Source organism: Scatophagus argus, chromosome 2, assembly GCF_020382885.2.
Source record: "Scatophagus argus isolate fScaArg1 chromosome 2, fScaArg1.pri, whole genome shotgun sequence".
NCBI classification, from domain to species: Eukaryota; Metazoa; Chordata; class Actinopteri; family Scatophagidae; genus Scatophagus; species Scatophagus argus.
Genome location: NC_058494.1, coordinates 10,183,426 through 10,327,604, shown reverse-complemented (window position 1 = coordinate 10,327,604; position 144,179 = coordinate 10,183,426). Strand labels below are relative to the sequence as shown.

At 39.7% G+C, this 144,179-nt stretch overlaps 6 protein-coding genes across 10 annotated transcripts; all 6 read right to left on the bottom strand.

The window, feature by feature from the left end:
- Positions 1–23,295: 23,295 nt before the first annotated feature.
- Positions 23,296–25,718, bottom strand: adra2a (adrenoceptor alpha 2A). The gene is made up of 2 exons (XM_046408177.1): positions 25,412–25,718; positions 23,296–25,259 (listed from the first exon to the last, which is right to left on the bottom strand). Exon 2 carries the CDS (start codon positions 25,077–25,079, stop codon positions 23,811–23,813), a length of 1,269 nt encoding a protein of 422 aa, XP_046264133.1. The 5' UTR covers positions 25,080–25,259; positions 25,412–25,718; the 3' UTR covers positions 23,296–23,810.
- Positions 25,719–30,895: 5,177 nt separating this feature from the next.
- shoc2 (SHOC2 leucine rich repeat scaffold protein) lies at positions 30,896–50,172 on the bottom strand. 3 transcript variants are annotated; one of them, XM_046408135.1, is made up of 9 exons: positions 50,030–50,172; positions 41,492–42,571; positions 41,069–41,206; positions 40,802–40,932; positions 39,851–40,039; positions 38,714–38,836; positions 37,798–37,935; positions 37,149–37,266; positions 30,896–35,779 (listed from the first exon to the last, which is right to left on the bottom strand). In XM_046408135.1, exons 2-9 carry the CDS (start codon positions 42,192–42,194, stop codon positions 35,571–35,573), a joined length of 1,749 nt encoding a protein of 582 aa, XP_046264091.1. In that variant the 5' UTR covers positions 42,195–42,571; positions 50,030–50,172; the 3' UTR covers positions 30,896–35,570. The 3 variants fall into 3 exon arrangements, with proteins under 3 accessions (XP_046264091.1, XP_046264080.1, XP_046264102.1); XM_046408124.1 differs by lacking the exon at positions 50,030–50,172 and adding an exon at positions 48,037–48,146; XM_046408146.1 differs by lacking the exon at positions 50,030–50,172 and adding an exon at positions 47,907–48,054.
- A 1,752-nt stretch (positions 50,173–51,924) lies between these two features.
- On the bottom strand, positions 51,925–60,151 carry pdcd4b (programmed cell death 4b). 2 transcript variants are annotated; one of them, XM_046408155.1, is made up of 12 exons: positions 60,023–60,151; positions 59,463–59,562; positions 58,728–59,042; positions 56,334–56,428; positions 56,088–56,201; positions 55,753–55,974; positions 54,339–54,436; positions 53,681–53,795; positions 53,284–53,391; positions 53,007–53,117; positions 52,759–52,898; positions 51,925–52,640 (listed from the first exon to the last, which is right to left on the bottom strand). In XM_046408155.1, exons 2-12 carry the CDS (start codon positions 59,503–59,505, stop codon positions 52,580–52,582), a joined length of 1,422 nt encoding a protein of 473 aa, XP_046264111.1. In that variant the 5' UTR covers positions 59,506–59,562; positions 60,023–60,151; the 3' UTR covers positions 51,925–52,579. The 2 variants fall into 2 exon arrangements, with proteins under 2 accessions (XP_046264111.1, XP_046264120.1); XM_046408164.1 differs by having other exon boundaries at positions 60,008–60,125.
- A 555-nt stretch (positions 60,152–60,706) lies between these two features.
- rbm20 (RNA binding motif protein 20) lies at positions 60,707–101,550 on the bottom strand. 2 transcript variants are annotated; one of them, XM_046408101.1, is made up of 14 exons: positions 101,423–101,550; positions 76,187–77,216; positions 75,645–75,709; positions 75,112–75,221; positions 73,966–74,066; positions 68,638–68,784; positions 67,203–67,334; positions 67,043–67,122; positions 66,166–66,913; positions 65,996–66,082; positions 65,240–65,834; positions 64,840–64,905; positions 63,557–63,678; positions 60,707–61,708 (listed from the first exon to the last, which is right to left on the bottom strand). In XM_046408101.1, the coding sequence occupies exons 1-14, from the start codon at positions 101,542–101,544 to the stop codon at positions 61,640–61,642; spliced, it is 3,474 nt and encodes a 1,157-aa protein (XP_046264057.1). In that variant the 5' UTR covers positions 101,545–101,550; the 3' UTR covers positions 60,707–61,639. The 2 variants fall into 2 exon arrangements, with proteins under 2 accessions (XP_046264057.1, XP_046264067.1); XM_046408111.1 differs by having other exon boundaries at positions 66,166–66,871.
- Positions 101,551–112,945: 11,395 nt separating this feature from the next.
- On the bottom strand, positions 112,946–137,410 carry smc3 (structural maintenance of chromosomes 3). Its single transcript, XM_046408074.1, has 29 exons — positions 137,207–137,410; positions 136,417–136,492; positions 136,164–136,202; positions 136,002–136,069; positions 135,670–135,741; positions 134,873–134,952; positions 134,699–134,777; positions 134,331–134,448; positions 133,854–134,029; positions 133,317–133,397; positions 132,466–132,630; positions 130,772–130,893; positions 130,204–130,417; positions 129,744–129,847; positions 128,699–128,798; positions 127,553–127,713; positions 127,265–127,406; positions 126,867–127,017; positions 126,114–126,266; positions 123,411–123,562; positions 123,120–123,278; positions 121,331–121,438; positions 120,985–121,093; positions 118,979–119,226; positions 116,766–116,978; positions 115,968–116,159; positions 115,653–115,830; positions 115,214–115,320; positions 112,946–114,127 (listed from the first exon to the last, which is right to left on the bottom strand). Exons 1-29 carry the CDS (start codon positions 137,219–137,221, stop codon positions 114,056–114,058), a joined length of 3,654 nt encoding a protein of 1,217 aa, XP_046264030.1. The 5' UTR covers positions 137,222–137,410; the 3' UTR covers positions 112,946–114,055.
- An 801-nt stretch (positions 137,411–138,211) lies between these two features.
- Positions 138,212–143,570, bottom strand: dusp5 (dual specificity phosphatase 5). Its single transcript, XM_046408087.1, has 4 exons — positions 143,097–143,570; positions 142,140–142,279; positions 141,188–141,407; positions 138,212–138,983 (listed from the first exon to the last, which is right to left on the bottom strand). Exons 1-4 carry the CDS (start codon positions 143,458–143,460, stop codon positions 138,577–138,579), a joined length of 1,131 nt encoding a protein of 376 aa, XP_046264043.1. The 5' UTR covers positions 143,461–143,570; the 3' UTR covers positions 138,212–138,576.
- Between the last annotated feature and the right edge of the window lie 609 nt (positions 143,571–144,179).

Sequence of the window (144,179 nt, the reverse complement as noted above, 5' to 3'; positions counted from 1 at the left end):
CGCTAACATTGCCTGTCATTTGGTGGTGATCAAGACCTTTCTCATTCCAATCAGGTCATCAAATCACACTGCTCAAGGTCTCATACAGATGCATGGGGCACCTTTGAGCATCCTCATGAACCTGTCCTTTGAGCTAAAGCCAGTGTGTCTGTGGCAAAACGACATGTTCAGTGCAACAGCTTCACCCTGTGAATGAACAAAACAAGTGCCAGTTATATTTTCTTAAACCCAATCAAACGATCTTTTCCTAAACTTAACCAAGTAGTTTTTTGCGCATAAATCTAACCAAACTGCAACTGTTTGTTAGCAACTCATTTGACAGACTTTCTTGCTGGAATGCTTTGTGTATGTGTTGCACACAGATGTACAGACACACATGTCTACCCACATGCTGTTTTGGTTTTGTTTGCTGTATTGATTTTAATTCTTTGCACAAGAATTGCGCCCCGCAACCATCAAGGTGTGTCCATCTCCATCTCAACACTTTACCTCACTTGCTGTAGTACTATTGTGCACCCCAGGGTTTTATTTTTATTTCTGTAAAACTCACACTATGTCCCTGTTTCACCTTATTTTCGGCCATGACAAGAAGTAATTCTGCAGCCAGTGATTTTAGAGGTATGGATTTTGTGTTACAGAAACATTCGCACCAGGATTGTCTTCCTCTCTTGTGGAATAGCTGTGGGGCTGGCTGCTTCTGCCTTGGTTAGCAGTGCAAGACAACAAGAGCTCAGAGAACTAAAAGAGGTAACATGGCGTATGATTTCATCTTTCAGTTGGCAATCAAACTTTGAAAACATCTGCGCAGAATTCTTCAGTCAAACTATAACAGTAGCCTATCTGAGTTGTAGCTCGAAGCGGCAGACCTAACAGTGCAATTTGTGGGTTATGGTACCTGCCTAGAGAGAAGTGGCAGATGTGTATTCAGCATTTGTTTTCATTGTAAGACACTTAAAAACTTTAAAGCATAGATTAAAAAACAAGTTGTTTTTTTTGATAAAGATGGCCTGGGGAGGTAAAAAAAATCCTCTTCATGGGAGGGAGGGGGGGTCATGTTGGGATTCAAATAAAAGACAAGTAAAACACTCAGCAGAGAGAGAGAGAGCATAACGTGCAGCAGATGAAGCAATGAGGCTAAAAACGGCAAAACAGTAAAAAGAGATCAGCTGCACAAATGCGAGCAGCAAAACAAGAAATAAAACAGAGTAAAAGGAGCAGCAGAAGATGGTTACCACCAATACAAACAACCTGAGAGGCTACCTCCACCTGAGGGAAAACACGCTTGTTTATGACAGATGGAGAGCAGCAGGAGCAAACACAGCCAGAACATGGTGAAACAAACAAAAAAGCGGTGAAGCATTAATCACTAATTACACCTGTTCAACATTTGCAATAGTCTGCAGTATTTTAATTGGATTTTGCAGGGTTTTTTTTTATCCCACTGTACAGTACATCAGTGTCAGAGTTTGGTTGTAATGTTAAGGTGGAATTGTCAAATTAATTTCCCCAGTGAATCGTATCTATTTGTTCATATCTATCCTGTCATGCATGAATTGCCCTAACGTTGACAAAAATGAGTTTCCTCCCTTTCACTCTTCAGCTGTTTTTATTATTATTATTATTATTATTATTATTATTATTATTATTATTATTATTTCTTTCCCTCATACACTCTCTGTTTAAGGTCAGGGAAATATTTTCAAATGAGTTGTATATGTTTTCATGTTACTGATGTTGGAATTGATCCTTCTGATCACTACATCTGTCAATTTTTTCAGTCTAGCAGATATATTTAGCTATCATTTGAAAATATTATAAATCTTTTTTAAATTAGTGGGTCCCACAGTAGTAAATATAAGATGGCTCTTTTGAAGGAGCAGTTCAAATCAAAAATATATATTTTTCCTCTTACCTGTAGTGCTGTGTGGATGTCTGCCTTGTTTGGTCAGAGTCAAACCAAATTAAATGAAAAGACCAAGCTACTAATGTTACGCTGAACTCAAAACGATAGTCAACTAATGACAAACTCATTTTTAGTTTTAAGTTTGCAGTTTGTGAGAACAGATACACACACTGCTTAATCCATTCCTTATACTTTTGCTCTCATATCAACGCTGCGAAACACACACACACACACACACACACACACACACACACACGCACACACACACACACACACACACACACACACACACACACACACACATCAGCTTTGACATTTGGAGATATCCAAATCTTGGTTTGACTGCTGCTTTCTGTAAGCCACGACTGGAAATATTTTCTGTTCATTGGAGGGGTTTATGAAATGGTCATCGTTACTGTTGTACCCAGTTTTCCCATGGGAACGCTGCCCACAATACCTTCCTCTTGTGCCACTGCTCAGAACAAAATCTCTGCTAGTGAGATATCAACTGCCAGCTCTCTCTCCCCTTCTGAGCCCAGCCCCTTCCCTGGTGGTGTTACATAATGCAGCTGCCATCTTAGCCAAGCGAAGCGAATACCAACTCCCTGTTGTCTTTGCATTAATTAATTGTACTAAATGTCAGTAGCTGCTGGCAAGGGTGCAAGCGATTAAAGACAGCCATCATTTAACAGGTCATGATTTTGATAAGGGCAATTAGCCCACAAGCTGCTGCAGAAAATCGATGCACAAAGCAAGAGGCTGCCTTCCAGAGATTCCCAGTACTGTGGCCTCCACTGTCAGGAGGAGGAGGAGGAGGAGAGGACAGAATCACAACAAGACTCGCCTAAAAAAAAAAAGTGAATGAAAGGCTTGTTATGCAAAAGAGAAAATCAAGCTGTCATAAAACTGTTGTTGGAAAACTAAAGTGGGAGACAAAAAAACAGGAGCTTTGTAAACTTTGTTCAAGTTCAGTTTGGATCAGAGAAGCTTGTACCCAACTTTTTTTTATTTATTATTTAATGAAAGCCCTGTTTTCATACAACTCCAAAATTACAAGTGTGCTTTCATTTGTTCCAAATCGTCTGGTGGTTTCAGAATCCATTAGTCAAACACAATAAAAACCTGCAATGCATTTTTATTTTTGAATAATAACAGTTATTCCCAGAAAATACTTGATGTGTCAATAAAAGGCTGCTCCTCGTCCTTTGACTATGCATCTCAACTCCTGTGATTATGTGTCCGCAGGCAGGTTTGCTTCACATGCATATGAGTGATGCTGAGGGAAGATAAACCATCCTGTGGTAATGAAATAGTCTGCTGCTGACAAATGGCAGTCTTCACAGCTCAGGCTTTATTAGGTTTAGCCCTCTTTAAATGTCTCCTCAGTGGCTTGGAGAAAACTTTACTTTCAGCTGTGAGGCGCACACAGCACAGACAATGTTCAGGAGCATTAACTTTATTCGCTCTCAAGGTGGTGTCAGGCTGTCGCTTTCTATCATGTGAGCATCCCTCATCTCCCATTGCTGTTTTCTCACAGCCAGAGGAAACAGCAATGTGTTCATACTGATGTATGGTTGAGATTTTACTGTGACATTTAGAGGCTCCTACACAGAGGCCATAATATTGACGGGCTGTATCTGACATGAGAATGTGTCAGCTATACCATGACATACAGTGGTAAAAAGATGATGGAAAAGATTGTATTTGTCAGTTACTGTATGCCATGGGCCCCCTGGTCGCACAAAGATTTATCACACAGAAGTGAAAAAAAGAAAAAGAAAAAAATAGAAAAAGGTTTTCATAGCAGTGGTACAAAGTGTTTAGGGGAATTTTTATGTTCTTTTTTCTGACATTTTGAACTTTTTGTGGGTTATTTTTCTTCAGCACATATTTGTGATATTGTGGGGAAAAAAGCCTTTCATAGCCCTTTGGTCTCTAAAGTCCCATTGTGAGCATACCTCACTGAAACCTGGTCTGCCTCATGACTAAAGCAATGAACAATAACTGAAACTTTCAGCCCATTCGAAACTGCCCCAGAGTGGAAGTTAAAAGGCTGTGTGAAGTGTCTAACTAAATCCAGCAGAACTGGCTTGTTGTGCTTATTATTCAAATTATTTAAACTCTGCGAGTCCTAAAACTGATTTCATGGAGCAGATACTTGTGGCTTTTATTTTCTGTGTTACCCAAAAGTCATAATTTGTTGTTGGAGCAGCTCATAACAGCGAAGGCTAGAAAAGACTTCAAACTGTTTGTTAAAACTGGACTAAATTCAGTTTTGTAGATTATAACCTTCATTTTAATGGAATTTGATGAATATATGACTCCTGATCTCCCTGAAAGATTTCTTATGTGCTTGTGAAGTGAAATCTTTTACATGACAGTGTTACATGTGAGCCTACAGGTGAAGCCCACTGCAGTTCATCTAAAGATATCTGCTAAAAGGTTCAAAGAGGTGACCTAAAGCAGGTTAGCTACACACCTGAATATGTGTGAAACGGTGAAAAAAGCCCTTGATCTTTCATTTCAAGTAGCTGACACCAAATCCTGACCTCTTCTGTTGATATTTTGGATTCATGACATGCCATTATACATCATTACAGCTTCACTGGAAATATCTCAGTATGATAACTCCTGGATTATATATATATATATATATATATATATATATATATATATATATATATATCAGTTTAGTCATCTACACACAAAAAAAACATCCATCATACTCCTCAAATATAATGTTTTTAATGATGTTAAGATGTTTGTTTTCCATTTTATCTTTCACACTGAGGCATGTGGAAGAGGAGAAATCACTGATTAGACTATAGGCCTACTGGTGAATGTGAATTATGAATGTGTAGGGAAGTTCCTCTAAACAACAAGGTGTTCTTCACCTTCCGTGTGTACTTAAAGATACCTCCTAGACATGCATTAAGACAAATACTAATACTAAGTCTGCTTGAAATAATAACTTTCACGCACAATTACAGACTTGTTATCCTTAGTGTGGAACCCATACTCACTGATGATGAATGCAGCGAAAAGATTCTTCTTTCGTGCCCCACCACCTGCAGTCGAGAAAACAATATGTCAGGGTTACATATGGTCTTCCCACTGACCTTCACTCTTTCAATGCATCTTGCACATTCACCTTTCCATCCAACATATGGCTGTTAATGATATGGTGGAAGCTGGTAGTCTCTATGGTGGATTTTAGCCCGATCCTCTGCATCCAGCTCTCACCTTGTGTGTGAGTATATATATATATGACACTGTTTTATAAATGTCAATGTACAAGCTGCATTTTCATATTTCCACTCCCACTGTTAGTCATAAATGCATGTTGAAATGCTCTTAAACATCTTTTCAATGCTTGAAAATGGCACTTCCACAACCATTCCACCTGTCAATGCGAATAAGAAGATGTTCAGTTCGCTCCATTAGAGAGGTTCTTAAACAGCTTCACCACGGCTGTTGTCATGCATACATTCATCATATGTATCCAAAAATCAACACTGTGGTAATCGCTCAGTCATAATTCTTAAACTTGCGTGTCTTAAAAGAGCTCATATTGAAACAGAATGTTTTGAAATTCACAATGAAATGAAAGATCATTAGCAGGGAGGTGGTGGTGGCTCCAATGTAAATAAAAAAATAATGAAAAAATGAATCACTTCTATTCATAAATAATTTAAAATTAAGTATAAATGCACTTCCTGGTGACATTTTACAGATCACAGAGTAGACTATAAACATAATGACACAATCAGAAAAACTGACACCTAATATTTCATGTTCGATTCGTAGCAGCAGCTGTCTCTTGTAAAATGCATGCCTAGCCTGAAGTCTGTGTGAGGTGAACACTTCCTGATCCACAAATACCTTTATATTTGTGGGAAAAGGCATACGCATGGTTTCTGTACATATAGATTGTTTTATACATCCATCCATAGTCATAGCCTCATCTGCACGAGTCCCCTCTCCCTCCTTTAAGAAATCAAAGAAATCAAAGAAAGCTTTGGGCCAGGCCTTCACTGAAGATGGACATCAACCCAACAAATGACATAGGTCTGAGAACCACTGATGGAAACTGAGACGATTCATTCAGCCATTGTTCCACCTGCAGCAGTAACTTCAGTGACAGTGACACTGATCAATGACCCGATGTGGTTCTTTACAACAAAAAACCTATGCAGAACACCGTGAAGAGACACATGATGAAATATTAACTTTCTTGATTCTAAACTGCTCTGGCTGTAAAAATCGTCCGAAACTTTGTCAGAATCAGCCCACACTTAGTTGAAATTTGCCCAATTTTGAATTTTGCAAAAGTCAAAAATTGCTTAATCATCCACAGTCACCACTCTAATATTGTCAACCAAGCAGTTGCTGAAATGTTGGCCATAAAGATGAGTATGCTCAGTAATGTTAATTATAATAATTTTGCCAATTGCACAACATATGCAATTTAGCATCCAGCAGTTTCTAAATGATGGAGACCCATACTGTACGTTTCTAACATAAAACTATGGAATGCTTAACTTACCGGTAAACCGGTAAAAAGACTGCAGGTGATCACACTGCTATCACAGGACCTTAGGACTGCAGGTAGTAAGTTAGTATGTACATTACATCTGATAATAATGTTACAGAAATCTGGCATTTGTATGTCATTGTAATCAGAAACTGTGATGCCAAACCTCACAAAATACAAAATTTCTTGCATAATGTTACTTAATGTTCAGTCTTAATCAACGGTTGAAAAGTGCTACAATGCAATACATCAGTGTTTCCCAACCTTTCTTGAGCCGCGGCACATATTTCACATTAGTAATTTTGTGCGGCATACCGTCCGGCAAAAATGTTTGGATCAGTTGGCTGCTCCACCCGCCACTGCACGCTGCCCGCCCAGAGTGGATGAAGCAGGATGGCCCCCCAAGGCACAACCGACAACTGCCGAGGTTGGGAATCACTGCAATACATGTTCAATTAGTATAGCAATTAACTGTGTTAAACCCCTCTTCCAGACTTCATGTCCAAAGATAAGAAATATTCAGCAGAGTAGCTACAGGCAAATGCTTCAACAACACTGAATAAAGGAGTATTGTTACAGAGAACAGAAGAAAATAAGACAATGTTTTTCCATTTTTAAAAAGATAATGTATTACATTACATAAAAAGCCTATGAAAGCATTCTCCATACCCTTTACAAATGTTTGTTTCATACAAATTCCATAAAAAATTATTTTACAGATAAGCAAAGAGCTGTGGTCTTTGTTGAGGGAATTCATAGTAAAGGACACCCTGTTATATCTCCACAAATACAGCTTGTGAAAAGTCACACTGCTTTTCTTTGCTGCTCTAAATTTCATTCTCATTTCTCTGTCAAAACAAGAATATGACAAATTGATGAAACAACATCTTGTGCCATTAAAAAAAATACAACAAACTGTGTAAACTTAATTCAAAACAGCAAGAACACTGAGCAGAGTGTAAACATAATAACACAATCAGAAAAACTGGCACCTCATCGGTTCACCAGCAGCTGTCTGTGTATGTCTGCAGAATACTGAAGAAACATGAAGAAATACCGTTTCTCAACATTCACACTCTTGATTCTAAAACTCTGTTGCTGTAAAACACAAATCCCATGCATTGAGCCTTTAAACAACCTCAAAATGTGTAACGCTTTTGGGGAATCTATGCTCTCTCTGTTTCTCTCAGATTCTGTGCATCCTAACAATATTTCCGTTTATGAGTGAAACCAACGAGTGATTCATGATGCTGTGGCTTTTTTACATAACAAGGTGTTTTATTAGTATCACCTCTGTGCACTTTGGGGGGGACTGATAATGCTAGGAGCAAACACTAACCAGAAAAAAACAACCTCCCATTGGGAGGGATGAATGAAACACGATGCATCAAGTGGCAAGCTGATATTAAGGAGGCCAAAGCGTCATAGGATGAAACCATTTCTGCAAATTGGATATTTGCTCTTCTTTGGGTACAAAACAGAAGAGGACATATAGGTGGGGGCTGATGTAACATGAATTCACAGAGCAGGCAGTGTTTAACAATAATGTTGAAATACAGAACAGACCCAGGGGTTTGGGTTGTACTAAACAATCAAGTGTTTGTGGCCTAAAAACACTATAAACATAATCCACTAATCACTAACATTAATACAAATAAAGACTCAATTTTGTTTGTGTTTGGGGTGCTAAACCAGGGACTATATTACATTTTATCATATTACAGACACATATCATGGAATACTGTCACAAACCAATTTTAATGTCAGACAATTCAAGAGTATACTACACGTAATAATAATAAAAAAAAATAACAATAAAGTAACGTGAAACATTTAATGCAACATTTTGGTGGTCGACCATGAGACTTAGTCGTAACTTAGTAATCAGTCTATTACTGTTGACACTGTTTTGTAAACCACATTAGGTTGAAGGATGAGAGGAGTGACAGCATCAGTCATTCTAGCAAGTGCCCCAAAACAATATATTTACATACAAGTCACTAAACCCTGTAGAAATTATGATGAGACCTGGCAGATGTGCAAGTGAACAAAACATCAGACTTTAAAGGTGCAATTTCCATCCATCCATTTTCTATACCGATTATCCGTCAGGGTCGCGGGGGAGCTGGAGCCTATCCCAGCTGACTACGGGCGAGAGGCGGGGTACACCCTGGACTGGTCGCCAGTCAATCGCAGGGCCAACACACAAAGACAAACAACCACACACTCTCACACTCACACCTAGGGGCAATTTAGAGTAGCCAATTAACCTAATGTGCATGTTTTTGGTATTGTGGGAGGAAGCCGGAGTACCCGGAGAAAACCCATGCAGGCACAGGGAGAACATGCAAACTCCACATAGAAGGGCCCAGACCGGGATTCGAACCTGGAACCCTCTTGCTATGAGGCGACAGTGCTAACCACTGCACCACCGTGCCGCCTAAAGGTGCAATTTGTTTCACGTTTTTGTGCCTATAGCTAGCCAAATCTTTACCATAGTGTTGTGACATTATAAAACAGATTTATTTTTTATTAGTGGATTGTAACTGTTTTGGTGAGCACAGGCAAACAAACAACCTCTTGTGGCATCATAGAGGTCCACTGCAAAACTGTTGCATACAAACAAAACTGAAACTTTTGGTGGGATACCAGGAATGTACTGTAAAAGTAATAAGTTAAGTAAAAGTGAAAAGGTGTTTGAAGTATATTGGTTGTGCGACAGCTGCCTTTCCCTTTGCCCTTTTCTGAAAGCGGAAAAATCATATTAACCCATACCAACATTTTCTACTCTCTGTTAACAAATAATATGCTAACAAGACGTGTTTTCACAAAATAATGACAGTGCACATGCTCACATGCTTGCATTGCATTACTAAACACCATTTGTGAAAGACGCATTCATACTCTTAACTTGGCTAAAAAATACACCAAGTTATTTCTCATAGTTGCAGTTCTCTACAGTCCTACAAAGCTTTTGTAGGGTCCACTTTGAAAACATAATTTTCAGTCGCGGCAGGCAGCTGTGATAAAGCACTGATAAACACAATGCGTGTTACCTGTTCATGACCAAATAGCAGACAGACACTGTTAGTGACTAGGCAGTGAATGTAGCAAATCATTTAAAGCCATATTTCCCACAGGAGTTGGGGCAGAGCAAAACAGCTAGAAAAAGGCTATATTGGACTGAACCTGTTTTGGAATTTTTTATAGATTATTGTACTAAAATTTACAGATGAGTACTTGTGTGCACATCTGTTTATGTGTACTTCCATGTTGTTTTCCATATGGTGCTAAGTTAAAGAAGCTGTTCATACCACAGTTAAATCCACTGCAGTGTGTCACACTGGAAAAGCTTTTCATTAAGCTTAAGCTTAAGCACAGCAATCAGATAAGTGGAATAAAAAGCAATGTATTTCTTTTGGATATATGGTTAAATAGAAATATAAAGTTGTAAAAAATTTAAATTCAAGTACCTCAAAATAGTTCCTTGCTGGAATTAGTGCAAAATGTTATTCAAGCAGAGAAGAGAATCGTCTCAGTTCTTTACAGGCAGCCGAGTGGAATTTACAAAAGTTGGCTTTTAGCTGAGAACCTGAGCACAGCTGTTGAAGTTTATCTATGTCTCTAAGCCGCTATTCAAATCCTTCTCCTGCTTATTGCTATTCTTGAGTTTCAGCTTGCAGAGCTTAAATGCACATTGCATGAATTCTGAGTTGAGTACTTCAATGATTTCCTCAATAAAGTAACAGGTTTCTTCACAGACTTATGGAAGTATAACAGCACTAATGAAATTAGGGAAAAATCACACTGCAGAATAAAATTAAAAACCAAAACCCATTTGAAGAAAGCCGATTAAAGCCAGGGTAATACTGACAGACACAAGCAGTAAAAACCACACACACACACACACACACACACGCACACACAAACACACACACGCTTACCCGGATAGGCACACTCATTCATTTACACTGAAAGGAGAACACTCCTGTATCAATGCAAACATCTCTGCTCACACAGACACTCATGATCACACAACATATTAATTGAGTTACATGCGCACACACTCGTGCACACACACATACACACACGCACAAGCTTACAGTTACTGTCAGTGATGGGACTCAGCTCTGTGTTCTTTGTTCATTCAGTCAATTACTTTTGTTTTATGACAGCCAGACCTTCTGAGCAAACACTTTAATCTCTCTCTAATAAAATATTTCCACAGCTCATGTTGAAAGAAGACACCTCCACATTTCCCCAAACTGCTTTGTCCACCCATGTTTATTTGCTTTTTGTTTAATAGCCAGAATTTTCCTCATCATGTCTACCCTAGCAAGAGAGAGATTATTTTCCAGCTCCATCATTCTCATCTGTGATGCTGTTTGTAACCTTCTTACACCTGGGTCAACATACCTACGATTATTTTTCCACCCCGGCAGATTTAGTACATAGTAAGCCCTGCAATAGGTTACTAATTGTACTGTTTGTGAATGTTCCTGTTTGGATTGCATATCCCCATGTCCCTGTAAAATAAAATAACAGTGTAATGGGTCTATGGATGCAGGATCTTTGGGAGGTCCCTGAAATGATGCATAAGGTCACTGCAATTGAATCCTTTCTGGTAATACTATAACTCCTGCCCACTGAAACGTAGCAGCGAAATCACAGGCTGTTTATCTCCAGGCAGCAGTTGCATCGCTTTGCCTTGTGTCCAGCTTGTTGTTTTCATATTTCTGTTTTAAGTTCCCACTTAGTCAAATGGCCGCTGGGGAGGAGAGGTCAACAGATGCAACAAGAGGAAAAGGAGGAGGAGGAGAGAGGATGAAGAGAGTGAGTAATGACAAGGGAGGAAGGGAAAGTAAAAAAAAAGAAAGGAGGAAATGGAAGGATGAATGATGAGAAGAGAAGGGGAAATGGGAGAAAGGGATTAAAGGGGACAGGAAGAGGAGAAAAGAAGTAAAAGTCAAAGCAGAAGAGATGCGAAAAGGAAGGGAGATGAAAAAGATGAAAAAAAGGCAACGTACAGTGAGATGGAAAGAGAAAATAAAGACAAAACAGAAAGAAGAGTAAATGAGAAGAAGAGAGTAGGGAAGAAAAGAGAGAAAGAAGTGGAAAAGAGCAGAAACAAACAGGAATAAAGCAAAAGGAAAGAGAAAGGGGGCAGTAAGAGGAGAGAAAAGGAAAGAAAATGAGGGAAGAGGAGAAGGAAATAAGGAGAAAATGAGAAGGGAAGCAGGAAGGAAATGAAAGAAGAAAACAAAAAAGAGGAGAAAAGGATACAAGAGGAAAGGGGAGGGTTTATGAGAAGCATAAAGGAAAGGATGGAAAAACTCAAAGAGGAGAGGAGAGGAGAGGAGAGGAGAGGATAGGATAGGAGGGGAGAGGAGAGGATAGGATAGGAGGGGAGAGGAGAGGAGAGACGAGAGGAGTGGAGAGGAGCGGGGGTGGGCCCTTCCAGAATAAACTTGGCTGTTTATCGTTTAATTCCCGCAGGAGGGTTGAAATCCTGTGAGAACTGACTACTGTGGAACCCTGGACAGACTCCATGTGGAGAGGGCAGGAGGCACCCCCCCACACACACACACACATACGCACACACGCACACACACACACACACACAGTCATGTTTCCATCACTTTTAGGGACGTTATATAGACTTACTTTAATTTCCTGGAGGCTTAACCACCCCCACAATAAACATTACTTACCTGAACCAAACCCTAACCTCAGCCTAACCTTAAAGCAAGTCTTCACCCTAATATTTAAGGATTTACATTGTGGGGACTTGTGTTTTGTCCCCATAAGTAAGGCACGTTCTCATAATGTGACCGTGTAAAGAGATTTTTGTCCCCACAACTACAGCAATACACACACACACCACACACACAGTGTGAAGGAGCCAGCTATGATCATAACTCAGCAGGGCGCTGTGCTGAGAACAGCAGCTCACCACCTGCTCCGTCAAAATCCATTCTGACAGCAGAGTTATTGATAGAAATATGTTCAGCGACACTTTTATTGAAGCATTAAGTCATAAGAAATAGATTTTTCTATCTGTCAGGATGGTAATGATGAATAAGGATGACTGATTGCCAGAACGTAAACATCCGCTCCCTGGGTTTGATCGACTTCTCAAGATGGGCCTGGCGAGATTGTGACATGTTTAATGAAATGGGAACAAAGGTTGTGAACTGTTTCCCATGCTTTTGTAATGGGGGGGGCATTTTGAGCATCATATCACGTAATTCTTGACTAATGACCTACCAAGTGCTGAGAGCACTACTTTGATGTGTTTCTATTTCTCCTGCATGTTATGGGAGATTGATGTCTGTATTTCCCTCAGATAACTCCCCCACGGCCTGAGCAATTCCCCCAGAAACAAACAAGAACCCAAAAAAACGAGACAAGGAAAGAGTGAAGGACCGCGCCAGATGTCGTCCTCCCCGAAGCTCATCGGCTCCCACTTTCTTTTTCTTTTTCTTTTTTTTTTCTCCTCCCTGGGCCTGACGCTGACTAGCTTTTTCATGCACAATCGAAACACAAATGATTATCCCATCAGTATTCACGGCCAGGCTTTCTCCCCGCTGCTGTCTGCCTCTCTGCTGCCCATGCGTAGCCGTCTGTTTCTGTCTCATTTTTCACATTTTGCATCTCTTTTTCAGCCCACTGCCAACTCTCCTGCTGAAAGGCACATTAAATTAAAGATTGAAAGAATTAAATGAATTAAAGCAGAGGTTCGACATTAAATCTGCAGACGTTTAAGGACATGCAGTGTATACATGTTTCCTCAAAATGTGTCCACGTGGGATGGGAAGGGAAGAGGCAGATGGAGGAGAGGTTAAAGGGGAAAAACAGCGTGGCGCCTCCAGAGCAGAAAGCAGAATCTTCTCTTTCTCTTACCACTAAGATCAAAATGTGTCGTAGCCTTGCCTTGCCGAGTCTAACTCCTACATTACCAAGTTAATACACACGTCATGGATGGATGGACAAACACACATCAAGACTCTGTGCTGTATTGATTAACAGTGCCCTGTGAAACTGAGAGCAAATAACGTGGCTCCCTGCAGACTTGCTCAGAGAGCCATTTTAAGGCTGACCTTTGTTGGGAAGGGATGCTGTGAATTCACTGGCATAGTCTGAAAGTGTTTCTGAGCACAACCTGAGCAGAGACCAGCGAGCAGAAGCTTCAGAGAGGAAAATCTCTCAGATATGACTGTGTGAACGGTGTGAGTATAGAAGACTGTTGCGCAATGGTGGGCTCTCTCTCTACTTACTTAAAGTGACTGTTGGGTTTTTGGAACAAAGCCTTATGGTCTATTTCACAAATTATAGCCTGCTATTCACATGGTATAATGCAGTCTAATGTGATGCAACAAGCCTGTGTTATCACTTCATTTGAAGGAACAATGCTGACATGGTGGCAAAGTCCAGCCATAGCCGCCACTTTTCCCTAAACCAACAAAAGAAAATATTTGTCTCCAACTGATTTCTCTTGTGCAATTATGCTCCATGTTTCACTGTTCAAATATTTACAAATTCACACTCTCAGGGGAACATTTAACTCAATTTGTGGGTAAGCACTTTTCGGGAGAGACCATGCTGCCTGGCACTATTTCATATTTTTTAAAAACACAACAGGAGGCACCTGGAGTCTGCGCTGAAGTAAATGAATGAAGGCAGTCTGTCAAAGTGAGAAAGCGCAGATTTGCCGGTGCTCTATTTTGACACTTTATAGTATGCAGCTGTTTTGGTAATGACTTCTTCAGTTGTGCACAACGTCCCAGGGATTCCACACCCATATTCTCTAAGCCACTCCACTGTTTAATGTACACACTACATGTCTGCTGCTGCTGCTGCTGCTGCTGCTGCTGAGAACGTTCCAGAGAAAATGCCGGTGGTTTTTCTTCCATTTGTGTTTGCCAGCCACATAACCCAATTCACCCATAAATATGGGCTATCATGTCCATTTTCCATGCCTGGGCCTCAGACTAACTTACCACTAGCATTGATATGAAAGATGGGCCTTTTGTCTCAGGGAAATAGGATTATTCTCATCGATGGGAAGAGGGGAAAATCACATCAGCTTTGACAAAAGGCGACTGCTACATCAGAAGATGGGAGTCAGAATGCAGTTTGGGTAGGGTGTTACATATACAGGAATTAGCACAACAGAGCTTGTAGAGCTTTCAACATCTTGTCATGCAAATAGAGCAGAAGGCTTTAGCATATAGATGAGATGGACTGTATTCCTACCAAAGTGGCTTGTGTACTCACTTCACTCTCTCTGAATTTCTCTCTGTGTCAGACACACCTGCTGCTCATGAACCTTTGGCACTACTCTCAATTAGCTGTTTGTTTTCACAATATTAAATCATCCTGGGAGTTTACCTGCTACTTTTTTTTGTCTCTGTGCTTGCTTCTGTCTGTCTGTGTTCTTCTTCCCTCCCCACTGTCTCCTTTCTCTCATTATTACATTTCCACTAACGTTTTCATCCATCTGTCTGCCATGCAACAAAGGGGATCGATGTCATGATAATACCGACATATTGGATCATATTCTACACTATTTGGATTCTTGCTCACTGGCACACACTGATAATTACCTGCAGTTTAATGCCATTATTTTCTGTAATTTGCAGGCTTCAGCTCTACTTTTAGTTTTGCAGAAAGGTTTAACCTGCACATAAAATGCCAGCCTTCTGAATTATTCATATTTACCAGATGGTTGACTTGACTGCTATTGTTCTTGTAAAATTAAATGAAATTATAAGTTGAATTGTTTCCACGAGTGCTTATAATTGTAGGTATTATACGATGCCTTAGAGGAGATTGTCACTCAGATTAAGATTACAGTTCAGATACAGAAGGGAGAGCAGAAAACAGTGAGGCTGCTGTCTGTTAGACGAAAGTAAGAACAAGAACGTGGGAGTGAAACAACCCACAGAAACCAGGTTACACAGCGACTACACATTTACTGCAAACTGAACACAGAGAGACTTGAGAAATATACTTTCCCTTGAGTTGTTTGTAACTTGTTGAGCCAAAAAGTGCATTGTACCTCTCCTACTGCTACTCCTTTTGCAGAGTTCTTATTAAGCAATTCAGTGATCTAAGGGCTAAAGCTTGTTTTAAATATATTTCTTTATAGCTGTATGTCTTTATGAGTTTCTACACAAACACAAAATTTTCTGACAAACAAAAAAGAAAAGTGTTAGTTATTTTGCATGACAGATTTGTGTGTGTGTGTGTGTGTGTGTGGTGGGAGTCTTCTCAAGGTTTTGAAATGGCCAGGGTTTAGTTGGAAAAAGGTGATGTCACCAAGCACATTTACCAATCAGAGTTAAGCAGCACTAGCGTCTGACACAGTCTGTGGGTTGTATGCGAGCGTTTCCATTCCATTGTCAATCAAATCACATCAAACTGCATACACAATTCTGATGACGCAGTAAATCTGAGTTTTGAAGTGTTTTTCAAGAAAGAATACAGAAGAGGGCTTTTTTTTTTCATTTTTGTTGATTTTGTCATGAAAATTTATAGGCCAACATAACATTTAATCTTGTGCCCACATATTGGCTGTTGGCTGGCCTAGCAAAGATACAGCAGGGGTAGCAGAGGCAGTGTGGCGTAGGTTAACACAAACACATTAATCAGTACTGTAAACTCCAAGTAGTAGTTGCTTACTTCGATCATACTCCACACTGTCCACACTGCTGACAGTTTATGGCTGTTTACGTTTGGGGGTGGCAGGGTGTGTGGAGGTGAACGTGACATAGACTTGTAGCTGGTGGGCGGTTTATCCCAGGGTACGTCATACAGTTTTCACAGATTTTTTAGGGGTGGAGAAGAATTACTGATCTTTCTCCAGAAAAAAGGAAAACAATTTCTAAAGCAATATCACAGCAGTTCATGAAACAGAGATGAAATTTAATCAGTATTATTGGTATACCTGAAGTCTTTTTTTGTCACAGTAAGCACAAGAAATTATGGAAAATTCTTGCCCATGTACAGGAATCTTCAAGACCAAATGTCAGTATCAGTATTTCACCAGCTGATTTTTATTAACATACACATAATCAGGATTTTTCTCTCACCTTAACTAACCATATAGATTCAATGTTAGGACTGTTTCAGTGTTGTGGCTGCTAACCAAAGTGTTTTTGTTGTCTTAAATCTAACCACAGACAGCATTCAAACCCTGGATTCTGGTGAGAGTCTCCTTCCCTGCCACTCCAGGTTTGTAAATGCAGTGTTTCATCCAGTCAAATAAAGGTAATGCAGTCACAAAAAAATAACATTCATGTCCCCGTGCACATATCCTATAGTCAAAGGGTGCAATAATGTGGCTGTGCGTGTACTTTGCCAAGTCAAAAAAGTGAGTATTGTCTTTAGTTACTCTTTCAGTTTAAAATTAAAATTTAATGGGCTTTGAAAGTCTGGCAGCAACAAAGCAGAACAAGTCATTAGCCCAGCACATTTGCCATATTTATCAAAATAAAATACCGGTGTTGTTTATGGAGAATTGAGGGAAACATAATCCACAGAGCAGTGAGTGAGCTAGAAGAGGTCTGGTCTTCAGCAGGCTGAATCTGTTTGGTATGAAACACCACAGTCAAGTCAGTTTGTGTACCGTGTGCAGTTTACTGAAAACACCTCCCAGGATTTCTGGGAACTGAAGTTCACATTTTTTAGTTGTCTGCCATTTAAATCAATGTGAGGCTTCCCAGGGAGGCTTTAAAAGTCCATTTCATGACTGTTTTTTGGTGAAAGATTCATTTTGAAAATAATCTGCATGGTAGTCGATCTCTTAAAGATTGAGATTATTAATTATTAATTAATTACTAACAAACTATGACCTCAAGTTGAAGTGCTCCACAGGAAATAATGCATTTTTATTTATCAAAAAATGTTAAAGGACTAAGCTGGAAGCACCAGGCAGCACCGGCATGAAACACACCTCCAATATCATCAGTAAACTACAGTTGTGACTTCTGATCATCTGTCCAAGGTGATGTTTTGTGCCGAGGTGTCACATAAAGCTTTGAAACAAAAAGAAATCAGTCTGTATACCTTCCATCAGCAATGATCTCTTGCAGCCTAAAGATCACATTTATCGAATCACAGTCACACTCCCAGAAAATCTGTTTACCAGCACATACAATACACAAGTATTTTTGTACAGCTGTGAGGAATAAACAATAGAACGCCAAATATTTCTAAGATAAACACCAAAGAAAGATTTTCTTTGTCTCCCTGTCTCTTTAAAGCACTGTCACACACAAACACTTGGCAAAATTCATGACAAACACAACAAGCTGCTATTCATGAACCAGCTGCTTTCATTAAGTCACCGTTATTAAGGGCTGCAGCAATGAAACAGCGGAGTGCTCAGGTATAATCTTCTTCAAACGCCCACCGGCCTGTCCATCAGCACACACTAGACAGTCATTACAGACACTACAGCAGCCCACTTCAACTGCCCTCTCTGCTTCACACCAACTCTGCTGTTCCTGTGTCACCGAGCAGATATTCTTCTCTGCTGTCCGTCACTCGCAGAGAGACGAGTCGTTCCAGCACAAAGAGCTCGAATAATGAAGAGGGACAGAGAGAGAGAGTGAACTCAAACTCTTTGTTGCTTTTATCTGCTATAATTACAGAGCCACACAGAGTGCTAGGGCCCAGAAATGTTTTTTTAATCTTCCACCTTTGTGAAACACTCTCTCATCAGCCTGTAATACTCTTTTTAACCATCATTGTGCCAAAACTCTACCGGGATGTATGGCAGTGGTGGATGTGTGGCAGCCGTGTGCGTTCCATCAGGGTAATTGGCTCTTTAACGGGAGGTTCTACTGGGACACAGAGTATACATTCATGAAGTGCAAAATTCAACTAAGCAATTAGTCAGGTGACAGGAAATCAATCCACAGCTGTTTTGGTAATTTCTTCTGTTGATTTGATGTTTTGATATGAAGCATGAGTATGCAAAATAGGTGCTGTCCAAAGAAAACCATGTATTGTCAAATCTGGTGATGAACATGTTAGGATTTCCTTTGATCATTGAGACAATCCACCTGTTTCCAAAGCTTAATAAACTCTCTAAAACGCCTCTATATTGTCTGAAAAGGCAAAATGCATTGTCACAAAGCTGAAAACTCATGGCTCAGGAAACATTTTGAAGATATACAGGTTTCACAGGACAGCAGGCATGTGTAACAATGTGTAGATGTACATGTGTGAGTATGCACATGAGTGTACTGTGCACTGTATTCTGTATAAGGTGTGTACATGCATAATTACTTTTAAATGTATCTTTGTGCCTACATCTTTATATATAACATTTATAATAATTGCCATAACTTAAAGATCTATTCAATCATTGATTGACTGATTAATTAATTAATTCATTAGTCAGCTGTCATGAGAGGTGTATTAATAGTTTGTTTTATCAGTTTACATCATAGAACAGCATCACATCTTAGACTTTAAATTTTTCCCATAAGAATGTCTTGTAGGACAGATTTGAATAAATTTTCCCTTAATTAATAATAATAACAATAATCATAACCATAATAATAAATTTAATTTTTATAGCACTTTTCTTGACAATTTAAAGGCAGTTAGACTAAAGCGAGACTAAATAGGAAAAGGGGATTAACAAATTGTATATGAAAAATTAAGATCAACATTTCAGCTTCTAAAAGGAGGATGTTCCCCTTTTCTCATATTTACTTTACTGTAAATTAAACATCTGTGTGTGTGTGTGTGTGTGTGTTTTGGGTGGCTGCACAAAAGTGAAAGATTTTTAATTGACATTTTTACTGTTTCTCAACATTTTACAGACTGAATGATTAATCATTTAAGCAAATGAAAATGTGCAATGAAAACTTTAATTGACTGTCTTGTCTTTGTTGAAAATTCCCAAACAGATTGCAATAAGACACATTCACATACAAATTTGGTCTTTTAGGAAATTGATCCCCTGTTGCTTCATCTCCCAGGTGCTTTTTGTGCAAGGACCGCAGCGTAAAACCGTCTCCCTTCTTCAACCAGACAGAATTACACTGCAAGTCTAATAATCATGTCGTATAATTCTGTGTGGTTTCTGGGACGATGGGAACTGATTGCTCTCGATCATAATGAGCTCCTGGAAAATAGATTTGTCAGGGCAAATTATTTTCCAGGGAAATATCCGCTGCCCAGCGTTGTTTTGTGTCTCCAATCAGACCCAGAGGCCTGACAGCTAATCAGCCCACCGTTAATGACACTGGGACTAAATGATACCTTGGAAACATTTTTAAGAGTCCTCCCTCAAAGAGGAGCTGACAGCCAACTATCAGCTGGCTGCTAGAAAATATGATCCTACTTCAACAGTATGTTCTTGAATATTGTATCATTTAGATGACAAATACAGACTTCCTGTGAAATTGCTGCATTTAGGACAAGCAAATAAAAGTAGAGGGTAAACGAGAGTGAGTCATCACTGTGAATAATCATGAATATTGCAGCCACCTCGAATAGGCGGATGTCATACTGAATAAAAGGTGTACAGGTTTAGCATGTGGGTGCCTCAAACGACACTCATCGTCATCGCGACCTTTTCACCCCTACCACCTACGGCACACACACACACAACGCAGCCACACCTCCTCTTCCCATTAAAATACCCCCTGCAAATGATTGTTTGTCCGGTATGATTTTTCTGCCTGCTGACATTTTGTCTCCGTCTCATTGAATGGTAGCTGCACTTAGCCACCATGCTTAGCTTTTTGGAGACGGATGTGCACTCTAACCTGATGATCCATGCCCCGATTTCCCAGAGGCAATGTGTGTGTGTGTGTGTGTGTGTGTGTGTGTGTGTGTGTAAAGAGAGGGGTCTGCTGACTTCAACAGCTGGCTTCTTCCAATAGGCTGTCAGTAAGCACATCCGCTTAATGATATCACTGCAGCTTGTTGATGCGTAAGGTAAAGAGAGGCAGACACAGAGGAAAAGGAAGGCAAGATGAGACAAACATAAACATATTTATCACCGAATGTCCACTCACAAACCCCCTGTGCTGCTTGACAGTGTTTAAGGATACATTCACATTTTTCAAGTCTCTGAAATCTAATATATGTGAGAGCATATCACTTGTTTCAAACTATTTAATGATTTTAATACTAGCTCTAAATGTTTGACAATAGAAATACTCAAATTGTATAGCTCTTTGATTATCACTGAAGAGTAGAAAACTGCTTTGTCAAAATCAGAATTTTTATTTCAAGCATCTTATCTTTTTCATCTCTTCACATATACAGCTGATGCCATCAGCAGATCCAGGAAACGGATCTGATAACATCTAATGGAAAGGTAGGGTGTTTTGCTGTTCATTATAAGAAGGTCCAAAGCACTTAAGGCATTTGTTATCTTGCCATACTTCTTAGATTTTCATTTTCATCTTGAGCACCAATGGCCTTTGTATTACTTTGTTATCCTTTGCTCTGCCCATATGGATCCTCTGGATGAACTCAATATTGTGATCAATAAAGAAGTGAAGATAATGATAATGGTGGATAGACAAATACAAGGACATTATAAGCCAAATCAAGTGACCAGCTTCCAAAGTGACTGTCCTTTAAGAGTGATATTCACTCTTTGCCCCACTATTTCCCTGCCACCGATCAACGAGGAAATACTGCTGTGGATGAAGACCACTGTGGCTACAGGTCACAAGGCTAGAAAGTAACAAATACAAATCCTGAGGAGTCATCAAATCAGCAAAGTAACTAAGAACTGAGAGATACACAGCAAAATCTGAGTTACCTTTGCTAACATAATAAAGTAAATCAGGCTGTATGAGCAAATCTCCTAAGTCTTTTCAATTTTTGGTCTGGAACTTTTGGTCTGTAAGTGGAAAAATCTGTTGTCATTTCTGTCAAAAGTTACACAGTCGTGCTTCAGATATGTATTTTGGCACAGATCAGAACTGTCATTTGGTCCTCTCATCTCTAAAGGCTTTGTTCAGACTCCCAGTTTCTTTGGCATATCCAGGTTGTACCCAGGCCAATACGAATTTCAGTGTGTCTGAGCTGAGCAGAGCCCATGCTGCTACTCACAGAACGATATGAAGGACAACACAGGCCAGCAGTATGGGAACAGACAATTAAATACGTTGTCTGCTCTGAGACTTGACAGCCGGTTGCTTGGAGGGTGAGATGAAGGATGTCCATTGCCCCCAGAGTACAAAATTACTGACAACTGCATCGTTAGCACAGAAACCCATGCAGATAGGCCAATCGTTAGGTTGGTGACGTTTGGATACATAAATCTGATCTCATCACCTGCGAATAGCAGGGCAGGCAGACTGTCTTTAAGAGGTGATTTGAGAAAGCACTGTGATCCAAGCTCCAAATTGTAATTGCAAGCAGACAAGATCTATTCAAAGTAAGTATTAAAAGGAAGCAAGATTACAGAAATTATTAAGTCTTCTAAAGCCCTGAAAATAAGGGTAAGCGTTACTATATTATGAAATACCTGAGAAATGAGAAAATCTATCCTTTGACTTAAAAAATGGCAGTTTTGTCAGTGCCAGAATAAATTAAAAGCCCATTATCACCATTGTCTTTATTGACTCCTTGCTTTCAAGTTTAGTTTTCTGATATGGTCTCTGTTTTTGAAAGGGGGAGAAACATTTCTTTTTATTCAAGCTGGTTCTTAACGTTTGGATTCTTTCTGAAGTAATCTCTCCTATAAAATCTTCCTCAAAACTGAACATGGAGCAGCAGCACGACTGCAAACTTGTCTGTCCAGTGGGAGATCACCCCGTGTACTTACATGAGCCATGAGCTGCAGATACACATGTGCATTCACACACACACACACACACACACACTGTTTTTCTCACAGACTCACACATTTTGTAAACGTGCCGGGAAACACTCCACCAGCTGAATACGAGCGCACGCTGGGCCCTGTTAGACGAGGTGCTGGATATACTGTCAGAGAAACTCCCAGAAGAAGCATTTATCTTTCTGAGGATAGTGCTGTTCGAGTGCCTCCCTGGCTGTCAAGGGAGTGCATTTACTTACGCCCCCCCCCCCCCCCCCCCCCAGCTATATTCTCTGTATTCACTGCACACACGATAGTCGCTCTTTTGTTTTATTCAGCCACTCACACATGATAGAGGGAGCAGAGTACAGAAAGAGGGCGAGACCAGTCAATCAGGTTTTGATCTGACAGACTCCATGTCTTTACTTAATGGCGCATACCGTGGTAACACAAAATGGCAAATGAACCGTTACTTCTCCACTTCCCTTGTCTTGCATTACAATATATATAATATATATATCTTCATCATAGCCTATCTGAAGCCTAAGCAAGCACAAACTTGAAAGAAAGAAAAAAAGTATTTAATTTTGGGACAGACATGTAAGACAAAAGACCTCCGTCTAATCACAAACAAGATTAATCCGAGGACTGAAGCACATTTGCACATATTCCATTTAGGTTCATTAAGAGCTGAGCTCCTTGTTAATCCCTTGCAAAGGTCATATTTCAACAGATCGGTGAATTTGCACTTTTCTGTTGGAGTGCAGCTAAAACGCTGGAGAGAGAGGACTTGTGGGTTTCCCTTCCTTTCTTCCCAAAGCTTTCATACTTCTTTCACCACAGGTAAAAAAAAAAAACTTTTCATTTTGGTCACATTCTGAGCGTACAGTCACAGTGACACTCAGCAGCAGATATTTTGGACACTGAGCGCTGTCTTTTTGCATTGCTCCTGCTTCTTAGCTTCTGTTGTGTGTGAGCGTGTGAATATGTGTGTGCGTGTGTGTGCGTGTGTGTATGTGTAAAAATAGGGTAATACACAACGTCACAAACCTGTTGTTTTAATTGAGACCAGTTCAGGAAATGGGTTTTATTCTTTCAAGAGCCAGCATTTTTCCCATACTTTGTCATTATCATCATCGTCGTCGTCATCGACCTTACCGCTGCTGTCATCACATCATACAAAATGGCACAATACTGTATCCATAACAAAGAAAATAAAGACAATAATTCAGTCAGGTCGTTTTGTAAAACATACCGTCGTAAAGTACAACACATATCACAACTTCACTATGTTTCTTTTATAAAAATAAAAATCACATTTACATTAAAAACATGGTTTCACTGTGGCGTTCTGTTCTGTTTAGACCTCTCTGTGGTTGGTGTTGAAGCTGTGGGTGGTGGAGGTTTGGAAAGGATGCTGCAAGTAAAGCTCGTCCTTGGAAAGACTTCCAAGCAGTTACACCTAGGGCATTCACAAGCCAATGACCCATGCACAATGGTCCATGTACTTTATAATTTATGCACAATAAAGTAAAAAAAAAAAAGCATGTATATAAAGATGAAGTCCATCATACATATCTTCTAGCGTCCCTCCTGCACAGTATCTTTTTGAACGACCTCCTAAAGTCATTGTTGAAAATAGTGTAAATGATGGGGTTCAGCGCACTGTTGCAATAGCCAAACCAGAAGAAGAACTTAAACAGGGTGTCGGGCACTGGGCAGGACTCGCACAGCGTCATCAGCATGTATGTGAAGAAAAAGGGAAACCAGCAGATGACAAACACTCCAATGACCACAGCCAGGACAAAGGTGAAGCGCTTCTCCCTGTTCTGTCGGCCCTTCCAGCGGCTGCCCTTGGTGCTCGGCGCCCGCTTTTGGACGTCATTGTCTCCCGGTTTAATTTGGCTCAGTTTGGTTTTCCCTTTGGACGCTTTCTTTTTAATCGAGCAGGGATTGTTCACCTTGTGGTCGGAGGAAGACGACTCCTCAAGGTCCACCCCGTTGACCTCACCTTTCTCCTCATCCACTCCTCCTTCTCCTCCCATTGCCTCCTTTAACTCTATGTCCCGCTCTCCATTCAGCTTCTCATGGCAGAGGCAGTCCCCAGCATCACCTGCGCCCATGCCGTTCTCCTTCTGGTTGGCAGCGGCGATGGCAGCCATCTTCGGAATCTCCTTCCGCTTCCTGTCTCCCGGTGGAGCCCGTGTTCTCTTTTTGGCGATCTGGTAGATCCGCACGTAAACCAGGACCATGATGATGCAGGGGAGGAAGAAGGAGCCGATGCAGGAGGAGATGACGTACCATTTATCGTTGTTGATCTTACATACAGGGTCCTCCTCACTGTTTTCTTTTTCCATGGTGATTAGAGGTGGAAAGGAGATAACCGCCGCAATGATCCACACAATGAAGATGATGCACTTGATGCGTCGAGGCGTTCTCTTCAGGTTGTACTCAATGGCCTGCGTGATGGACCAGTAGCGGTCTAAGCTGATAGCACACAGGTGGGCAATAGAGGCGGTGCAGAAAAGAACATCAAGCGCCAGATATATTTCACACCACACCTCACCAAAGTACCAGTATCCCATGAGCTCATTTGCCAAGGAGAAAGGCATCACGAGGGTAGCCACCAAAATGTCCGCAGACGCCAGAGACACCAGAAACAAGTTCTGCGGAGCTCTCAGAGCCCGACTTGTAAACACAGCTATGACCACCAGCACGTTGCCAAACACCGTCAGCATGATCATGATCCCCACCAGCACAGTGAGTGGCAGGGAGATCTGGAGGTTGTAAGGGGCCGCGTCTGGCAGAGTCTGGTTGGTCTCGTTGTCAAACCCCATCGGAGCAGATTGGCCCACTTCCTATGTGAGTTCACCTGAGGTTAACAAATATCATCACCAGACAGGACAGAGCTAATAGCTCACAGCAGGGCTGAGAAAGGAAGCAATGGAGGCTGGATTTTTTTCTTTCATCATGTTTGGCTCCCCAGGGATAGCCTCTTATTAGTTATGTCAGTTTATCTGAAAATATAAGGCAACACAGGGGGGGATAATCAGATACTGTCAGTACTACTTACACTTTTCAATCAGTGATGACATGTTTTATACATTATGGCTACTCATTTTACTTCAAGCATAATGACAGCTCTTTATAAAGTGCAGAATAATCTTACCTGAGACAAAAAGAGGGTGACTGAACCTCCCCAGCGACAGAGACGCGAGAGGCATTTAAAAAAACCGTCTGTGGGGAACTTCTTTAAGCAGATCAATAGGAAGCAAATAAGATCCATGTGGCGGATGAAGTCTTCCCTCTGCGTCTCCTCTCTCTCCCCACACAATGATCCCTGTGCTGCATCTAGTTGTGCTCAGTAGCGGACCTATTAGAGCGCTAATCGTGTTATCCCGGGCGCTGCCGTGCTGCCGTCTGCGTGTGGAGTCTCTCTCCTCAGTGTTAACCAGTGCGCCACTCCCTCTCTTTATAGCCCGCACGCTGCAAAAAGTGTCACAGCTCACCGGGTCACTGTGCGTCCACGGACTGTCAACACCGACTGACATGTGACACCACAGACAATAACATCAGCTGCAAGCCTGTAACCAAGTGAAGGAATTACAGCAGGGGTGGAGAGGGCGCAGAAATGAATTATCGCGAGCCAGGAAAAGAAAATATTCATTCTATCTATGGAAATGCATAGGCGAGGATACATGCAGGGTCAGTTGAATAAAATAACATGTTACAAATGGGCCCAAAACATGGACAAAGTATTAGATTAAACTCCTTGTTGTTGTTGCCTGTTGAGTTTACTTGTGCAGCCAGGATGTTCTCTGACATGACTCCTGGTAATAGATTGCTTTGCAGTAATTGCTAAGATTTTGTTCATTGTCACTGTTCAGTAATGTGATCATTTCTAAGGTTGTGGTTGGTATTATTGTTAAAATGGCTAACATTAGAAGTATGTGAAGCATGTGCAAGGTTAAAGTTATTTGCAAGCTAGCCAGTTTCTGGACAAATTGGTGAACTCAAGCGTATTTTATTCGCCAGCTAGGAGCTTGCATAGAGGGTGACACCAGTCCCACAGAGACACTCCTGTCCCGTCCCAGTCCCATGACAGAACACAAGAAGTCCCTTGCCCTCGCTTTTATTTATCTGTATATCAAAACTGAGCTATTGTTACTACGATTCCTGTCACACAGACACTCCAACTGATGGTTTTTTTTTTTTTTGTCCTGTCCCAGTCACATGGTGAATAGCAAAATTCATTGACAATACAAAGTGACTAATACATGTAGGTGTAGTACCTTTAATTTTTTTTCTCTAACACTACAACAGTCCGGACACTGATCTGGAAACAATAAAAAAACTGTTTAACATACTTAAAAACTGACAATATATAAAGATTAAAGCACAGGTCCAGTCGGGAAAGACATTTTTTGCAGTGCAGCTGGTAGTCTCGTTGCTAAGCAGCAGCCATGGCCACACTACATGGATATCAACAGTGGCGTTTTAGTACTTTGTCCAAACTCAATTTATTTAACCACCTTCTACACCTCAAGGGCGGCACAAGAGAGATTTCCCAAACCTGGTCAGGAACAGACCTCAGGCTGGTTTGCAGACCTGTATTTGGTGAGGATTTGTCCAAACCAAACATCTGAAAAGGTACTTTGGTGTGTACAGATATGACCTGGGAGCAGTGACACAGGCAGATGCAGCCTATTATTCATGCTCACCACTGAGGTCTAAGTCTAAAACATACAACCTCTTTATGGAGACTCTTGGAGCTTCCTTGTGTTTGTATTTTGTCATTCAATGGCCTTAAAACCATATAAACCACATGAGATGATAAAATATTTGATCATTACAAATACATTTTGTTAACCAACACCTGTCTTCTCTTTGCACAAACAGCTGAGGAATCATCATCTGATCTGTATTTGTTGAATTCAGTCTAACAATTGTAACAAGGCAAATATTTAACCCTACCTGACACGCATTTGGCCAGTGCTGTTTAAATATACCTGTCAACCGTACGCCATGTCCCCGAAAAACAAGCTCTATTTTGTTTACTGTCGCCACATGAATAAGGTGTGGTTGGTGATGGCAGACATGCAACATTTTGAGCCTGTTAACTTCTGAAGATAATCTTATTAACATTTTTAATTAGTTGATAACTGGATCATGGTTGATGAGAGTTTTTATGAACAAAAGAGTTTAATAGCTGCACAGCTAACATTAGTCTCAGCCACAAAGCCAAATTACCCAATCAGTATTTTTTTTTTTAATCATTTATGGGAAACGTACACTCACGGTTATTTTGCATCTTGCTATGAAATCAACAACAACAACAACAAAAAAACCCATTTCTTCAAATATCATCCTTCAGGGGATTCACCATTTTTTCAAACCACGCAGTCTTCCTGGAACTTATTACGACGACAAAGGCTCTGACTCACAGTCACACAATGTAATGCATTGCTTGTCTTCGGGCACATTTAAATCTTTCATTAAAGGCTACTTGATGGAGAAAATTCCTGAGGAACTGTGGGAGGACATGCAGTACACTCTTGGTCCTCAGTCTTTGCTGGATGTGGTCACGTTCAGGACATGACTCAGGCTCAGTGCGCACAGGATCAGAGTGTCCTCTAGTTTCATCATGATGTTGACTCTGTTTTATTTATGCAAGCTGTTCACAACATGCATTATATGTTTTTTTTATATGTCTAGCCTTGATTAAACTATTTGTTTTTAACAATGTTAATGTCAAAAATGCAAAAAGCAAAGAAAAAAAAGCAAAACAAAACAAAAATACACAAATTATCCAAGCTTTTTATTTATACAGTACTCACACAATACTGGATAGAAGCCATAGCTCATGATGGCACTGTTGTCTTATGAATAAACACAGATGCAGTCATGAAATTGTTTGTTCATATCAGATTATTGTCACAGTAATATGATGGTGTAGCATCTGGGCGTCAGGTTTAGTGCAGCGGTTTCTTTGACATTAGAGGGTTTTGATAACAGCAGCTGAAGATGCAGGCCTACCTGAGGGTACCTAGGATAAGAAATCTGTTTCTGTGTCATTCATGAATCAGATTATGCAAAAAAAAACTGAGCTGCAGCATGAGAATGATGGAGGAAGCTTAGACTACATGAGCTATGAATGTGACAGTCAATCAAGATACCGGACAGCAGTGTTTCCATGAGGAGTCAGGACTGATGAGGGAACTTTATCCACTGACCTCAACTACCTTGACCTGCTAAAAACATAAAAGTCATTTTCCAGTTCCATCTTTAGAAGCAGATGATCTCACAGGGGATGCAGTTTCTTGGAAAACCTTGATCTTAAGATGTTGTGAATGGAAAAAATAAAAGAGGAGCCACTGATGGATGCTATAAAAGCCTTTGGTTTATCCAAAAACAGAACTGTTTCAGCTGAGAAACTCGTGCAAAAACAATGGAGATGCCAGTGACCACAAGGAAGTAAAAATGATGGTTTGAGATTACTGAGCTGACAAATTTGGGTATGGCAGTCTATGAGAAGTTAGTTGCTTGTGAGTTAGTACATTATTAGCAAGGCAGCACTGACATATAATAACTAGTATTGAAAAAATGTAAACAATTCATAAATGACATAGATATAGTTTGTGTGTGTTTGTTATTGTTAATAATATGTCAGTAAAAGTTAATAAACAATATATTTTCATATGTGGTTTAATCCAATTTAAATACAATAAGCGCTGAGATATGTTGAAGAATTGAATTTGTCCAGGAAACAAGTAAAATAAAGTGTTACCTCTATTTTAATACATTACAACAAAACAACTAGAGATTGGCTTAAAAAAAATATTAATAATAAAAGAAGATTACCACCCAGTGTGAGTGCGGCTTGTTGGCTGAGCGTGACTAGGCTGAGTGACGTCACTCACACCTGTCCATGCGGTAATGCGGTAATGGACGCGTGTCAACTGACCCCTGTTCATACTAAGCAGGACACGAAGAAGACGTGGACTCTCAAAAATGATAACTTACATAACAAGCCTAATGGATTATTTGATATTCATTCGAACCAACGATAATTGCAATTTGAGCTCGTGAACCATTCAGTAGGCTGTATGAGGAGTATGCGAGAGGCTTTTACTTTGAAGTGAGTGACTATTCAAAGGGCCCACCTGTGAGACGCTGCGTACACACACAGTTCACATCAGCCCGATAATCCCGTCTGTCCAGACTGGATAAAGTAAACTCCATTGACTGATTGTTTTGGGTAAACAGCATTTTGTCGTTGCCTGTTGATGCATGAGGGTGCAGACGAAGCGCAAGGATACAGTGACACCTGTCGTCTCCTGCCAGAGCCTCCGCGTTTCAGGAGGACGGCCCCGTCGGGGAAAAAATATGTTTACAGAAGCCATGAGAACATAGTGGACGAGGAACTGGAAGTGAGTGCGGTCAGGGTTTCCAATTTTCAACTACCCGCATTTATTGTTTGAGGTAAGAGCCCATTTGGCCAGAAAGGCGAGGACGAACAAGGGAAATTGATCCGCAACTCCGCACGTTTCAGTGAAACTCGATCACACGATAGACTCGCTTCATTTGTCTGACAGAACTGACTTTCAGATGGATGTACCGTAATAATAATCACTGGACTCCATGGCGAGACTGTAATGCTTTAAGTACGACAGAGAAACACAGGCAGCTCTAACCTTCATTACAATTAAGACTTGAATTCACCAGCAGGGGGCGGTGCTGCTTTGGAGCAGAGCGCTTAGGCCACTGAGTTAGGAGCACAGGAACAAATATAAAAATATTTATTTTATTCATACTTGTGTGGCCGACTGCTCTTCATTCCATCGTTCTTTCCATATTCTGTATTGAATAGTTGATATATAAAAGGATTACTGACTGACTGTGAAAGGGCAAAGTTGTATATTTCTATGTGAGAAATGGATATACAATGGGAACAGACATTTTTACTTCTACATACGATTCTCAGTACTGTTTGCAAGTTTATTCTCTGATTGATGTTTTTGTAACCAGAGAGGAAAACAACAACATTTCAGCCGTAGGGAAGAACAAGAGCAATTTGTGCATCGCATTAAGATGAAAATCTTAATTTTTCAGCACTGCACTTCATGTATCTTTGAAATTTTGAAGTAACAGTGAAGTAACTGCAAGTCATTGTACATTTGCCTCTTCTGTTTTTTATATAGATTTTTTTCTGTGATGGAAATGTTTGGACGGGAAGCTAAGCTGAATCTGTTCTCTGTATTATGACAAAGGTTTTTTAACAAAGGCCTGAGTTTTTCATGCTGTCAACGAATGTCGAGTATGAACTCAAAAGGAAGAATCCAAAAGGCAAATCCGTATGAAGCAAAATTTGGTTGAAACTGCATGCTAAAATTTTATATTATTTTATTAATTTTAAATCTCTCAAGACATGAAGGTTTCCTGTGAACCTGTGTGTGCTGAGATAGGGGGAAAAAAAACAAAAAACAAAAAACAAAAACAGCAACTTCTCTTTATGACGAGAGATGAAAGGCACTTGACCGACTTGAACACAAAACCTGTTGAGCATAAACTGTTTCGGGCAGCTTTTCTCATCACCTCACCATGCTCCGTTTCTGGTGTTCATGAAACTGAAACATACATATGCAACACTTGATAAATTTGTAAATATTTATCGGTTTATTACAGTTAAAAAGATGTATGTACATACAGAACATCACCAAACATGGTCATTTTCACTCATTTGCAAAGTTGCACTCTGCAACTAGTTGATTTCAGGGTAACTGTCTTACAATGGGGCGGCATTGATTATGTTTTATCATTTACAACCAAGCACACAACAGTGTATTTCCTCTTTTTCATTTGCCAAATAATACTTAGTAAAGGTGTGGAACCAAAATAAAACAACAGAAGGATGCTTAATAAAACAAATCATTGTTGAATTGCTGGTCCAAATCCGAGTTCCTGCTGCCAAGACGCGGCTTTGTATGTACAAAGGTAGAAATACCTCAGATCTGGATCTTGGTCACTGTGGTCAGCATTGAAGACTCACATAGAGGTAGTCAGGTCTGCATCTTCCCATCCAGTCAAGAGACAACTGACCCAAAAACTTGGCTTTCAACATCTGCTCAGTCTGTGGACCCAGATCCCTTTACTGACGTTAACAAAAGAAAAGAACAGTGACTGTCTGTCAGTGTTGATCCGATCAAATCAAATGATCTTAAAGGTTTCGCTTGGTGCACATAAGGCAGTCAAGTAAATGTGTGGTGATGCTGTGTGTGTGTGTGTGTGTGTGTGTGTGTGTGTTGGGGGGGGTTTCTGGTAAGAGAAAGAGCTGGCAGCTTAACATTAAAGGGCCATTCCACCAAAAAGGACTTAAAAAAAAAAATTAAAAAATTATGCAGTTATGTGCTCTCAAGATGAAGAACTGATCTGACGACATCAAACTGAACTGAAAAGGTGCAAATTGTGTTTGTCTTTTTATTTTTGAAACGAACATCATTATTCCTTTCTGTACGATAAAGCCAACTGTTGGTCAGGATGTGGTTACAAAAAGTTTGTTTGTTAAAGATTCAACAATCTCAGGTCTATTTACATTTACATCAATCTCATGACTCCAACCTGAACAAATGGCAAAAAAAAAAAAAAAAAATCTTCGCAATTTGTATGAAGAACCCTGTCTCTGTAGAATAAAAATGCAAGCCAGTTTTTGGTGGAATTCCCCTTTAATGCCAAAGACAAGTGAGACGCAGGCTAATGAACATCCACTTGGTAGCATAATGGCATCATCTTCCATTGCACTCGTCTTTTTTGTAAAACTCTCATCACATTACAGATTTTGTAATACTGAGTCTACTGTAATGTCAGATTACTGTACAGATTAAAAGGAAAAATAAGACTGAAAGAAACTAGACCCAAATTTACATTGTAACGACCAGTTGCTTGTCATCAAGTACAGTCAGTGGCCATAGACACAAGGAATAGCCAAACAAACACAGAAAAAAAGACCATTAAGGCTGCTTGTCAATGTAGATTAAGTAGGATAAGCATTGCCACACAATGCTTTGATATCTTTTGCAATATACAAAAAGGGAGCATTTGCAGATACATCAAATAGCCACTAAGTCGAAGTCCTCTATGCAAAAACGCCCGATCCTGACCCAGACAAGTCATGTCAAATCTGCGTTCAACATGCTTCTTTCCTGTACAAAATCATCAGGCAAGAAAAAGACAAGTTGTATGATCCAGAAAAAAAACAGAGCAAAAGGAGCGAAATGACTTTGATTCTGCGATGCTCTCCACGGCCTAAAATCACACACAATAGAAAAATAATCACCACTTATACTCCAATTATTGTGGATGCACCAGTATGCAATAAATCGTGGTAACTTTTGATCCACCCAGTCACACCTGTGACTGAATGGGTCAGTCTGTGCTCTCCACCTCACAATAAAACTACATTCCAGGATCTGATAAATGCTCTCCGGTCGATTAGGCCAGTTTCTGTCCCATCTCCCACCATCCTCTGCGTCTTCATACACAGGCATTCTCAAACTTGCAAAATGGCACATGAAAAAGTAAAAACAGAGAGACTGAATGTAAAAATGGGTCACAGCACTCTTGCTGCATACCTAATGCACATCTCACTTTTGAGTACTCGTTGAAGGCATTTTTCACACAATTGTTTACAGCTAAAAGTAAATACACAAAAAAAGAAACTTCCAAAGCTTTTATATAAAACCCAGGAATGCAATGCCTCCGGTGTGTTGTTGAGCGAGAACACAGAAAGCCCTTTTTACAATTTTTTTTGTCTTTTTTTGACAGTCTTGTACTGTAACTGCGTTTAAGCTCAAATATGCACCTTGTTGTGTCGTCTCATCGTTCTGTCCAAACGATTTGATCTGTGAGAAAACCACGGGGCCTGACGTCAAATCGAAAAGGTCAGTGGATTTGTCCCTCGTCAGGTTTTCGATTGAAGTCTGTATCAGTGTTGGGAGTGGATCGTTTCCCGCCACCTGCCTGCCCGCCCCTCGCCCACCCGTCTCATACAGCATATATTTCAGTCCACGATAAGCAGCAACAGGTTCTGCTGGTAAATTAGAAGCAGCGGTACATCATTCCCCTGACCCTGCCCCACCCCGAGGTGAGCTGTGGTCATCACTCAGGCTTTCCCCCTGTAGGAAGCCAAACCACAGCCCACTAAAAACACACCAAGTTGATGCAAAAAAAAAAAAGAAAAAAAAGCAGACCCACATATGTCAACACAAAACAGATTCGTGATTGAATATAGAGCTGGGATGCAGAACATTTTCAAAAAAGAAAAAAAAAGTTTGGTTTGATTACCTTTTGTTGGGATTTTTAATGTACAGTCACTTGAAATAATACTAATTGAATACATGGTTCATCATTTAGAAAAAAAAATAAAGAGAACACTCAATGCAAATTGATTTAAAATAAACAATCCCGATCTGAACTGCAGTAAGCCATTTCACTTGCAATGGAGAAAGCAGGATATGGGAACCTTGAACATCTCAAAGCCCCACAGACCCTTTTACAGTTCAAGAGAGCAACTTCCTTTTAAGATCGACAGGATAAAACTTCCCCAAAAGAAAGTTCTGAGTATATTCTGAGCCTACTAAACTCAACATTTATATTTAATTGATACAAATCTACATGATAAACCATTTGTTTAACAGATAAAATACTTCTTTATGAAACAAAATGCCCCCATTCAAAAGAACCAATGAGAGGCTACTGTGTGTTTTTTCTTAATATAGAGGATGCCAATGTGTGTTCAAAAAGTGCGTAAGAGCAGCAGCATTGCTGGGACAGTGTGGGACACAAAAAAACGATGAAAAAAAAATTAAATTACAAATCTAAATCAACTGAACATTTCCACCACGTCACTAAGATTCTTAAGAGACCCTGTTAAAAGAAAAAAAGAAAAGAAGAAAAGGAAAATTTGACTAAAAAAAGGAAGAGTTACCTGTCAATCTTTTATTAGCAAACCATTTTTGAAGCTCTGATACACTCATCAGTTGCTCCAGAGAGCCAGAAAATGTCTCTTTAAAATCACCTGATATGTTGGTCAATGATCAACTGAATGACAGCTACGCAGCCCAACACTGAAGAGAATATCAAATAAGTAAACATAACTAAAAATTGCACTCAAGGCAACAACCAGGATTTGTATACATGTATAAAAACATCTCCTATCATTTATCCCATCACCGACGCATGTTTGACTTTTTCAATACCTTTTTGTCACACAAAAGCATTAAAGACGGGGGGGGGGGGGTCACAGCACCACCCGTTTTGGAGAAAAGTCCAACTTGCTTTTGTTGTCCAAGCACATATGATTGGCATTTTTCATATGTATACATTACTAGCTTAATGTTCAACAACTACTGCTGCTATTTGTTTGTTAAAAGATCTCCAATCACCCTGTTTTACAACTGATATCACTCACTTTGACAGATTAATGCAACAGCAAAAGGAACACCAAAAAAAGGAAAAAAAAACTGAAGTAAAAACAGCAGTAATAAAAAAAAAATATTGAAATAATTTATATCTTTGTATTCTCATGGACAATTGTTGTGTTTAGAAATGAACCACTGGATCACTCTAAACATAGGCACAGTTTAAAAGGAAACGTAAAAAAGGTTAAAAAAAATACAAAAAAAGGAATTATAAACACGCTGTGATTAGAGCTTTGTTCTCTATGGTCAAGAAGCAGTTAACATAAGTTATGATGTTTGAAGATGGTGTAAAAAAATACAGAAGCATATCAAATGAAAATAAAACAAGATGACCAAGTACGGCAGCAGCAGTAAATGTGAAGTTCCAAAGTTATTTTTTTGTGGTTTTTGCATACAATTGTATCCTTGCTCACATAATAGATGCTTGTAATTACTGTAAATACATTGGCAATGGGAGCATGGTTTATATGGTTAAAAGACTTGCCACATAGCTCACAGTTACTCAATATATATAACGTTATATATCTTCAGTTTTGGCAAAGGGAATTATTTTCCTCTTGTATGATTTGGAATGAAAGATGAGCGGGGTTGGCTGGGGTCCTAAAATGACCGTGATAAACTCTGGAGTAACAAAGAAGTCAAGTCTCCACAGATTTGCCTTGTTTCTGCCCAAGAAGGGTGAAAGAAAATTCTCTCTTCTTCGTCCTCCTTGTGTCTGCCCCCGACACTGATTGTGGCAAGTCTGCTTTCTTTACAGTGTATGATACACATAATGGGGGCGGGCAGGCAAGGGGGCGCAGAGCAAGTGGAGGGTTTGGAGTTAAGTAGGCCTGGGATTGAGCTGCTCTTGGCTCAGACCATGGCACGGTATGGTCCCTGCATCTTGAGGAACTGGATGATGAAGGAGGGGCCTCCCGCGACAATCTGGGGCGGCAGATGGCTGAGGGGACAGTTCTCGATGCTCATGATGGACAGCTTGCTGCAGAGGGCCAGCTCGAAGGGGAGGCTGTGCAGGTTGGGGTTGTCGTTGAGATACAGTTCCTCCAAGTTTTCCAGTGTACCTGAGAACAGATGCCACGAAACAGTCAGAAATGAGCCACTTTCTCAGGAAACTCTTGATTAGCCACACCCATATCTGGTTTAAGACTCACCCATTCCAGGTATGGGTATGGACACAGATAATTTTGTTGTTAAACAGATCATGGTACACTTGCACATCCCTGAATCCTAATAATCAGGCTTGCCACAAACATATAGCGATTACTGATTACTGTACTATTTTTTTTTTATGATTTAGCCTTTAGACTCAGAAATGTCAAAAAAGATGTGTAAAAGCCATCACAATTTGTAACACCAATGGTGATTTCCCCAAGTCTCACTTTTATCCGACCATCAGACCGAACAGTATTCAATGTACTATCACATCAAAGAAAAACAAGGTAAAAGAATGTTTGGTATCTTTGCTTATAGAATGGTATGTAATGGTCATTTAACTCAAAGTCCACCATATGTACTGTTGTGTGGATAACTGTAAAAAAAAGTTAAACAACAGCACCAGTTTAGGGGAAGTCACTGAAGACTCTGAAGGGTTGATTATGACTCTTAAGACTTTCTCAAGGCTCTGGTGCATCTCACTAAAGTTAAGGACACTTTTCTAGTAAATGGCAAACTATTAACAATGATGTTTATAAATTTCATCCAATCATAGTAAAAATGAAAATGGTATTGTTTCTAAATGGAAACCTAAACACCTCCAAGCCATAGGTTTAATTCAATTCTGGACTGCTCTAAAAATACACCCAGCTTTACCTTCTTCCTTCACCCATTTTTATCTCTGGCTTAACTCTTAACCTCAGCAGTAACCAGCCTAGCTACTGGACCAATCGCTTGGAGGAAGGGTCAGAGGTGGGACACACTGGACTGCTAAGCTCTTAAATCCAAACGAGTTTAGCTTTTATCAAGATAACAATATTAAACTTTACATTTCAAAAGTAAAATCAGTATCAACTCTTAAAATAATGTTGATTGCACAAATAAAAAATAAATGATGATACATACTGAAGGTTAGCCAACAACAACTTCCATGTATATAAATATACAATATGCAGGTCTGACACTAAGTGAGAGAACTGACTGGAAGTATTTCAGTTTTACATATAAAATATTGAGTTTTTGAAAGCAAGAATGGTTATTATTATTGTTTTTGTGCAAAGTGTGAATCAGTTTTGGCAGAATTGTGTGTCAAAGGTCAAGACTGTGCTTTCAGACAATAAAAAGAAAGATTTCCTCTCATCTCCTTGACAGACAGCAACCATTTAACTCGACTCTACATTGGCAACTCCACCACTCCAGGACACTGCCCTTGCAGTAGCAAACTAACATTTTTCGAGCCACGTACAGTTGAACTGAGCATGTTACTGATCTACTCACCAATCTCCTCTGGAAGGTGCTGCAGCAGGTTCTCCCCCAAACCAAGATGAGTCAGGTTGGTGAGGTGGCCGATGCCTCTGGGTAACGTAGTCAGCTGATTATTCGTCAACACCAATTTCTAACGAGAGAGGAAGCACGGGAATTTTAAAATGTGCTCTGAAGGTTTTGATGGAATGAGAACTGCATCTACCAGTCACACAGAATAATTATAACAAAGAAACTTAAATTAAGTTAACAAACATACTGTGGAAATATACATATGCCTCTGACTGTCAACACAATCAAAGCATTTATCAGCCAGTTACATCCAGGTGTCCATATCTCACAGAGACCAGCTGTGCATGTACAGTAACCAATTACTTCAAGCTAAAATGATTTGTACATAATGATTAGGATTAGGCTCTCATTTGTACTTGATTTAAAGATACTACATCAGTTTGAGTATCTTTAAACCCACAAAAATGGGATTGGATAACCTGGATGGTTTAATTGTTCTGAATTGGCATATTCACTCAGATTCCCTGGTTCTTATTACTGGCCTTTTCTTTTCATGCAGAAATTCACCTTTATTTAAAGCAAAATTAGAGACATGAATGAGAACAAAGAGCCTCAAGTATAATGGAGTGAGGTGCATTTCTACGGAACTTACCTGTAGCTCTTTAAGATAAGCAATTTCATTAGGCAGACATTCCAACTTGTTCTCCTCCAAGTCGAGCTCCCGTAGCTTTCTCAAATTCCCAATACCATGTGGTAACTTCTTGAGAAGATTATTGGACAATATCAAAACCTGTTAAGAAAATAAAGTTTTTCACAATCGTATTTTAGCGAATGAGCCAATAGTGATGCCAACATCAGGAATCGGTCTGATACTGTGTGCGTAAATCTACTCTGATTGAATTGCACCCAATACCACTTTACGGCACCGTGATGTTTTTGTCAGCTGAGCAGAGCAGGCAGGAGGGGGAGCAATGTTAGCAGTGTGGAAACATTTTAGAATAAGCGATGCACGCGGTCAGGGAAAAATGTGGTATTGCTGCAAATTAGAAACAGATCTGAAGTGACAGTCTGACATCATGACATTTACAATAAAACACTCCTAAGACAGAATTAAATATTTTTATCACTGTTGAAACCCGAAAGTAAAAGTATGAACATTTTTTAAAAATGAAAGGAATGAAAAACTCACACTGCACATATACAGTATGCTGCTGTATTATTATTATTATCATTTTATTATTTAAGACAACTTGACAAGGGCACAGTATGACAAGTCTGTCATACTTTTCATCCATTTTTGCAGAGCCCTATCTTCAACCAGAACTTAGATCACTATAGTTTTGAGGAAATCCGTGTGTGCAGTGGTACTTAAGCTATCTATGTTTATTACACCAGTCATTAGCCTCAAAGATCCACTCATAAGATGAGGGTCGTGCTGTTTGAGCAAAATGGCTCCAACACTATTCCTAATTACTGGTTGCAAAAATTACCAGAGTCATGTAATGAGAATTTCTACTTCTTCAGTAAACTCCCTGGATACTGCACTGGAAAGTTTAATTCTCACTCACCTCTAGAGAGACTAAACCACAGACATCCTCCGGAATCTTTGTCAGCTGATTGGTGGCCAAGTTTAGCTCAACCATGCTAGTCCATGTGCCAAAGTCCAATGGCAGAGATGTTAACTGGTTGTCCTGGAGAAAACAATGACATTCCTTTACTAGCAAAATAAGTGACAGAGGGTCAAGACAAGGACAACACTGTCCACAAGGAAAAGGAGACCAGAGAATTATGCCAGCTATGTTACCTGGTGCCAGGATGAAATGTTTCCAGTGGAGATTTAAATCCAAACTACTTCCAGTTTGAACACAGTTAGAAGTTGAGGGCTTTAAAGCTCATACAAACTTAAACAAGAGGTGCTGTTCACAAAGCCTTAGTTCTCAGCAATGGTTGAGCTATATATCAGCAAACAGTCGTATTTTCAACTCAGTTCCACTCTGCAGTGTTGAACTAAATCATGCAAATGGTGTTTAATATACCAGGAAATACTGGGTACTGTATGAAAAGGCAGTATTTTATTATTACATCATTTCCTGCACTACTTCTTCTCATTATGACAGATTTGCAAACTGCCTTCAAGAATATCTCTCAAAAAGTATGCATCTCATGCATCTGAGCTTCTTTAAAATAATGAAAGATGCATCATTGCACTTTGTTCTGTTAAAGTGCACAAATACATCCACCTTTACAGTACCAGCTCAGTTATTAATTACACATGTAGACCAGCCAAGAAAATGCTGAAAACATTCAGCACAATGGCTTTAGCTCCTCAGGTTTGCATTTCTCTCAATGTATGTTTCCTCCAAGGTTTAAAGTTTCTCACTCATGTGAGAGAATCATGTTTTTTCCTAACTAAATTCCATTTGGTTGCTTCAGTTTCAGGATCCTGGTACTGGCATGCTGGCTCAGTGGGACTATTCAATGTACCAAAGTCAGCATTAGCAACACCTGTGCTTTTCTTACCACAGCAAGTCAAAATTGTCTTTAATATCGTATGATAACAACTGACTTTGAAAAAAACAATATACAGCAGGTGAAAGAAAGTTAAGATTTTTTGTTCATAATTTCTGCATTGTTTTAGAAATTTAAGAAACAGTTGACTGAAGAATTGTACTAATTTCTTTTACTAATTTCATGCATATGTATACCTTCATGTTAAGCTTGCTTAACACTTTGGCCCTGGAGAAGATACCAAAGGGTATCTTGTTGATGCGGTTGTGCTCCATGTTGAGGGAGTAGATTGTGGAGAACTGGGATGGTCCACCCACAGGGTATGACTGGAAGCAGTTCCTTGCCAGTGTTAGACTGGTCAGGTTGACCAAACTTGACAGTAGGCCCTGATGAAGCACAGACACAAACATAAGACACAACCCATAAGATCAGGACAGGATTCTCTCACTACTGGCCTAACCCACACAAAGTATTTTGTTTGTGTAAACCTGCATCGACTATTTCAATCTCCCTTTTAACACTACCTATGTTTTACCTTTCAAAGTCCTGTTGCTATATGAAAACACAACATCCAAGCTAGCATCCTACATGCTGAAACCAGCAAGTATTGATAAAGATTTGTATTATGCAATAAGGCAGGGCTGCTTGGTTCTTTTGCAGAGAACTCACTTAAATTTACTTCTTTAATTTAATTTTACCCACTTAAATGCCTGGCCTCACCTTTACCTTCCCTCATGCAAATGTTCAACCAAACAAGTTCCCCCTAACACTATTTTGAAAGAGCACTGTCGCTGCCTCCTGGACTTTGTGCTCCCCAAGACGACTGTGACTGCTTTAAATAAATACGAACAAGCCAGATAGTTTTTTTCTCTCTGAATAACAATGGGTTCAGCCAGACCTTTCTGCAGTGCTGGCACTAGGCAAAAACAAAGTGTGAGATACAACAGACTATATCATAATTGGCTGTGATAGTTTCTCTGGATGCCCCAAGTGGCCTCAGACACACACTATAATTTAACTGATCAAGGCTCCAACATGAATTTGTTGTTTAGAGGAAATGATTAATTTTGCAACTAATGATTAATATCATTACATGTTATTATGTAGCAATTATATTTGAGATTACATTATACTTTTGGTTCACTTACCTCTGGCAGCACTGAAATGTTGTTGTTCTCAAGGTTTAGCTCCTCCAGTTCTCGACATTTGGCTAATGATCTGGGGATGGCTGACAACCTGTTGTATCTCAGACCTAAGCGATTTATGCTTGCCAGATTTCCTACAACAACAAAGAAAAATGGCTTTAAAGTGAACTTACACATTTATCAAATCTTGTTGGAGTCACAGAGTGATAAAATAAAACAAAAAGCATATATATAATCTTGCTTTTGAGTCCGAAAATACACTTAAATTACCTATAGTCTCTGGGAGGTCCAAGAGCTCATTGTGCTGCAAGTCGAGGTTGGTTATCTGTGTGCAATTCCCAATCTCCTTTGGCAGGTGCTCCAACTGGTTATGGGCGACATCCAGAGTTATGAGGTTGCATAGCTCCCCTGCAGAAAGATGCACAGCAAATTCAGATATTTATCTAATTCCAAGATGAAGACAATCACTTATTTATTTCACTTCCTCTTTAAAGAATCAGAATCATAAGAACAGATTATGATATGTAAAATACATTATGAGCAAAAGATGTCCTGCACTCTGTATGTAAATTAAAAAAAAGGCAGTCAACTGCCTCCCATAATTAACTGATTTTTCTTAGCCGCTATGCTAAACTGTTGACTTGCCTTGCCTGTGTTTCAAGGAGCTGTTCTGTCTTTACATATAGTTCTCACCTATCTCTGCGGGCAGCTGTTTAATCTTGTTCTCACGAATGCTGAGCATAGTGAGCTTGGACAGGTTTCGGATGTCCTTCTCCACGGTTGTGATGCGGTTGAAGCGCAGGTACAGCGTGGTCAGAGATGTTAGCCGGTAGACCACAGCCGGTATCTCTCGCAGCTTGTTGTGCCGGAGGTCGAGCATACGAAGCTTCTTAAGGGAGTCCAGGGAGTCAGGCAAACTGGTCAGGGAGTTCTCGCTCAGGGCCAAAGTGACCAGGCCTGACAGACAACACAACTCAGCCGGCAGGCTCTGCAGCTTGTTACTGTATAAGTAGAGTTCAGCCAGCTGCGTCAACTCCTTAATGGAGGTGGGGAGCATGTGAATGGACCGTTTAGATAGATCTAGTCTCATTGAATTCTCCTCCCGGCATTTGTTAAGCTCTTTGATCACCTCAGCATTACTGGATTTCTTGCGCGTACCTGGTGCCGGGTTAGGCCGCTTTATCGTATTGTCAACAGAGAAGGCAACACCTGGTGTTGAGCTGCTGGTGTCCTTCTTTCCTTCTTTGGCATCTTTCCCTTTGGTCTTCGTTTCTTTGCCACTATCCTTGACTAAGCCAGCCAGAGCCTTGGCTTCCTTTTCCCTTTCTTTCCCCACTGGACCACCTTTGGGGTCCTTTTCTTTAGAATCTTTTTCTTTGCCTAAAGTACTACTCATGTCGACGTTATCGGGCCTCCTGCAGAGTTGCTCATGGGAGTCTCTCTTGTCAGGTTACTTATTTGGAAAAAAAGGGACACAGACAGCCAAGAAGGCTGTTAAAGAAAACATCCCTGTGCAGGCCCACACATTTATGATTATCCCTCAAATAAAGGCCTTGTGATCCAAAGTTTTTTTGTTTTTTTTTTGGATGCTTTTGATACTTTGTTCCTTTGTTAAAATGCCATGGGAGAAAAAATCCTTTGAAGTAGCTGGATTGTGGCACCCATGGGCCACATACTTAAGTATCTGAACTGCATACAATCCCAGGACCTTCGGATAGAAGTTCTTTCAGGCTGCAACGGTCATCAAGGTTTTTTTAATCCCTCAAAGATTTGCTGTTGGGGAAAAGAAAAATATATTTCAGTCACTGTTAGAATTTAATTTTAACACTTTACAAACATTGCCATCTTTTTGAATTTCAACTATTGAGTGGGCAGCCTAAGTGCATTTTGTCACTATAATTTCAGACAATAATAATAAATTCCTGAGGCTCCTTTGTGTTTTCTGCCAATTTACAAAGAGAAATAAAATCTATTTCAATGGAACACCAGGAACAGAAACATTTTCTTCTGGATTTTCTGCCCTCCTGCATCCACAACTTTTGTTTCCTACTTAAAGAAAACACTCCATCAGAATTTACAGTACTATATACTGTGTGAACAGTGATCAGACTATGCTTCCACAATAACGAGAATGGGTAAATGAAGAGGAAATTGGGAAAATGCTATACTGCATTATTGTGTTGATTTGTTTCATTGTTTTGTTTCCCATACTTTCATTTATTTCTGGTCTCCTGCCACAAATAAATAAACAAATAAGTAAATAAACACCTCCCATCATATATTTATTTTTGATTTTTGTTTGATAGAAAGTTTGACAGTTTAACTCAAATGCATTAAATTTAAATCATAAGAAAAGTCAGTGACGAACACAACATGGTTCATAAGCATATCGACCGATCAACCCATGTGTATTTTTTTTTTCCAGGGTCCACAGCGGTAATTACTAATCAGTTACTTTGAGTATGTCAATTTTAGCTGCGTATTTCAACTTTCTGCTAGTTTGTGTCTGTCACAAACATTTATTTTTTCAGTTCACTAAATTTATTTGATACCTTTAGTTATTAGTTACTTTACAGATTCAAGTTATCCAGTGTTGACAGGGTATTATCTGTGGTGTGTAACCAATAAGGTTAAAAGGATGAGTAAGACCACAGAGTAGTATAGACACACCCAAAACCTTGAATTTTAACAGTAATTAATTTGATAAACATAGCGGGGGAAAATACTGAGAGATACTGAAAAAATGTTGAATACCAGACTGATAATCATTCTATCCATAATCATATCCTTTGATAATGGAGCGTCCATCGAGGCATACACAAACAGCCAATCGTTTAACAGGTATGTTGCTAAGTTGCACCATCAATTTGTACCATGACAAAAACAAGAGAGAGAAATAGAGTGCAGACAGTGGGTAAAACTAGAATTACCACCTTGCACTTGTATGCCCCCATGCATCTGCCAAGTTTACATCCATGTCTGTGCAAACTCATTTATGTATTGACAGATACAGAGCATCTTAAACTTGGAAGCTCACAAGATGCAATCAGACCAATTTCAACACTAGCACCCAAGATTAGTGTCACTAATTCAGTGTTTGAAAAATTATGAAACATGGCCACAATCTCCATTCTGTTCCTGACTTATGGAATTGAATAAGGGCCAGAAAAGTGTTTATTATAATGTCACAGTGAAGTTGATCTTTGACCTTCTGGCTACAAAATGCCATCACTTCATTATCTTATCCCATTTGACATTTGTATGAAAGTTTTTATAATCAACATATGAATTCTTTACCTTTAATGAATAATGCCCATCCACCCATTTTTGTAGTTACAACTTGGGCAGCTGGCAGGGATGATTTCAGCAATTTCCTTATTCTAGTAGTCACATTAAATCATTACTGAGGATCGAGTATCACTGAGATCTGTGCAGATATTCACAGTTGACAGTTACACCATTGTGTCCCACCCACAAAAACAGGGTAGATTAACATTAATATTTATTATAGAAAAACAGTGAGTACTATGTATGTTGGACGAATACCGATGTCCAAATTGAGTACTTGCATACTCTTGCACATCCCGAGAAGCTGGCTAGTTTCAGGATAAATTCGTGATTTTTATCAATAGTAATGACAAAGCCATTAGGATTTCATTCATTCAGTCTTATGTCTGGATAAAGTGCAACTTAACCATGTGTTGGTTTGACCTGCTGAGTTTGTCAGTGGAAATATTAGTCTGGTGCCCTGGTGTAGCCATGATGTAGAGATGCATTGTCTGTAATATACTCATTTTGCACCCGTTTCAGGAACATTTTGCAGGTGAAAACTCCTCTGAAGAACTGCTGTTAGTTGAAAATATTTAATTGCTATTTAATTAATATTTTAATTGCTGGAAAAGAGCCTGTCCAGGTCGTCCTGCCCCAACAAATCCAAACACTCTCTCAACAGATAATTTCCATACAACTACAAGATAATAAATGAAATATTACAAATATATTCAAATAAACCATCATTTAAATTAATTTTAAGGTGGGCCTACTGTGGGCTTAGTGTGCAATGTATGTCACATTACGCAGAAAAAAATAAAAATAAAGAAGGAACCTTAATACCCTGACATTTATTCTTCTTTACACGAGACAAATGGAACACTTCAACAGGTTTGGCGGGTTGTCAGTAGCATGAGTTATGTGGTATTGAGTGTGCTGTGCCAGCCCAAGCAAATCTGTTGCATGTACTAAGCATAACCTCACACCAACTTGCTCCTACTAAACAAACATGGCCCAGCGGGTATTGACATTACTGTAAGCCTACAGCTGCACCTAAATGTGCATTCAGGCAACCCCCTATGAAGTCTTTAACGCAACAACCACATTGAATATTTAGGTCAAAAACATCCAGATGAAAGACACAGCCCTTTGAATCTTTACGTGACAAACTAAGCCAGAATGTCTCTCTGGTGGACTGTCTCTGTTTAGTCTCTGTTGCTGTTGTACCCCTGTAACTGTGTAAAGCTCTCCTGGTTTGGTTCAGGATCAGAGCTAATTGAAAAGGTTAGGACTGCTGAGAGTAATCTTTAGAAGTGGCCTTCAAAGCATGAAGCCCCCACAACAACAGGTCATATGACCTTTTGGGTAAAAGAAATGTTGGTTCAATAGCAGCCCTCCCTTACATGATAGAATGCTTGACAATGTGTTCTGTAAATAAAAAAGGTATCCATTGCTCTTTCAGCCTGTCATAAATAAGAGGTCGAAAATCTAGCATTGGCTGTAAAGGGCATACCTGTGTACAAAATAATTAATAACATAAAATGAGAAGAGCCAGGCCAGCCCTATTGCTAGGGTCATCTAAACCAAACTGTGCAAGCCACTTCCTTTTATGGTTGTACTCTCCATGTCCCTGCACTGGTGCATCGTTCTGGTCATCACAAACTGCATATAAACTTCATCTGTATGGATTTAACTCTGTATTTAAAGATTTAACATGTTCTGCTCAAACTTAATAAAATACAGAATTAGATTACAGGAAAAAAATAACATCCAACTGAGCAAGTTCATATTGTAGCTGATTTTTTTTAATGTTTGTAAAGGCATTTATGAAAATTATATCAATACTGAAATTTTTGACAAAGAACACAACCTTGGTTGCCCATGCAAGAACTCTTTATCATTGTTTACCAAGGTCATGTAAACAAAATATTAACCATACCAAAGTAGGCATACTCTAAGCTGCATCTTTCAAATGCATTCAGAGTTTTCTGCCAAACGGCACAGCAATTTAATATTCAGATGACCAAAGATTCTCTGACTCCAGAGGGGGGAAAAGAAGACAGCTGTGTTAGAAAACCACAGTAGCATGAGGTTCATGATATTGAGTTACTTTTCCACCCCTGACAAGTTCCTACTTATTGCGCATAAATGTAATGATTGGACAGAGCTAACAGTTTGGGTATAAATGAAGGCATATATGCTGAGACAAACAACCCCATTGATTGTGCACAGCAGAATCACTTGGTGACCTTACATCTAAATGTGTTTTGATCAGAAAACTGCTCATTAAAAGTAGATATAAATACGGTTCAACTCACACAGCTTTGGAGAAAAGCTAATGTATGTCAATCAGTACTAACACAACATCTGCTGGACTTTAAGGCACTTGCAACCCACATAGAAATTACATTAATTCAGTTTCCATTAGGGCTATCTTGGGTCCATCTGATAATGCCAGTGCATTTAGGCCCAAGCAGAGCTGTATACTTTACCATGATTGTGTTTATGCATTACAATGCGTTTTGGATTTAACAGGAAATGCATCAATGAAAGCTAATTAGGTATAATACAACACATGTGTAAAACAAATGTGCTATTATATGACAAAATGCATTACACAGTCGGATTAAAAAAATAACGTAATCTAAGATCCGGCTGCTGTGTTATTACATGACATTATGCCACCAACCAAGTATGAGACATTACACAGCAGGAACGATCTAGCCTGTCAATTTAAATGGTTATCCGTTTAATACTGGGGAACAAAATAGCAAAACAGAGGTGAGGTGGCAGTTATGAGCTATAGATAGGTACTGTTGCTACACAGCGCTCCACAGGACCTAGCTAGCTTGATGGCTAATTTAACGTGTGCCAATGACAAATCCTTGGAAACAGATTACCGACAAAACGGTACCAGGTCGAGAAGTCAAGTCGCTTTTCGAGATTAATTAATTTACATAATATGAACACCTCAGGAAACACATACCAGGGACGGTGCCACTGTAGGATCACTACAGTGACAATAACAGATTGACGCGAATAGTAATTGCTAACATATACATTGCCTTGTGAGTGTTAACCTAACATCATCCAGCTAACTAGTTGTCGTTAGCCAACTCACGTAGGCTGAAAATGTCTAATGTTAGCCAAGCCAGCCTTGAAACCGACTGCGAGGAAATATCTCCAATACATATCCCTAGCGACCAGTCTTCAATGACAGAAAACACACTGGCTAAACTTAATAAAGCGACTGACAACAAGGCAGGAAATAAACCCAGCTAAGCAAATGTCAGTTATACTAGACTGCTAACTTGCTAACGTCAGCTAGAGAATAAGTTAGCGCCCCCCCCGCTAACAGTATTTTAGCGAGCGATCTTCAGTAAAACAAGGAAGAGTAACAGCACATCCAGAAAGAGATAATAAAACAAATGTCTATTGCTAGGCGTATTAGACTTTGCGTATGGCACGTTTTCCTTGTCAGACTTATTCACATCCAGCGGTTAGCTTTATCTAGAGCAGCGCTAACTGTGTGTATGTAGGCCTGAGCAGAGCGGCTGTCGGACGCGGACCGACCCGTCGTTCACCGTGAGTTCGACCGAGGGGAAACCTCAGCTGCAACCAGCTGAGCGCAATCGGGTAGCAGGCACCCGAGGAGAACAGCTGGTGGAGGCAGCTGATATCTCAGCACAGCGGCCACTGAAGAAAAACAACGATTGGACTAACATAACACAGTATCTAAGCGCCGTTCTCGTATAGAATATTAGCCGAGGAAAAAAAGAAAACACTCTGAAAAACAGCGGCCATTCCGAAGCTGAACAAAGAGTGCGTTCCCACTCACCACCGCAAAATGACACTTCAGCTTCACACACGCCGTAACAAGAGACCAAAGAGTGTATTCTCTCTGAAGATGCGTATCGTGCTGTGCGGGTAAATCGTCCACTGGTAATGTGATAATTCAACTGTTTTACCTTCAGAGGTGTGACTCCGCCATCCTCGCTGCTTCCTCCTCTTTTCCTACACTGCTGCTCTGCTCCCCTCCCTCTCCTGCCACCAAACTGCGTCATTCACACGCCTAACCAGTGTTATCACGAGATTTTGAAATATAATCAAATATTCGTGGAGAAACATTGGCTTCGTTTACATTTATAGTTTACAAGTAACTGACTTATTTTGTTTCAGTCTTGCATAATAGTGATACTAATAATAGTACTTCATTGTACGTATTTAAAGCCCTGCTTCTAGACTTGTTTTAGTACATGCTCCGTTTGGAATTTGTGTTTTCTATGACTTTTCACGAAAGGTTTCGGCTCCCTTGTTAAAACCTTACATCCACTCCTCCCTCACTGAAAAATCAAGAACATGTGAATAAGTAAATGTTTTCTCCTTCAGTAAAAGAATGTGTATACAGCTTTCTAGTGTCAGATTTTTTACACACACAAGTTTGCACTGTGAAGCAAAACATACTTTTGAGTCCATCAACATTGTTAGCAAAATATACATAAAATATCAAAAATAAAAGTAAATAGTCCTTTTTCAGAGGCTCGCATTATTGTATATTAGATTTTTGGATTGTTATTATTGATACATCAACACGTAAGTAGCATTTTCATGTTGCAGCTTTTTTAGCGCACTGGGGCAATTTTTAATTGCTTACATCTATAGTAATGAATCATATTTTATGATGTGATAATATGCTTTGTATAAAAATGCTATAGCCCTGCGACTGACTGGCGACCACTTCAACGTATACCCCGCCTTTTGCCCGAAGTGAGATGGCATAGGCTCCAGCCCATGTCAATGTAACTGTAACACTGTAACATAAAATGTAAACAGTCAAGACAAGTTCCAGTACCTCAGAATTGTACATATAGGGACAGTACTTGAGTTTTTACCACTGACTGATTGCATAATGCAATAAATATAATTAACAAAGGCACTTGAAAACATGTGAATTTATATATTATTGGTCACCAGGAAATTATAGATTTTGTATGACTCTATTCAGTTGCTATGTAAGCATGCAAATAAATAATTAAATAAATAATGCATTTGGTGACTACAATGGCAGCAAAAAAAGTACGGAATGAATTTTGAAAGCAAACTTACTGCAAATTTGTTTGCCAAACTGGCTACCTGCTGTATTTGTTGTACACATTTAACTTCATTCATGTTAAAAACATGTTACTACAATAATTATGCAAATCTCTTGATTAAATTAAAATGAACATTGGCAAAATCAACCATAGTCATGATTTTTAGTGGTGTTGTTCTAAAAGCCACCTGTAGATGTCAGCGTGAAAAAGTAATACAACGACGAGGAAAGTCACGTGATTTTGCGGAAGCGTTGGCTTGACAACCGCTGTAATCTTTTCCTGGTGCTAAAGGTGATATTAACGATTCAGTTTTACAAACAATGTTTTTGATTTGACGTGTTCATACTCGACAAGGGGGAGACATGGTAGTGTATTTTTTATCAGTGGTGATCATATTGGAGATGTAGTTCTTTTAAAGAAAGCGTACCGTTACTTTAGCTGCACCTATTAGTTAGCTATGTGCTAAACCTAGCTGGCGTTACGTCTAGCTAGCCATGATTAGAAGACTCCCAATCCTCAAATTAGCCCAACAACTCAGTCGCTTTGCATTAAGGTTGAACGTATTATATTATACCGTGTTATATATTAATGATAAACATCAATATACATTAAAACCATTGTGTTAAAATAGCTCTAGTCCGTATAGAATAAAAACGTCAACAAGATACTGCAACTTAACTGGTTACGGTAGGTTGAATTTCACAAATACACCACAGGCCTGCACACTAGGCTACACTATTTTTCCTTTAGGATGCTCTGATGATGATGATGATGATCTATTTCAAAGTTCTACCGTGCTGCGAATTTACCGTTTTTGATATATACTGATACGATAACGAACTAACTAAAACCAAATTTGAAATTGTACCTTGCTCCCTCCTGTATCGCTGAATCTTATCGCCATGCATTTAATTATGCCAATGCTCGAAGTAAACTTGTACCCTAAACTTTCCCGAATGCCATTTTCCTCAGTTTCCTACTGTCTGTCGTTATTGCAGCAGTCAGGAGTCAAATCACCGTTCATCGTCAACTGAGAAATACCCAGCAACTTTGAAACTATCTGACCCCACACTTGTCAAATTTTTTAAAATCTTTGGCCACTCCTCTTCAGCAGGGCTACTAATCTGTTCACAGATATTAAGTACCCCACCCGCAATACTTTGGTTTCATGAATCCGTGTTATGTTTAACCTAATAAGGGAATACCAATTTGCCTTTCAGCACGCACTCAGAAGACACAATGCCAGAAGTCAAGTCAATATTGAGAGAAGTTCTGCCTAAACAAGGTTTGTACCACAGCAGTTTTACTGTGTGGACAGCGATAGCTAGAAACAAAAGATTGTTTGTGGAGCTCAGTACAACATGTTAACTGTTTAGAAATTTGCAAAAGCTTGCAACATTAGCCAGTGGGTGCTCTGTCCTTTGTACTCCCTCTTTACAGACTCTTTTACAGCTGAACTTCTCTGACATTGTTGCAGATAAGTTATGTTATATTGGGTCAGTACCATAGCTGGACATAGACACCATTGGTGTGACAGCTATTTAAGGTACGACACTAGAATGCCACAAAGAGAAATATCAACTGCAGATCTGGCTGTCTCAGTTGCAATTACTTAAAGATGTTTGAAGGTAGATCATTTCTCATTGCTAAAGTGCTGTACATTTTTTTTTGAAAAATAGCAACAATCATGCTGTGTGTGTGTGTTTTCATTATGTTTGCATGTAAGCCAAGTGTTTTCATTATGTTTGCATGTAAGCCAAGATTCATTTGAGTGTGAGAATTCATATAAAAATCTGTTCTGGCAACATCCACAGGGCAACTTTCCATGGAAGATGTTCCTACCATGATTCTGTGTAAGCCAAAGCTGCTCCCACTCAAATCAGTCACCCTAGAGAAACTGGAGAAGATGCAGATGGAAGCTCAAGAGGTTGTCAAACAGCAGGAACTGGCAATGAGGGAGCAGCTGCAGTAGATGGCCAGTGGAGGATTCATAACAGCAGGAAAACTGACATTGTCAGAAGATTCCTTTTTATGGAAAGCACAAACCCAGCATTATCCAAGCACTGGTTAAAAAAAAAAAAAATATTTCTAGGTACAGTGAAGTGCAATGTCAAGAAGTTACCACCACTATTACCCAGTTCATTGATTGAAAGATAGCCAATTAATCGTTTCAGTCATTTTCTGTCCTTAAATGGACAGATTTGTTGATTTTCCTTTTCATTTATGATAGTAAACGAAGAGTCTTCTGGGTTTGAACTCTTGGTTGGACAAATGAAGCAATTTGAAGGAGTCACTGGTCTCTGGAAAAACGTGATGATAATTTTTCACTGTATTATTGACATTTAATAGGCTCAGTAATTTATTGAGTAATCATCAACATAATCAGCAGATAGTGGTTAGATGCAGCCCTATGAAGATGTTTGGCTTCAGAGCAGATCAGTTAAGGAAGTGGGGCTGTAATCACCAAAGTTTAACCACTCTCAAGCTCAGGCTTGCTGCTGTTGACAAGTCATTGACAAATGATCTACTTCATGTCCAATTACAAAGGATTACTTCTGTTTGATAGTTTTTCCTGCGTTGTTGTCTACTAAAACTGTAGACTTTGTATTTGTATTATTGTATTTGTAATTTGGCATTAATGCATACAAGAGAACAGCTGTTGATGGCTTCCTTGTTGAGGCAGATGAATTTATGTGTCAGATCAGAGTTATGTAACATGTAGTTAGTATTGTTATCATTTACATTCACAAAAATAGTCTTGGATTATTTAACAGCGATTTAATGAACAACCAAGGAGCAATACATGGTACATTTCACACACCAGTATCCCCCAGATATAAAAATAAACACTCTAAACACCATTTGAAGTTACCTGACTGGCGTTTGTTTTTGCACTGTACTCATGTCTTGAAACCTTCAATAATGACATCTTTGTGTAATTTAAAGGGTAAAAAGAAAAAGAGTCAAGCACAGCATAGAAACAGCAGCTAGTTAGGGAGCCAGTATTGCATTTTTACCAACATGCTCCCTTTTATTTTTTTATACCCCTTTATAAAGCTCTTGACACAAACCAGTCATCGCTGTACAAACACTGCTTTCTAGAAAACACAAAAGGAGTGGCAGTGAAATCAAGAAAATACTGTACAAAACAACATGGAATGACTGACACTGAGAGGTGTGGCACTTTAAGGGCTAGCTTATGTAAATGTTTATACTGAGACACCTTGGACAAAGTGATCTACTTCAGTTTCAATCAAAAGTGCAGTTTTTTTTTGTTAACCTCAACTCAATTTCACAAATGTACATTCTTTTAACTGTTAGAAGGGAAAATAACTGTACCCATCTATTTTGAAAAATATGCAAGTATAAAAGTAGCTTTATCCTCTTTCCAGGAAATCTGGCACATAAAAATGGTTATTCAGTAGCTTTCAAGTTTGACCACGCCGCCGTCTCCCTCGCTGACAAATCTCTTCCGACCCCTGACAAGAAACAGGGCACATTGACAAACTAGTTAGAACAATAACAACCAAAAAAGGGAAACACATCTCCTTTCAGAGAAGAGTGAGAGTTATGAGAAAACTTGTGGTGGGTGCTTACCGACAAGGACAAAGATCTCTTAACTTTGCATCAATGATTCCCATACTGAAGCTCTTATCAACAAACTGCTCCAAGATGAAGTATGCACGAGGGACATCGATGTTGATTTCAGCAATGTCCATATAAACCCTTTCATAGCCCTTTGAATGAAAAAAGTATACAATATACAAAACTGAAAAAATAGACAGCAAACGAATGATGAAATAATTATGTGCAGTGCATAATTCAAACATTAGATGGCACCCTACCCTTCTCATTTGATCTACAGAGATAACAGAGGAGGCAGAGAGTGACTTGAGTAGCTGCAGAACCATTTTGAATGTTTTCTCTCCTTTGGACTCCAACACCATCACTATCCCCTGAGGAAAGTAGCAACAATAGTGACAGCCTTGTATTAACACCCAGAACCTTTGCTACTAGTTACTAGAAGATTGTACTAGAGCACAGAACATAGTTATTATATCTCCAGATTTTAGTAAAGCCCACGCTAGGATGTTATGCTTTAAACTAAAGCAAAGATTTTACCTCATAGACAAACTCATGGTGGAAATGGGGAACCTCCAGATCTCTCAGGCATCTTTCAGCCTCCTTGCTGTCTCCAGACAGGATGTACTCCTTCAGCAGCAGGTTCATCTGACAGGACAGAGAACAGTAAATGACTTTTATTTAAGTGTGATAATTTTTCTTACAGCAACAGAGAACTGTTAAAAAAATATATATTTATCAATCAGTTGTCGCTATTGGGGATTCTTGATCTTAGGGGTATGTTAAAGTTCTCACATCCAATTAGCCTCTTAATCCCCTTCTCAATACAGCAAACAATGTTAATATGTTACTGTTTTCTTCTTCATGGTGGTGAGTAAATTAATAAATATTACTCACAAAGCACAGGTCTTTTTAGTTCTGTGTGTAGGTAATTTACCTCTTTGATGAGCTGTGTGACCGGTCTCTGGCCCCCGCCTGCCCCCCACTGGTTGTCTATACGTAGGCCACCCAGACTCATCTTCAGTAGCACTGCTGCCCGGTCAAGTGCCGCCCTGGAAGAAGAAGAAGAAAAAGAAGAAAAACTTTTATTACTGTCCCTGCTAATTGACCTGGTCAAGATCAGATTGTTTCTCCTCTAATAAGCAAGCTGTATTTATTACACCCATTTTTTGGATGCCGTGTGTGGCTTTGAGACAGAGCCCCTTTACCTAAAGTTGCTTGTAATGTTTGAGAAACCTTTGTTAATCATGTTTACGTACTTATAAAAAAGATAGTTTGGGTCAGACTTTAATGTGATCATAACTACTCACAACATCTTAATTAACAGTACATTTCCATTCTTGCTAAAACACAATTCAAATAATGTTCAAGTTCTGCTCCTTTCTTACGTTCCCTCTTAAAGTAACCACTCACTTGAAGCTATATTGAATGATAAGACTATTGTAGATAGAAGGAAATGTTTGTATACTATTGACTGAGTACCCTCTTTATCAGTCAGTCTCAGCTGCAAACACTTGAAATCCGGTCATAGTTTCTAAGGACATTCATGATAATAGCACAAAACTGGAAACTGAAATCACAAACAAATCACATACCTGGTATATTCACAGTCAACCCTGCCTTTGTAGCTATCGATGTAGCTCTTGGACAGTATTTGGTCGCTAACGGCACGTGCAATGAACTGGCCGACCAACTAGAATTTCAACACAAAAAAGGGGGGAAAAAATAAATCAAAAACCCAACAAACTACATAGCATCACACTGAAGACCATACTTTGATGGAAACTCGATTTTGTTATTCTGCTGTTATTCTGTCAACTCCTCACAGAACAAGTCTCTTTGTTTAATGTGAGGAAGTCAAATGTGGACAGATGTAGACTGAAACCAAACATTGTGTTCATGAATGACAGTCACAACACAGCACTTTTGTGCAGGGACATTTCAGGAATGCAGCGAAGCATGAACATTGTTTTTCAGAGACACATTTGTATTGCTCACTGTGTTTTAATTTCTATTAGTTTGAATCTAGGAATTTGTTTGTATTTTCAATACAGAAAAGAAATACTTACAAATGAATAATGCAAAGTTTTTTTTTTAAATCCCATAGCTTCAAGGACCAGTGTCCTTTTGCAGCAGTAAAAAGTTTGGTTGTATAAGGACACAGAAAAAGTCACTTATCCACTCCTTTTAAAAAGTCAAAGTATATTTTTAAGCAAGACAAACAAATATTTAGCGAACTAAAATGTAGTGACTGACAGGGAGACTCAGGGGCGTGTGTGTTTGTTTACAGTGGCGTGAACACATGATTTAGGAAAACGAAAAGAGCTGGCTTTGCTCATCTGCCCTCCACAAAGCCTGTGCTCGTCACTGATCATTGTTCCTGTTCAGACGAGAGGCAGCTCTGTCTCATCTGACCCATGGCTGTGGCTGGACTGGTAGGCACATAAGGAGAAAGACTGTGCAGTGTGTGTGCATGAGAGAAACTGAGAAGAGGGGGGCAGTGCAGAGTTATAATGGCCTTTTAAACCCACAGAGAACTGTGACAGAGGGAGAGAAATAACTAGGGAGTCCAAATGAGACAATGAAAAGAGGGTTGGGGGTAGGGGACCAATAACCCTTTGAGCGCTCTTTGCTGAGCTTGCACTTTGTGAGGGCACACAGACAATGGTCAGAGATCTCATGTCTGTGCAGGCTGCAATGAAAAAAGCTCAGATTCACACATAACAATCCACAAAACCACAGTGTTGTTCCCTCGTGCTGCAGGCTGAGTAAAAACTCAAACATAAGGCCTATTTTACACTGACAAGTCTGACTTAATGGTGTTTACGGTTTAGAGATGTGAACCAGATCTGCTCGTCAGTTTGTTAAAATGTCCTAAAAACACAAATGAGAGAAAACATATGATGTGGATTTAGTGCAACTCCAGGGAGCTGCTTTATTTTATAATTTCTGCTTATAAGTTTCTAATTGAGCTACAGGTGTACATACATTAATCTCGAATAGAATCACCTGTGGGGCTCCGGGTGTATCCAGGACCAGATCGGGCAGCTCCCGGAGCAGTTTATCAAAGGAGTTTTCCATGTCGCTGTGGGACAGAACAGGCCCACACAGGTCAGCCAGCAGCCTGGAGGTGAGCTCCCGCTGGCTGGCTTTGGCCTCCAGGGCCAGCGACACGGCCAGCGAGGGCACCTCGCTACACATGGGCCCCAAGTTCAGTTCGGCAAGCAGCTCCTGAACGAGAAGGGAGGTGTTAACTTAGTTTGGGTTTTAAGGTTGCGTTCACATCTTTCGATTCTTCTTATTTATAGAGCACAAGTTTACTGACACGTTTCACGCACACTTACCACGACTTCATTTGTGTCTGCATGTTCAAAGTACTCTTGCACTATGGGGGTGACAGTCTTCTCAAAGTCCCTCTCATCCAGGGGGGGAACCACAGTCTCATACACACAATTTTCCTGTCAGAACACAATCACATTCCAGGTTTTACACAATTACACATTATAACCTTCACAAGAGAAGTATTTATTGCTGGGTCCTGCATTTGATTTTGCAAGTGATCATGCTACTCCAAATACAACAGTCAGTACCTGAGCTTCGTCATAATTTGGGTCTTTCTCATCTACCGCTTCCGGTTCATAAACTTCACCAGATCGGCCCCACACACCTTTGCCTCCAGCACCACCTGAGGAACAACATCAGTGACCATGTTAGACATGATACCTGATAACATCACAGTGAACAATATGGTAAAAGAAAGAACGAAAGAAAGAAAAAGCAGTGTCATTTTCAAAAGATTTAGTGGCACCGACATCTTGGTTTCCTGAAACATGAGTTGTTAGTAGTCTGCAATTTAAATAGCGGACTATGCGAGCACCGGGGTCTCTTAGCATCCATCGTGTCCATGAAATGTAAGCCCTGGAAAACACCTTCAAATCCTTTTCAAACCAAAAATAATAGTAAGACAGGGCAGTGAGGTTTACAGAGCTCGGTGTCATGTATCACAATATCGAGACACAAAAACAGAAAGGTGATGCTTATCTATAGCAGGGAAATACCTTTAATCTCAAGTGTTTTTGGAAGCAACTAATGTCAAATACCCACTATAAAATAGGAAGAAACAAATCCCAGACAAATTTTCAGAATTTGCAAATTAAAGGCCTAATCACCCCCATGCTGTGAGAGGGTCGGTTATTTTGTTTTCCAAAGCTCCAATAATCTGACATCTCCACATTATTTTCAAGCACGTGTGATGTTTTCATTATAGGCCCAAGTCTCATTGATTTGGTTTTAATTTTAGGTACAGTTCTAACATCAAGAAGAAAATCTCTGGGCTATATATTATAACATGAGTTAAACTTCAGGGAGGGGGCATTAGCTGGTCAACAAAGACAATACTATTTATCATAATAATTTTAAATTATAATAATTTTACTAATAAAGTACTAAAGCATTCTGTATCCCTGGACCAAATATGCTGTGACATAATCCTTCTATTTGGGAAGATGACGCCTTTGTATGTGTTCAGAAGTCAGCAAACAGACTGCAGACCATTTAAGAAGCCCAAAACTAAGCAGCTTGTGTCACATGCTTTGAAACCTCCATTAGTACCACCCAGGATGTGACATATGACATGCCACTATATTTAGCACACCCTACATTGGCTGTGTGAGCTTGTCTCGCTGCAGAATTACAGTATGGTGCTTGTGTGTTTGTGAGTTTGGGCTCACTAGAGATACTGCTCATCCACTGCGTTTGTCTTTGGAAACTGCAATGCATAAACCTTTAATGCAGGAGCACTCAGAGCTCAAATAACTGGGCTCCAGTGGTGTGGCAGTTCTGTTACATAACCAGAAAACCAAACACTGTGCCAAAAGAAACTACACTTGCTCCACTTCCACTGCCCATGGGATGAGCAGAGCGAACTGCACTGTTGCCTGATAGGATATATACGAAGACAAAGCATGCTTAAATTACTGAAGGACTCACACTAAGAGCCTGGACTATCAGAAGATTTGGACAGTGGTTAGAATCTCATCACTTACAGGTTTATGATGCACCAAACTGACACACAAATTTGTTTCATTTTAGCAATACTACAACAAATAAATCCCATCAAATGCACCGACTAGCAACTTCTATGCACTAAAATGAGCAACTTCTGGTACATGATGCACAAATGTTACTGAGACTATTTTTAACCTCTACTGTAAATTTCCAGACATGCCTGGCTGAGCAGATGCAAAAAAAAGAAAAAGGTGTTGTTGGCATTTTTTTTCTTTTTTAAACAAGTGTGAGCTGCTCCTGATCACCTCGCCATTTGTGCACATGCCAAATGGCTTACGACTCCTAGAAGGAAAGCCACCATGTGACAACAGCAGGTCTCCAGTGATGAAGGCTTTCTCTCTGCAGCAACGACCAGCAAATGGCTGAAAATTCAGCCTCTTTCACACATAGATTCTAGAAAATTTCCTGGAAGAGCCTCTCAGGCACCACTATTGATGTTCACTAGTCATATATGCAGCTACACTCAGAAACATTTCCATCTTACACCTTTTCACTCATGCTATAGCAATGCCAGGACAGATGGAGTACAGGACATTAGAGCAGATGACAGTAATGCAAGACTTGTGGATGTCAACTGACATAAAACTCAAAAGAAGAAAATGGTGTTTTAATGTTTTTACATGACCATATATAAGTGCTTGACCCTGCAAGTGGTTTCATTCACAGTGGTACTGGGATTTTCCCTGACAAGTTATTGGGTCTTGAGGTGAGATATTGGCTGTATACACATGACTCATGCAAGAAATGTTCCTGAACTATTCAGGGATAGACTGTATGTTTGAACTGTGCTTTAGACAAAACTGATACATTTGATCTATTTAGTATCAGTAGTAAGCTACATCACACATTATCATACTGCCATATTTAAAAAAAACTGGTCTGGCTTCTTCATTGATTAGAATGCTAATTCTTCTTACCTTTCTTTGGCAGACCTCTTCCCTTGCCATATCGAGACTTTCTGTCCAGCAGCTTGCTCTTGGGGCTGGTTGGTACCACAGAGGTTCCTCGGACATCCCCATTATCGCTGAGAGAGTCCCCCCTGCCAGAGTCCCTGGAGGAGTTCTTTCTCAGCCTCCGCTTGGCCTTGGCCTTGAGACGGGCTTCGTGGATGCTGTTGCTAGATGAGGATAGCCAATTGCCATTAATCTCATTGTTGATGTTTTTGTTGGCAATAACCAATCCTCCATTGTCTTCGTCCCCAGATGCAAAGGAGTCGCTCAGGTCCTCCGCCTCTGTTGCATTACAAGGTGGAAAGGGGGGGGGGGTGTTAAATTTTTTATGTTTACGTTGACAAACTGTGATTAAATAAGCTTTGACGTACAGAACATATCATGGAGACTAGAGCTACTACATTTTTGTTTATTATTTATTTATTTCAGCAGGGGGGGGGGGCGTGCGCAAAATGCAGTAAACTCAGGAAAAGATTTTTCTTTTCTTGTCTGATCATGTTATAATCAATTTATATACGTGGTCGCCCACAAAACGTTAAAAAAAAGCAGCAGCATGAAATTACTGCCAAACTCAACAAAGCCAAATACTGCAGGGAGTGCAAGAAATAACCCTACAACCACTTCCACACGAAAATGCCCCAGTGCCCCACATCAGACACAGCTGATGAAGCATTTAAATCGCTGTGACGAGTTCACACTTACCGACGGGGTTTGCATTCAGCCAGGCCTCGCAGTCAGCTGCCATATTTCACAACAGAAAAATAGATTTTGCAGCGTGCAATAAAAGGATTTCAAATGATACCTGCAACGTTGAAGACGAAAGAGAAATTGAGACGTGCGTTAATAACATGCCCAGACATGCTACAACGCAACATCCTCCCCTCCCCCTCATTCATTCAAAGCCACAATGTTGGTAAACAATGGCTAACGTTACGTTAGCTTTAATGTTCGCTGTCAAATAAAACAGCTGCGTCAAAACACCAAACCACAGAGTACGCAACCGCACACATTGAACAATTCGAATTCACACACATAATTAAAATGTACAGTTCACAGTCTGTTAAGATGTTTTTCAACATCGCCCACTTGCCCGTTTTTCTGTTCTGGAAGTGCAAACGTCAGTAAAAGATTAAATCTAAACCGCTCGGTGTACATCTTTTAACTACATCGATGAAAAATGTTACACCACACTGACACATAAAATATGCACAATTCATCTCATTTTATACGTCGATTAACTTACTCACAATAAAATAACTAACCGTCTGTTGTATCCAAGCTTGAAACTCTGACACGAACGAACGCTGTTGTTTTTGTTTTATCTACCCAGCAACGCAGGCACGTAGGTCTTTGTCTTTCCTATCTTATTGGTTGGAGATGTCGGGTTTTTAAAACAAAGAACCAATGAAAATGCAACACGGGATTTTCTTCTCGCATGTTCTGTGGGATCGATGTAGCTGATAGAGTGCTGCCCCCTGTCGGTGGTACTGCGCTCCGTGTGCTCTATCTATTCTGGGATATTGCTTGTTTATCACATCAATGGTAACATTCCAACAGTGATGGAGATGAAGACATTGATGGTAGTGATTGACTCACTTCTGGCCAAAGCATGCTAATCATCCTGAACAGATAGTCAAGAATAATAGTTAAGAACAGTTAAGAATAAGTGTAGCTTAAGAATATTACATTGTGTGAACAAACTATGTGAGTGAGAAAGAGATCAATGTTAAATGTTCAAACTGAGTTTTACAAAGCTATTTAGTTTATTTAGTTTTTTCTTTTTTCTTTTTTTTTGCCTCAACACAAGGGGGAGCTCTTTTACAACACTCTCACTGAAATCCCACCATAAACTGGGGCAGAAAAGGGTCCGATCGATGATCTGTGTGTGGAGTTCATGACCATTTTATCACATAACATACACAATTTATTAGACACAATTCATTTGAGAAAAGGCACGGATATCTGTTAAAAGTTGTTTAAAACGTTTATTCAAGTTTTTCTTTTTTTTTTACATCAAAAATCATATGAAAAGTTTGTCAAAGAAAACAACACTATCACTGAAGTCACAGGATCAATATTCACAGTTTACAAAAACATGTTTCGGCTTGATAATCCTCTGAACAAATTACTGCAACATGAAACATTGCATGTTTAAATCTGACAAATTAAACACATGGTCCAGTTTAATTAAGGCACAACATAGCCCTATGCTGGCAATTATGACAGTGACTGTCGTATGAATTAAATCTAACATAAAATCACTTGGGCAATCATCACTCCAAATGATGCACAAACTGGCACAAGATAAAGGAAACATTGTTTAAAGCTCCAGATATAAATAAAATGTAAATGTTTGTGCTGAGCTATACATTGATCAACGAATACAACAAACCTGAGTGTCTGCCTCAGTTCCTCAACTGAATAAAACATTCTTACTTCAAGTCATTTTGCAACTGTAAATATATCAGTCATTAGGAGGAGTTTAGTTAATTTAAATGCAGCAAATGGACTAACATAAGCCCTTACTGTTAAAGTTTGACTTCTCAGAATTAGATATCATTGTATATACATTCCCATTCCACCAACAAATCAATTTTATCACACACAATCAAATGAGATAAACAGTAAGAAAATTTATTGACCCCCAAAATTTCAATTACAATTGTAGCCTCACTATACATTACACTTAAGGTATGTACAAGAATGAGAACGCTCTGCGATTGAGCATTCAAGCATCCCTCCTCCGCAGTATGTCAAAACCAGTGCAATTATCCACATGCTCAAGCTTGTGCATGTGTTATCTATGTTGTGGTTGTCCAGAGCCGTGCACCCACATCACACATACACACATCTGTTCTCCGTGAGAAGTCGAGCTGATGTCACTGTGCAGCGGAGGCTTCAGCAAGTGCCCCCGACAGGCTGTCCTCTGCTAGCTGGGACAAGTACTTCTGTGGACGAGTGGAAGGAAAAAAATAAAAAGAAATTATCATCCAAAATATATGACTGCTGAGTGGGACTGGCCGTTACAATCCCTTTAGATCAGTACTTTATACAAAGTTGACCACCAGGGGATGTTATTTCTAATAATATAATGTAATTGTGCGTCAAATATTTTCTGACTGCGCAAAAGTCTTCTATGCTAACACAAAATAATGTGTGTCTTCAAATTGTAAACAAAACGTAGGCATTTAAAACAATGACTGTGTTTTCTTCTTTTATACAAGAAAGCATCATCTTTTCTGCAACACGCACGTGGAAGGAAGTTGTATGTTTTTACATTGAAAGGATTCTAAAGGATTTTGTACAAACAGAATTATGATTATAATTAATAAATGAATTAATAATTCATTAATTCAAATTGAGGTATTAGACATCTGCATCTAATATCAGCAGCCTCAGTCTGAAAAATATCATTGCGAGAGAGTGGGAGAACGTGTCAGAGAGTGGGAGCTTCTCTCACTCCCACTCCCTTTTTTCTTTCTTCCTCTTCTTCTTCTTCTTCTTCTTTTTATTTTGTAGAACAGTTACAGTACAGAAACTACACTGAACTGATAATATTCAAAACTTGACAAATATCTGTAAAGTAATATATCCTGTACTTGTCTTAAAGCGCCCAAACAACAAAATATGTTGAGTGTTTAAGTTAAACTGCATGGGTGAGTAATTAAACAGAACTCTGTGGTAAAAATAATGATAATAATAATCATAATGATAATAATAACAGAAACCACCAGAACGCACACACACACGCACACACACAGATATAGAGATAGAGATAGACAGAGAGCTTTGACAGACAGCACAACTGTTTAAAACAGGTTTTTTTGTCTTGGAATGTAATCCATCAAATGTAAGGAAATCGCTGATGCTTCACTGTGCCTCAGCTGTGCTGCAGGCAAGAGAAATGAATGTCCAGTAATCAGAAACCTAATACAGTTGCAAGTTTTCATGCATTTGTATGTGTGTGTGTGTGTGTGTGTGTGTGTGTGTGTGCTAGAATGTGTTGGTATATATTGTGGCTTTTGTTTGAGTTTGTTTTTGATTTGTCTCTGATAGTGTTTTTGCTTAATTTGACAATTATTTCTTTCCATTATCCGTTTAATCTATGAAATGCCATATGAAGTTATATGCTATCTTCAAGATGGGGAAGATTTTCCTTGCTAAATGACTTAATATGACTTAATTTAATCAGTTATCAAATTAATTAAATTGATGATTGTCAATTATTTAACTGTTTTAGCGTTATTGTGCCTATTGCCAAAATACAGTACAGGAAGAAAAGACTTACAGAGATGCAAATATATATATTTTCATATATAATATGAAAACATATATTTTCACTGGAAGCCCTCGTATTTATATTTAACATTACAAGTAAGATTTTTCTTCCAAAACAAGATGAACAGAGGAAGAAAGGCAAAGAAAATGAATTGAACATGCATGCTCTGAATGTGAAAGTATGAGTGTGAAGACATTACTCATCAACCCAGCAACAGCTGGTGTAAAAATGTTGCTACCAGACCACGCTGACTGGGGACCACACCAGCAGCGTCCTCAGTACAATGGAGCATGCAGGCATACAGATTTGAATTTTTTGATACTAAATTCTCTGGTCTAAAAGAAGTGAGAACAAATGCACAGGAAATCATGCAGCATAAACACATTTATTACCAGGTACACACACCTACTTCAGTGAGGGTTAGTACGCTCACATAAGGGAGGGAAGTAAAACGATCATCTTATTCCTTTTCATCATCATCACCTGAACGGCTGCTGTGTAGCTGTGCAGTGCCTACCTGTAGGTTCCTGTAATGTACAGTGCTGCGGCAGTGAGCGCTCTTTGCAGTGTCCTCACTGGTATAGAACAGTCCACAGAGTTTACAGTAGAAGCCGGTCCGTGGCACAATGAACTCCACTCCTGTTAGACAGTGAACACAACAACTGGAACTCAATCCCAGAACTTAGCACCTGATAGACGAGGGTTCTCACCTCTGCTACATACAGTGATAGTAATTAGCAATGTTGCAGTCCAGTTGATTACATGCTGCAGGTGTCTGAAATAAAAATGTTTTAACCGGATCCAATTTTTGAAATAAAAATGTTTCTTTTAAACAATGCACACATTGTTTTCATTTATTTACATTTTTGGTTCTTTCCATTATTTTTTCTTGTACACACAGAAACTAAACCATGCCCCTGTCAGTTGCAGGCTAAACGATGTAACCTCTCTGGGTGAACACAGTTATATTACAATGAGAGACAACATGTACCACAAAAAAAAAAAAAATCAACCAAAATGAAAACATATCACTCAGATATGAAATACAATTCAAAGGGAATGTTATTCAATGACGAACCTCAGTGACAATGTGCTGTATATATAAGAAAAAAAAACTTCAAAACTTTTTACATTCCCTTTCACAATTCAATAATAACTAGTGTAATAAAACAGCAACAACAACAACAACCAAAGTTAAATTTGTCCCAGCCATGCTATCAGTGGACACAGTTTGTTCTGGACACACACATTCTCAGTGCATCATACAACAGAAATAGCCACAGTCTCGTGTCTGTACTGCTGTCTATTGCTGTTTCACTGCACACCAGCTTATGTAAGTCTCCATGCAGCAGCCCAACTCTGGCCATGTGCTCAGTCGAGTCATTCTAGCCGTAATGATAATATAAATACTCATCTCTCGGGGGTGCATTTCACAACGTGCCCACAGAAATAGGTCAGCAAGTGGCCAAGCAATACCAGTCAATTAGAGTGCTAATGCAACAGATTGTCAGTGCACTTATTAATGGTGTTCATGATAACACTTTATGTTTAGGACTAAGACCACAGGCTCAAGACTCCATGAGCTTATATCTGTGACAATTATTAAATATAGACTCGCTCAGCGACACTTGGACTGGGTTTAATATAACCAGAGAAATCATTATTGAAAATGCTGAATCCATTTACAAGATCTAATATTTGCTGAGCAAATGAGAAATACACAGACTATATTTGAGATCTTCACTGTTTTTATGACTTCTTAGTCTATTTTAAAACATTCAAGTTTGAGTTTATGCTTACCCAATGGGATGCTGTGTTCACTGACAGCTTTGTCTTGCTCTCGAGAAGGCGAGGGTGCCTCAATCTCTGTGAAAAGCATATATATTATGAGAACCGGGGGGGGGCATAAAACTGTACAAATTACAAATTAAGCTTTCGGGGGGCATTGTTTTCTTGATCAAATGTGGAGAGTAGAGAGGTGATGATGAGAAAGAGATCACAGTTGATGGCACAAGTTTTATCCAATTATTTAATTAACTGATTAATCGATCATTCAAACTGTGCAATTAATTGACTAGTCTGTCCTGTTGGGATAGACTCAAAAACCCAAAGTCCAGAATCAAAACTTATTATTTTCTTTCCTATTCTTTTTCTTTTAATAAAACTGCAAACAATTGATTTCTTGCCTTTTGAAAAGTACCTTTTTTAAGACTGTCATCCTTCTGTTGAATCACATTATTGATTGTTTCTGTGACCTGTCCTACTTCCTGGGCTTTGTTGTCCTCTGTTGCAGAAATGTCATTTTCCACTGACTCTTCTAATGGCCCACTTTTAGTTACTTTATTCTTTAAACATGTTTCCTCCAGTGTAGCCTTGAACTCCTCACTGGGGAAGTCAGTAAGTACAGTGACCGGTGGCACAGGAGCCTCTGGACACTGGGGCCACTGGAGTTTCTGTTCTTGAAGAGGGGTTGTAGTTAAAATATTCTCTGGTTTCTCAGGTTCAGATGTTTCTGCCTGGTCTTCAACATCCTCACAGAGCTTTTCCTGGTTAGACTTCTCGTTCGATGTCTCCTGTGCCTCCAAGGATGCAGTAGGTTGTGTAAGATGCTCCTCCACTGCTTCTTCTGCTGAAGATTCTTTAGGGCAGGACTCATACTTTTCCATCTCAGGAAGATCTGGCTCAATAATGGAATCATCTTCTCCTCCCACTTCATCTACAGTCACCAGTTCCTCCATGTTCTTAGGATACCAACATTCTTCATCACTGTCATCTCCACTTTCCCCTTCTTTCACCTAAGAAAATAGATCAAGAGCTTTCAGTACACTAGCCCTACTATAGTAGCACTAATGTGCCCACTCTAAAAAGAGTATAAACATGTTTACAGTTAACCATTGGGATTCAATAAGGGTCAGAAGCATTTTGAATGGTAATAAAAATCAATATTCTTACTTACAGTGTCTCTATCTTTAGTACATTCAGTAGCCTCTTTTGACTTATTGCCTCGCTGAGGTGAAACAGATTTTTCTTTTGACCGGCGATCCTGAAAAAGGAAATGATTTAGCAGCTAGAAAGATACCTGAAGCAGGTATACAACATTAATATGCATTCAAACAAGTTACTTACGCTGTTTTCAGGAACAGATTCTCTCTCATTTTTTTCCCCAGTCTTATACTTCTTGCTTGTCTTTTTGCTCCTGCTCCTGCCTGGTGAACCCTGCCTCTTGTCTTCTTGTGTTCGACGAGGTGCCTCCTCAGTCACTTCAAACTCAGAATGCCTCAGTCTACTGTGATAGTCTCCACCATCCCTCCTCTTTGGCTTTGCATCATGCCTTTGGTACGGAGGTCTGGGAGGCTTGTCTGACTTGTACATTTGTTCCTTCATGTAGAAGTCATCCTCTATGTTCCTGTAAGAGTTGAAAGACATACCTAGAGGGCTGCTGAGTGGGTGCCAGTCTCTGCTGCCTCTCATCCCGTCACCTCCTCCTCCTCCCCCTCGCTCATCTGCAGATCTCGAGCTGATATGATCCAAGGGTTTCTGATAAGCTTTCCGACGGTCACATGACCTTCCATTAGGTCGATCGTCATCCATGCCGCCTCCATTTCTCCATGGGTCGTCCCTCTCCCTTTCGTCCTCACCCCTTCTTAAGTGTGATGACCAATCCCAAGAGCCTCGGCGTGGGCCCATGCCATTGCTACCTCTTTCCAAACCCCTGCACAGCATCCCCTGGGGACTGTGGGCTGAGCTGCATGATGTAAAACTGGGGCTGTGGGAATGAGGACTCAGAGAGCGACTGACAGGGCTGCGGGAGCGCGCTCTCTCTGGTATGTAGCTGGGAGATGATAGGTAGTTTATGTGTAAAGATCTTCTAAAGCTGTTTTTTTTTTTAGATCAGAATTATTATGCTGATTCAACAAAAGAAATCATAATTAGTGGCATTTTCACTCTACTGAATTTACATTTTGCTCTCCACAACTAGTGAGTAAATGAAAAGATGCCTTACTGTTCAAGCTCTTGCATCTCATCCCTCTCCCGCTGAGAGCTGATACCTTGGATGATCGACTGAACATCTTTACCTGGTTTCTACAGAGAAAAGAAATCCAAGTTTAGTAATTGGTTAATACAGCCTACATACAGCTGTTTACTTTTGTCCTCAGTCTTACCTTGAGTTGGAGCTCCTTGTACCTCTTAGACATTCGTATGAGAAGTTTCTGATTGTTAATCATAGCTGGAATAAGTTGGTGGTATTGAACCATGGCCTGAGCTGCTTCAACATACGCCATCTCCAGAAACGCCTGATGGAAGAACGAAAAAAAAAATAGCTGTAAGTAATCCACTTGTGACAGTTACATGGACTTTCTTACAGGAGACATACACAAACATATGTCACACATCAGATGTCAGACAGGGATGCAAGCAAATCTTAAAAAACACCAGAAGCTATCACATTTCATTACCATAATAAATTATCTAAACAGTCGCTTTAGTCCCTGTAACCAATCCTATGATTTCAGAATGAATGCTTTAAATATGATAGGGGTCGTATTAATGTGCACTTGAGTTCTGATAACTGAAACCTGGGAGCTTAAGTGAGCTGTCATGTACTAGTAGTTAAACAGCCAGTAAGTTATGATAAAGCACATGGTATCACATAACAGCTGTAGCGAGAAAAAAAAGTGTTAAAAAAGTGTTGATAATCATAAAAATGTACATGGATAATTGGGTGATTTGCATTTTGATATGTTTCTTCCAAATAAAAATATTCACAGGCTTGTCTGGTGTTCATGGACTCTGTGCAAACACACTCAGAGCCAGACTTTGATGACTCTGAGACTGAGCCAAGGTAGAACCGAAGATGCTGCCTGTTGGTCTAACAAACAGCTGTACTTTGATAACACATGCACCAAGTAACCCTCTGCTATTGCATTCATTATACCCTATGTAGACAAGTGTATCCAGACACACCTCTTTATGGGGCTGCTTTTCAGGGGTTGGTCTCGGCCCCTTATTTCCAGCGAAGGGAAATCTTAATGCTTCAGCATACCAAGACATTTTGGACAATGCTTTACTTCCAACTTTGTGGCAACAGTTTGGGGAAGGCCCTTTTCTATTCCAGCATCACTGTGCCCCAGCGCACAAAGCAAAGTCCGTAAAGACATGTTGGATGATTGGATGAGTTTAGTGTGGAAGAACTTGACTGGCCCGCACAGAGTCCAGACTACAACCCCACTGAACACCTTTGGGATGAACTGGAACAGAGATTGTGAGCCAGGCCTTGTGGTCCAACATCAGTGCCTGAGCTCATTATGGCTCTACTGCATGAAAGGGCCAAAGATTCCACAAAAAAACACCAAAATCTTGTGGAAAGCCTTCACAGAAGAGTGGAAGCTGTTGTAGCTGCAAAGCTGTCTGTGTATTTAGAATGAGGTGTCATTAAAGTCCTGTTGGTGTAATGTCAGATCGCCCAATACTTTTGTCTATATAGTATACGTTTGTTGGAATGGGTGCGTGTGAGCCATGTAACAAAAATGTAATATGTATGTCTTTTGTAATGATGTACAACCACAGAAGAAAAATACAAAAATCATGTTATTTTACCTGATGGGTAGAGCGCATGAGGATGTAGTTGGTGACTTTGCCAAATGGTAGTCCCAGGTTGATGACATCATTCTCTGTGCAGCTGCCTTCAGGGAGGTTGCAGATGTGAACAACTCGGCCTGCAGTGACCTTTCTGGGTGGAAATGACTGCAAAAATAATAATTAAAAAAAACAAAACCACAAATATTGTAATACTGTTGTATCACTGTATCAGTATTTAAATATTAAGACTTGCACCAAATCAAAAAACTTCATCTGGCTTATGCAATGACATGAACACCATGACCAGTACATACTGGACTAGTCATCGACTTTTGTTTTGTTGTTAACTGTAGTGTGCAAATCGAGAAACCCCATAATGAGACGAGGCTTCTGGCCCCACCTGTTGTTAGTTTAGGAATCTTGCTACAATTCATAAGCTAACATCTCAGTGTCTCCGTTGCTATTTCTACATGGGTAGACATAGATGAGGGGTCTGTGTGATCTCTGAACAATCTGTAGTGTAGGAAGCTAGCCGGTCTGACATCAGTGTAACACTATCACACTGATATTTTCCCTCCTTGATACAGTCCACCTTATTGCATCCATTAATAGCTTCTTGGCAGTACTGCCTCAGTGATAATGAAAGTTTTCTTGTTGGGATTTAGAAACTTGTCAGCTGACTGTCCCCAGACATCTCACACATAGACACAAATCCCTCTCGGCTGCCGAGTGTAGTGACCTGCACTGCTCAACATCCCTTTATCTTTTCTCCTTATCTCCCTGTTTTCCTCTTCTTTGTTAATCATACTTTTATTTATCGCGACACAGGGTAGGGTGCAAAGAGAGAACACAGGGAAGGCGAAAGTAATTTTAATTGTTTTGGCTTTAGATATTGTATTTTTATCACTTCCGAATGTAACAATTTATTTTCATTATTATTTTGAAGGAAGATGTTGTTTATAGTTTTTCTTACTTTTTTCCTCTCACAGATTTCTTATTATTCATTAATGATTATTATTATTCATTCATTCAAATGTTTTTATCTGTGCTTAAAGCATAATTTAGAAAACAGACATGCTAAGTCAACAATCTCAACTTTAAAAACAGAAAAGGCAAATAACATTCTGATTCAATCTGTTTATTTATATTCATCAACAAACTAGCTGGTGGGCATACCATTTGACACCCCATGTTCCTTCCACTGCTGAGCAGTAGTAAATTCAGCTTGTCATATCAGGGAGTCTTGTTTCTGCAACCATTGTGCTGCAGTTGCAGTTTTTCCAGGGCCCCTCCTCCTGTCCCTGCTTCTCTGCCTGATAGACCTGACAGACAGTTCCATGTGTGGGACAGACTGGTTTACTAATTCCACCTTGTACCAACAGTTAGGGTCTCTGATTTTACAGGGAATTTGTTCAAGGAAAGCCCAACACTAACATACACTTCACACTGGGTATATAGCCATCAAGTGTAGAGTGAATAAAGGGGAGGAGGACACTTTTACAGTCTCAAAGTCACTGTACAATGCATGTCAAAATATAATCACAAGTGAAGTATATTAGTATTCAAAACAGACATTACGACATTACTCATCTCAAATACCCTATGAGTAACATATGGTTATACAATGTCACAAAAACATGAGTGATAACTGACACAACTGACACAAAAATAAGTAAAGTGGTTCATAAACTACTAAAAGACTAAAATAATGACTCAACTTTTTAACAATTCAGATTATTTCAATTCATAAATTGTGGAAAGGACATAATCTCAAAGGCTTTAATCAGAAGATAATCTGTATAACTGATAATTGAATTTCTATGCCACAACTTAATGGTTTCTGGCGAGGACGCCGACATCAACAGCTTCAGATATAAAAGTGATAATTCTGTTAACAGCTCTGTGCCAGTGCTGCTGCTACTGCCCTCACCAGAATACATAAAGGTCAGTTCAAGTTGGGCTCAATAAACAGATCCAGGAATAGGCTGTTTATGTCCTTGGAATACTAGAGAGAACAAGAGTCTTGCTCACTGTGCTCACTAATGTCTGACCTGTAAAATGTTGCCTGCGTCTCACAGCCCAGACAGTTTGACCACAGCGTTGATATCACTGTCAAGGTTGGCTCAGGAGTTGAACAGTAGCTGTTCCTGTTAACCGCAGACCAGAGGCAGAGAGTTCTGCCACGTCATTGCCTTTCACAGGGAGGCACTGCACAACCAGCCAGGGCCTCCTTAAATAGTCAACTTTGCATGTGGGACTTTCAATATATGGAAAAATAAAAATAAAAGTAAAGGATAAAAATTTTGTTAAACCATACCTTTACTAATCAGTGTCACAGGTTCAGTTTAAGGTTAGGCACCAACATTTACTATAACTTTAATCTAAGAGTTTAAAAATGCAATTACAGGAAGAAATACACGAGTGCACACACTGTTTATCATGCTGAAACTAATTTGCTTGATTTGTTCAAAATAAAATGATTTGTTTAAATGAACTGAGAATAACTATGACAAAAATAAAGCTTGTGTAATTAAACCCCTGTGAGTTCATTTAAGTTTCTCTATAATGTGGGCATAAATTTTACTTTTGAGTTGTCATTCTAAATTGAGCTAAGATAACAGCTATACAAAATACAGCCATTTTCCTCTTTTTCCATAAATCTACCGATCAGGCATTTTGTGTCCTTCACTATAGATGACAATCCGCGGAGCTGGCTCCACCTGCCACAGTGTTCTCAGCCATATTCTCTGTTGCTGAAACCTTCACAGTCTCAACGCTATGGCCCGTTGAGCTGGTGCTTAAATGGTGTAAAGGATAATGACCGTTCCACACAGTGCATTCCTGTATCTCACTTGCAGCATGCTGACTGACATTAGCTGGAACCTCTCCTAAGCACATGTCTGTTTATTTGTGCAAAGCAGGATCCATGTTGGAGGATCCAGGGAGATGGTCGGTCTGGTTTCACAGTTTCTCCCCACGTTCCAACGCAGAGAACTCGCACCCTGTGATCATTTCACCAGTCTCTCACAGTCTGAAACTTTACACCACTGCCTGCGGGTGTGACCCGTGGGTCTTAAGGTCTGTGCTCCTACAGCAGTTAGCTATAATCCTGTGTTTATCTCCGTTTGAGTTATATTATCAGATGGAGCTACCATGTTACTTGAAGCTGGGCTACTGGACAATAGGATGCTGTTCATGTGCAAGCGAGCATGTGTCTATTGTGTGCATGTGTGAACTTCTACATAACAGATCTCAGTAAATGTTATTTTCTCTGATACCATAGATACAATAGAGCTTTATTTTGCTTGATTTCTACAGTGAGTTTCTACAAATGTTTAAATGTGTTTTAATTTTTGATTACAACAGTTCCTACACAACTAAAACTGAACACACCAAAAACAAGCTCACAAATTATCATGGTATGGGGTAGCATGTGCGCATTTGTGCGTTCAACACAGGGTTTTAAAAACAATAAAACCCCACCTGTTCTGCTTAGACAGGTGTGTGTTTATAGGAACTAACATTAGCCCATGTAGTCCATGCAGCCTATAAATATTTTCCCACCGATACAATAAAATCTGCTGTCAATAACCAACAAACGAAGCTAAAAACTTTCACATTACTGAGTTCAGGCTCGCCTGGCCTTAAAGAAAAGAACAAATGGTTGATAGAAAAATGCAGTCATGAACATTTGTTGGAACGGAAAATATGGTTTTATAGTGAAAGGGATGTAATTTAAACAATATGGCCCGAAAATCTGGTTGACAGCTCAGCTCATCAAACAGTTCTTTTTTTCTGAGATATTAAACACATTTCTTTCTTTGTGTATTTTAATCTTATTCTTCACTAGACGATTTCGTTTTTAAATTATCCATTTAAGTTTGTATTTTTTTCTTTTTTATTTTATCTGGATAAATTTGTTGCATTTATTTAAATTCTCTTTAATTGCAGTCCCTTTACACTTAATAAAATGCACAGAATTTTATATTTCTGTGAAAATCCCATAATGACCTGCAGCTAAAATAGATAATGTATATACTGCACAGTATGTACAGTATGTGTCTGTGCTCTTGCATTGTGTTGAAAGCTGCACACCAGGAAACAGATTAGGCTTTTCGCAGGTTTGCCGGGGCCAGTTTTCACCTCACTCATCATCTGCACTACGCTTTTCAAGAGAACTGCTGTTACAATGGACGCCTGTCAACAGCTGTTGTTTTTCAGCTCTGGTCAACCAGTCATTAGCCAACACAGGCAACAGGCAAACTGACTGTATGACAGCAAGTAGTGACAGATAAGACTTACCTTTCATTAGTAGTAATGTTACACGTTTGTACAATGTTTTATATTTATGCCCTCCACTTAAATTCAAGCAGTCTTTGTTACATGTGTAAATAGAGTGAAAAAATATTTTTGAAGTGCAGACACTTTTAGTTCAGCTCTGCAGTTACAGAACATGTGTGCAGTGCAGTTGGAGCGTGGGCCAATGCAAAGCTTGTCTGGTCAGCTGCTCCAGTTAACATGATCCTATTTCTCTTCTGAAAAGCAGACAATTACACAGACTTGTCTTGGGTTGCAACACATTTTAACAATAGGATGCGCTTCAGTTAATGTAATTTGCAATAAAAATATACAATAAGGCAGCTAAGAACACATACTAAAATCACAAAATTAAATAATTTCAGAATAATTTCACACATGCTATCAAACATCTTCCTCAATACAGGAGCTATTTTGTTGTACAGTATATCCCTTTTTTGCTGCTTAAATTGTATTAAGGGCTGGACAATAATTATGTGGTAAAAAAAGAATATATATAAAATCTAAATACATCATTTCTAGCTGACAGTGTAATTGCCAGGCTACCCATTTGAGTAGAAGGAAGTTGTCAAGGCCAGACAAAGCCTGCTGATGGGCCCCAGCAGCTGTCAACAAGGGGATTTGGGTCCACTCATGATGCAAAACACATTCGGGGCCCATCCATTATGCAACTTATACACTTTTTCCTGCTACTTTACTTTTACTTCTTTAAAGACGCACAAAGGAAATGCAGTATGTAAACGAAATACAGTGCTTAAATGTAATGATATATTATCCTATAAGTCTCACCAAAGAACAGCAAGGAAAACTGGGTCCTCCAAAGCTGTTACTGATATGACCAAATATTAATCATTAATCTCTTTTAACATTCCCACAAAACAAAATATTATCAAAGTAAAGCAAGATTCATGTTGTAGGATGACAGCTGTTCCTACATCACTATCATTCTTTAAAGCCTGTCAAAATTTGTTTTATATACCAAGGACAAACTCTACTAATCCTGACAAAAAATCCATACATTTGTCTGACCTTTGACTCTGGCTGCTGTGAGGCAAATCCTGTGTCTGGCATAGGATAAGTCTTCATGGCTGCAGCTGGTAAGTATGATGTATTGGCTCCTGAGGATACATCTGTGGAAACAATTTTAAAATTTAATTTTAAACTTAGTCACACAGTAACCCAAGTGTGAGTAAAAAGTTACATTTGTTGATGTCATGGCTCCATGTTGTAAATATTACCTACAAACTGTACCATTCAAAATCTTTTCTTTCTTTTTTCTTTTCATTAGATTTTTTTTTTTTTTTTTTACAATGGCATGAAATTTGAAAGCTGGAATTATGAATAATGTAATACAAAACATATATCAGTGCTAAGAGCTGACATCATGTAAGTGTGGTGAAAATCTATTGTGATGATCTATAAACTCTCAGGATCTCGTATTCATATTGTTTGTTATAGACAAAAGGCAGGTTATCTCTATAAGATTTCTGTAACTTGCAGTTACTTGAGAGTTACTTGCTGTAATAATAATGATATGACCTGTTACAACACCTGTGTTTTGAGGTAATTCAATGAATGATAGATTTTTCCCTCCCTGTTCTTCACACTGAATACTTTACTTAAAAAATGAAGACTCAACAAAGGGTTACGTAACCATGGTTCTCTGAGTGAAAAGACTATCTCTCCAACTTGCAGCTGCTGAAATACCCATTCCATAACAAAATGAGTGAGGATTCTCTCATGTTCTCTCATACTATCCACATCCATAGTTTGCTTTAACATATATACACGTAATATACAATATAGATAAAGCAAGGATAGAAAAATGATGGGCAGACATTACTGACATGATGGTGAACAGGTGCTCCATTTATTGTGTAAAGAAGCATGTCATAAGCTTTGTCATAAACCCCCTAACCAGTACAAATTAAAAATTATTTGGGTTAATGTTGAGGTTTACCATATTTTGCATTTCGAAAGGCTTTATTCTAAAATCGTACATCAATGTATCAAAATGCTCCGTGTCAAGCTATAAAAGCACACTGCCTCATACCCTCACATAACTCTAAAAATAGTCCCTGACCTCTATCTATCACTCTGTTTCACATATTCCAGTGACCAGAAAAACATCTCTCGGAAACAGGGAAACTTGTCGTGACTAAGGGGTTAGCCTACCTTGACTTGCAGCAGAGTAGAGCATGGAGTTTGTCCCTCTGGTGTTCAGACCTCCATCAGAAGGCCCACCGACAGCATAGTGAACTGCTCCAGCTGATACTGCTATAGCGCTGCAACAATCATAGAAGGCTGGTTTTAGCTACCTCACCCCTGCCTTGCTCACTCATATCTTGTGACAGAGCTCATATTCATAGAAACATTAAGACAGCTGTATATAGAGCAAGGAAAAAAAATATAATACCTCCAACACTCAGGAGAAATATTTGTCTAAAATGAACAGTGTATTGGTAAAACTAAAAAAAACTTAGACAAAAAACAAACAAACAAAAAAAAATCTAATTACCAAACAAAGGTCAATGATAATAATAAAACCAAGCACTTTTACTTTTAATAGTAGTTGAAAATCAACCAAAAGCTCACTTAATTGTGCCAAGCTACAAGCTTTGTGAACATCTTAAATTGTAAAATGACAACTGCAAGTATAACCTACTTCAAACTCTGCCCAATTAATGTTTGAGTTGCAAATAACTCACCTTTCATTTGTGTACAACATTCGATTCTGCAGGTGTAGTTTTCCCTTTACATGCTGGTCCCAGTCCTAAAAAACATACATACACACACCATTATAACATAGATTCAAATGACTGGATGCTGACACTTGCACCACCTGGTAACTTTTGTATGCCTTGTATGAGCTCATGGTTGGGAACAATTGAAGAGACAAGATCTTGGATCAGTTACTTAGTTAGTGGCTATTTTGAGGCTGAAATGCCCATTTCTCTCATTCAATACCAGGGCCCAAATTTAAGGGTTTTATGAAATGTTATAGGCATCACATAATTTCCCTTTTCATTTGAAGACAAAATACTTGAGAATTGGGTTTCTCATTTGGTCAAGTCTCCACTGGCCATTTCAGATCAAAGTGTGACCTGACAAATGTTACACATACAGATGAATCATTTTGCTTAGCTTCAGATCTTCTACAACTACAATTACATTTAGAAGGCAAAACAAACAAGTTATAAACATACACTTAAATACATGTCTCTATGGTTCAACTGATCACTTCACTCACCTTGAGGTTGTACACCTTCTTGTCACAGATGCTACACTGATGTGGTAGTTGAGTGGGTGTGACAGCATGATAATCATTGACTTGGTGAGGCTGAAGTGTTCTGGTACCTGAAGATAGGGTTTCCTCACTTCCATGCAAGGGCTGGTAGTGTCCAAACCCCTGTGTCCCACTTGAAAAAGGGGAAACCCCACTACTTGGATTGAACTTGGGGTCGGAGGTTGGCTCCTCAGGGTTATACAGTTCTGTTCGAGATCGAACTGGCTGGCCAGCTGTTGTCCACACACTGCCAGCATTAGAAACCATATCCATCTTTCTAGTGGGACTCAGGTTAGTTTGGCCTTTCCATTGTTCTTTCTGCCCATTGGGGTTATAAACATTCATGTTAAACCCAGTTTGTTGCCCCAACGTATCATGTCCATTGAAATCTCTCTGAAAACCAACATTATTCATGTTTTTTCCTTGAGAATTAATCACTGAGTACTGTCCATCACCAACAGAGGCTGATGCTGTCGATGTCCCCCCAGCTAAGTTGTACTGATGACGCCTATCAGTATCAGAGGGGTAAGCAGACCCTGACTTTTTACCATACTCTGCACCCTTTTGGCACACCGTGCCCCCTCCACCAGGATGGTTCAGTCTCACATTTGATCTGTTATGGTTAAACCCCCCACCCACGAAGGCCCCCAGTGCTGAATTTGAAGAAGGAAAACCTAGCACTCCTGTGGAGAAAGCACCCTGAGGGTTCCCAACCATAGTTGAAGTCCGTAGCTGATTGAACAGGGGTTGGGACATGGCGACATTGGAGAGAACCTGATTGAGAACAGTGGCGGCAGAGGCTGTATTGCCTCCCTGTGCCAGTTTGAGGCGATGGAGGGTAAGTTGGGCTTGGAGCTGTGCAAGCTGGAGGCTGGCTGGGCTCAGAAGGAGCTGCTGGTTCTGTTGTTGAATCCCTGCCTGGACAGTGCCTGGCAGCTGGCTCCCCACCTGGAGGCCCTTCTTATCAGTGTTCTCAACAGGCACCGCGCTGATACTATTGAGAAAAACAAAACATCACATTCCTCAGGAATTTCAAAGGACAAATACATTTTCTCTTGTTAGATGTCACACAACAACTAAGAAGTTAAGTACAAATGTTTGTATTTATGATCATGTGCATGCTCCTGAGGTGGGGTTCAGATTAGACTCCTAGCTGTTATGAACCAGGTCCTGTGGCTTCTCTCCACTCCTCCTTATAAATGACATAATTGTAGATTTACTCTGCAACTTAGATGCTCTGAGTTGCCGAACCAGGATCACATAGTAAGTCACACAACCACTGGGACCGAAGTCATGCATGTTTATTTTTGAACTCAGCAATTAATGTTAAATGTTAAAGTCGTTTGTTTTTCAAGAATAATACCAGTTGAACAGGATATGGAATCATGGATGGCTGAATTGTGAAGGAAGAAAAGGTGTCTAAACATTTAAAACACACATTTAATATACTGTCCACAGAGAGAATTGGTGTAAAGTAATTGGGATTTGGGATTAAATTTTAAATTACTAAGTGATGTAACTGGCATGGAAAACAATGCATAGTCATAAATAGTATCAATTTACATTTGTACCTTATTTAAAGCAGCACATTTTAGCCTAATATCCAACAAAGAAACAGTGTTGTATAGCTTACAGTAACGTTTGTACTTTTTTCAGTATTTAGGCTACTACAATACAATGCCATTACTGTCTGACATGACTGCTGATGTAACAATTGTGGCTTTGCATGCATATATTTTTAGCATGCAACACAGATGTACTGGCTGGAGCCACTGTTTGAACTTCTTGGAAAATATAGTATAAATGGTGCAAATTGTATACTATTACAAAACTACCAAATAATAATAATAATAACTTTATTTATATAGTACCTTTAAAAAACCATGTTTCCAAAGTGCTTAACAATCATTAAAAACAAAACTGACAAATTATACACTGAATAGAATGCAATAAACAAAATATAAATAGACAAATGATGAAGCAATAAAATAAAATATAGTCAATAAAATGAAATCAATATACATATAATAGATAAAAAGGAGATATATAATTTAAAAGCAGTAAGTTAAAGGGGACAGTAAAAAGACAACATCACATACAAGTCAGTCTGTAAAAGTATGTTTTGAGAAGCAGTTTTAAAGAAGTCACTGACCTTGTAAGCCTTATCTCCTCGGGAAGGTCGTTCCAAAGCCGAGGGGCTCTGACAGCAAAAGCACGGTCAGGTTTAGTTTTTAATCTCGACTTTGGAACGGCCAAAGGGTCCCCACCCGAGGATCTCAGGCTTCAGGCTGCCTCACAGTCCGTCAACAACTCTGTTATATTACTTGAAGCCAGACCCCAGCCAGATGTGCTTTAAACGTGTAAAATCTCAAAATCAGTTCTGAAATGGACTGGCAGACAGTGAATGGAGGATAGGATAGGGGTGATGTGATGTGATGTTGTCTGTTAAAACCAGTGAGAAACCGAGCTGCTGTGTTCTGAACTAATTGGAGGCGTGAGAGGGACTTGTGGGAGATGCTGGACAGAAGAGAGTTGCAGTAGTCTAACCTGGAGGTTTGCAAGTCAGCTAGATGGCTGCGTACACACCACGAGAGAGATGAGGATGACTAATTCTAGCTCTGCTGGCTTTCATGGTTCAAACATCTTTTCATTTGCTTCTCATCAACATAGGGAAAATTTTTGGATTTGATATTCCACAGACAGGACGCAGGTGGTGTAACTTTAATTTCCAGAAGAGTGAGTAGCTGAAGCAAAAGAGGGACAGCTGTATACAGCATGGCTCAAATATCAAGAGATTAGCCGCCTAAGCGCCTGTTTTCCTACTCCTGTACTGTGCTGTACACCAGTTTTCTACAACACGAACTGCTGAAATTAAACCACGTAGAACCAAATCACCAACTGGAGCTGTGACCCTGTTTGACTGGTCTGTCCTTTCAATTTCTGATGGATGCTCTCATATGCTGTCTAAACTTAGTCTACTCAGCTATTCATCACATCATCTATGTTAAGCATCTGACACTGCCCTATCCAGCCACTGCTAATACCAATACTGCTGAAAGGTGACAGACCAATCAGATTAGACGTGGCAAAATCACAAATTGTTCTGAACAAAGATTTGTCAGCCATGCCGTTTTGCATGCAGTGACACTGATGGAATGGAATTATGGTTATTTGTGATCACCTTAGAAGGATGTGTGCCGACATGGAGAGATGAATTATAAACTCAATCAATTATAAAATGTCCTTAAAATTTAAAAAGTTAGAGACACATTTTCAAATACGAATTTATGCACCTGAATCTTAGGGAGGATTATCACTTCCAGGTCTATGTTCCGGCTGACTTCTGTAGTTGTGATGTGGTTTTACTGTTACATTGCCACATCATAAACTCATCATAGCACAACCATCGCTCATATTCCTACTGAGCTATAAACTATCCTGGTGTTGACATATTGTCCTGATATCACAACTCTGAGATAGAAAAAAAAAACTCATGGAAAAATGTACGTTTGTTCAGTTTTTTGAAATGAATATAAAGCATTAACTCTCTTAGGGCTTTAGTGTTAAAAATGTTGCCTTTATTTATAGGGTATAAGGTTAAGTAATGCAATTTCAGTGTATTTCTAAATAATACAAAATCAGTAGAGACCACTGATAAGGGCATGTTGGCAATATATTATAAGCAACTTCAAATAACTAAATACGAAAAACATAAACACAAATATTTTAAGTGAACAGTGGATGTTCACCTAAACTGCTGTTTTCATATAAATTTATATCTTCTATCTTATTATTATTGTTTGTCTAAAACAGTTCCTTACTGCTATATCACTGTTAATTCATGTTGCCCCACCAATGTCAGAAATAGGCGATTTTATTAAAATCTAATTTAATGCAACATCACTTCCTGAAAGTATTACCAACATAAAAGATGAATGCTGAAAAATATGTGAAAAAGCTGCCTAGAGGTTTGAGAAGTTGCTTGTGACCGCCGGTTGAATTCCCCCCTGGACCGGCAGGAAAAAATTTGGGTGTGGGTTGGAGTAATTAATCAATGCTTTCCCGCCTCCATTAGTAGCAACGGCTTATGTGCCCTTGAGCAAGGCACCCGACCGGCTCCCTGGGCACCTGACATGGCCGCCTGCTGCTCCTCTGTGTTTCACTGCATGTTGCATGTGTGTTCACGTGTGTTCAATCAGTGATAAGTTAAATGCAAAGATGAATTTCAGTGTATGTAAAAATATACTGACAAATAAAGTTTGAAGTTTGAAGTTTGTTTTAGAAGATATATCCAATCAATGTTTTTGACTAAAAATCAGTTTCCTATGTTTGCAGTTCTCCATGTTGAAATTTAACAGGGAAAACACTTACTTTTAACAGGAAAAATAGCAAAAACACGAAATAAACTTACACGCATTCAAAATCGCATACCATAGTCAAATATGTCACTTATGAAATTATGATATCGGTCTCACTTTAGAGAATTGACAGTGCCCAGTTTCACTACCAATTGTGCACACAGTTAAGTGAGCAAGCATGCTGATGTGGAAATACACTTACACCATTGTAGCTTATGACTCGAAGCTATAAATATTACAGAGTTGCCCTCTGCCATCTCAACACACGGTGTCCTTCGACTAATATGGACTCCTGGGCAGCTGGCACAGTGTGCAAGGCACTTCAGGCCAATCTTGTGATGAAGTGAGGGAATATAGGTGTCAAATAATCTGCAACCAAGGTGTGGATGGGGACTAATACAGGAGATTATGTAGGTATGACAAGACAGAAAAACTTGCTAAAGAAATTATGACAGAAGTCCACACAGCCTCACCACCCTACCACAACTGCTGAGAAATTGACCAATTAAGAAAGAAAGCTTAAATTCGAGAGTACTTCCTATTTTATTCAATGCAAGAACAGCAGCAGACAAATTATAGAAGAGTTTTATGACAAAGGAAACAAACCTTTTAAAAATATTTGAATTTTAATTTTGATACATAAAATACACATCTTTTCTCCCCTACTGAAAAACAATCCTAAAAGGACAACCAAAATCCTAAATGTTTGTATAAAATTTTTACTGTAAATACCAATTATCAAATTCAATAAACTTCTTAAATTGTATCAATGACCTTGCATCAAAGTGTGCAAGCTGAAAATCACATCACAGCAAAACCTTTAGTCTTAAAAAAAAAAGTTTCATGATGCCATTTAAAAACTTTTGTAAATATACATTCCTCGAGATATTTCTGTTGTATTTCCTAATTAAAAAGTAATTAACTACACAAAGCCTAAAGAACAAGTTAAAAAGGAACAATATCAAAATTAACAGTAAAATTTGTGACAATGGAAGTCATTTGCAGTGTCCAGAGTACTGTACTTTGACTGCTCACAATGCTTTATCAACACTCAATGCTCATGAAGCTACTACAGATCAATTCAAATTAAATTATCTAAAGAGCATATTTAATAAAAACAAAGCATCATGTGTATAACGGGAGGTAAAAGTGAAGGCTGATTTTAGACAGGAATGAACTTTTGTTTTTTTTTTTTTTGCTGACTTTGACTCAAAGACTGAGCACTGAGACGTGATTCTGCCTCAGTAAAGCCGCTTCTGCTTTGCTAATTCTGCCTGGCTAAGTTTTACAAAGTATCCGCTAAACAAACAACGGCAATTGCAAACACTGACTTCTGCTTTTCTTTTCTTTTTTTTTAAATTTGTTAAGTAAATAAATCATTGTAATAAACTTTATTTGTTCAGAAATGTCTCTGTCTGTCATATCTGAAATTACTTTTAACTGATGTCTGTTCCTGAGACTTGGCTTTCTCATCCAGTGTCACACCTCAGGTGAGACAGACCGACAGAAAATGTGATATTAGCATCCAGCAGGAACCCTCCTGAACACATGCCTTCATGTCCTGCTCGACAACGTGTCCTACAACAGCATAACATCACCTCAAGTGCACTGAAATCTGCATGTTGTAAACTGATGACGGAACAGCTTCAATGCAGTACTTGTGAAATTCAATTCAATAAAACTACATACTGCCAGGCATCAACAAAGGAAAATGTATGCAGTAAAGAATATTTAGGTCCACAATAAGGAAAAACAACTTAGACATATCTGAACATTTTTCATTAACTTCCTTCAGGACTACATGTAACAAGTTATGATTACTCTAAGCTAACTGCATCACATATGTATATTTGTCAGGAAAGCCTTGGATAACAAATACATTATGTTTTGAAAGCCTAATACTAAGCCACATTGTCCTTGCAAGAAAAAAAATAAATAAAAAGACACACACTTTCATAAAGATTAATGATGGCTCCACAGTCATAACAAAATGCCACATGGGCCCAATCAGTCCACAGAGCCTCATTGCAGGAAGTAACAAATTAGAGGAAAGATTCAAGTCTAGTCCAGCTACAGAATAACCCTCCACTGACTCCAATGAGACATCCAACAAAATATCCAAAAACATCCAAACACACTGCAGCTGCACACACAGGCGGTTATAAACCCTGCGTCTTCACAGACCCCAAACACAGTACAGCTGGCAAGACTTAGCAGCACATAGACACACTACAGCAGGCTTAGAATGAGAAGCACACCTGGAGGTACTGAACAAACACACCAACCGTGAAAAAGGCCGACAGCGGAGGTCCAAGTTGCACCTCTGACACTAAACTCTGAACTGCTCCTCTATGGCCTGACCTCTGCCCGGCAGCTGCGACCGACGTGTGCCTCTACCCTCCAACATGGCGTGTACATTAGCATTACATCACTGCCAGTGGTCTTCAACCCTATGCGAGAGACGCTGCTTCCTTGTGCTACTAACCACTGGGCAGGCAGGGGGGACGCATGTGATGAAAAGTCACAAGTGGTCAGCAAGTGTGCGTGTGGGGCCGGGGGTAGACCAACACAGAAAGTATTTACAGAGGAGGCCTTTGGGTGCAGTCCTGAAGCCGCTGCATCCACAGTGACAGCAGTTTGGCCCCGGGAAAGCTTCATGGAGGGAGTGCAGTCACGTTCAAGTAGTAGAAAACAGCGAAATATCTGATTACTGGCAATGCATCTTTATGTAATATATAATATCAAATATTCTGTCCCTTCTCTTGCAGCTGAATGACTGGCATATTCTTTAAAGAGCGCCGCACAACATGTCACTCACAGGAATAGCTCATTGAGACTGAGATCCAAAGGGGCTCTGATCGACTCCTTCCTCGCAGATATTGTCAGTACTTCCTGAGTGTGCCTGGTGACCAACAGACACAGAGCTTGATGCAATGTCGACCCTCTTCTCACTCACAATGTATTAAAATACGTCAAGGCTCTGAGCAGTAACTGTGGAAGCTTTCATACATATATGTTTGTACAAAATCTCTGATATCACCAGCTATTTCAAAAGGAAAAATATAAAGGAGAAAAATTCCAAGATTCTGACTCAGAATTATCAGGATATACTGGCGCTACTCTTTTTTGGTTTGAACACCTACGATAAAAAAAATTAAGGGGAAATCATATAGATTTGCAAAACTTGAAGTGTTTCAATCTATTTTACTGAACAAGGTTTTATGAGAGATATGTCTTGTAGTATCAAGTATGAAGAAGCTGTCCTGTGTAGGAATGTTATGAAAATGTAATAAATAAAACAAATTTAAATCTTGTTGTTATGTAATGTTGTTTATCATCCAGAAAAGCAAGAAAAAAAAAAAAAACTCTCTGAGAAAATGGATATTTTTAAGTGTATTTTTGAGATACATTATTTGCAGTAAAATTAAACAAAAAGCCATTCTGTAAAAATAACAAGACAACATTTCTGTGCTCAAGTGAATATAGAATAAAACTGAAAGCAGTAGTTGGGTCCAGTGGATGTAATTTTAAATATCAGATGAGCTACAAATTAAACTGAAGTTCTAAAATTGTCAGGCAGATAAAGTGTGACACTGTCACATTCAAACCTTTTTATGCGACCACATTGCAAACATGCAATAATATACACAGAGTCACAAAGAACTCACTGTGAGTGATACAGTCCTAATTTCTGTTTTCCCTTTCGGAGTGCAGCAAGCTTGAAACACACTGCAGCCAGAGTAGGTGTTATTCCAAACCTTTTTTTTTGTTTGTTTTGGTGCTGGTGCTCTTTATGTCCCTTAGATCCAGCAATGTGTGAACAAACTGAGCAATGTTCTCTTTTCAAAGTGAAAGTATTTCAACTCAACCCAATTATTTCCCATTTAATATAATAAACTGTAAGTATATAATAATGGAATATGTTTGCATATATTTGTAATTAATTTCTATTTTTGTTTTTCATATACCGTCTTATAAATGTGCCGTCTGGATTTCATTTTTATGTTCTGAGATGGCAATAAAATAGTAATGTAAAATACATTTGCCCGTTTTTTCCATTTAAATGAATTACACAATACACTTTGTTGCAGTCTGTAGCAGATGAAGAACCAAAACAAGTGCAGTACGGTAAAACTGACCGCATCCGGGGAAAAAAAATCTTACAGCAAAATACATTGCATTCGTTCTTTTTTCTCCTCTGCCTACTCCTGCAGAGCTCCATCTGTAGATATTTTAGCAGCTGTAAATCAGCACTTTATCTAAGCACGCAAGCATTCAACACATCTGTTAGAATCACACCCAGACGGACAGGAGAGAATGAACCACTTTTCATCCAGTGCCAGGATCATAAATACTGTATGATAGTCATAAGAGACATCAGATGAGATTATTATTATTATTATTATCGTCATTATTATTATTGTTGTTATTATTACTGTTATTGTTGTTGCTGTTGTTGTTGTTGTTGTTATGCCCACTAATGCCATGAACTAATTTAAACATTTTATTAATAATGACAAAGCCAGGACAGATTTTATGCAACCAGTCATAAAAATGTCTGACCTTGCACATATAATTATAATTAGTATATAATTACATCAACGATTACAATTAATATATAATTACATTAATAATTATAATTAATGTAATATAATGTTATCTAAATAATATTTATATTAATAACGGTATACATATTTCGTAACTATCTCTGAAATTGAGATTGAGAAATATACCATACTGGAGCTGGAATTGAGCAAATACAATAAAAACTTGTTTCTGCTGAACAGCGCAAATAAAAGTTATAATGACACTGTTTTGTAATTTTTATGTTTGTGTCGTTTGTGAGGCTGAATGTGCCATTGTCTTACTGTTCAGTGGGTTCCACAACTGACAACAACACAACTGAGAAGTCAGTGGTATTTAAAACCATGATTTCACTCTATGAAGATCTAAATATTGCACTTTTTTTTTTTTTTACTTTTTATTTTAGGATGTTTTCATTCTTGTTTATTCGTCTTGTTCAGAAAATGCTGTTTCCAGCCGCTGCGTGGTCAGACATGGGATGGGGGATCATGAGGGACAAGGCACATTCTGTATACACACTCAGCATTGGTGTCTTATAAAACACTTTCTCCGTGGCCCACTAGGTGGTGCCACATATTGCCATAACTGGCCCCCGGAGGTCTGACAGGAATAAACCTGCCATATGAGGCCACTGTGCTCTCTTTGATCAGCACTTTCATCCTGACAGAGTCGCAATGTTGACATCGGAAGGCAGTGATTTACTTGTAACATAATGTCATTTACTAGTCAGCTTTAGAATAGGATGAAAGTCCTTAAGAGACAAATTTCCCTTATGCGTAGCTGGTTAAAAGATTGTTTTACGACATTTAGACATATAAACATGCTTACCATATAGACATGCTTAATGCAGACAACAGACACATGAAATTCAAAGCACTAAACAAGAGGAGGCCAAGCAACCCAACTCTTCTCAATATGGCAGAAGCAGTTACTGACATTCCAGAGCCTTAATTTAACTTTTCAACAAATCAGACACGTATCAGAGACCTGCATAGTCAACATATAGCTATCATCATGTCATGAGACACGGTTTCATGAGGCGTGGTATGGGTGAGGAAGCGGGGTCAACTTGCCTTGCTCCACTTTTGGCACAGTTGCAAACGGGGGTGGTTCCTGATTTATGATGCCCAAGCAATGGGTGAGATAGCTTGACCACAGAGACTAAGGGTCTGGCCCCTCACAACGACCATAAGGACGGCACGTCCACAGTGAGGCAGCACTTTGATTCATGCCCTGTTTCTCTGATGATGCTTGTAAAATGGTCAGATTTATGCTGAGGATCAGCCCCTAGGGTTTTATGAAGTGACATCAAAAAATAAACTAAAGTTTGTGAGGTAACTAGATCTGCATAAAGCCCTGCCTTGGACTGCCACTGTTAGACAAGCCCATCAGTTCACTGCCTTACACTGAGTCATGAGATGCACACAAACACACATTAAACCCAGAGACATGCAACTTAAACCCAGAGTGGCTTATGCTGGAGAAACATTTTTCTCCAGTTCTCTATCACATACACATGGTAGCTTGAAGTGCTCATGTTTCAGCCATTAGGACAGAGTAACTCGGGATATTGAGGTCAAACAGAAACATACAGGTCAAGAGGAAACTTCTGACTTGACAGCTGCCTCCCAACTGCAGAACTTAAAGAGCATTCCAATGAATATGTCCCCTGACAGGAAAAGTGCAATTAGTCTTTCAACTTCTGCTGACATTGTGCTCACTTGAGGACTTTAGAGTGACACATGACTGGGGAATTTGCTAAGAAACAAAATATCACTGGAAGCTTGACACTAAACCTCTAAAAGTAAAAAATAAAATTAAATTAAAAATCGACTTATGAAGAATTTTATAGGTTTCTTGCATGGTTTAAAAATGGGTTCATCATGCACTTGATCTAGACAGATTATCAACACTTGCCTCTCTTTTCTGGCCTATTAGGTGTTCTGTGGTCAGTTTTGATGTGAGAGCGCTGACAAGAACTAAGAAAAGCCCTGCAGTTACCTGGGATCCGCCGACATTGAGTGTCAAACTGGGTGCTGAGAGCTGGGGGACAGGTGACTGAGACTCCGAACAGCTTGCTTGGACTTTGGACAGAGTGACATCAGAGATCCATCTGGCTTGTCAAAGTCGCTGTCTGCAAAAAGAAGGATGGAGCCCGCACAGGCTGAAGGAGAAGTCTAAACTTACAGCAGCTATAGCTCCTGTCACAGTAGCCAGAAGTTTGACAAAACAGTATTTGTTTCCTGATCCTTTCATTCAAAAATCAAAATAGAAAAAGAAAAAGAGAAGATGTAACCACATGAAGGGGAGAATTAGAGAAAAATGAGCCAATATCAGGTAAAACAAGAGTATAGCAAGTTAATATAGTTTGTGTAATAGAAATATTTCTCAGTTAAGGATTCAAGCACAGGAAGTGTCACAAGACTCGGAGATGAAGTAATATGAGGTAAGGGGGAAGATTGTGTTGGCTGTGACAACCGAGCCCGACCAGCCATTTTTTTCTGCTGCTCTCAAATAGTTATTTATAGCTGCTGCCTGAGTGTAGACAGTAAATTTCTTTTTCACTGGTTGCTGCTTTGCTGCCCACATTAAAACTAATAAATAATGACTAATTTTCCACTGGAATACTCTGCAGCCCCAAACATAAACATGTAAAATGAACCAATACATTTCCACAGGCTTACAAATTTGTTCTATTCCTGAGTTGCTGCAGTGTACAGTAAGCAACATCTAGTCTACCCCGACAGCGGTCAGCAACATCAGAGCTATATTGGTGCACAGGGTGACGTAGCAATGATTCCCACAACCCCTCCTTCTTTCATATCACCCTCTCTCTTCATTCTTACCTCACTCCCACTCTCCTCCATCTCTGTCCAAAGCAAGCATTGCATTTTACCATCTGTCCCTGCTGTCGCATTAACAAATACCAACCAAACCCACTGACTGGCTTCCTAGCCAATGGCAGTGCAGCTCCCTTCTCACATCCCATCTTTTTAAATGACTTCATTGCCCTTGAGAAGTACTTAGACAAACCTTAGGTTTCCATTTATTGTTCTGAGGAATTAGTAAATCTCTATTCAAATCTAATAAAAATATAACATTGTTAATAAAAAAAAATATATATATACATTATTTTTATAAAAACCAAACATATCAAGAGTTCGGTGTGAGGCTATGGCAAAACATGTTCAACCTGTACAGGGATGAGATGCCTAAGATAAATATTTCAAAATGTTAAACTATTTAATTTTGTGAAGCCATTAGTGCAAAATCAGTTAATAAGTAAAAGGAAAAAGTGTTAAACTTATGCAGTATATCTGAGTATATTGTGTTCAGTTTGCATGGGATTATTAAGTGAGCTCAGGTCCAACAACACACAGCAATTGGCATTGAAATTCTACTTGATAATTACAGACATAGCAGCCTAACTTTGCTATTGTCATTCATTGGCCTCATACAAACAGGACTAAAGGAAGGCCGAGACACACAGATAAAGGCACATGATGAATTACTGGATAGCCTATCACTGAGTCCCTTAAATAAGTTTAATATCTGAAACACTGAGGCAACTCACTGTTCAATACTGACAGAGTGGAGAGAGGCAATGAGGAAAACAGAGTAAATAACACATTACTGATGACTAAGTAATAACTGACAACTGTTTGCTTAAGACAGATTCCACCCAAAAGGTGATTTGTTCAATCATCTTTAATTAACAATGAAAATAGATTACCATGCTTGTCTCCTGAAATGTTGAAATACAGTATTGTGCTATCATGTTAGCCTAGTGAATCAATAGGCACGGCACAAAGCATTTCAAGATGATGAAGATGAAAGTTTTGTTCAAAGTGGAGACAACAGATGGGTAAAAGATTTAGGGGAAAACAGCCAGTCTACCCCCTGACACACACACACACACACACTGTGGACACATTACAGGTCTGATAGGGACAGGGAGGGCACTGCAGCCATATGGCTCAACATTTCTCATCCCAGGAAACTGCTGGCATCACAGGCTTCTCAAAAAGCCATTAGTACCAATTACACAAACAATGAAAGCGAATGAACTCTGCAACTTTTCGAACAGCTGCTATGCAGAACCCCCTAAATGACAAATGAACAAATGGGGGGAAAGGAAAAAGAGAGAGTTGTGAAGCAAAACCCCAGTGTAAGTGAGAAATCCCTCTCAAAGCCGGTGGACAGAATGGGTTGGCTATGCCCTGGAGTAATGACCATCGAGGGATTTCTCTGTGGAGCCTGATCACTGAACACACTCATAAAATAGAGATGATGAAATAAAACTATTAATTTGGTGTTTTATGTTTTTATGGATATAAATATACAGTTTCAAGACCCAATTTTAGTTTCATACACATATATTTCTAAACTAAACCAAAAGACTGAGGAAACCAGAGCTGCCAGGGGGAGAGGCGAGCATGTCAAATGTGAAAAAAAAAATATGACATGCTAGGATTTCACTTATTTGTTCAAAAAATGCTCATGCATTATGTGTGGATGTATATTAATACTTGTGCAAGACAATACACTTTAAGAAAGCCAGCCCGAGATTTGATCTGCTGTCTGTGAAGTAGAACTGGCACATACACACTGCAGGGAGGCAGGAAGGTTACTGTCCTGCTATCTTCACATTGATGAGTCACTGACAGCTGTTTCTGAGCTGCTCCAGACTCACATGGAAAAACCTGAAGGCAGTTTTAGAACAGATACAATTCAGTAGTTCAATTATAGCTAATTACTTAATAACGATCATCCCAAGAGGAAATTCAGAGGCCATCTGCCCTCCCATCTCCCTGAGGTGCCATTGACTACCTGGAAGGTTAATCAACAGGAAGCGCTCTGGTATTTGTTTCGACCTTGTGTTGACAGAGAGCCTCTAAGCCCCCTCTCTCAATATATGAGGTATTTTAGATGACCAATCAGCATGCCTGTTGTCTTTCTTATCTGTTCCTCAAACTGCAGGGCATTAGAGCACTGCTCTACCACAATCAACTTTACTGTCCAAGGAATACAAGGGATTTGATCCCTGTTTTCTGATCCTGTTTTCTGTGAATGCATTCACACTCTTCTCTCATTCTGAGCTCTTCCTGTTTAAAGCTTTTGTCTGTTTCACCTTGACTGCCATGCCTTTCCAGACATCTCTTCATCCTTCTCTGTCGCTGACACTCCCTGATAGGGGCAGCGGTAAGTGATAGCAGAAGCTAAGAATACAGTCACAGTGAACAGACAAAGTGTTCCCACCCTGGAGACAGCACCATAAACCAATGGGAAGTTGTCCTTATGATATAGAGGAGTTATCTCATTAAATTCTTATTTCATATACAGCCACAAACATGTCCATGCCTCTAATACCTGAAAATAATAATAATGATAAAAGTGTTTCTGTTATTATTATTATTAGTTGGCAAAAGTGAATCTACACATACACTTCTTCTTGCAGTAAAACCAACGTACTTGTTGCCTTGACAGTCTCAGCTGTAGTTTTGCATCGTGCCACATCACCAGGTGATCACATAAGTGTCTTGTCTGGAGTGAACATTAAAGCGCATGAACTCACGACAAGACTCGACTGGAGCTAGATTCGTGTGGACTACACCTCCTCTAAAACCTCAAAGCAAAAGCAGAAAACTAAACTTTTTCAGACACTATGTGGTCGACTAACCTAATGTGGGTGAGTGAGTCTATATGTATACATGGACAGAAACATCAGGGCTATATTGGTGTAGGGTGACGTGGCAAATGTACATTCATGTGGGATGAGAAAACGACAGAAAAAAAGATGATAACGGTCAGGAAAAAGAAAACAATGTGAGTTACATAACAGTGATGAGTCAAGTGTTTGCTTTCACTCATTTGACATTCACCTGCACGAACAATGAACTGTAAGAACTATTTTAATATTGCTATTAAAGCTAAAGAGCTCAGGCAGTTTCAATAACAATCCCTACCCCCCACCAAAAAAACCTTCCAGCTTGTTGTTACATCAACACAGTGATGATCCATGACCTGACCTAGTTTCCAAAGTAAATGTTTTAGTGTTATGTAAGGTTTATGCTGAGAGACATCGTGCTGACTCACTCCAGACCCACTTCACATGACTCACCACAGCACCCAAAATATACTACATTTTGAACTCCTGCTGCTCCACACACTGAGACACTCAAAAGAACTTCAATTTAAGAGGAGGCTGAGCTTCATAACAGATCACACTGCATGGAAATGCATGTTAGAAACATGTTATTACCCATGCTATTACTCAATACAGAGACGCATCCTCTTATTTCCTTTTCTTGTATCTCAATTTCTCCCAAAAACCTGGAATCTGTCTCTCTCTCTTTTCTTTTTTTAATCAAACATTTGATGCTGAGCTATGTTGTTAGTCCTACCAGAATTCATTGTGGCATTGCCTCAGTTTTTGAGTCGATGAGATAAAACATGAAATATATTGTCTACTGTCTTCAATTACGTATATGTCAAAAAGAATAAGCAAATTATCACACTCTGTTCTACTGATGTTTTACACAACATCCCAGTTTTTTCTGGGATTTTTCTGGAAAAGCACCATGGTTTTTGATTACAGGGAAGATAATACAAAGTGGAACTGGTGACAGATCGAGTGTTTCTCACTGGTGGCATTGGGGTCTCATGAGATTCACTGTTCTCATTGCTGTACTACTCAGCCCATTTAAATCTAATCCCTAAATATAAATCTCCAACATTCTGTGGGATCCCACTGATGTAAAATCTGCAGCTAAAATACAAAATGGCTCCAGGAAAAAGTGGTGTTTTAGTTTATGTGTGTGTGTGTGTGTGTGTGTGTGTGTGAGAGAGAGAGAGAGAGTTTTTATTGCAAATGTTCATTCAACATTCATTACAATAGCCAGGTGATGCAAATGGCGACATCAAATTTCACTGCACACAGCACCATCAACATTTTATCTACAGAAGCAACTTAAAATGCACAAGTGAAATGTACACTCATTTACAGAGGGAAAGCTGCAAAAGGCCATTTAAATGCACCTAAAAGTTTTGGTTGAATGGATTGCCACCAGGATATTATTAACATTGAGGTTTGACATTTAGAATAACTCAGTCTCAGTCTGTGAATGACAAAAAAAAAGCACTTTTAGTGGACGTAATGTTAATGTTCAGAGTTGTCTCAAATGATTACATTGCAGCCATGTCAGCCATTGTTGAGGCTACAAGCCAAGGCCATCTACTGAACCAATGCCAAAACGACTCCTATTCGCCTCTAAGGAAAAAGAAAGCAGTTATTTAAGTTAACAAAAACCCAAACTATATTTCATCACATCAAAGACATCACACTTAGTAACTGCAGACATTCTCACTCTTTCTTATTTTTGAGGCTTTTCATAACAAGTCATTTCACAGTTGCCTTTTCCATTTATGTGTTTCTGAAATGTCTCCACTTAAACCTCAAACATCATTGCCTCATTACAAAAGCAGTGTGCTAGAGTCGTTCCTAAAAGGAAAACAGTTATCACTGTCCTAATACTGTCTGTCTGGGCTTGTGAGAACAATTTTATTGAAAACAATATTCTGACATCTCTTATTTATAGTCACGCAGCATCCACAACCTTCATTTATTCTGACACGAGATACAAGGCAGCAAGGCGTTCTCAACTGTCAACAAGTCTACGTAATGTCATCGGTCCTATTTCACCTGTTTTCTCTATTGGCAGAGGCTGGTCACACAATCAAGAGCCAACATTATTCAATTCACTAGCATTGCTGTAGATCGAGTTTATAAATTACAATTGCTGACTTGTACAGTTAAATATTAACTCTGACTACACCACCCCCAGTATTCCCACCACACTTGCTGGTAAATGAAGGTCAGGAGGGTGGGCTGGAGATATGGCAAGTCTGATAATTTATACACTTCCCACCTGGTGCCCTCTTGATAGCATATGCTCTCGATGTGCCAGATAGTGAACAGCTTCTACAAGCGACTGCCTCAGCCCAGCTTTCCCTTTAGCCTCAGACGAGGGAAAACAAATAGGTATGGGTCAAAAAGTAACATGAGTCAACCCTGTCACATGTCCAACTGTATCTTAATACCACCACAAATCACTGAGCTTCTTCAAACTGCCACTCATTGCCACATATGGTCAAAAGTCTACAGAAGTGTGAACAGTGCCGAACAGTACACATGAAATACTATGAAGAAGGAGCCTGTTTACGGGCGAGAGACGGGGTTCATCCTGGACTGATCGTCAGTCAGTAGCAGAGCTGACACACAAAGACAGACAATCACACACACACTCACACCTAGGGGCAACGTAGAGTAGCCAGTTAACCTAATGTGCATGTAGAAAACCCACACAGGGACAGGGAGAACATAAAACTCCACACAGAAGGGCCCAGTCGGGATTCAGTCGGGATTCAAACCTGGGACCCTCTTGCTGTGAGGTGACAGTGCTAAGCACTGCACCACTGTGCCGCCCCTTATTTCAAATCCTAAACACAAATCCTTAATTTATGGCCAAATGTTTCTACTTGTGATGCTTTGTGTCTTGTATCTGTTTTTAGGTCTGCCTCACAAATTTGTCAAGCCAGTTTAGCCTTTTCCAAGACGTGAAGGGATTGTATTATTATTAACATGCATGACATAGATTCACTGCAATGACTAGTTGGTAGATTAGTTTACAGTCTAGTCCACAATCATAAGCACCCACTAGCTGCTCAGATAAAACAGAGGGAAAAATCCAGTGTGTGCATTTGTGACAGCTACAGTCAAAGTAGACTATAAAAATGAATTATGTCCTCACCTCAGAATTTTCAGAGGTGGTACTTAGGTCTACTAGGTCTCTAGTCTTGGTACTACTACTCGGTTTGTGGTTTGCTCATTTTAACTCACCCTAATACAGCCCTAACAATAAATTTTAAAAAAAAAACATTACTGAAATGACTAAAATATATATGAAATGTAATAAAAATGAACATACCAAAAGAGTGCTATTTTGTTAAAAATGAGACTCAGTGAATTTGAATCAAAAATTCTATATCCTATATTCTATAGGAATTGATTGACGACTGTGTGGAAAGGGAAACGCTTCTTTTGTGCAAGACCTGCCCCGAGGTTTAGCAGGAGAAATGTGTGTTCACGTCCAAAAGGGCCGCAAATTACTGAGAGTGACAGATTAAACTTGATGATTCATAGAACAGAAATGGATGGCAACGAGTCTCTTCTAGATGGACAAACCAATGTCTTGTTATGGCTCTTTGACCCTTCTGTTTAAGCACGTGTGTGTGTGTGTGTGTGTGTGCGCACGCTGCACCTGTGTGTGGCAGAGGTACAGTGAATTAGATTTCCTGTACTCTGCCCTCTCACTGTGTGGACGAAAGCGAAATGCCTTTGGAGTGAGAACACGTGCTACAATCTTCCCTGGCCTCAGCTGTTGGGGTTCGACCTCACACAGCAGAGATGACTCAAAACAGGACGTGGGTTTATATGCAACTCTAGTTCCAAAAAAGTTTGGACATTGTGTAAAACCTACATAAAAACACTGTGCAATAATTTGACAAACTAACTGTTATTACACGCAAAGGATTATTTCCTTTTATCAAACTACACTGCAATACTGTAAAATGTGCATCTACTCATGGAAGAGAGGGCTGTGTTTGTGAGGGTCTGGATGTAAACATTAAAACATTATTGTCATTATTGTCTTCCTATAGCTTGGTTAGCTTAGTTAGTTCGCTTCTCATCTGTTGACACATCCTTTCTTCTGTACTGTGATACGGAAGGAAACCAATTTCTATATGAAACTGCTCAATGAATTATTATTATTCTGATTATTATAGGGTGCTTTGAGCTCCACAAATAAAGCAGCAACTTGTTTCATTAAGAAAAGGCAGATATCTCCAGAACTCTCCAACTCACACTGGAACAATCCTGGTGAAGAATAAGTGAGTGCTCTAGATCAGCGGTTTTCAAAGTCCTTGAGAGGATTCTAGGACATCCCCAACCAAACAAAGAATAGTTCATTTTGACAGTAATTCAGTAACATAATGACAGAACGTTTGAATTTTTGGGCCATTTGGTAATTCATAAAATTGGTAAAATGTGGTCTAATTTATGTCTAATTTATTGATGTAATAAAAGTTTGGGAATCACCGTTCATCGCACCTGCAGAGGAAATTCTAGTCCTTGCTCTGACCAGGTGTCCCTGCCCTCTGTATTAACAGCAGCCGGTTATCTTTACAAAGTGTAGGTTGGTTCTGGTCATCGGTGAAATGATCCATCAATGGCAAATATGGCAAGTATTTAAGTGATCATGACAGGGTACATCACATATATAAACCATAAGTTAAGTTTCCTTTAAAAAAAAGTCCAAATGTTTTGCTGTCTCATTTCTGGAAATAAAGGAGGAGTTTGAAAAACATTCAACGTATCTAAGATACGATTACCACAAGGGGGCATCTGTCACGGCACATCATTCACCCTCTATGGGAACGAATTACTTCTGGTTTCTGTTAATCTGACAATGCGTGAAGTTGTGTATGTTGTGTGAGAAATACCTACGTCATATGGTTCAGATGTGTGCCAAATTGTGTGTCATTTTTGTCTGCCATGTTGCCAAGATTTTGTCTTTGTCTGTCTCCTTCTGACAGTATTAGCAGTCCAAAGGAGAAGATTAATTTAAGTTCAACAAATACTTTTCTATAAAATATGGAATCATCTTATCCCATATTTCCCATATTTGACAATTCATTGGTGAAGGACTACAATGCATTATCTCCCTGGGTTTCTACCAAAAAGTCAGCCAATTATATACAAGTGTGAAAAGACTCTTCACTTCTATAATATGTAAGATAATTACCAAGGATCTGTTATGTATGTTATGTTATGTTATACTGTTATGTAAATTTGGACAGAATAAAACTCAAGCATAAAATGTGTAGCGTTATCATTGTTGCACAAAATCACACAAATGTGAAAAACACACACAAACACTTTGAGAACAAACACACAGACATAGACAAGCTCATGAATTTAAGATCTTACTCTAAAAATGAACACTTGCGTATTCGCCTTATTTTAATCCAAGTCTTGCAGCCTGCATTTTGCATTTCCCTGGGGCGTACTTCATTAGTTTCATATGAACAACCCTTTAAATTTAGATTGTGTTCACACTGAGACCTTTAAACTCTGCCAGCTCATATACTGAAGCATTAGGGACTGGGAAGTTAGTGATGAAGAGTTGATCCCAAAGGCTGATTGATTGTCTCCTTTAGTTTGAGCTAAGGTCAACTCCTGCTTAATGCTGCAGGGAGTCAAAATGTTCTGAAGTTAATGTCCATTCCTTTTAGGTCTCAAAGTAGGTGGAGAGGAAATAAGTTTACAGTCATTTACCTTATTTAATTATATTGCAGATACTCATTTTATTAATATTGTACAAGCTGAGCACAAACATGACCCTGTTTGAGGCACATTATGGCTACATTACAGCCCCCCCCCCAACCAAAACCCTGAAACTGTGATGATTTCAGGATTAGTGTTTATATCCCACTCAAGCCCGTCCAAGTTATGTGCAAATCTCATTGGTAAATATATACAGATAGAAATATTTGACAACGCTCTGTGTTCACTGCTGTATTTTGATGTTGTTACTGTGTATAAAGACATTTAAGTCTCTTTAACTCTGGCCAGTCCCATTGTTCCAGATAGCTATCCCTGCTAAGTCTACCAACTCAACGCCTGCAAACCCATTCCCACCAGGACATAATACTGCATGCTGCAGGCTGAGAACCACTAACTATATCAAATCTGGAGAACTGGTGGACATTCAGCAACTGTACTTAATCAATGAAAATGGACAACAACAGGCAGCAAAACAGTAAAAGCAAAGTCAAATCACAAAAACAAAATTGACTTAAAATTGATATTTGAAGAGTGCAATAAAACCAAATGTAAGCAACCACACAATCTGAACAGGTGAGTTACAGAACCTTCAAAGATACACTGGCCACAATTTCTACTGAAAAATGAACCTTCTCTTTTATTTTCTCTGACCAACTGAGGGCTGCCCCCACAAATCCTACACAGAAATATGTTTTGTTGTAAACGTATTTCACCAATTACATGCTAAAATATCTAAAGAGCAGTTTTACTATGGACTCGTGGTTTAAGAAAAACACTGTGCTTTGCTGTCATAAATCACAAAGCGAGGTTCCAGTAGAGACAATTATTCCATCCACCATAAATATGACATACTTTGGGAGTAATAAAGTAAAATGTCTGACATGTAAACATAATGGAGTGCTTGCTCAAATCACACTACTTTGTATTCATATGGCATTTTGTCCAAAGTGTCTTGCATAGCAAGTGCATTCACACTGAAAAGAAAAAAGAGCAAATCAATATTAGAAGTCCAACCCACCCAAATAAACAGTTAGAGAGCCGTGTTGCAAGTTGCTTTTCCACTATGAAGTATACCCAGAGGGTTGGAGGTTTCTAGAATTTAATCTGGACAAATAAATCATGATTACTATGACCAGTTCTGAGGGGATGACATTCTTCTCACAGAGCCATGTTGTGATTCAGTCTGAAATCATAGGTGATGTGATTACAAGATGCAGGACTTAGACCTGACTTATGTCACCACGAAAGAGGACGCCAACATGGCCATAGCAACGAAGAGGCCTCAGAGGCCCCTGCCTGGTGCCATGCAACTGTCAGCCAGTTAACATCAAGATTAGCCGCAGTTGCTGCCACGTGTCAACACAGCAATGAACACATGCTTAAGGTGGTGGTGGGGGAGGGAAATGGTAGTAAAACTACAGAAGGTGACACAATAGATATATGATTCCTGGAGGCAAAGGGAGAAGAAAAACCTTCTCATTACAAGTACGACCACAGAATACTTAATCTACTGGCTCGTACTTAGATGTACTGAGAAGAGCTGGGGTGAAGAAGAGATAACATCTGGTCCCTGGGGCGGTGAGGATTTCAGGTTCATATCAGGAGCAACCTTCAACAGTGTGTCAAAACACATTTTGTAGGAGGCAGCAGACATTTTGACCATTGTTTACACATTGTCTTTCTTTGTCTGGTGGCCACCTATCCTGTATGGGTACATTTTGAGCCCTTATTGAGTTGCACAACTGAAAGATAAAACTTGTGTGTCCATCTCAAAATAAAAGACTTGTGAAGTTGAGTTTACTCAGTCTTGTCAAAACAAATGCCACAGAGTTTCCTAATGTCACAGAGCTGTAAAGCCAGCTCACTATTCAATCGTCACATCTAAGTCCAGACAAGCATTTGGGCAGAGCCACATGAGGTGTGGGAAAGCCCGACAGATTAGCTCTTGTTAATGACCTTCAGTGGAACAGGACTGAGACTCTTACTTCACCAGTCAGGTTGAGTTACCTATGGATATTTAAAACATTTAATTACAGAGCAGTTATTGAGCTATACATAAAATCACGTATCATGATAACAAACCTAGGAGCAAGATTCAACTACCAGTCAGCCATGGTTAAAAATGTTACATTAGGTAAAATGAAATAAAAATGAATTTCTGTGTTATTATTTATCTGTCCTAATGCTGCTGAAATTTGCACGAGACACATTACTGTGAGATACAAAACTTTTTGTTGTTTTACAATAACAACAAAAAAGTTAACACCACACCTGTAGGATTTATTCTTTACTGGTTCACAGCAAAAGGCATCCTTCACACCAATGAGTGTCAGTAAAGCAATAGAAAAAACATCTGCCGCCTTCAGGTTATGGCGAGAAATGTAGCGTGACCCCCACTGAAGCGGAATAAATGACTGAAAAGCACATTTACTTATTCTGTGACATTTTCATACATGAGTGTATGGATGAAGAGCAGTGAGGACTGCAGCGGGAGGTAGAATTTGCTTATACAACTTTCACTTCTGTGACATGCTGTCAGAGTGATATAGAGCCAGCAGGTGGGAAGGAGCGGTAAGATGAGGAAAGCGAAATATGGAAAAAATAAAAACGATAAGGATGAACGCTTATGTGCAAATGATGAGACAACACACGTTAACAATGCTTAACAAATCTCTTTGACCAACAAATCTCTAGAGGCACAATCCATCACAGAGTGCTCAGCATCAAACCATAAGAAAAACAGCCAGAACGTAAGCCGCCTGGGTCCTTCAGTCCTATCAGGATTCAACAAGCCATTTGTCTCCGAGGCCACAGTAAGAAGCTACGTTACAAAGACAGCAGATTGAGTTGTAATGAAACACATCTATGTTTTTGGTTTTTGTCCAGACTTAACCTCACAGCTTCCACTGTTTATTTTACATGAGTTTACACAGTGGTTCACATTTTTAACTGTTAGAGAAAGTCAGCAAAGTGTATAAATGGACAAGCAAAAGCACCATGCCTTCAAAAGATAGATACGTACAGTCTTTTTATTTCTTTTTAATTCAACCTGTGACAGATATATTAAGTGTTGTGCCTCAAATTTTAAAAAAAAGTGATTAAATTCAAGTACTGTCGTCCAACCGACGGTGTAGGAGATATTTCATGATGTGGCACTGGTCCTGATGTTACACATTTCCTTTATTTAACATTTCTAATATATACATCTCACATTCTACTTTGTACTGTGGATTTCGGCTACAAATCAGTTGCTTTTTGGAATTTCTCTCACAAGCAATCTTATTGACTGACACAAAATCTGAGACGACGCTGCAGGATATCAGGTGCTGCACCACATCCTTGATTCGTTGATGATCTAAAATAAGCTACAGACCGAAAATCCATGTATGGACTGCTGGACTCTTTTACTTTGTCACTTAGAAAATAACCAAATTTAATGTCACCAGCAACACATTTACACAAAGTACACACTTTTGCTCTTTGCTCTTATTCTCAATTATTTGACCATTAAACAACAGCTTCCAGTAGCATTTAGCGCACAGTAAGGCTGCAAGGCACTACACTGTGTAAAATGGTGACAATATTCAGTCTTCATGAGAAATAACGTGGTTGTCCTTTCTACAACAATACTAATTAATACTTTTAAAAAAAAACCTCACAGTCTTCACTTTATATTCATTACTGCAAAGCACTGGATTGTGGTATATAGCTGTGAGATGTGTAACCTCACCCAGCGCTCAGATGCAGCCATACAGACTGAATGCAGGGCCTCGCCACGGCAAGAGGCCTGACATGAATAACTTCACACATACATTTTTATATTTTACAGCGAATACACTGTAATTTCTCCTTTCCAAATAAACTCCTTTTTTTTTTATCATGAATACCGAACATAGTGATAAACCTCTTGCTTTGTATAGTCATTTGATGCAACTAACAAATACACATTTACTTCTCTGAGTTTAATTAAACTATACAAATTCACTTATGTACACTGTTATAGCAGTGCAGTAAATTATATTTAATATGCGATCTTATATGATATCCTCATATAAAGAAGTTGTGTGTTGTTAATTATATAGTTTTAATTAAATTTATATATATATATATGCACAATTATTCTCTTTTATTGTCCTTGATGTAAACACTGTGTGTTAAGGTTGTAAAAATGTAATATAAGATTCAGCTTTGCAACCTGTTAAAGCACCAACCAAAGACTTGATTAAGGAGCAAAGAAAATTAAGAATGTGAGTTGTTGTAATAAGAATTTATAATTAATTAACAATTTCTTCACTAATAAGCTATAGTCACAATTTTAACTAGTTAAAAGGAAAAAATGTAATAATTGGTGTACAACAAACATGCATACATAAATAACATAATTTGACAACTGTGTCATTTTATTTTCCTTTCTTTAAAACAAAAACATCACTTGAAGATTAATTGATTGCTTTTATGGTATTTTTTTATCATTTAAAATACTGTTTGTTCATACTCTTCTGTATGTTTAGTTTTCACTTTAAAACAAAGAATTTAGTCCAGGATATTTACACTAATTCAAAGTAAATGAACTCAGTTCTGAGACAGACCGCACACTAAAAGTTTCTTCAACATTCAGTTCTCATCAGACACACTGCTGAGGATTTCTTGCAGGTGGACATTCCAGCACAGATATAATTCATCTTCCAGAAAAACTTCCCACCAACACAACCTCTTTTGGAAATTACAATGTGTTCATGAATACCACCACCCAAATCCCAGTGGAACAAGTTATTTTTTATACAGCCGTGTGAGCACCAGCCATGTGCCTATGTCCCTTCTGATTTTGTGCTGGACATAATTTCCCCTTACCTCTGCAAGAGATCTCCTGTTGTCTCAGGGTGGTATCCGCCACTTTGTCCTTTTCCCAGCATTTTTGTATGGCCTTTCTCAACAGTGTCAGTGCTACTTGTCTGATCCCAAGCGCGCTGCATTGCAAAACAAACTCCCTAGCACCACCTGCAGCCTTAACACCCCTCACCCCCAAACACCCCCCTCAAAAATAACTATCACACTCCAAAGACACCAAGTCGTGATGAGTCAACTTTCTCTAGCGTGCTCTGTTCTTTTCCCCCGTTACGGCATTGACAGATGACAGAAAGGCGGCAGGCGGGAAAAGACTGACTACTAAGCACTTCAGCAGGGGCTCGTCCACTCAGCTGCTCCTGATCGACAGCAGCAAAGGCAACAAAACCCCCTTCAGGCTCTTTTTCCAACTCTCTTTCCCTATAAACTACTCTGAATATCTTCAGACAAGACTTTCCTTCACTTCCCCTCGTCTCTCCAGTGTCAAAGGATGGGGAAATCAGAGCAGAGCCTCTTCAAAGGGACACAGGAGGTTGACTGAGTGAAGTTTAAGAGGGAATAACAGACGAGGTGGGCTCTGGGGACAGCAAAAAGGGGGGGTAGTTGGGGGGGGGGGGGGGGGGGGGGGGTTCAGTTGAAAGGGACCAACTGGGAGTCCCTGCCCGGGAGGGCTCCACACACCACAACAACAGGGAAAAGAAAGTCCCCCCCTGCCACTGCTGATTATCACCTCCACAGTCCCACACAAACACACACACCCTCACATAGGCTGGCCAGTGAAGGAATGCACTGGGGTTCTGGGAATGCCATCAGTCACTCAGTAGGTGTCGGGACCAATTTAGCTGCTGAATCATTGGAGCAGTCCAGTCTCCATCCCTGGAACACAGCGTCAGATAATTCACATTTTGTAATGGTCTGCCAGTCTGAAGTTTCACATCTGTGAGCCAAAAGGTAGGGTGGGTTTGGTAATAAATCATGATCGGGGGAAGAATAGCGCTGAGTGAGTGCACATCAGCAGTCTTTAAAGACTGCACCACAACTTAAAAGGAGGAGCTGAGGTCGGGTTTCAAGTCTTGCCTGGTTGAATTTTTAATTATTTATTCATTCATTTCATTTAGTTTTGGTTGCACAGAAAATAATCATTTGTCAAGAGAACTGAAATTGTGATTAGTCGGTTAATCTGTGGGAAAAGCGCAACGGTATTCATTAAAGGTTTTAAATGACCCGCAGGGACATCCAAATAACATAAATTTAAAGTATACCAAAATATACTTTGTGCATCAATTTTAAATTCAGGGATTGAATTTGTAAATATATTGTTTTAATGCAGGACACTATGGATGAATAGGGTAAAAACTTTTAATAAACACAGAAATGTGTATTTTGGACAATTTCTTTACACTAGTCTGAAAGAAGACAGAAGATGCTCACGTTTGCCAATAGAACCAGTTTATCCACACACACACCTTATCTCCATATCATCCCCAGCCCTTCATCTCCCCCACACCTCAATCCTCTGCATCAGGGGCTAAGATCTGATAATCTGAGTGCTGGAACTCCATCCTCCTGCCATCCTCCTTGATTATAGCTCATTGCAGGCAAAATGAAGTCTGGGGGTGATTCTAAATGTTTTATATCTTCTTGGTAGAAGCAAAGAAATGGTGTTGCAGTGGTTAGCATTGTTGCTTTACAGCAAGACGGTCCTGGGTGCAAAGCCACATCTCTCCTCTGGGAGCTTCTTATCTGGTGACAACAATAGGAAATGTAAAGGTTTAATGGAAATTCAGGAGGCATTTGAGAGTGAGGATGTAAAGAGGGAGGGTGAAGGTGGAAGAAGGGTCCGGGAGTATGTACTGAAGACGGGGCAGAGGGAGACATACACCCCTTTCACACTCGCCCTTAAACCCGGCAACTCTCACCGACATCTGACTTTTGTCTTCAGTGGGAAAGGGTACAATCAGCGGCCATTCGTGAGTCAAATGACTGCAGCAGTCACGGGTTTGACGGCTCCACCATGATACTCTGGTGGACATGCTCATTTACAGCCCTTTTTCGATATAACGTTTACACAACTTGAACTTCCTGATGTAAATAGTTTGTGTACATACACCAAATAATAACACCATTTTACACTAACTGCATCATTCAAAAATATCAGAACTCTGCTCTTGGAAAAAAAAGTATATTTCATTACACCCATGAAAGTGTACTTTCAATATATAATGTAGGACGGTATTATGACCACTAAAAACTATAAAAGATTACTGCTGCAATTTCTGCTGGGTTTGGTCTAATGGGTTTCCAAAGGATCAGACTGAGAGAGTTTGAATTTCCTAAACCTAAACTCTGTCTCCACATAAAAAGATAATGATGTGAAACTAGATATTTGCTTAAAAGGACAGTTAATGGTTATTAGATACTAAATAACAGCAAGGATAAATAAATAATATACATCCTGTGGTTCACATAACAAAAATACATACAGGACATTTGGCCTTGTGGTTCACATAACTCAAGCATTCTTACGGTGTAATCAGACACTTGAGCTTATCCTGGGGCTTTATGAATCTACTTTACAGAGAAGGGGAAAAAAAGAGACTAGAGGAAAATACAAAGAACCGGAGTTCCTGGAGAGCTCTGAGATCAGTCACAGTCTGAGCTGCCATGCAAACACACAGACCCACGATACACATGATTTGTGTGTGTGTGTGTGTGTGTTGCTAGCTAGTTTCGCGATAAGGTTTGTTGATATGTTAGTAAAAAATTTAAGTAAATAAGGCAAAGCATGGATTCTGTCTGAACACATGTTTATGGGCTTTGTCAAACATATGTTGTGTATTTCAGAATTTTACATTGATAAGCTGAAATTTCATCTTACTGCTTACAAAAGTATGTAAAAATCTCAATTATAAAAAAAAAGGATAAACCATCAACTAAGAGAGGAGACTTCATCTTCATGTTTTCTTCTTCAGCGATGAAAGACAAAATTCAAAAAATATCTGACCGATTCCTTGCAGGTAACTCCCGCTACATGTTGTGTGCAGGCACGTGCATACATTCATGTGACAACTCTACAAAACAATCCTCCGACTTATTTTGGGCTTGTGAGAAAGGAGATACCACTGTAGCATGAAGTGGTTTCTATAATGGTTCATGCCTGGATGACTCAGTGTTAAGCTTGGCAGTAACAGAATTACAATTGAACTGTTTGTCCAGAGAATCTGCTGCAATCTTTCAAAAACATCAAATTCCACAGCCACAGGTACCTCTACGAATGTTCAAAGAGGATATTCCTTATACGTACAATTTAACACGTCAGAAAACGCTTCATCGAGCAGTTTTTATCTCAGGGGCTTTTCCAGCAAACACTGCACAAATTTTTCCATAAAATCTAGAGATTGGAAAGAAAAGGTAATGTCAGACCGTGATTTTATTTCTTGGTCTGACATGTTTCCATATTAAATAAAATGTTGTGTCAACACTTTACAAATCAAGATACTTCATTTAAAAAAAAATCTAATTAATGGGAAAGGTTTTTCAGTCAGTCATACGTTGTCACATACTGTCCACTACGTCTGTGAAACGAAAAAGATTTGAACCACTACACTGCAGCCGCAGCAAATTAAGGAATGGCAGAAATGTTTTTGAAAACTAACACCTACATGCACACATGAGACGTTACTGCTGCTAATCCAGCCTTTGAAAACTATGACAGAGACAACCATGTCCAAGAACCTCACAATCGTGTATCTGAGCGAGTCTGTGTGAGTGTGTCCATCTGTGTGCTGTCCAAAAATGCTGTCTGGTTCTAATGGTTATGGTATTTGTAGTCAATTGGGATATCAGTGCCCTCCTCTCACTGCTATGAAAATGTGCCAGCAAACTGCATTACCCACAATTCACTGGTGCTGCCTCATCAGCTAACATTAGCGCCGTCATGTGAGCTGAGAACATGCTGAGACGTGATCTGTCATATTCAGTGTAGCCAGCTGTGATTAAAAAGCCCAGTGATGAAAAGTCACTTTTGATGATTGAAAGTGGCAGCGCAGAGCAAAGTCTAACCAGACAAAGTGTGCAAAGACTAGTCACTGCTTCTCAGCATTCAGAGAATGCCAGGATGTTCTGCTGTCCTCTCCTATCGTTTTTTCATTCATCACTGAACATATCAATTACTCAAAAATATTTGTTTGTAAGAGAAAAAAAAGTTGAAACTGTTTACTTTTGTTGCATCATGGTTTTCATAGTTGAAATTATGAACTCCATAATATTCTGAAGAAATCTAATTTTTAAAAGAATTTGTGTCAATCCTGCAGAATATCTGTCTATGCTACGAAATATCAAATCTCTCAAACACCTCTGATACAAACTGAAAGCCTTGGTAGCTAGCCCTGCAGCTTTTATTTGTTGGGAGAAATTATGTAAGTCAATATGTGATTAAATTTGACTGCCCGAAACATTGTAACTGTGAAAGAAACGATATGAGCAATTATTCAATCAAATAATCACGATTATAATCAGATTTTGTGTGTGTGTGTGCGTGTGTGTGTATGCTTCTGCGTCTAAACCTAGAGTCTATGTGTCCAAATTGGTATGTGTGGATTTGAAAGCAATACACTATATCTTACCATGCATGCAGTCATTAGTAGGAAATTATGAGGTATTTAGGGTGTCTCTAATGTTACAGGGAGCCTCCAGTCTGAAAGGGAACGGGGAAGTGGCTTGTCATTCTTGCTAATCTTGTTGACTGAAAACCTGTAACAGCACCACAACTTTGCTGTATCAGTATCACTATTATATTTTGTGACACAATAATTCAGCGAAACAAAGACAACCATAACAGTCCACACACCATTTGCCAAATGCCGAATTAAGACTGTGCTAAGTAAGAAGCAACTCCCTTTCCAAGCGATCAGTTTTCCAGAAAGGCTCCCAGTGCAGCTGAGAATGCCACTCTGGAGCTGAGCATTCCCATGAAGAGGGGAATGTTTATTTTGCAGAGGATTTAAGCTGACATGTGTGAAGTCATTAAGCAGGCTTAGTTGGTTAATTAAGCCATTTTAATATTCTACCTTTAGCCTCATTAGAGTGAGACCTCTGTGCTGAGATCTGAGCAGGCTACAGTATGCGACAAGCCGAAGCTCACAAATTCATTCATGAACACATGTGGCACACATACATACACATACACGCTGAAGGTCAAATGTGGTTATGGTCATTGCACGAGAAGACGGTATCCATTTCAGCAGGCCCCCTTTTTATTGTGTGAACACTGGAACAGCCACCCCAGGCTGCATTACTGACATACACAAACATACAATAGTTTTTATCTGCTTTGGGGTAGAAGGTGTTTTAAAATAATTGCATCTTTTTAACTTATTAATTTTTGTGTCAAAAAGAACACATTTTTTATTGATCTAATTTTTTAATTTTGCCTAGAAGTGTGTATTTTGCAAAATGGAAAAGCCTCTGACTGAACATTGACACAATCATATGACATTTAAACTCACCGTTAGACCCCATGTCTAGAAATAGCTTGAATTTCTTGCTATCTCATTAAAGTAAATGTAAGTAAATCCAGATTTCATTGCAAGTCCCAAAGCTGCTAAAAGACTGAGGTGACAAATGTCGCTGCAGCACAGACACCGGTGCCCCCGCGGCTAACCCAGACTTCAGAGAAGTTATGACGACCAGCTATCAGCATTTGGCCAAAGATCCAGGGAACACATGACCTCATAAAACGAGCTTAAAAAGGAATGAGGCACCAGCAATCAGTGACGACAACAGCTTGTAAATTCCATTGTTCATCACAGCAGATGCATTTTTTTATTGTTGAACTAAAATTACACAGTAACGCAGCTGTGCCACCGCATACGGCGTCGCTATCGTCCGATCATGTCAAGGGCTTTGTGGAGGACAAAAAAAAAGAAGAAGAAGAGAAAAGGAAACTTCCTGTTTTAAAAAGGGTTAATAAACAGTTAAAGTTTTATAGACCTGAACGACACTAACACCAACATCAGATCCTGTGTAAATGGATCTAGTCCCAGTCCTGAGAGGCTTTAAACAGCTTAGATTGGGAGAGGGTTTGTTAACACGTTCACATTTTACAGACTTGAACACCCTCACACTAACTAATAAATAGCTATGGAAAGTCTTGTGAAAAAAGATTGTAAAGATACTTGTAGTTAAATTGGTAGCTTACTCAGTCGAGCTTCCTGTCAGGAATTAAATGAGTGTCAGAACTTTATTCTGAAGTTAAAGTGAAAGTCCTGCTCAAGCAAGATTAAAACACCTTTTAAAAAGTCATTATGGTAAGAAAGCAGCTCGTTTAGTTACGTGTGATTTCTATAAAATCAGTGTCATCAAAGTGACATTCAAATCAGAATGAATGGCACAATATATAGACAAAACTATTAGGACGGGGCTGTTTTTCAGCAGTCAGACTGGCCTCTCACTTCCAGTGAAGGGAAATCTTAATGCTTCAGCATACCAAGACAGTTTGGACAATGCTATGCTGCCAACTTTGTGACAGCAGTTTGTTGAAGGTCCTTTTCTATTCCAGCATGACTGTGCCCCAGTGCACACAGCAAAGTCCATAAAGACATGTGGGATGAGTTTGGTGTTGAAAAACTTGACTGGCCCACACAGAGTCCTGACCTCAACCCCATCCAACACCTTTGGGATGAACTGGAACAGAGACTGTGAGCCAGGCCTTTTGGTCCAACATCAGTGCCTGACCTCACTATGGCTCTACTGCGTAAATGGGCTAAAATTCCCACAGAAACACACAAAATCTTGTGGAAAACCTTCACAGAAGAGTGGAAGCTGTTGTAGCTGCGAAGCTGTCTGTGTATTTAGCATGTGATGCCATTAAAGTCCCTGTTGGTGTAATGGTCAGGTGGCCCAAGTGAAATTTAAGCCTTTTATATTTTAGAATATTTGTCTTCAAAATGAAAACATACTCCTTAGTGTATTTAACAAATTGAGACATTCCCAGTTTATCAAAAGGGTTTTTAATAGCAGTCATGAAAGACCTGCTGTTGGGAAGGTCTGTCCCGTGATGTTCACGACACCCAGCTTTGCTTTTCATTTCAAAGCAGCCACAGAGGCCAAAGGGTCACATTCTAAATTTAAAATGATAACAAAAGAAAAAAAAAAAAAAGATTTGTGATGAATGTCGCCCATGTTGTTTGACAGTCAGGTGAGAAGAATGTGAAGCAAGTTGTAAAAACACCACAGCAATGCCTGCTTAGAACTAGAAAATTATAGTGACCAACAACTGAATAACAGCTCCAAAGCATTCCTGTGACGTTACAGTATATTCCGGTTGAATATTCATACAAATTGGAGAATCAGCTATTAAGACGACACCGATCAATCTCGAAAATATCACGATCTACCTCCCGCCCTCAGCTATGTCCTGTAGTGAAATCCATGGACGAGTTTGGCTGGTGACCTTCGGTTCCACCGAGTCTGAGCCAGGGCCTCCCCCAGGGCTCTAGCAGCTCAACAGCAGGCCAACAGGGGTTAATGTCTGTCTGCATGTCAGTCTAAAGGTGTCAGCTAAAAAAAAAAAAAATCACTACTCTGAGAAGACGGCAGCAGTCAAAGCTAATATTATTTTTCAATTAAAAACCTAAATATGGAATAGCTTTAATTTGACTTGATTTAATGTGTTTTGATGGAAGACCTGCCCCATCCAAACAGCCACAGCTCCCTCACATCATCACATCAACTTTTCTCCAAGTTTTCAAAAGGTTCTGACTATTCGTTGTGCTTGTCTGGACCCACAACTCGACCATAATCTAATCATGATTGAGAGAGTTGGACATTAATCACCCCCACCGGAGTTTTAACTCACGCCGTCAGTGAAACTATGAGATTTTGGCTTCCCCAAATGGCATTTTACATAATGAAAGAGATTTTCCCAGAGGAAAAAAACTAAACAAAACATCCACAACTCTCATTAGCGATCTTTTGCCCTGCAGCCTGCGGCTCATCTCTCACCACCACTTTCAGGTTCCAGCTCAGGCTTTGGGAGGATAGCTCGTTTACATCGTAACTTCAACACAGACCAGAATCACGTGTCTGTGACAGGCAGTGAGACAGGCAGACAGACGACAGACAGACTGCTTGTGTGACAGGCAGATACAGAGATGACTTTAGAGCAGCGGAGACAGTCAGTCAACCTGTCAGGCCTGCATGGAAAATGGACCACCATGAAGTGCAAGGATAAGGCCTATCTGTTCCCAGTGAGGACACCCCTCCTCCTCCTCTTCCTCCTCCTCCTCCTCCCACTCTACACTGCAGTTAATAAGCACCTGTTAGACAACAAATTAACTTGTTGACTATAAAAATCAGGACAGCTTTATGCCTGTTTTATGATAAGGAGCCTGATTATGGGAGCTGGTATTATCTGGTTATTAGTGTCCACATTCTGATACCAGAGGGCAGAGAGGCAGGCAGATGGTTAAAATAATATGGTGTTTATTGTCTGAGAATGGAGGGATGGGGGGGTGCCAAGGAGGGAGGGATGGATTTGGCAGTGGAGGAAATACAATCTGAGTATGAAGAGACGATAAGGTGTCGTCATTAAAAAATAAAACTTCACAAATCCACTAACATTAACAGGTTCCAAGCATTGACTGATGAATGGCATATTACAAGTGGGACAAATTATAGTCAATAATCAAACTAAGGATTGAGAGGAAATGTACTCCTGCCTGCATGCACGCCTTTAAAAACATCCAACATCCAAATAGATTTTTGACAATTTCTACTTATTGGTACTGTATCACAGTATGCCGACCATTTGATGAGTAAAAAATGAGTTTCCGCTTCAGGGTCCTGGCTCTGTGCTCTGTTCATGTGCTTGGCAACACCTGTGCTTTTCCTGCTATGACAAGTCAAAATGTGAACAAGGCTTTTTGGGAAAGTGAAGTGAAATCAAAATAATATTCAAAATACTCAGAGGTACAGTGGATGGGCTGCACTTGATTTTACGGGATGAACTGACCCCAAATTGTGCAGGAAATTTCCTTTCTATTAAAATAGCAAAGATCAAACACACACACACACAAAATTGGCTTTCACTTTGAAGTTGGCCGACACATTTCACACATATGAGAGACAGGTGACAGTTTGATACGGACGGATGGAAGGAAAACGAAAATTGTGGAAGACGAGTTTGGGCAATACAGCAGATAACAGATATGAAGTGTAGGTCTTAGTGATCCTCAGCATCTGTCAGTAGAGTTGACAAAAACATTGCATGCAGGGTTATTAATCTGATCTGGAAGCCAGAGCAACAGATCTGCTGTCCGCTGGCAGGCCCAGGCACAGAGGGACGAGCTGAGCTGTCAGTGTCGCACCAGGCTCACTGTCGTCTTTTTTTAACCAAATGACAGTTAGGTCGGTGCAGCCCACCTTTAATGGCAGCAGAAGCACATAATATAATAAGATGGGTGACATGCAGGGTACAGGTACAACTCAAAGGTGTAAAAAGACAGCTGCAACAACACTGTTAATAATGTATAGCATTATTTATACATAATTTTTTTCTATTGTTTGTTTTCTAATTTTGCTGGTGGGTGCAGCGGTTTAAAAATGTATTAAATGACAGAATGGAGTCTAACATTCAATCTAAACTAAATCAGCTTTATATCATTCAGTTTCAAACACACCAATCTGCTGCATGATGTTCCTGCCACAAACCAAATCTTCTCTCTTCCTTCTGTTATTTTATCAGAATCGTATTTACGTTTGTCTTTTAACATCATCATGCGTTTGTTTTGTACCTTGTGTAAAACACTTGGTTGTTGAAAGGTCCGAAACAGGTGCCTCTCTCAGCACTTCCTGTCTCTCTTCACTCTCAGTCAGCTGTTTGAATTTATTGCATTTCAGGCAATTAAAGCTCTTTTCCAGAACAACTTACGATCACTGCCATTGTGTAATAAACTTCTGACAATCAAAGAGGACATATGGGGTGGTGTTCCTCCCACCCTGGAGTGTAAAAATGTCAATAAATTCTCCTTATATACCAGAATAATGAGAAAATTGGAGCGGGGACAATAGCTAAGGAGCGAGTTGGGGACTGTTATTTCTGTTTTTCACGTCAAAAGTGTGAATTTGTCATGGAGGAAGCTGTGGGAGAGCAGCACCTCACAGACAGCGTGATGTGAAGCAGTGGTTATGAACATACAGCAAACTCAGGGAATATCAACCAAAATATCAGAGGGAAAAACACAACTGGGGTAATAAAGTGGAGCACAATGCAAGCACAGTTGTAGCTACTCCGCTTCCAAAGGTTAAAAACCTTTGATGCAACGTGAGCCCTGGCGATTGTACCAGACGCAGATGCTCTGGAGGTCTGTGGTATTACAACAGGGTTCTACAAGTCCATCTCAGGAGGTCATGACTTTTCAGATACGCTGCCAGTGCAAGGTGATGTTACACTAGAATGACAGCCACGTATGTCTGTGTGGGATCACCCCCTGGCACAGGGTAATTCAACAGGGCCACTGGTATCAAAAACAAAATATTACAAACCTGTGTAACGAGTGCCCGACTCTGACCTTGATGCCAGACAGTTGCTGACCTCGTGTCTACTGTGCCTCGACACTGAGGGCTGGATGGAGTTTCCTCCCCTGGATATTTGAAGACGAGTTACAACTGACACAATGAGGTTAATTTAGCTCTGAAATCGAAGGACTGAGTACAAGTGCATACGTTATATACAAAAATAGGCAACTAAAATTCACAAATGATAAGAGCCAATATATCTGAATATTTGAATGAACTTTTTGGTGAATGTGTATAGATTCACTAAATGGTGTTTACAGAAGTGTCAGTTGTTGTTTAAAAAATATGTGCAAAACAAAAACAAAATAGGATCAATTCATTAAAAGCACTATCTATTTATCACACATACACAACGCCGCAATATTATGAAGACCCGCATAATTTTGAGTAAATCCCTGTTTTGCCGCCACCAGCAGACCTGACACATCAAGGCACGGACTCCACTGGAGATCTGAAGGTATACTGTTATATCTGGCACCAAGCCGCCAGCAGCAGATCCTTTAAGTCCTGTAAATTGCGTGGTGGGGCCCCCATGGATCAAACCTGTTTTGCCAGCACATCCCACAGATGCTCAATCTGGAGAATTTGGAGATCCAGTCAACACCCTGAACTTGTTGTGTTCTTCAAACCATTCTTGAACCATTTTTGCATTGTGGCGGGGTGCATTATCCTGCTGAAAGTGACCGCTGTCATCACGAAATATCATTTCCATGAGGGGGTGTACTGGGTCAGCAACAATGTTTAGGTAAGCGGTACGTGTCAGAGTAACATCCACATGAATGGCAGGACTCAAGGTTTCTCAGGAGAAAATGTATATGATTGGAAAACATATTTCCACCTTACTTAAGACAGACCTTTTCTGCACGAGTAGCCTACTGCTTTCACCACGTCAGGTATCAGTGACACAGCACCACCTGCTGGTCAGATTGAGACATAACACTGACCACGTCACACAGTTTATTTAACATTTTTTATTATTTTTGTGAGTTTTCTAAATACATAAAAAGGAACCAAAACATTTAAAAATCAGATTTGAATCTAGGTACGACACATGAGCAGTTTAATCCCAAACAATGCATCCAGTAAGGAGATAAACATTACAACTTGTCATTCCAAAAAAGCACAACTTGGCTCAATTTATGAGTCATTTCAGGACCCAAACTGATACTACTCACTGCTGAATTACTTCAGTTTTTATAATGTTGACTCAGGGTGCTGTGTTGATTTCCAAAATGGATATCAGGAGTTTGGAATTAAACCTTTCATATGCATGACCTGAACAGGAAATTACACAATACAGTAACAACTATAAAAAAGGAACCACAACCTTTAAACATTGTAAGCCAGTGACTGGTTATGACAGCTACACATTATAGAAACAAGAGTGAACAAAGTATCCTCCAAAGGTGGCAACAAAAAACAAATATCCAGATCAGCTTAAGACCTTCCTGTCTCCATTGAGTTTTATGGTTTCAGTTCAACGGTCTTCATCCAAGACAATTCAAAACAATCTCAACTGTACACAAGATGATTTGCTTTCTGAAAAAGCCCTGAAGGTCTGTTACCTTTAAGAGAGTCTCTGGCCCTTCCCATTTCAAATGACAGATTACAAAAGCTCAGCTCTAAACTATTGTTTGTTAGAAAAATTCAACACAGTAACACAAAAGGTAACAAGTGCTCTCTTCAGGACCTCTGCTTTTGTCAGCCGTCAGGCAAAGCGGAAAAAGGTGACAAAACAAATGATCCCTGGTCGGAAATATTGAACAAAATCCTATTTTTCTAGGATGTGGAGTTCTATCAATCCAAATTGATGTGAAAAGTAAACAGTAAAAATGAGCAATTTTTAGCTGATACCCAATTTAATTTCCAACTTCATAGATGGTCTGAGAAGCTTAGACATGCTGTGTTGTTTATCTCGAGCAGAATGACTAAAAAAAGGCTGGTGGATCGAGTGGGATATTTCTGTCTTTGGGCCCCGTTGTGGAAAGGCTTCGAGCTACGCAGTGCAGTGCAGAGCAGAGGCGGACGAGGAGGAGGAGGAGGATGAAGAGCTGAAGACTGTTAACCATGGGTGGTGTCATCCTCCACAAAATCTTTGGCCTGCTCCGCTGTGATCACATCGATGTGACTCACCTAAAAAAAAAAAAAAAAGAAAAAAAGAAACACAACACACACATGCACACAGTTAATGACCAATTAATGCCACCATTTCACCTGCTCTGACTAATCAGTAATAATTTATGTTATCAAACCTCAAAAACCTGAAGGGAAGTATTTTCGTTTCACTGAGGCAGCCCAGCAAAACACAAACATGGCGAAATTGTGAAGGAGTCACCAGAGCGCAGCGGATTGGAGGCAGAAGCATCAACAAAGGAAATGAAAACCATCCACCCGTTAGCCTGGAAAATTGTGGGTGTTGGTCTGTTCACTGCCAATCTTAAATTTACAGGAAATAATGACCTTCCTGCAAGATTGCCTGCTTCTGTGATAAATAAAAATCTGTGGAAAGCTGCAAGGGATGGGGTTATTGTTCTGTATCATTATTTTATGAATTTCCCAATTCTCCATCGACATCACATTTCACCACAGTGATGATCATAATACTAGCAGGCAGTGGAGAAGAAATTCCCATTTTTCAATCCAATGTGTGAATATTGTGGATTTTACAGTCATGTCAAGTGAACTGTATCACCTAACTGTATTTGACTCACACATCACAGGCACTACTGATCTTAATATTAAAGGCTGAATTATCCTGTCAAGTTTCGTCTCAGACAACTCTGCAAATGTATGTTTGATCTAACGCCTTAGGAATATGTCCGCGACAGCATAACACGACAGCATGATTCTGGGGGTGGACTGTGGAGTTAACAAAACTGTATATCATCAAGATTTCCCAGTCAAGTCTCATCTCTGTCCTCCGTATGACAACCCAAAGACTGTTAAATAGGATAAATGTGCTGTTTATAACATATTGTTCATTACCTTTACACTTGCAAACCCTAAAGAGCTTTTTAAAAGTATTTTTAGTCAATTAAAATTATACAGAATTTAACTTTTATTGCACGGAAAATCTTGAAAACGTGTAAAATAAAAACAAGCGCATCTGATTTTCGTCAAATGTCCTGGCGCTGTTGAGATCTCCCACAGCCTGCCTGTGAGAAAACCTCTTCAGATAAGCTTCAACTGACAAACCCTGTCCTTCAACAGGTGACTCACCTTGTTTCTGAATTTGACGCCATAGAACTTGTCAGCTGACTCGAGCAGCTCAGGCCTGAAGGTGGTGGTGATGAACTGGGCGTGGCCTGCCAGCTCCACAATCATGTCTGAAATGGGACCAAAATATAATGATGGAGATGAAGACTTACATTTGCTAAGGTAGAAGGATGATGAGTCATTCTCACAAAGAAATGAAACCATGATTGAAACGGGTGGAAATGTTGTTTCAAATAAAAGTATCTATCGAGTACAACTCCAACAGAAACTGCAGCCATAATTTTCAAATCAGTGACAACAAAACAGTTCATTTTAAGAATCACGAAGACAATACTTGTTCTAGACCTGTGGCCTAGAGTGTATAAGACTGAATGAGATGTTATTCACAGAAATGAATTGATGTATAAACTCATTTTCTAACGTGTTTATATTAGCACTTTACCTGAGACAGCCTTCCTGTGCTGGGCGTCAAGGGCCTGATCGATCTCGTCAAACAGGTAGAAAGGTGCAGGATCACACTTTTGGATAGCAAATATCAGGGCCAGAGCCACCAGAGACTTCTGACCTCCGGACAACTGCTGCATCTCCCTCATCTCACCCTGCTTACCCGTGAACGACACCTACACAGGACAGGGGAGTCAGAAACACACACAAGAATGGGTTCTTTTGTGTTGGAAATCAAATTTCTCATCTGTTGAAAAGGAGATAATTTTCAGAGTCAAAAGGAATGAAATGAAGAACTGAAAAAGTCTCTTACCCTGATGCCGACTCCAGTGAACTGGTCCACTGAAGGAACGCTGCTCTGTGAACCGGAGCCCCTCTCACTCTCTGCACTGCCCTCACCCTCATCCTGGGATTGGCTGCCTTCAGCATCACCCTTCTTCATCACCAGCGTAGCTTTGCCACCTGGCACCAGCTTCTGGAAAACCTCACTGAAGTTCTTTGACACCTGAGTGGGAGAAAGTACGGCAACAAGAAGCAGAAAGTGGTCACATGAGTCAGTCAGTCGGTCACTAGTCAGATTAGAAAATCTTCATATAATGTGAGGCTAGAGCAAACCTATTATTGATTTCTAAAGGTTCAGCCAGTGGAATAAATTACTACAGTCAAAGTGTTCTACTTCCATTCACATAGTATTTGAATATACCTTCAAGAACCAAACAATTATTACTATAATTTACATGTCACTGATCAAAAGGGAAACTGATGGCTTGCATGACACAAAGCAGTAGTTTCCACCAGTCGAGTTTACATGTTATATTATTAACTGTGAGTCTTATTACACATGTCTAAAAATCACAGTTTTAGTTGCGCCTGTATTCTTGTTAAACAGTATGCCGTTTCCCAGTGTCTGCATCGGTCTGCCCACTTCAGCTGTAGGGGTCGTATTTTCAGGTTTATGGGCTATGGACCACTTGGTGTCTTTGCATGACACAAATCAATGACTGCAGTGACTCATATCTTATTCCAGTGTGCCGAAGTGAGAGGTTAAGCAATGACCGATGGTAAAGGATGTATGCACCCATCTTTGAATAGGGTCTGATGTGCCACGTACCTGCTTGAAGGTGAGCTGGATGGCCTCATACTTGCGCAGCTCCAGGACGTTCATGAGCTCCATGATGGATTTGTAGCCACGGTCCAACTCATCCTGACGCTTGATTAGCTTTTCCTTCTGCTCAGAGAAGTTTACAAACTGGTCCAGAGCTTTCTTGTTGACGTGACTGTACTTCTTCAGCTCTGTGTTGCACTGCTCCAGTTTTCGGAACAACTGTTAAAAGATGAGATTAAAAACATCAGCGCATGTTAGAAATTTTTTGCATGTATTTCTAAAAGCTTGTTTTCCACATAAATTCATTTTTCCTGGTAAATATGTTTTAAATAGACTTTAAAATCATGATCATTAGCTATATATAAGCATTTTTGCTGCTGCCATTAAATCTTGCACAACTGTAACTGCAAGCGCTGAAATATGCAAGCAGTGCCAACAAAGTGTTGCCAACAAACCTGTGTATCATCATCTTGCCAGAAAGTTAGCTGTATCTTGCTAGTATTAAAGTGTGTAACGATGCCACTTGTTGGCTTGAACAGGAACATAACTTCAAAACTCATATGCATTTCAGAACAAGTAGCTTAAAGTGCCTTGCAGATTCTATTCATATCTGAAGGGGACATGACCTGATTAATTAAGAACCAGCCTAGCCTGGCTCGAAAGTCACATGCACACTCCAGACTCTCAAACTATAAATTCATCCATTGAATCACTAATGACTGAGGGAACATGAGCAAGTGCCATTATTACTTGGCCATCTCATCCACTTCTGCAATCAATGGCACCATCTTGCTCCTGAACAGAGTCCCACGGAGAAAGATTAACTATGGAGTGTTTATGAGAAAGTGTCAGGCTATTTTCAGCACTGTCAGGCGGGGGAAGGGGACTCGCATGTACCAACACACACACACACACACACACACACACACACTCAGACACTTATGAAAGATGCAACCAAGTCCACTCAACTTGCAGACTGTGCTCCCAGAGGCAGCTCGCTAACACACACACACAAAAAAAAGAAAAAAGTCAGAGACAGACTACTAACTAGTGTCTGAGTCATTGGTAAGTGGGTGGGATGTGACATGATGACCTCATGCCTTATTCCTTTGGAGACTTGGGTCTATCTGTGTGTATGTATGCTTGCACACTCATAAGTTTGACTCAGGTTGTTAGATAGCATGCAGATGAAATCTGACCTTTAGCAGACCTACTTAGTTATTGTAGTGCTTCTGTCTTTAGCGCTGCTTCAGTGAAAAGAGGGTTAAGTGGTTTAACGCATCATGACTAAAGTGAAAGCAAGGACTAGCTTTTCAGAACTTTTTCCTTCAGAGCACCTAACATTTTAGGGGGCCAAAGCTGCACATTTTTTTATATCAACAATTGCTCAAATGATGTATAATAATAATGTAAAAACCTGCAATGACAATCCCCCAGGGAATTATCACCCCTCCTCTGTAGAAGGATTGAGTATCTTTCAGCTCACTGTTTTGGTTTTATGGCAAGCAATTTTACTGTTTTGGTTGAGTCTTGCCACTCTCTTCAACTTGATTTATGAACACAGCAGACAGCTACTTTCAGCAAAAAAGCTCTGATAAGCAGTGTACAGTACTTGCCCACAACTGAACAGCAAACAGACAAAGCTAGACGGTGAACATAGTGGAGTATTTTGCAGTGAAAGCAGACCAGATCAAAAGCAAAAATGAATACTGGGCCTAAATTCATCAGGCAGACAGGAGCATGACCCCAGCTGGATGCTACAGTTGCTAAACAACTGTTAGCTAGCACATTCACCATAACAGCATCATGAGGTTATTATACTGCATGTCACTGTTGTGTTTACAACTTGTTCTGCTGCCCCCAATGACAGCTTGCTGTAATCATTCTTCTTGTTCATTTAGGCTCCAATGAAATCCAGTTTCAAAGGAAGGGGTCAAGATTAAGATATTCACTTTACTTTTCTGACTTACACTGCTGAAACTTCAAATGCACAAAAGGAAGACCAAGCATTTGTCCAGTATTTCCAGTCTATTAAGAATGTGGCCAGCATGAACAGGAGAAATCCCATTATAGTGTTCATATTGACTAACTTCACTATATCTGACTTACTGTTTTCCTACTGTAACATAGAAGTCTACATTAACCAACATCGCACAGCTGTGATGAAACTTAAAAACATAATCATGTATCATCCTTAAACAGTGTGTGTGTGTGTATACCTGTTTGAGTGTGAGGGTCTGGTACTTCTCAAAGGCCTCTTGAGGCAGTGAGCCGAGCTCTCTGATCTTCTTCATGCATTCCTCTTTCTTCTTGAGCAGCATGCCCTGCCTGTTGGTCATCTTCTCAAGCTCCTTGGTGTCGTGATTGATGGCGTCATTCTGTTCCTTCTCAATGTTCTTCCAGCGTTCCATGCTCTTTATATGGTCCTTGATTTCCGCTTCAGTCTTGTCAATCAGAGAATCCAGATCTGGGAAAAATATTGGAGGAGGCCATAAGGGTGGTGAAAGTAGACATGACAGGTTTCATTTCAGGTGAGACATCATAAATATTCTGTCATAGGTTTTAAAAGTTAGTGAAATTTACATTTCAAAGGCACACTGCAAAACAGAATGACTGTATCACAAACATATACCTCTGCACACCAGTTTACATCCATGTGCATCCAAACTCATCTAATATAAGAGAGCATTATTACATGGTGCAATGACAATTGCCTCAAGCAAAATATCAACCATCAAAACCAATGAGCTTGTGGTGGACTACCACCAAAATCAAATCAGTTCATCCCCAAGGCTGGTGGATCCCCAAGTGGATATTGATGCCAAATTTGAAGAAATTTCCTCAAGAAGTGCCTGCACTCACAAGACAGACAGACAACTGGAAAGCATGAGTTTCATCTCTGTTCAATAACTCCATTTGACATTACAGCCATCAACAACAACCTACTAATGTGGAAGTTAGTTTGCCAACTTCACTGAAAGAGAGAGACAAAGGAAAATCAGATCTTTCACATAATTATAAATGGAAACTGACATGCAAAAAAAATTAGAAGAAAGGATAATGCATAGCGTATTAAAAATAAGCTCATGCTGTGAATACGTCTTTAATAAGTTGGCGAAAATGATTACACATGTATCCATGCAAATTAATTCTATTCAGGAACAAGAGCTTTCTGACAACTGCATTCAATCAACCTCATCTGACTCACACCACCACTAGAACATTTATAAAACTGTGTGGCCAGGCTGACTCTGGAACAACTGATTATCCAAGCTGTGAGTCAAACACATCACAGCAGCTCTCACCATCTGCTGGTAGTACCAACCCACCAAGGACAGTCTACCGTATCCTAGTATTGAGTCCACTGGGCTCAATAAATAAAACCTAAAGCAGTAATTATTACTGATACCAAGCAATAGCAATAAGTTTTGCAGTATTTGTTGCTTAAAAAGGTATCTAGCAGTTTGACTCTCAAGCAGTAGTGTGTAGTAAAATTAATTATACACTCCAAAAAATCAATAAATCACTCTCTTTTGAAGCAGTTCATTATTGCACTTTGAGGTGTTTTTTCATGTCTATATCCAAGTATAAGAGTAAAAGTGTCTATATAAATTATGGTGCTTGTGCCAAGTTTGTCACATAGGATTCAAGCGCATGATGGAGTAAAGGCCAATGCAGACTGAAAATGAATGAAAAGAAAAAACTGGTATATAATGACACTGTAATCTTTCAAAGTATGTTTGTACCTGCAGTTTTTAGTCTTTAGTCTTCATGCTAATCCAATATGGGAAATGTTGCAACAATATACTAACGAGACCTTGAAAACCAAATCACATGGATACTAAATAGTGTTCAAAGACGACATGGTATTGGTTATGTTACTGCTCACATAGTTCAACTGCACCTCCAAACCAAACCAGAGTGACTCCTCTAAATGAACAACTCCAAATATGCTTTGGTGTCAGCACACCCTCTGTTCAACTATTTGTTCATTATGTATGTTCCACCACCAACAGTAAACCAGTGCTGGCTTCTGCTCAGCCCTGTTGGAACAGCTGGGGCCAGTGACTTGTTTAAAAGGTCTTGAAGATAAAGTGTGTGTTTTTTTGCCAACTGCTTTCCAGCTTGTGTGTTTTTAGCAGTTCACCTTCTGGTTATAGCTGACTTCTCTAAACTTTAAGCTCCTGCAACCATCCCAGAGTTGTGTCTTTAGTACAATGCCTACCTTCTGATCGAGCCAAAGTGTCTTTCACGCGTTTGTTGATGCCATCCAGCTCAGATGTTGTGGCTGTGAGCACTGTGCCCCCCTCAGTCTCTCGCAGCTCGTTTAGCTCCTGTGTCAATGAAAATTAGGTCATATTAAATATGAAAAGAGGGTCATGCAAATTCAAATGCCCATTTTCTGTCTTGTATGAATGAAAGCACTGAATCCAAGGCTCTCCATTTACAACAGCACACAATTTCAACACAACTGAACTTGCTGATTATGCATGTAATAACGTATAATTTACATGAAAAAAGCCACGTTATGAAACACATACACGTTTCTAAGGCAGAAAGGCATACTGTACCTGCTCCACTTGGTCAAGACGCTTTCGTAAGTTCTCATTAAGATACGTTTCCACTCTGGTCATGATGCCCTCCAGCTTGATCCTCTCATTCAACAACTGCCTGTTGTCCTGTGGATGTATAGAGAGGTCAACACACCAAAAACAGTTACAGATATAGCCAGATATAAGTGCAGACTAACAAGACGTTAGTACATTCCCAGTAACTCTTTCTTTGTGTATCTGATGAAAAAAAACTAGAGTGCTAGAAACTTATAATGTTAGCAATAATATATGTTAAGCACAATTTTGAATAATGTATGGTTTTGGCATCTTACCTAGACTGACTGCCCTCGTGTGCCAATAATATGCACTTCTCATTCTGCACTAAGTAAAACTTACTAAAAATTGTGTACAAGTACTCTCTAATTAAGATCCTCAACGCTTGTTGCTGTTTATTCTTTCCCAAAAATAGTACACAAACACTGCTGTGTGTGCACTCACTTGTGTCCAGGCAAATGCCACATTAATGATAACTTTGAACAAGTGTTATATGTCACAAGTAATATAATTTGACAACCACCAACGCTGCAGAACCATACATGAAAGGCTCCACGTTGTGGGGGCGGAGTTGTTGCGCAACAAGGAATGGCTGAGAGTTCATTGAGGTGAGAGCTGAGAGCAGCTGGCAGTGAAGGCGAAAGAGGAGGTAACACTGGATCACAGGAACAACCCACTCACAGCTGCTGCCTGCTACTCTCACCTCAGTCAGGTCATTTGAATACACTAGCAGGAGGCGAAAATGGAGGAGAAACAAAGAAACAACAGAGTGTAGGTATCAGGCATACAACTACTTATAAGCAGGTGGCGTAGTGATTGTGTGTCTACTATTTCAGCTTAACAGTTCTGGTCTAAAAAATGTTTCTGATGCAGTCTGTGGGGGAACAAACAGAAACAGATCCACTCTACATATATAGGCCGCACTTGACTATAAGCCGCAGGTGTCCACATTGTAACATGACATACATTTTCAAGTCCGGGCCATCTGCTTTTATTACCTCTGAAAGCTTTTGTCGTCTTTTTGCACTGCGTCAGTTCTTCACGCTGCCGTCTCCAATGTCTCACCATTGATTGATTTACGCCAAGCTTAAGTGCAGCTCTATTTCCTTCTTGGACAGAAAGTTCGATTGCTTTTAACTTAAAAGCTGCATCATATGCATTTTTTCGAGTGTTTTCCATGATGACGGTATGTGCATGACACGAAAATGACTGTTAAAAGTTACGCTTAAAACTAGCGTCTTCCTAGCCCGTAAAAATCTATAGATTAGCCGCTTCGTTGTTTAGGCTGCAGAGTTCAAGGCCTGGGAAAAAAGTAGCAGCTTATAGTCCGGAAAATATGGCAGTTCTTAGTGGAACTCCCGAATGGGCAGCTCGACTCAAAGAGTCCCAAGCATAAAATGAGGAGCGGCACTGCTCCTTAATAACAATATTTTAGTGTGGGGGATAATTTCTGTCTGAAATAAATACATTAACTTTTCTTCAGTTTGCAAAATGCAACATTACCAACTACTACTGGATCGAATTTAAGACTAAATATATAAATAATATAAATATAAATTGTGTGCGCAGCAGGTGAAAGTACTGATGTTGTACTGGACCAACTCGATACAAAACATGTTTTATTCTCACTTTAGCAGAAGTCCATACCGGGGCAGAAATCCCTCCAACTGTCAATTTCAAGGTGACAAACTGCAATAGATCCTGTATAAAAACAGACACAGATCATATGTCTATGTCTAATCTCCTTGCTGACCTGCTGGAGCTGACGGATCTCGTCGTTCAGGTCATCGACACGTCTCTGGTCCTCCAGGCTGAGCTGAGAGAGCAGATCTGTACCCAGCTCGGCCTTCAGTGACTCCCTGGTGGACTCCATGGCATGGAGGCTGGCCTCCAGACTTTGGAGACTGCGTTGCTGGAGAGGAAAGGGAAAAGGAACCAGACATGAATGGAGTGCAAAAACTGGGAGCTGGGACAAGGCTGCACTCCAATCTTATATGGTGCAAAACAATGAAACAGTATTGTAACATCAACAGTATATGAAGACCTTGGGCATGAATGTCTTCTCTGACTGTTGCCTCTTCTCCTTCAGCATCTTCATCTCTGACAGAATGCTGTCTCTGGAGGCCTTAAACTTCCGCTGTTGTGTCTCAATCTGCTGCATTTGGTTCATCAGTTGATCGATCTCATTGTTGATTCGTGGAGGCAACGATTAAGGAAGTATAAGCTGAACTTTATCAAGGATGAGCATTTTCATTTTCTCTCAGAAGACATTTCATTTCATCAGTCAGTAGTGTGAAACCACAACTGCATTTTTACAAGGTCTGGACCAATTGTCATCAGTCATCAGATTTTTATAATTGTCAGCATAGTTAATTTTATCCATTTGCCAGTAATATTAATTAAGTTCGATAATGCATTATTTTGGCTCTGATGTACCCACTTCTCTATTGATTCTCAAAGTCAAGAGTGCTTCTTTGGTTGGACATACAGGGGCTAGTAAAGACTCTCTCAACTTGGAGAGAACACATATTTTAGAACAGGCTAACAAGTATGCATCATTAAAAAGGTCCTGCCATTGCACATTGCCCCATCTGTAGTGCTGTCCCTTTGCTTTAGTAAGCCAAAGCGTTGTATGCATGGGCAGTTGGTGCCGATAATGCTCTGCTCGGCTGGGTTGTAATTCTCCACCTAGAATTACCAACTTAGCACCAGTTATACACTTCCACACAACAATCAAGTGACTGAGAGAGAGAGAGCTTCGTCACAACAATAATCACCTTGAAGCTTCAAACACATCATCAACCCAGCAGAAAAGAAGATCTATACAATCAGCACAGTTTCAAGGTGGACACCCAAGATGAATGTCATCAATTCAGCATATGCGCTAATGTGAAATATGTTCACAATCTTCCCAGCTGTTTTGAGTTATTGTATTGAATAATTGACCGAAAAGTGGTTTAGAAGAATGTCCACAGCTATCGCTTGCACAAGAAGAAGAGAAGAAGAAACTTGGGCATAGGATTGTAGGTACAGCAAACACATAGGCATCCTTGGAAAATCTTTGCGCAAAGGCCTCAGTCCTTCAAATTAGAATTTGAAGGATCATGGACATCCGAACAGTCCTTTGGGGCCCTCAGTGTGCATCCTTGAAATTCAGCCATTTGAGCATCCTTCTTTGAGAGGGGGAAGGAAAAAAGTTGATTCATCCCTTAATTTTTACTGTATGCAAGACTGTGTGCTAAAATGGCACACTGCCTTTCCCCTTACTACCGAGTATGAAGAAAAACATACACAAATGAACAAAAAAAATATGAACCAGATACATTTAATATAATCAAATCGATAAGATGAGCAGTCTTGCAATGCAAGTGCACTTTCTGCGTGACCTCAACACTTCCATTGCAACATGTTGTGGGTGGCAAAATGAAGACAGCAACTCAAAGTAGGAGGTACTAGTGAGGTGCATCAGAATAATCTCTTACTGACAAGAAAGTGGTGGAGAAGAGTGAACAACAGAGGCTTTTAAATAATTGATTTGTTCTCTGACTCACCAGTGCGGGAGTGAATGACAGGTGCCATGTCATCAGCTCAGTCATCCCCTGCCTGCTACTCACACATATACGTCATGGCCAGGTGCACATTAGCCTGCATACACAGTGTTGGCTATGACTGAGAAGCGATGCACAATCATGCAGATGTGCAAACACAGAGATAATCATATTTAAGTGGAAGTAACCCCATCCATAAAAATATCCTGCATGCAAACACAAATCCCTCTTATCTGCATGTTTTGCCTTCATGAGCCGCTCAGCAGTGAGTCAAAACTCTGGCTGACCTAACATACACTAATCGTTCTTCACCTGCTTAGGCCCTCTCATTGCATCCGAGTCAGCCTCCTGCTGGCTGAGGTAGCTGCATAACCCAGATGGATTTAATCCACATTTAAAATACAGGCTTAGCCATATGACACCACACCGTAATTGTGCAAGAGCAGCACTAAATAGAACTTCTTTCAGTACAGTCCATACATAAAGAAAAGGATCCTATAGACTCCATACGCATATGAATTGGCAGATTTTTAATGACAGAATATCTTTTTCTGTCTTCTATCTTATTTTCAGTTTCCAACATACTTTATAACAAAATATTAACTATGCATGACCTTCTTCTCCATTTTCCACAACTGGGTGCAAACTGCCTATATAACAAGCGCCTACAGTTAATCACACCTGCAGTTTTATTTCTGTGTACTGCAGACACCAACCAGCTTAAGATTGCAAAGTACAGCCATCTGTCCCCATTTTATAAAATCTAAATGCGTTAACATGAAAAGAAAGTTGGAAAAAATAGTTTGGAGCTTAATAAATGTAGAAACAATTCCTCTAATGTCATGCACTTCCTGTATACCCATTGGATGAACACTGTCATAACTGTTCAGTATTCATGTGAGTCAACACATTTCACACATCAATATATTTCTAAGGGGGATTTGTTTCTCTGATGTTATGAAGTGTTCATTTGGTGAAGCTTTAAAGAAACAGCATGATTGACCTTAGAGTGAACAGATCCCCATGTGAGACCTTTCTAACCTATATTAAGGCATTAACAGATTTTCATTGTTAGTAAGATAGAAAAGAGTACTGCAGCACAGCTGGCCATACAGGCCTATGAAAACAAAATTTTCCTGTGGGCATCAATGATACATCAATACCAGCAAACCCAATTTATGTTTCCATAGAAAGGATATGTTCGATGTTCCTGCGCAGGTTTTCGTTGAGCTTGGCCTCTAGTTCGCTCAGCTCCTCCTCAGCCTTCCTCATGTCTTTCTGCAGTTCCAGACGAGACTTTCTGGTGTCATAGTAGCCTCCTGTCAGAGCTCCACGATGGCTCACCTGGTCACCTAGAGATCACAACACAGTGTACAGCATATAAGAAATAAGGTGCTTCTACAGTACTGTAATTACAATGACACAAAGTCCTAAAACATGGTTCATGTGACAAAAAAAACTGAGGAAGACTGCACAAAGTTTAACTGGACTGTTTAACTGGAAATTTGACTCGGACAGAGTGGATAGTTCACACTGTTAATACTTTGTCTTGTCCTCTGGACAGTAGATTTTACACAACAGAATCGTCCACCACCCAGTAACCAGTACTAAGTATCAGTTGCTATTTCCGACAACAGGTGCATCAACAAGGTATCACAAATACTGCTAATGCTGTCAATTTAAAAATGTAGTTGGGCGCCCAAATTCACAAACAGTTAAAAAATAACCAGGTACACTGGTAGTATGCTATGAGGAGATAAATCTACCAATTAACAACTACAAAAAGCCATTACTTTTCATAAATATTTTTTTGAACAGATGATTGTTGACTCACTTTTGTCTTGAAACTCTACACTTGTTTGCTTTTTTGTTTTTTTTTTTAGGGCTGCCACCCTTCATTTATGTTTCTGTAGTAGTGGTATATACTGTGCTGTTGTCACAGGTCAGCTTACCCTCCAGAGTTATACAGTCCATGGTGAACGCTCTGGCGAGCTGTGTGGAAACTTCCATGCTGCGACAAATCAGGGTCTTTCCAAACACATGCTTGAAGGCCTTGTCAAAGTTGGGGCTGTAGCGCAACTTGCTGATCATAGGGATAGCATCCTTATGGTGAAAGAGCACAATGGTATAAGCAGAGTGGCAAACACCACACACATCGTCACCCCCCTCAAAAAATATATATATATATGATGAATAACAGTGGAATGGTTTGGTGTGACACGTAGTAAAATCCTAAAAAGAACATATGAAAGCCATTTCATTTATGTTAATTGTTCCAGAGTTAAACCCATTTGTGGGTCTAAATTTGCTACCTACAAAATATCAGACGCAATTTATGTATAGTCCTTACGTTGGTCTCTGGATAGGCAGTGTCCCTGACATCCAGCTTGCTCAGGGGCAGAAATGTGACTTCTCCTGGCAGGTTCATTTTGTTGAACTCCATGAGTATTTTGGTGCTGACTTCATCTGTCTCCACAATGTGGTAGAACAATCTGGTAGACACACAGAGAGGAATGACATGGAAAAACAGAAATATAAAAACGAGGGTTTGCAAGCTTTCACATCCATCACAAACGGTGATGGTGATGACCTTTTTACTAAAAAACAACACAAGAAAAATGTAAAAAGCAGCTCTCACCTGGTACCAGCAGTCACCTCCACACAAGTGTAAAAGGCAGGTTCACACTCAAAGTTGTTCATGACAATGCCGTGGTAGCCATTGATGACATGCTGGTTGATGCCCTTCCGACGGAAATGCTCAAGGACTTTGTTGATGCTGTCAATGCCATTCAGAATAGCCTGGAGGAGTCGTGAGAGAAAAAAAGAATGATGAGCATGAGACATACTATATCATTATTACAATGTTCTGATTACAACTATTGCTATCTTCCAAAGTAGAACATTGTTACAGAAGGATTTCTCAACTCTTGTGCGCTGTAAATAAAACACATAAAAAATTGTGAAACTTAACTTGCGTACTGGAGAACATCACAATAAGAATGTTTTTGCATGTGCTACTTCCAAATATCCAGTTAATATGGTGAGGTATAGAAAAAGAGGGGTGTATGTTGCAACACTTTAACCTGTACGCTATAAACATACAATGTGAGAGGGGATAGAGAGAGTCCATCAAATGCTGGAGAGAGAATGAGTCAGCCAGGACCAATGAAAGAAAAACAAATGGACAGGATATTTGTCCATGAAGCCTCAAACAGCCTCCCTTCATCTCAACAGACATTATTCAGAAGTGATATTTGATTGATGGATCTGCCCAGAGAAACGACTGGCAATAAGAGGATGGGGCAGAGGGGAGTGAGTCATATGTAAATTTAGCTAGCTGCGATAAGCTGCCACTAAGGAGGCAGATGAGTGATTCCATTTGATATACCTATCCTGACAACTTCCTGCGTCACAGGTTGAGTCCTTCACAGTATTCATTCTGAGACACTTTTTCACTTGAGGTGTGATTTATCTCATCCCATTTCCTCTCTCACAGTGCGGTTAGGCATGTAAGTGCATGTGTGAAGGTTTATTAGATGTGTGGAATGGCAGGTCTACTTCTGGCTTACAAGTGTCATCCTGAGAAAAAAGTTTAAGGAGGTCAAGTATGTATTTGTGAACCTTGAATTTGTAATTAATTTCAAACCTCTGAAAGAGCAAAACCTTGTCTGTGCTCTCGCTCACATACGCACATCTTTCCCTTATGTCCAGACAAAAGCAGTAGGTATCCTGTAGCTACATTATGCAAGTCAATAATTACACAATCATGTACAGTGACACGGACCTTGCCAGTGGCAGCTCGAAGGAGCTGCTGTTTCTTCTCCAGGTCCTCGCGTTTGGCTGCCAGGGCCTGCTGCTCTGCGTTCTCTTCACGCCACAGGTAGCTGGACAGTCACAGCCAATCACACACTGTTACACTTATGTCACATGAAAGACCAGAACCAAATTGTAGCCATGATACTCTGAGAAATAACATGTCAGTCACCATAAAACGCCCCAAAGCAAGAACATTGTACTGAACTGTTTACACCTTTAGAAATATTTCTAAAGTAAATATTTTACGAATAATCACAAACATCATTTTAAATAGCTGAGCTATTATCTTCAATGGAAAAATAGATTCTTGTGAATTAATTAATCAAATTCAAATAATGAAAACAATAACAGTTGCCAAAACAATCTCCCTTTTGTTTCCATAAAGGTAATATTTCACATTTATTCATACTTTTAGATCACATACTATGGACAGCTTGCAGCTGTGGGGTCAGCCTGTTGTGCTCCTTCTATCAAAGCTGTCATTATGCTGCCTTTTCACCCACTACACCTCAACAATGGATCACAGTGAACCGGAGGGTGCATGATGGAGTCAATATGAGACAAACATGAACATATTCATGAAATCTATTTCATCTTGTGATTAAAATGAGGGCTTGTTACTGAATACAGTTTAATTCAATTTTTAAAACAATTCATCTGCCTTGGAGGACCTTTTAAACGTAATAAGGTGTGTGGCAGCAGAGACCTGAGGCACCATGCTCTCTGTTACATAAATAAACCTCATTGTTTAAGCGGACAGAGAAGGCCCAGTGACATTCACAGCAGACAATACTCCGGTATGTAACTAAAGGTTGCCAAGCGGAAACAGCATATTGGCTTAAGGAAAGGGTAAACAATTCAACCTTTCATCTTAATTCAGGTGCAGGGATGACTCACGAAAAGATTCATCTAAAAAGCAAGCGATGCTATATAACCCCCCAAAGCTGAACCGTTAAATTAAGTCCAAGGTATGAGGCCAAAGAGAAAATTAGAAGGAAAGACCAGGTTCTTACTTTCTTTCGCTTTGCAGCTCATCTTTTCTGTTCTTTACTTCATAATACTTTTTGTCCAGTTCTTCAACACGGTTCTTGACCTCATTTAGATCTTGATCGAGTTTCTAAAGAGACAGGTGGAAAGTGGGTCAGACACACTCACCAGCCAAGAGGCTACATTAAAACTGCAAAAAATTATACAGAAGTTTCTCTAAAATAAACTAAATATTTACATCCACTGGAGACAATATGAAATACGCTCAGTTAATTATTAAAAAAAACTATTAGTAGAATACAATAGTAACAAAAGTAACAGAGAGTTTTCTGTTACTTTTGTTACTACAAAAAAATAGGATTTCTTTTTTAAAGCATAACTTCCTTGAAAGCAGACCCTAAAAACGTCTCTGAAAACCCAACTTTCTATTCAAATCTTATTCACAAAAAACTGGAGCAATAGTTCAACAGTTTTGGGTGGTCTTACATTATACTGCTCGAGGTTCTTCTCTTTGTTGGTCTCCGTGTCCTCCAGGTCTTTGTGGATGGCTGCGATCTGCCTCTTTTTATCATTGATTGCCTGATCCAGAGACTTCAGTTCCTTCTTGATCCACTTGTCCCTCTCCTCCTTGGAGGTGAACTGGCTGCCACGGCCCTGCTTGGCATACAGGTCTGTCCTCTCCTGTGTAGCCTGGGCCAGTCTGGACAGAGGCGTAACCATGGTCAGAATTACAAAATGTTTGAAGTAAATCAAAGCTCAAACAGGAAGCCACATCACTGAGCCATCTTAAATCTATTAATTTCCCAACAAACTATGCATGTAGACGTGGACACTTTTCAATCTTGTCAGCCACAGCATATAATTCTTTACATGTGTGCCTGTGGCGTCGACCATTTTAATACAACTGCTTCGTAAGAAGATCCACAAATATCTCATGTGCATTCATCTCTTTTATCTATCGTTATCAACATTAAAAATGTGACGACTGACTCACTGAGTTATACCTAGTCACCAGCTGCTCAAGGGACTATGGCTGAGAATGAGTCATCCGTACCTGGATATACCCCGCTCCTCTTTTTCCTTCACCATGTTGAATTTGGGTTCAGTTTCCTGCAGTTCTTTTTGCTTCTCCTCAATTTTCTCCAGCAGCTTCTGACGCTCCTTCAGCAGGCGTTTCTGGAAAAACAAGAGCAGGCAAATGTTATGACAAACTTCAAAATGTAAAACTTAAGAGCTGAGGAGGAAGGAAAGCAGAAAAACTTAAATGTGGGAATTTGGATAAGGTGTTGTGAGAAGAGGATGGAGGGACGACGAAAAAGTACCTCCATTTATTTTCCTATTTCATACTCATTTTTAATGTCTATATCTGCTCTGGCTGATTTATCTAGCTGCAGAAATGTGAACGTTTAGACAGGTTTAATTGTTTGCACAATTTGTGTGCTACAAAAAAAAATGCTTGGAAATCATATCCTATGCTGCTCAGAAGCTTTATTCATAGAGGGTTTGAACATTAATTAATATTCAAAAATGCAGTACTTCTGCCTTTTAGCCAACAGAAGCTGAGAGCAGATTTCACAGAGTATTTTATGATGTGGGATAGTTCAGAAAATAAAAGCATAGTGTAGGCAGACTCTAAAAATGTGTTCAATTTCCTGTATTTGGAATGAGTTTTTATTAAATAGACATGTATAACGCAAACATACCACAAACCATAAAATAGAGCAATGAAACTCCGCTTCTCCCACAACTTATTTAGCTTTAGTTTGACCTGGATCTTCCCACAGCAGACCTGCCAGTAACAACTGATTTGACAGATTTTTCTGTGTGGGTGGTGATAGTGGGTTGTCACCCCACTGCTATGAAAGCCTATACTTTCCCCCTCATATCAAGGCCGTCTCAAATCAGAACCATCGGCAGCTAGTGACGCAGTCCTGCTTCCCTTGCTTTTCATTGTGCTCCAGTAACTTTTGGCTGATGCTGTGCCAGCCATCGCCAGGTGGGTTTAATCCAACCAAAAGCCAGCATGCACACCTAGACCCATCATGGTTCACACAGAGACTAAGTCAATAAAACTGTTATGTATGATTATCATCTTCATACTCACACGTGCACTCAAACACACAGTGAACACAAGGCCATAAGGAAAGTGATCCATGCCAGATCTGTGCACATAACCGTTTGCCAGGAATGATGTATAGCATGGATGGCAAAGAGTCTGATACACAAGCTGGTGCTTCCTCTGTCTTGCTTTTCAGCAAATGTACTACTGAAAGATTCAGCACCAAAACAGTGAACTCCACACATTAGACCAATGAGAATAAAATACAGTGCTATTTGGATCACTGCTTTTTGATTAATTGGTGAATTAATGCTGCCAATCATTGTAAAATGTATCACTAATAAGTTTAAAAAAAAAAAGTTCTGATTCATATTACTGTAAAACCAAAAACATTAGGACCGCATTAAGACTGCATAACTGATTACTGAATTTAAAAAAAAAAACATGGATGAAACATAAAGAATTGTTAAGGGTGTGAACAGTCACTATTCCTTAAGAGGAATACAACTGTGCAAAAGTACCCCTCTTTTCAACTAGAAAAACAATTAAGTCACTCAAGTGTATGGAGTGGGTGAAACAAGAAAAAGATGACCATCCATCTATACTGATGGTGCAGGGGAAAAGAGAGGGGGAGTGTTGCTGGTGCAGCATCACATGTGCAAGGTGACGCAGATGGGAGGCTTCCGTACCCTCTGTTCGCTGTTGCCTGCCAGCTCGTCCTGCAGGTCCTTGGCCTTCAACTCCAGCTTGGTCCTCTGCTTGATCTGCTCCTGGCGCTCAGCCGATAGCTGCTCTCTCTCCTCCTTCATGGCAGAGATCTTGGACTTCAGTTCTCGCACAACACGCTCTGTCTCCTACAGAAAAGGAGGTAAAAAGAAAAGTGAGTGAGCTCAAAGGAGCATAAATACAACCACTTACTTCATCTTCAGTGACTACCTTCAGTTTATTTACCAAGGCTGCTTACTGTCAGGAGAGTGGATACTATTTATCTGTCCTCATTGCACTCTCATATGTGGGCAGACAGAAGCAGATAGTGTGCCAACAAGACATATAAACCAACAAAAACTGTGAAGCCATGACAAAAATGTATTACAAAGTAATTTCTGTATTCTATTTCCATGTTTCTAATGCCTTACACTTTGCAGCGAAGATTTATTAACTCATTAAATCAAAGTGACATCACTTATCATCTTTATTGCAATGACATCCTGACAGAACTCCTAATGACACTGTGGTCAATAGATCGTGTCTGCTTTCCGAGAAAATCAAATCTTATTACCATGCGAGACAGTCACAAAAATTGTTTTAAAAACTGGACAATTCTGGAGTTACAACAAATAAATCACTATTCATTATCACCATCTGATTTGCTGTACTCAGATAATCAACATCTGAAATAGTACCATTTGATTCTGAATAATTCAGTAAATATTGCAAACTCCTTTTAAGAGACAATGCAGTGATGATAATATAAATGTTAATTTTCACCCACCCACAATGCCAAATGCTTGTATTTCTCCTCAAGCGTGTATGTTCTTACCTCTACTTTGTCTCGGGCATCTTGCTGAGCATCACGCAGCTGTCTGGATTTGTCTCCACAGGTCTCTCTCTTGGAGGACAGCTTGAAAAACACAAAAAAATACAAACGTCTTGGCACTGAAGCTGAACTCAACAGAGGATAAAACTACAGTTTTGGTGCACAGAACACTGTCACCAGCTTGCCAGTGAAAACTTGGATTTGTTTGTATTTAAACAAGGATCATCATCTCATTTTTTTAACAACTAACTTTCCAATGGCTGTAGAACTGCCATAAAAAAGATTTTTAACTGCTCTCAGCCAAATAAAGATTTATACTGTATCATACTGTGCATATAATGTAATGCTAAATGATGGGTAGTAATTTCCTGCCCTGACACCAGAAAGCCAATAACAAAATCTACCATGTTCATATCTTAATCTCTTAATCTTAATCTTAATCTATCTCATATCTTTAAAGAATTTCCCCTCGGGGATAAATAAAGGAATTCTGTTCTTTCATATCTTACAGTAATTTTTTTTTCTTCTTCAGTTTGTTACCTCATCCAGTTTGGCGCGTGTTTCATTCAGCTCCTGGTTGTAGATGGTGTACTCCAGAGCTCTTCTCATCTTGTCCCACTTCTGGTACTGAGCCAGTTCCTCTTTCTCATCCTCCAGGGTGTGCAGACGCTCCTCAATGTACTTCAAGAGCTCATTGATCTTCTCTCGCTTTCCCTCTAAGGAGCACACACATCGAGTTGTTTTCTGTTCGTTTGTTGTTGGTTTTTTTTTCCCTTTTTTTTAATGTAAACCAATAATAACAATTTTTTGCTAAATGGCGTATGGAACAATAATTTAAGAATCCATCAAGTCACATTTTAAATTTAATTTCCAAATTAAACCATGTTTTTGTTTTTCATTTTTGTGCAGGGTGCATAATTGGGTTCATACAACCTACTGCGACAGAATCCCTTAAATATGAACAAAGACATGATAATAACAAACATAATTTATAGCAGTCTGTCAAGAGGTTTTTACCTGTCTCCTTCATGAGAGAAATGCTCTCCTCCTTGCGCTCATCATACACCCGGGTTCCCGCCACCTCTCTCAGCAGCTTCAGACGTTGGGAGTCGGGTGCTGTGGCCATTTGGTTGATCTGCACAAAAAAAGGAATGAAAAGTGAGCTGGAAAACTCTGCTGTTCAATTTAATACTAAGATTTTCCTGCCTGAAAAATATGTCTTTTAGATCCAGATGTTAAGTTCTAATTCTACAACATTAATACTTAAATCAACTGATATTCTACATGCTATGATGAAAAAACTGTTCTTTTTAAAGCCCTACGTAAATAGTGCAACGCATTATACACTACCAAAATAATAAGTAGGACATGTAAAATTTTCTCACCTTTCCCTGCTTGACAATGTAGTAAGGGTTACTGCGGGAGAAGCCAGCACTCTCCAGAAGGTTCATGACATCATTCTTACTGCAACAATCACAGACACCATCAAACATGTGATTACATATATTCACAGTCATTTCCTGTGATTACATGGACAGTTGACCCACAGCAATACTTACGTCACCATCTTCTTGTCTAAGAAGTACTGGTCCTTCTTTGCGCCAATGACGCGCCGAAGGGAGACTTCCTCTTTGTCAATCTGGAGAGAGAGAAATTTATCACTGGTCAAGGCAAGAATCACACACAGCAGCAGAAATGGCTCATTTTGTCACAGTATTACCAGGCTGCAAGATTACTGCTTCAACACCCAGTTCAAAAACAATCTTTGAATCTCTAGAGTTGCGAGATCTCTAGATCCAGCCTTCATCATAATTGTAAGCACTGTGCGTACTGCAGGCAGTGTGATCATAATGACTGGTCACAGCAGTCGTCAGCAATGAAAGGAGACAGTTCAATATGACCTGAACAACATAAAATAGTGACAATGTACCACTTACACTGGTAGCATACTGATTTTGGCAAAAGATAATTCAAAAGTAATTACATATCTGGTACTTTACTGCTATGTTGTACTGGCATGCAGGTTAAATTACCCATCTTAAAATGTTTTCTTAAATTCTACGGCTAATTTGGCATGATTGGTAATCCACTTTCAGCCAAACATCAACTGCAAAAAATTAAACTGGATCTAAACCATTAAGATACTAGCCAACCCAGACAGCATGCCAATATACCAGTACACCTCTAATCTTAGCTTATAATGGCTTCAAGAAAAAAAAAAATAAATTATCTATCACATACACTTGGAGAAGACAGGGGATTATTCCAAAGGTTTACAAAAACGTGTAAAGTATAATCAGTGAGGCTGCAGTTACAATAATCTGCATGAAATCAGCATGAAGCTTTCCATTCTTACCGGCAGCCGGTTGTCAGAGTTGTCAAATATAATTTCCACAAAAGCTGAAATGACACGAGGACCAGTTCCCTCCTATTTTGACAGGAAAGAAAATCCATGTTTAACACAATAATTAAATGCTTACATGCAATATACTGTTTCCATTATATTTCTTCAAGCACAAACTATGTACTTTAATAGAAATGCAACTAATCCAATGAAGAATGTGTAACCCACCAGTCATAACAAAGTTACTCAGCTTCTGTCAGTGTAAGCATGTCTATCATGAAATTTACATCGAATTATTGGGTCAGCTGGGGTCTGTAGCGTGTCTGACATTTGTCTGTACTTACATGGAGCAGGGCCAGACGCTGTTCAGGTCGCAAGTGACTAAACTCATCACTGAGCACAAACTGGATGGCTAAGAAAACAAAGAGCAGACACAGGAAAAAAAATAACTACGCTGAAGAGAAAAATGAAAAACCGTATGGTACAATTATATGATGTTCACATACCATAGAAAAAGTTACTTTTTCCTGATCCATTTCTTCCAACTGTAACAGAAAAAAACATAAAATGAAGAACATGGTGACATATTGTATGTTCACAGCCACTCACAGGAGTCTTTGACACACCAACATTTGTCTTGCAACTTGTGTACTTACGTTTCTGTTATCATTCAAAGTTAATCCTTTTATAGTCACATATTATTTAAAAACATAATATAATACAAAAGCATGAGTAGAGCTGAGGTGAACACATACTCACCAATGACATTGTGCTTTGGACTGAACGGGTCTACAACTGTTTGGTCCCTGTAACTTCGGAAACCCTGGATGATGACCTGTCCCCCAAAAACCAGAGACCATCATGACCACACAACCATTTAACATACCCCTGTTTGGGTTATAATATTAACCACATACTGCAGCTAGACGTGGTAATGTGAAGGAACTTAATTTGGCAACCTAGGGCCATTGTCTTGTGCAGTAATATTACTGTGTCTACTGTCTCATATAAATCAATACAGATGTAGCCAAGCTGTGTAACTTGCAGTCTAAACGCAGCATCAAATGTATCGTAAACTGGGCATGGTTTCCAACGGGGCCTCGACTGTCGGCTAACGTTACGGTAGGGGCCAAATTTCATTCAGGACGTAAACGGGTCTGCAGGCGTGCTTGCAAGATAAATCACCTGTTAGTGTAGATACATAACCTACTATTAAATCTCATATTTACAAATGATTTAATCGACAACAACGTGGCATTGTGCGAAATCAACAGAAATGAAGCAAATCCGCTAAAACAACGTTAGCCTTAGCGTTAGCTTAGCATCCTAGAAAGGAGGACGGGCAGTCCAATTCAAGTTTAGTCAAGCAGCCCTAGCTAGCGTTCGCAAGCGAACTATTTAACTTAAAGCAGATGAGGTGTTAGCTCTGCAATCGAATCGACGTTAAATTATGTGTATAACGTGGGGTCACAAACATTTAGTAAAATAACGTTGGTCAACGTTAGGCCAGTGATAGTCTGCAAAATGCAGTCTTGTGTCGTTAGCTTACCTGTTTGATGTACATGGCTGTCTAAGCAGGGCGTCTCCTTGGCCGAATTTGGAGATGAGCTCCCCTCCTCCACTAAACTGGAGAAGCCGGGAAGTTAATAAGCCAAAATTAGCAAAATATTGTGAATTAGTGCATTCAAAATTTGTGAAACACTATGTGCGGCGAAAGAGAACAACATCGAAAATGGCGGCGGGGGCGGGATAGAATGGACTGTACCATTATGTAAAAAGCGGGGATGCAGAAATTAACGTATAATAAATTGTTTGTAGTAGTGAAATTGATTACTCTGAATTTGACACAGAAAAATACCATAATAATTCAGTACATCGGGTTAAATATTTACTTACTATGCATTTTTACTTAAACAACAAGTTTGATTAGTCTGACCTTTATTTATCTCCCTATTTGTACAGTGAGTACAGTCCGTCTCTTTTCCTTCTAGGCGCCAAAGACAGAAAAGTGTATATAGGACCTGAAGCCAAGTAGGAACCAAACTTGTCAATCGCAAAGGGTGCCGGTTAACGATTACGGTAATTTCAAAGGGATATGGTTTTTAAAGCATATATTAATGAGTAATAACAATGTCACTCATTATTAGGGTAATTTCCACTGAAAGGGTAGACCCGTGGTTGGTTTTCCAAAGTGTACCTCATGCAACACTTTTCAGTCATATTTTAATCAGGTACCACTGATTACACCAATTTGTTTACCAAGAATTCAGAAAAATGCAGTCCGCTGTGCTCATTAGCTACATCTGCTCATAGAGACCGACTCAGTCTCTGCAGGTGTCACTGTTGCCCCTCGTACTATTTATGTCTGTCTTGTCATAATTAATGTGATTTCTTAAACCTATTTTTTTTCCTCCGTCTTGCTGTTTGTGGAAGAAGATATGCAGTAACTTACTTGAAAAAGCCTACTTGTAATCTCATTTGACTTATTACTTATTACAGATCCATCAATTTGTACTATAAACACACATGCTACAGTGATTACAGGACAATATCATTATTTCTGTGGTGAACACATTTATTAACCACATATTAACATCCACATCATTGGAAAAAAAACATTTTTCAAATAAGTTAGGTTTAAATGCCTGACTGTGTTGGTGAATGAGCAAATAAATCACAATATCAACCTAAGGCATGTATATTGCAGTTTATCACTGTACTGTGTCGTTTCACTGCAGTTCATAAGACAGGAAAACAGCTTCCATAGGCCCGTGAACTGAATACTATTATTTAGACTCTGCTCTGTTTCTATTGCTGCTCTCCAGTCTAACTGTTCTGCTGGTCTCAACACCAGGCACACAGACAGCATTACTTTTTATTTTATTTTTCAAGTAAGACTACAAGCAGTCACAGTTCATATTAAGGCAGTGCAGTTATTGGGCTCAGTTTGAACTGGTGGTGGACCGGGGCCTGCAGGCAAGAGGTAGGGAGGGTGAACACAGATGGCTCAAAGTTTTTGGTGCTGAAGGTGGTGGCAAAGTCGTTGGCAAAAAAGGAGGCGGACTCTGGAGGGCAGGTTGTGGCTGGCTCAGGTGTGGCTGCATGAGCTGGGGCCGTGGAGAGGACCTCTGACTCAAACTGCAGTAACTGACCCATGAAACTGAAGTTGGGTGAGATGACTTCCCGACGCTGCTTGATGATGTCGAAAGCTGCATCTAGCCGCAGCTGCTGCGTCCTCATGATGTAGGCCATGCAGATGGTAGGCGAGCGTGAGATCCCTGCTTCGCAGTGGACCAGGACCTTTCCCCCTGATTGCTTCACGTGATCTGGAATGAGAAGAAGGGGACAAGCTAACGTTAATGATCTGTGGTTAGACGGGGGCTCGATTTTTATTTCTTTCTGTGGTCACCTGCAAAATTATTAAAAGGCTATTGAGGCCATGGTGTCGTGTCATGTGTTATTTTTTTGTTTTGTTTGGGCACTGGTGTAATTGATCATTTTTAAAGCCAAGTTACGTGGTGGAGAGCTTACAACAATTTGTCACTGAGGTTTAAACAGTGAATAATAACAAATGAAAAATCACATTTTAACTGAGCAATCATTGCCTACTCTTTACTCCCACTCAGTTACTAATGCGAACACCTTTATGCACATCCAGTTTCTCTCCCTCCCTCTGTGTCACATAGACACACAGGGCAACAGCAGGGCATTATGGACAAACAGGAACATCGGCCTTGTTGGTACACCTCATTTGCAGAGACAGAGACATGTACACACATCCTAGTTTCAGTTGTGCACACAGAGACACTTGTGAGGCTTGTCTGAGTCACAGAGTGCAGCTGTACACGAGACTTTCTTTCTCCTGCGTCGCTGTGGAGGTGATGGGTGCTGCTGCAGCGCAGTGGCACACCATAGACACTCCTACGCACTGATCTGTACGTTCTAATACCCACACAAAATCTACTTTCTGTCATCTGCATAAGTGTCGCTCATGACACATTTCAAGATTTCAAATGTCTGTCTCATTAAAGTTCAATCTGCCTAGAGGCGCTTAGTTCCACCTACACGGGTGCCTATCTCTTTCTGTTAAATAGAAACACTGAGGGCAACTTCTGTCTGCTCACAAGAGCCAGGGGAAGCAATGGTGATTTATAACAGCCCTGATCCTCTGTAAACCACATGAATGAATCATGAACTTCCCATCTGGAGTGGAAGATGCAACAAGAGAGAGAGAGAAAGAAGGGGTAAAAAAAAGAGTGGCAGCAGTCAGCGTTTCATTGACCATCCTTGACTGATCTGCCCTCATTGGCTGGAGCTGTCATGACAGGCTTTGGCAGCTGCCTTCATTGGCAATATTTACTATCCCCTCCCTGACTGTACAATAGCCATGCAGTAAGACTGATTTCTGATTGGTGATTGATTATAGTTCAGGGCCCGGGGAGGATTTTCCAATCACTTGACATGTTTGATGAATTTTGGAGCCCTTCTTTGTATGTAGGCTAAAGCTTCCCATGGGACAGTTTTTGGCCTTATGTAATCATAGATGAGCTTACTATAAAAAGGTACCCTAAATGTACGCTGTATTTCCAAACAATGCATAATACTAACAATAGCAGCCATCCAATACCGGTCAGCCAAGCTGCTCATGGGTGAGCTTTGTCCTTGGTTATGCCTGGCTATAAATAGCCACCAGCACGCTGTGTACATCTTTTGCTCCTGCTATTATCCAGCACCTCTTTCCTCTCCCACACACTCTCTCTTTCTCTGTAACACATTAGCCTACCTGCTGCCCCCAGGTCCATCAATGATTCCCACCTGCAAGCAACCAACAACTGTGCTTTCTCATTGTGTGTCATTCAGCTAGCTTTTATCCCCCACCCAACCATCACCAACAACTGTGTTGAGTGTGTGTCAGTCAGCCCCCTAACCTCCTCCACCCGGCCATTACTAAACACGAACAGCTCACCCAGTTGTCACACTGACTGGCCACACCCGGCTGAGAGATTAGGCCTGGGAGGCGATGACGGCATGGGAGCGTTTTTTTTTCCAAGTAAAGATGGGGGGAGGGATGGAGGGAGGTCGGAAGGGAACGGGGGAAGTGAGCAAATCCTGAATGAAAGCAGGCTAGCTGGATACACTGGCTGGGGATTGAAGGTAGGCGATCAAGTTAAACTGATTACAGTTGGGTTTCTTATAGCCCTCTATTTGTGAATGGTAGCAGGTGAGAGGCAGTGACGGGGGGAGGTGGGTTGGCTTATTTGAGGATGCAGAAATAAACGCACCTATGTTTAGGTGACTAACTCAGCTCGGGTAGATTTTTTGAGACTCCATGGGTTGATGTTGCACTATAAATATACAGAAGCTGAGGTAGGTTTTATTCCAGGAAAAGTCTCTATCTTGGTGGTGGTGTATTTATTTCCCTCCCTATCTAGTTTAAGTGTCTGAACTCCAAACCTTTGAGTGCAACCCCCTGTCAATCAGAAAATAGCAAACAGAGGGTAAGGCATACTGTTTATTCCCTTTAACTCACCAATAAACTCTATAGCCTCCTGAAAGTGGGAGCTGATGTCGGCCATGTGACTGTCCTCTACCGGGATCCACTTGTAGTCGTAGTGGCCCTTGGCTGGCTGCAGATCCCTGCGTGACACGTTGAGCAAGGCTGTGATGTGAAGGTCGCTGAGATAGTCCTCTCTGGAGGCATGGTAGGCACTACCGAGGTAGAGGAAAGGCAGGATCTCTACAGGTTTACCCTGAGAGGGGGAGAGAGAGAGAGAGAGAGAGAGAGGACGAGGAGGGGGTGAGTTCATTTTAATTAAGGACTGGAATATAAAACACAGGGTGATTTCATGGCCACCTGACAAGACAAAACACTGAAACCCAGATCTTGATGTATCTACTTTAACACACTTGTAGCCCAATACTGAGAAAATGCACCCAGTGGTCGAAGCCACTACATCCAAACACCTGTGAGACCAAACAGTCACAGAGCAGAACATTTTGTTCATCCGCAGACAAAATGCACACGGATGTACGCAGACGGAGGGATAACATTTTATTATGTAAACCATTAGGTAACCCGCAACATGTAAAGAGCACTCTATTGTGTCTGGGGTTGACAGGCACAGTTGATTTCTATTTGAGCAGTGAAGGATATAGAAGAAAGGTCAGACATGAAAGAGTGCTTTTCTCTGTGAGGTGTCCTGATGTCAGCTGGGCATCAGTGGCCTCTTCCCTTTTTGGGAGCCACGTATGAGACGGTTGGATAGCAGTGAAGGTCAGAGAATATCATGTGTATATTGAGAAAATGGTTTGATGCCAAATATAAGTCTCTCTGATGTCAGCAGGGATTGTTTTTCTTTTGTTGTTGTTGTTGGTTTTTTTTTTTTTGGAGGGGGATAAGGATAAAAATAATTTAAAAAAAAGCCGAGTCGATGTGTGCCCTGAGAGGGGGAAGTACTGTAATGTAAAAGGTGTTTCCATACCTGATCGTAATCTGGTTTGTGGTGAGAAAGCTTCTCACTGTGGCTGCTGACTCTTTTGTCGGTTTCACTTCCGCTCTGCTCGATGGTTTTCACCTCAGTGCAAAGTTCAGGGTATTGAGAGTGGAAGTTCTCGTATCCTCCTGAGAGAAGGGGGAAAACCATGAGCACACGCTGTAGTAAATAAGCTTAGAATAATTCTCTACACACAAACACATAGGCTACACATCTTGTGAAATAGCAGCGTTTATGAAACAGTCTTAGCACCGGATTATAACCTTTATAACCTGATTATAAGCGCGTAATTAATTACAGGAGCCCGCAGTTGAAGGACCGGTAATCCTTTTAGAGCAACATCCTGAGGACGCAGAGGTGACAGACGGAAATGGATGTGTTTCACTAAATCATCACAACTCAAATGGATTTATTTGGCTAAAAGAAATGTTTAGCAGGACATTTAATTCTCTTTTATCAGTGGAAGCCGCGACAGCACCAAGTTGTCTGCGTTTCTCCCGCACTGAGTCACCCGCTCCGTTGACGCACGCAGGACATTTATCTCTCCAAGAAGTGAGAGGAAAATCTTTTCAACACAAGCGAGAAAACGTTTTCTGGATTATTGTGGAAAGTAGAATGAGGAATAAAATGTTTGGGTTAGTTCTTAAAACCAAAGAGGACAGTAATTTCTTTATACCCCATGGACCGCAGTTTATGAGGACAAGATAGTCTACCGCGTTATTCTACTGAACTACGAGACTATGCTGCATTTTAAGACTGTCGAACAAAGCTCACAGACAAATCTGAGCTAAATCTCAAAACATTCTAACATTTCTAATGTGATATTGGTTGGCGTTGGCTTTCTTACAGTTTGCTTTCAAATCGGGTATTCTTTATGAATAACAAATAATAAATAACTTAATTTATTTTTTGGATTAAAACAGTTAAATTTCCCAAAGCTCTCACCTTTCAGGAAACAGATGTTGGCCCCGCTCGACAGATGCGAGAGAGTATTTATTACTATTTGTGCTACACTGTCCTTTTTCAGCTTTTGCCAGTGGGACGTCCGGTCATCCAGAGCTACGATGGCCGATATGCTCCCCTCCCGGAGCCGAAACAGGGCTCTCTCATCCGGGATGACAAACTGCAGAGGCACCGGCCCTCCTCGAGACCTCCGGACCACCACTGAGTTGAGATTGACATTGACAGAGCCTTTGATACTGGAGTTCGTGAATGAGAAATAAGGTCGGCAATCCACAATAAGGCAGCTCCCGCACTCCTTCCTGATGATTTTCCTCAGATGCCGGCAGTCTATGCTGGAGACTTTCATTTTGACACCTGTGAGTTGTTATTATTGCCTAAAGAATAAACTGGATTCCTCCTGACGGCGGGTACGGGAGAGCGAGGAGTCCCGTGCGCGTCTGAGTCTACATGTCCTCCAAGGGGATTCCGGGCCATCAGTTTTATGTGAATGGAACCTCCGGCGCGTGACGTCACGAACCATATATGGATACCGGTGAGGTGTGATCGCAGCAAAAAAAAAAAAACACCCGCCCACATCTATGACTAGACTGTGACTCCGCCTCCGGTGCTGGTAAATAAAATCCCCACTACTGCACTGTGCTTGATTCAACGATTACTCACCCTGTGTCTTCTTGCTGCGCCATCCTCTCCTTTGATTTTCAGGCCTCAATTCGTGTTCAACGGACGTCTGTGGACATATAAACAGTTTTGTTTTGTTTTCAAGTTTGGAGAAACATCATCTAACATCATGGGGCATCATATTGATGATGAATGATGAAGCATACAACACAAACACACATTCATGTCCAAAGGGAGATATTACGGGAATATCACAGGGATATCACAGGCTACAAGTAATATCTACTATATAAATAGTATGTATATATATATATATATATATATATATATAGTAATATCTAATATAATATCTCATGTTACCGTACTCATCAGTGAGTACCACACTCAATTTAATATAAACACCCAAAGATGGCTTTTTTTTTTCTTTTTAGCCAGACTACAAAAAAA

What these genes read in the sequence shown, in the direction of transcription:
- adra2a (XM_046408177.1), bottom strand. Translation starts at nt 25,079, where the DNA reads ATGGGGTTTGACAACGAGACCAACCAGACTCTGCCAGACGCGGCCCCT.
- shoc2 (XM_046408135.1), bottom strand. Translation starts at nt 42,194, where the DNA reads ATGAGTAGTACTTTAGGCAAAGAAAAAGATTCTAAAGAAAAGGACCCC. An exon ending in GGACCTCCCAGAGACTATAG is followed by an intron (nt 40,933 to 41,068) that starts GTAATTTAAGTG and finishes TTGTTGTTGTAG; the next exon opens with GAAATCTGGCAAGCATAAAT. An exon ending in TAAGCAAGCTTAACATGAAG is followed by an intron (nt 38,837 to 39,850) that starts GTATACATATGC and finishes TGTTTTCTCCAG; the next exon opens with GACAACCAGTTAACATCTCT.
- pdcd4b (XM_046408155.1), bottom strand. Translation starts at nt 59,505, where the DNA reads ATGGCAGCTGACTGCGAGGCCTGGCTGAATGCAAACCCCGTCG. An exon ending in TCACACAGCTCATCAAAGAG is followed by an intron (nt 53,392 to 53,680) that starts GTAAATTACCTA and finishes CTGTCCTGTCAG; the next exon opens with ATGAACCTGCTGCTGAAGGA. An exon ending in CTGTAGATCAAATGAGAAGG is followed by an intron (nt 52,899 to 53,006) that starts GTAGGGTGCCAT and finishes TTTCATTCAAAG; the next exon opens with GGCTATGAAAGGGTTTATAT.
- rbm20 (XM_046408101.1), bottom strand. Translation starts at nt 101,544, where the DNA reads ATGCAGCGCGCTTGGGATCAGACAAGTAGCACTGACACTGTTGAGAAA. An exon ending in CACAGCAGCCAGAGTCAAAG is followed by an intron (nt 68,785 to 73,965) that starts GTCAGACAAATG and finishes TTATTTTTGCAG; the next exon opens with TCATTTCCACCCAGAAAGGT. An exon ending in TACATTACAGGAACCTACAG is followed by an intron (nt 61,709 to 63,556) that starts GTAGGCACTGCA and finishes ACTCGTCCACAG; the next exon opens with AAGTACTTGTCCCAGCTAGC.
- smc3 (XM_046408074.1), bottom strand. An exon ending in ACTCTGACAACCGGCTGCCG is followed by an intron (nt 134,953 to 135,669) that starts GTAAGAATGGAA and finishes CTCTCTCTCCAG; the next exon opens with ATTGACAAAGAGGAAGTCTC. An exon ending in GAGCTGCAAAGCGAAAGAAA is followed by an intron (nt 128,799 to 129,743) that starts GTAAGAACCTGG and finishes GTGACTGTCCAG; the next exon opens with CTACCTGTGGCGTGAAGAGA.
- dusp5 (XM_046408087.1), bottom strand. Translation starts at nt 143,460, where the DNA reads ATGAAAGTCTCCAGCATAGACTGCCGGCATCTGAGGAAAATCATCAGG. An exon ending in CAACATCTGTTTCCTGAAAG is followed by an intron (nt 142,280 to 143,096) that starts GTGAGAGCTTTG and finishes CCCTTCTCTCAG; the next exon opens with GAGGATACGAGAACTTCCAC. An exon ending in ACAAACCAGATTACGATCAG is followed by an intron (nt 141,408 to 142,139) that starts GTATGGAAACAC and finishes TCCCCCTCTCAG; the next exon opens with GGTAAACCTGTAGAGATCCT.